The sequence below is a fragment of the Diabrotica virgifera genome, chromosome 9, assembly GCF_917563875.1.
Source record: "Diabrotica virgifera virgifera chromosome 9, PGI_DIABVI_V3a".
NCBI lineage: Eukaryota > Metazoa > Arthropoda > Insecta > Coleoptera > Chrysomelidae > Diabrotica > Diabrotica virgifera.
Genome location: NC_065451.1, coordinates 201845988 through 201990166, shown reverse-complemented (window position 1 = coordinate 201990166; position 144179 = coordinate 201845988). Strand labels below are relative to the sequence as shown.

Sequence of the window (144179 nt, the reverse complement as noted above, 5' to 3'; positions counted from 1 at the left end):
ATGAGGATAGAAATCAGGGGAAGGATAGTCCCCTTGTCAAATACCGATTTTCAAAAGGTACAGCAGATAATATGAAATATAAAACAATCATTTAAAATATAAATACACCAGGTAGCACCTTCTCAGAACAGGCCAACAAAAATTTATGCAGAAATGGCACCGAATAGCTGGCTGTTCGGTCAAATTCCTTAGACAAGAAAACAAAGGTTAAATTCTCTACATTTTTCTTCTTTTTCGCAAGGGTTGCCAACATAAATTTGTTGTAACTATAGTTTATTTTTTAACCAGGAGGAGTAAACTAAAAAGACAGATTCACACTCAAGAAAGTCACTAAAATAATAACCAAATACATCTTCTTTTTTAGTTAATCTAGTCAACCCTCAACGGTAATCCATAAATATATTAAATTAATATGCCGCTAAAGACTTCCAAAAACAACTGCTTTTTATATAAAAGCAGACTAAAAACCTAAAAATTAAAGGAATAACACAGAGAACACAAAAATCGCTGATATAACTTAATTAACACATGAAATGTCACTAGTGTCACAATTTTATAACAGTGGAGTAAACTTGCCTGTGGTTGGACCAATTACAAACAAGCAATACAGCTCGGTAAATTTGAATCCATAGATATATAATACTCTAGATTGCGCCCTGCCATCTTAAAATGGGTGACGGTTGCGACAGAGATAAATGAGCCTATTTGGTCGGTAGTCTCTTTCTAATTCAAGGGGAGTATCGACGACGTTACTATCCTACTCTATCGAGTATTATTTAAATGTTTTGACAGTTCAAACGGATGGCGACGAGAACTGGTCTTTAATCTTCGGAGGTGAATAATCGTGGTTCGAATCCCATACCAATCTTTACTTTTTTTATTTTTAATTTAATCAATATTGCGTTTATTAGATATTATTACATCTCTAAAATAAATCTATGCAAAGAAATATATAACAAATAAGAAAAACTGTGTAGGTACCTATAGATTTTTAAAAATATAAAAGCCAATGTTATTTTTTTTTAATAAGTTAATGGTAGAATAGTATAAAGTAATTGTTAAAAATATTCGTACAAATTACCAATAATTAATATCAACATAATGTACCATCGATTTATTAATTTAAATCGCCCATTTCAAAAACAACACGAGTCACATATTCCTAATTTTACAGAAGAGCAAAGAAAACTAACTATATAGTCGAAAGATGGATGAAATGGATGACATCAAAATTCAGAGTTATATTGTAGTTTTGTTCGTAATGTTTTTACTGGACTGGTGTCGTCCGATTCAATTATAAGTAATTAGACATTATTTTTATTTATGAAACTATTGTTATAACTTTTTAAAAAGGTAGAAGCAAAACAAACAATATTCACATCATTTGAATAAGGCCGAATTTATATTAATAACGAATGACTTTCGTCCAATTAATAACGAAGACTAAACACCATTTCTCGTCACCACCCGCTCGAACTGTCAATACATAATACTCGATAAAGTGGGGTAGTCAAGTCGTCGATATTCCCCTTAAATTAAGAAGAGACTACCGACCAAATAGGCTCATTTATCTCTGTCGCAGCCGTCACCCATTTTAAGATGACAGGGCGCAATCTAGAGTATTATATATCGATGGCTTAGTGTGAAAACCTCGTATCTCATTAAATGACAATTTTACAGGAGAGGCAAAAAACTGATTTTCAGCATAATATAACATAAAAACAAAAATTACGTTACATATTTTTATGTCGAGCACATTGAGACAAATATCTGATATTGGCCCAGAGCTAAAAGTGTTAAATACCGCTATTAAATTGGAAATACAAAGATTAACTATGAAAAACACGTAAATATCCTTGCAGTATATAGAGCCTTTCACCAAGTAACTATGATAACCTCGTATATCTTGATATACGTGTTTTTCATCTCAAATGAGGTTGTGTTTATTATTATTTACAAGGTTTTCATTTTTCATAGCTTATTGCACACCTCCAAATACTAGGTCGATACAATACAAATCTTTTGATTTAAGGTTCATAAAATGTTTCTACATGCCGGACTACATTTTGTTGTTCACAAAAAACACTTCTCCAAGTAGAATCTGTCAAACAAACACTTCAAATTAAGTACCAAATTCTTGGTTATATATACGTGGTATTCACACTAAATCAAGAGAGCAATTGATATATGTGGTTTCTTTTTTCGGCTGTAGAAAATAGTCTACTGTATTTGGATTTTTTCTAACAGTTGTAAATGGTGAGATACAAGGTTTTCAAACTAAAACCACCAAAATGTCATTTTCGAAAAAAATTGAGATACGAGGTTTTCACACTAAGCCATCGATATCTATGTTTGAATCACCCCTCTTGGTTAAAAATAAACAATAGGACTAAGGAAGGTTTAGTTAGTCTGAGCTTAGTCCATATTCATTAATAACATTCTTAAAATGAAGTTACTACTCGCTTAATCTTGGACTAAAACTAGTCTTAGACTAACGTCATACTAAGCAATTTTTATTAATAAGGCAGTTATAGTGTAATATTTTACAACAAGCTGTCTACTGAAATAACTGAATTGCCAATTTTACAATTTAGAAAATCACTAAAGAATTTTCTCATTAGTTAAGCATTTTACAGCAGTGACGAATTTTTAAATGTTAACTTTAATGTTTGGAACAGGGTTGTGAATTGTTGAATTGTTCTTTGTTTATTCTTAGGAACCCAGAAAATGTTTGTCTTCATTAATGTATGTATTATTTCATATTATGCCTTGTGTTTTTATATTTGTATTTTATATCTGTGAACCAAAGTTGTACACTGTTTTTTGACGATGGTAAGTACTTTTGTATATCCCTTTCGTGACCGGCTCACACGATCGTGAGCTCATGTTTATGTGGGTATCAATATCAAAATAAACATATTTTTACTAGGAAAGATGATATCAATATGTTGTGTCTATCGTGTATTATCAGAGTAACTGAAATTGTTTAACGAATTTGCGCTTAGTTTGCAATAGAATATCCTATAAAGAAGGCTGTGTATTTTGACGACAGGTAAAGGTAAGTAAAAGATATCTTGTTTTTTATAAGTGTTTATGTTATTGTAACGGGGTTGTGGTATAGATAAAGTTTCAACTTCAAGATAATAAACAAGATTTAAGAAATTATTGGTTTGTTTGTAGAGATCTTGTCCCGTAAAATTTGAATATCACGATAGTGAGTTGCCGTCACACATTCAATTTTCAAAGCAGGAAATTAAAATACTAAATATTTATTGGTTTGACTTTTTATTAATTTTTCTATATTTTAATGATAAAAGTAGTTTTTCTAATTATTACAGGTGTGCCTCTCACCCACGATTTGGCTCTAGAGGTGTTAAATGATGGTAACTAGTCCGAAAGAGAAGATTTAGATGGCGAAAATGATGTTGCTTTTGACGTTTAGATGTTTAAAAATAACACCGATGACAAGGATATTGAAGAAACTGTATTAGATGAAGAACCTGTATTGGATGAAGAACCTGTTCCTTCAACGAGCTCTTCTTCAGCAAAAAGGCAATGGAAAGACATGACATTTCAGCAAAAAATGTTTGTTCTATTTTAGTTAGTATGTAATAGCATATTAAACAATTATAAAAATAATTTTTATTTGGCCCTAATGGTGTTTTACGTTTAATAAAAAGGAATTTTTTCATACACTTACGATCCCGCATTCATAGAACATAAGCCCAGAGCGCACGAACATGACATGTCATTTGTGACAGATTCAAACAATTAATTTTTTTTTCTGCATTTTTTACACCTTTTTTAGATACCGTATATCATATTTATTCAAAGGGAAACTTCATTTTCACTAAAAAAAAATTCAGGCCTGAAAGGGATATATAACATGAATAAATGACTTGACTTGTTCAGATTCTGAATAATTCGGATTATCCGAAAGTTAGCCTAACTAATAATTAGTCAAAGCTTTCATTGTGGTTGATTTGGAGTCGCAAAACGTTCTCGCAAGAGTGTAGACATTGGCTCGTATGAATATATGAATAAAAATGAACATGTAGTTTATAATCCAAATATTGGAACTCCACCTGGTAAGAATAAAAATCAGAAGTAGATTCTCGGCTTGAGTGTGTACAGTTTGTTGTGAGAGTTACTCATTTTTGATATGAGTAAAAATATCTTTAGTCATAGTCATACTTATTGATCCTTTAAGACAGTAAAAATGTATAGGATACGTCACTACAGAATTCAGTATAAAAACAATAATGTGTATAATAGAATATTCAAAATGTAACAAAATTGACAAAAAAGTAAATCTTTAACATTTTTTTTAATTCAGTGAAAAGTGGTATTTCTTCCACAGCTTTTGGCAAATGATTGTATAAGGTCTGTCCCATATATCTAAAACAATTTTGAAATTTCAATGTTCTATGTTTAGGAACTCATAAAGATTCAACACTTCTTGTATTGTAATTGTGATTGTCTGAATTAACTGGAAATGTATTGATTTCCTCTTTTATATAAAGTAAACATTTATAGATATATAGACAGTAGAAAGTTAAAATTTAATGTTTAATAAAAATTGGTTTACACCAGCGTTTTCCAACCGGTGGGTCGCAGGCGGATTTCAGATGGGTCGCGCCGTGGCTCTTACAGTAGCTGAGTAGCGTACAGTAACCGTGTTCTTTGTTTTCATGAGTGAGGGATGGGTCGCGAATATGAAAAAACGTCAGAAAGTGGGTCGCCAGGCATAAAAGGTTGGGAAACACTGGTTTATACGATTGTTGATAATCCAAATTAAAAAATTTATGGACAATTTTTTTTTTTTGGGTAATGGACACTTTGTTACTATCTACTGAGTTCCCCACAAAATTACATTATAGCACATGTGGCTGTAAGCAAGGCTATAATAAACTTTCATTAATGCCGAGATGGATAGTGTGCTTTTAATTCTAGATATAGCATGAAAAAAGCTTTATTCCATGCTTTATTTATGCTCTTAACTCACCCTAAAGATGAAAGATCACAGCAGAACAACCATTCTAGAAGAATCCTTATGTCACAACCAGTAGGATATATAGGGGTAAGCCAAAACTCAGATGGAAGGGTGGTGTAGATGAGAATGGGAGAAAAATAGGCACAGCAAACTGGCAATGGATAGGACTGACTGGCATAATAGACTTATGAAGGTTTAGGCCAGTGGTTCCCAAATTTTTTTTAACTTCACACTAACTTAAAAACTGGTTCAGCCACGGCACACTTGGGTAAATAATCTCTATAATGATAGTGAGTATATTCAAATTTCACGGCACACCTACAGGGACCTCAGGGCACACCAGTGTGGCGCAGCACACTGGTTGGGAACCTCTGGTCTAGGCTCTTTCATAGGGCTGTAGCACCATTGATGGTATCCGAGGTCCTTATGGAGGTTTTACTGTAGTTACTAAATATTTTTACCATATTTTTTTTACTAACCTTTGTCAGTTTTTTGGTCTTCTTCAAATGGGTCGAGTTTACTTCCATGTTGTTCTATTTCAGTATTTATAGGACACTCCTTCAAGTCTAACGAATCATATGTATCAAGCCTATTAGATTCTTCCTTAATTTCAAATTTAAAGACATCCAAAAGGGCATCATCCAAGTCATTATACTCTCTTTCTATTTTACATGTTTCCTCGCTACTTTCTTGCTTTACTTCCATTTTATCACACTCGATTCCGATTTTATGAATTCCAATCCAATGAATCCAATAATAATTTTACACAAAAAACAAAGTCACTTGTTTTTGGAGGAGTAATTAGGGATTCCAATGAACTGTCAGTGGTGGCCGGTGGATGGTGATGGTGGATGGCTAAACTGACATGGCCATAGACATAGATAAGGGGGGTGGTCATCGCGTATCTAATGTTTACATTAAATATTGACAAATTTGTAAAGAATATGCTGTTTGGTTTTGTGTTTTTGTTAATTGTGTAGCGAAATCTGTGAAATTGTGATAGCAATTTAAATATGAAGTGGTTTAATAATTGGATACGCCTATGGATGACAGTTTTGCCATCCAGCAGCCATATTATATCACGTGATTTGGAAAGGGATTCCACGAAACCTTAATTCGCACACTTGATCCAACGTTGCCAATTGTACGGGTAACAGTCAATGCGCGGTAAATTTAAAAAAGTCGATGCATTGTGCCAGCACACAATAGGCGCGTTCCAAGTGACATGAAAACCGTCCTTCGTACTGCCCTCGTCATGCGCATTATAAAAAATGCGTTCCAAGCGAACATGAACGATGATTGGTATCGTACACCGTGTTGTTCCAAGCGATCCATGTACCGCTTCGAAATCGGTAACTGAACGGCCCTTTTGATACATGCCTCCAAGCAGAAACTATTTGTACTGACTTGCGCAGTTAGGATTGTTTTCACTTTTACTGGTCACTGCTATGAGATCAGCTGATGATTCAATAATAGAATAATCCACAATTTACGCTATTAGTACCTGTGAATCTTGATTTCCGTTTAAATAATTATTAATTCTTTTTTTTTTCAAATTAATCTTATAAAAATGGATAATTTATTATTTTCTTTTTTCATAGAAGACAACGATTTAATGTCAGATATCGATTCTGGGGAAGGTTTTGAAGCTGAAGTGATGTTTAATGAACATGTTAAGTCCACTTTACATCAACAATAAATTGAACAAGAAATTGACAAAAGTTATTTAAGGTCAAATTTGGCTTATACAAAACACAATTCTACATCCAATTTTGCCGTGAATAAAAAGAAAATTGACAAAATAAAACATATCCAATTGTTCTATTTCATCAAATTATTTCACTTTCTTTTACAAACCATACATTTTGTACTCGTCAAATTTGGTATTGAATAACTTTGTCAATTTCTTATTCAATTTATTGTTGATGTAAAGTGGACATTAGAAATATTAATTTCTAACCATCTAGCAAATAGTGCTACAGTGGTACTCGCACTGAAAATGGCTCAGGCGCAACTCGAACTTGACTTGGTACACGAATTCGTTCCAAGAGGGTTATGTACCGGTAATCGGATCGAGATCGAAAGAAAACCGTTCAAGGGCGATTCTGCGCATTAAAACGCTGTGTCTAGGTACACGCTAACGTGTACGCAAATAAAAAAGTTAGGTACACGCTTAAACGTCATCAAGTCAGTGACGTCATTATTTAGCGTGTACTATGACTGGGTTTTTTGGTACACGCTAATTTGAGCCGCGTGTATGCTGTGGTATTAAGTATCTGTAAGTATCGCGAGTATCAGAGTGTGGTTAGAATTTGTTTAATCACGTTATGTTTACACTTTAATATTGATTTGTAAAGAGTTTCCTTATTTATTACTTGTTTAGTGTTTTCTTAATAACTATGGAGTGTGGACAATTATTTAGTTCTTTTAATGAGTTTAACAACATTCTAAAACAGTATGAAAAATATAAGAGACAAAAATTCGTGATGAAGGGTAGCAGAAGTAATAAGATAAAATATAAGGGGCGATTGATTAGTGTGATAAAGCTCAGTAGATCCGCTATAGTAATAGATAGCAATAAAAGTTAGTAACAAAAATTTTAGCAAACTTTGAGCTTCATATTACAAAATTACTAAAATTAGTTAGAATGTTACAGGGTGTTCGATAATATAGTGGCAGACCAAACTTATATTTTTTAAATGGAACACCCTATATTTTATTTTATGTTCGAAATCTTCTTAACTTCCATATCACAAAAATATAAAGGTTTATTATATTTACAAAGTTATAACCAATTTTCTATGAAAATCGTAACAAGTTCAACTCCCTGTATAAATAAAAATAATCACCACAGCAAAAATAAATACCAATATAAACTAGTATATACAGTGAGCACGTAAAGGTTGGAATACATTCATTTTCTCAAGAACGGACGATTTTGGAAAAAAATCCCAAAATAGGTCAATTTTTATTTTTAAATTACGACTTTTTGGCATATATATCATACTAGTGACGTCACCCATCTGGGCGTGATGACGTCATTGATGATTTTTTTAAATGAGAATAGGGGTCGTGTGATAGTTCATTTGAAAGGTAATTCAATTCTTTATTCAGTAATATAAACAATAACATAATTATTTATACAGGATGCCCAAAAAAATTTTTTGAATTAAATTTATTGACATAAAAAGAAAAATGTGTGTAATTTATTTAATTCAAAATACATTTCACTGCTATCAGAAAACAGGAAAAAAATTTTTTGGCAATTACATTTATTGTTTTTTGCTTAAATTAAATATTAAAGCAGCCACCCACCAGCCTCGTGATAATTTGAACATTTAATTTAAGCGAAAAGCAATGATTATTTTTCAAATATACATTTTTTTTCTGTTTTCTGAGAGCAGTAAAATGTATTTTGAAATAAATAAATTACATATATTCTTCTTTTTATGTCAATAAATTTAATCCAAAAAAATTTTTTTGTCACCCTGTATAAATAAGTATGTTAATGTTTATGTTACTGAATAGAAAATTGAATTACCTTTCAAATGAGCTATCACACGACCCCTATTCTCATTTAAAAAAATCATCGATGACGCCATCACGCCCAGATGAGTGACGTCACTAGTATGATATATATGCCAAAAAGTCGTAATTTAAAAATAAAAATTGACCTGTTTTGGGATTTTTTTCCAAAATCGTCCATTCTCGAAAAAATGAATTTATTCCAACCTTTACGTGCTCACTGTATAATTAACTTACGTATAAAAACGCTGTGTCTAGGTACACGCTAACGTGTACGCAAATAAAAAAGTTAGGTACACGCGAATTAAACTTCATCAAGCCAGTGACGTCATTATTTAGCGTGTCCAGTGACTTTATATTTTGGTATTACACGCTATTTTGATATGTTTAGTGTTTGTTGTTTGTTTAATAGAAAATATTTTTATTAAGGAAAGGGGAAAAGAAAAACTATTCAGATGTTTTAAACTTTTTTTTATGGCATAGACTTGGGTGTCAATTAGCCAGTCACAACTTTTTTGTTTTCTATTCATACATAAATAAGACAATGAGGTCCTTGTAATAAAACAATATATGTATATAAAAGTATATATTCAGGTTAGCAAAATAAATATTAGTTAACATGATATATACAAAATACTCCTAAAATAATTTGTATACGTAAGTTAATTATACTAGTTTATATTGGTGTTTATTTTTGCTGTAGTGTTTATTTTTATTTATACAGGCATATATACAGGGAGTTGAACTTGTTACGATTTTAATAGAAAATTGGTGATAACTTTGTAAATACCCTGTATAACATAATAAACCTTTATATTTTTGTGATATGGAAGTTAAGAAGATTTCGAACATAAAATAAAATATAGGGTGTTCCATTTAAAAAACATAAGTTTGGTCTGCAACTATATTATAGAACGTCCTGTAACATTCTAACTAATTTTAGTAATTTTGTAATATGAAGCTTAAAGTTTTCTAAAATTTTTGTTACTAACTTTTATTGCTATCTATTACTCTAGCGGATCTACTGAGTTTTATCACACTAATCAATTGCCCCGTATATGTTATCTTATTACTTCCTACCCTTAATCACGAATTTTTGTCTGTTATCTTTTTCATACTGTTTTAGAATGTCGTTAAACTCATTAAAAGAACTAAATAATTGTCCACACTCCATAGTTAATTAAAAAAAAAACACTAAACAAGTAAAAAATAAGGAAACTATAAATCAATATTAAAGTGTCAACGGTGTAAACATAACGCGATTAGCGATTAGACAAATTCTAACCACACTCACTCGCAATACTTACAGATACTTAATACCACAGCATACACGTAGCTCAGATTAGCGTGTACCAAAAAACCCAGTCATAGTACACGCTAAATAATGACGTCACTGACTTAATGACGTTTAAGCGTGTACCTAACTTTTTTATTTGCGTACACGTTAGCGTGTACCTAGACACAGCGTTTTTTAATTCCAATAATAATTTTATACAAAAAAAGTCACTTGTTTGGAGGAGATTTTCATCGATTGTCATTTGTTTCGAGTCGAGCTTCTGTCAGGTGTCACATAATATATCTACGTCATACGTCTTTGGTTTATATCTTAGAGCATGGAAAATTTTTTCTCTCTCTGGAGATCTAACACGCAATCTGTTTTTCGAACGAAAGTGAATCCTTATTTTAATACGGTTGGTTCTCATTGAGATTTGACATCACTTGTTTTATTAGTGATTTTTGTGCGATTTCTGAGTGAAAACTAGCAATTTTTTTAACTCTTTATAGTGGTGATGTGTTCGGCTTACGGTTGTAAAAGCGACAGCAGCAGGAAATAAGTGCGAATTATATTTTACAGGTAAATAAATATTTCTGTTATGTGTGCGTAGATGAAAATTCAATAAATACTCCTATATTCTTAGATATTGCCTCTTAAATGGTTAATAATTTGAAAATTAACACTTCAATGTACCTTATTACATAATTAAAATTACATGGTTAAGTTATAAAATGAGAAAAATTTACATGTAAAATTAAAAGTAACATAAAAAATCACCATTTTACCAGTGGTGTAGGTACGAAACGGTACGAACTAAATGAAATTATAAAATATATTGTGGCAACTTCGAAAATGGAATTAATAGCGTATATTGTTATTACATATTATTGACTTTTTTGTTGTTAAACATTTTATTGCTTGATTTTATTTTGTTTATATGTAAAAAAATTATTAAAGAGCACAGGCGCAAATATTTTACGGCTATCTCTACTTTTTCTTTTTTTACACGGCAAATTATATGTAGTAAAGTTTTCACTGGTATGGATACGTACATAAACATTACTTGACAATGACATTGTCACCATTAACTTGAGATGAGTTTTGAATGTTCTTGGATGACTGTTACTTGTATCATCGCTTTAATTATTAATTCAATTAATTAATATGATAATTTTTCACTAACTATGTATTCAGTGATTATAATAATTTATATACTATGCCATAAAAGATAATACTTAATCGAGAAAAGAGGAAAAGTGATTTTTTTAATAATATATTGTTACTATGGAACGCTTAGATAAATTTTAAATATCTTTAACAACAAAATGCTTATATCACAATATATATCCTGGTGTAGTCTCTGCTTGGGATCTTCCATAAATAATAAACAATAAATAACTTTTTATTAATGTCACGTCTTAAATTCTTTAGCCAATACACTATCAATATTATTTAATAAACAACTCAAGATAACGAGCGATACACAATTATTGGATCAAAGCTAGCAGTGCAAAAAATTACGTATGTCTTGTTTTAATCTGAATTTTTATCAATTAATTTTGATTAACGTTATAAAACATAAAAAAATCAGTCAAAGCCTTTAACACAGAACTTTAATCTAAAATAAAAAGAATTAACACAATTATAAGTAACAATAATAAATAAAATCAAACAGGATGCTGTATATGTCCACCACCAACATCTCTACATAACCTAACTTTCCTTGTTAAGTTGACGTGCACTGCGAAGTTGACGTAAACTGGAAAGTAGTATATCTGAATTAAGAACAGACATGCACTGTATATCTATCTCTGTCGTTGAGAGCCACCTATGGTGACAATAATTTTGGATCAAACGTTATTATTATTCCTAAAGCCGTGTCAAATATCTAAAATTGCCGCTGTCTTGTCAGCACATTCTGTTCGACTGAGTGCGTTGTACGACAAAGATAGCGAATATTCAATTTGGAAAATATTACCACTGACATGGTGTTCATTTTTTTCCAATAGGGCTTTTCATAGATTGTCATTTGTTTCGAGCTTCCGTCATGTGTCACATAATATTAATATATCTACGTCATACGTCTTTGGTTTGTATTATTGTTATATACCAATAAAGTATGTCGTAGATATATTAATATTATGTGACACATGACAGAAGCTCGAAACAAATGACTGTGAATAAAAAGCCCTATAGGGCTTTTCATCGATTGCCATTTGTTTCGAGCTTCTGTCATGTGTCACATAATATTAATATATCTACGTCATACGTCTCTAGTTTGTATCATTGTTATATAGGGCTTTTCATCGATTGTCATTTGTTTCGAGCTTCTGTCATGTGTCACATAATATTAACATATCTACGCCATACGTCTTTGGTTTGTATAATTGTTATATACCAATAACGTAAGACGTAGATATATTAATATTATGTGACACATGACAGAAGCTCGAAACAAATGACTGTGAATGAAAAGCCCTATACCAATAACGTATGACGTAGATATATTAATATTATGTAACACGACAGAAGCTCGAAACAAATGACTGTGAATGAAAAGCCCTATAGGGCTTTTCATCGATTGCCATTTGTTTTGAGCTTCTGTCATGTGTCACTTAATATTAATATATCTACGTCATACGTCTCTAGTTTGTATCATTGTTATATACCAATAACGTATGACGTAAATATATTAATATTATGTGACACATGACAGAAGCTCGAAACAAATGACTGTGAATGAAAAGCCCTATACTGAAAAAAGTAATACTTTTGAAAAATTTAAACGCAGAATGAAAGACTAAATTATTACCGAGGGCTAAAAGTCCCTCAGAATAAATAAAAAGTTTCTTTTGAATGAGATCTTTGAAAATAAAAATCACACTAAATTGTCTCTTAGTTTTTCACCCCTGTAACTTTTTTCTCAGAATTCGAAAAAATAAATCCTATTTAAATATAGTATTGTAGCCGAAATTTTGCGACCTATGTGAAATAAAGATATCTATCATAAATCAATAATTCAAAAAGTTTGCTTTCGTCACATCCCCTAATTCGTAATCCTGTTTTATTTTGAGTGGGTATAAAAGTTCAACATACTAAAATACTGTTATTTGTTTCAATATCTTTCTATGTAAGCCATGCATAATATTGTGTAATTAATAAAAATAGAAAATTGAACTAAACCTACGAGCAATATTATTTAATTATGTAGTTTTATATAGTTTCTTCTGGCCTACGCGATACGCCACTGGCACTCGTGTTTGGTTCTAACTTGGTTTTGGATTCAGTTTCGTTCTCGTTGCGGTCACTCCAGGGAGAGTTTAAAAAATTTTCCATACAAGGTTTATATCATTGGCAATTATTAACGTATGACGTAGATATATTAATATTAGATGACACATGACAGAAGCTCGAAACAAATGACTGTGAATGAAAAGCCCTATGCAGAGCATAGAGTTATATATTAGCATAGAGGGAGTGTCATTCAGAGCGAAGTGACGACACCATCTTTTTTATTTGGATTAGTGCTGTTTCATTACGCATAATAAAGCTGCGGCAGTTGTCCTTTCCTTCCGTGCCTATACTTACACTGAATGTCATCTTAGTTTCTCGATACAATGTGTTAGAAAGAGATGCCGCAAACCAGTTCATGAGATCTTGTCGTCAGGAAGCGCGGAAGGTAGGCTCACTCTATGTTAATATATACCTCTATGATGCAGAGCTGCCATCATGTGCCATGGACGGCCATGGTGCAAAGTTGCCAGATGTGATTTTATAAATCCCTGACTTAGAAACTGAAATTCCCCCAAATTTAAATTTTTGCTGCATTTTCTGCTACATATAAAAATTATCCCAGACGCCTGCAAATTATCCCAAAATTGAGGGAATATACCCCAATCAGGCAACCCTGTCTCAACGTAATGTCACTTCATTTCAAAATACTGAAAATACTCCTGTAGAGGGCGTCTACACGAAGACTTGGGGGAAAGTGGGAAAGGAGTAAGAACGGAGCGATTTAACTATCATCAGCACGTCATCAAAACGGAAATCGCGTTCCAAGATTGCAGCTTTTATTTTGAATATTTTGTTGAGATATTTGGCGCTCATAGTCGTAATTTAGTAACGAATGGCGGTCTCAAAGCCCAATTTGAGAAATATCGCACCATCAGTGCAAAACTGTTGTAAGTCAAATTAAGGAAGTTTCGAGATAAAGCCGATTTTGTTTATTTTCGTGCTAATATCGGTGAAATAAAACACATGTTTTAAGAAAAATTAACATTTAATTATATTTTTGCATGGATTTCAAGCTATATTGCATTAACCAAAAATAAAAATTAAAATAAAATAATATTATTAAGTAATGATAAAAAAATTAGGAATTTCAAAGTTACAACACTTTTGCACGGAGAAAATTGTTCTACACTTATCACTACACATTTACCATTAGTTGTCATCTTCTCCTACATCATCTTGTGAAAATAATTTTTTCATAAAAACTATGATGACCTTCTGGTATCATCATATTCGAATAGGGCTTTTCATTCACACTCATTTGTTTCGAGCTTCTGTCGTATGTCATATAATCCGTGTATATTAATATTATACACAGATTATACAACCTATGACAGAAGCTCGAAACAAATGACAATCGATGAAAAGCCCTATGGCACTGTTATAGGGCTTTTCATCGTTTGTCATTTGTTTCGAGCTGTCATATGTTGTATAATCTGTGTATAATATTAATATACACGGATTATACGAGATATGACAGAAGCTCGAAACAAATGACTGGGAATGAAAAACTCTATACCCACTTTACACCAATAGGGCTTTTCATCGATTATCATTTGTTTCGAGCTTCTGTCATGTGTCACATAAATATTAATATATCTACGTCATACGTCTTTGGTTTCTATCATTGTATATACCAATAACGTATGACGTAACATAGTATTTTTTAGAATAGAAGTTAGTACATAATATGTATTTTATAGGTAATAAAGTTCTTTGAAATAAAGCCGTTGATGTTGATAATTCGATCCACAATCCTTAACAGGCACAACAGTGGTGTCATGGTGCGGGAACGCCGTTCCGGCACTGGTTAAGAAAAGAAAAAAAAATAAATAGAGAATTTAGGTATTGTAAACAAAAAATAGCAGTGCGTTCTGGCACTGCTAATTTTGCCATGACACCACTGAGGCACAAGTACCTTACCTATACCAAATCTTTCTTTCTGGCTGTTCCTTGTATACAGGTGTAAGCAGCACTTCTGGAATATTATGGTAGGGGAGCAAAGTATGCTAAATGTGCAGTCACTCGAGCGTTATGGGGACCTATTGGTCTCATTTTGAACCGCATCCAGGAAAAATTAGATGCAAAATTAATCCCACAACAAGCAGGCTTCAGACCAGGTAAATCATGCACAGGCCAAGTGCTGAACCTGACAGAGTACATAGAGGAGGGATTTGAACAGAAAGAGATAGTGGGAGTAGCCTTGATAGACCTCACAGCGGCCTATGATACTATAAACCACAGAACCTTGCTAACTAAGATCTATAACACTGTGCTTGACTATGACCTGGTAAATATCATTAGATCACTATTGTGTAATAGACGCTTCTACGTTGTGCTAAATGGAAAGAAGAGCAGATGGAGAACCCAAAAAAATGGCCTACCCCAAGGAAGCGTTCTGGCGCCGTCCCTATTTAACATCTACACCAACGACCAACCAATGCACCCTCAGACTGAGAGTTTTGTTTACGCTGACGACCTTGGTATCGCCGTTAAGGGGAAAACACTCACACAAGTGGAGTCGACAATGGAAGAGGCTTTAAACATGATGTCAACTTACTACAAACAAAACTCATTAAAACCAAACCCTACAAAAACCCAAGTATGTGCATTCCATCTCAACAACCATCTGGCGCATGCAAAACTTAATGTTTCTTGGGAGGGACAACACTTGGAACATACTGATAGGCCCAAATATCTTGGAGTGATACTAGACCGGTCACTTACGTATAAATTCCACTGTCGGAGCACAAGACAAAAGGTCTCTACGAGAAACAACCTTCTCCGGAAACTTGTAGGGAGCAAGTGGGGTGCAAACCCTCAGGTCTTAAAGTCAACAGCTGAGGCCTTATGTTTCTCAACAGGGGAATATGCTTGTCCCGTTTGGGGTAGATCTAGACACGCTCAACAAGTCACCACGGCGTTAAATGAAACATGTAGAATAATGACCGGTTGCATGAAGCCTACCCCTATGGTATTATAATATCACCCTGTACAAAAGATGTTTAAAACTCATTCAAAGTCATTAATCCATGTAGTATCTGTTCTTGGATTCAATAACCGCAAGTAGGGTCTAGGACGTTTCATCGCCGCCGTTTCGATGCCGCCAGTTCGATGCCGATTCCGGCCGATTCATCGCCAGTCAATTAATCGCTATCTGATATATTTCCGAATTTTCGACAGTTACAATTATTAGTTATTTTTAGTATTAATAAGGAATTCTAGGAAATGCGAGATATGACGGCGATGAAATGGACTGGCGATGAACCGGCGGCATCGAAACGGCCGGCGATGAACCGGCGGCATCGAAACGTCCCATTCCGCCGCAAGTAACATTGAATTGTCATGTTTTGTGTGTTTTGAAGGGTACCTATTTTACTCATGATTATTCGTGAATAAACAACGGCCTCAAAGCAAGGGATTGAGGTTGTGATATTTTTAGAAGAATTTGAACCGCATAAAATACCTATTTCGTGTTTTTAGTTAACTATACCACCTCAATGGTGTGTACAGATCAGGGCGAAAATTCGGGTTAATATTGGCGGAGAACTAAGACATCCGAGTGAAACCTCTTTTATTAAGGTAAAACGAAGGTATCGGAGCTAGTATATGAAGTGATGATTATGATGTTATGTGAAATGATGTATGAGATAAATGATATATGATTGTTATATGAAATATGTATATGAATATGAATTATATACACTGTAGAAGTGTTATTATGTGGAGAAAATGAAGAAATATATAGTTGTAGTACCAGACAAGAAGAATAGAAGAAAAAAAAGAGAATTTTTAGTATAATATGTGGGAAAAATGAAAGAAGACACATAAAAATTGCAAGAAAAGAAGCAAAATTAAGAAGATACTAAGCAAATAAGTAGCTAATCATTGAATTATGTCTAAGAATTAAAGCTGTAATTTTTTTTTCTCTAAAGTAACGTAAATTATAAATAACTTGTTTTTTAAATGTAGATAATGAACTCAGGTTAAATTTTCGCGGAAAATGGAAGTATTTGAATTAAGGATAGACAATATCTTACAATAAGTGTTAGTATTAGAAAAAGGAACCCTAAAAGAAATTTTCTTTACACTTGATATGATGAGAGACATTTATTAATATTTATTCTAACAAGAAACATTAATTTTTATTATTAAGTATTATAAAAGAAGGGACGAATAGTAATCAAAAGACTGAAATAGGAATAATTAATAAAGTAAAGGTTACATTTTTTAACTTATTCCAGTAATATTAGCTTAGTTTAGGACTTTTAGTTAGATACGAGATTTTTAGTTAGGTAGATTAGATTATTCCCCTGCTTATATGAGATGCTTATAGGCACTAAAAGACTATATTAAAAATTCCGATAGGTTTAGTCACTGTTTTTATGTGGACACTGTTTTGTGAATGGAGAAAAGACTAAAAAGCAAGACGGAACAGAAAGTGAATTAGTGATAATAATAAACAATTTTTAGGATTAAAAAAAACTCTGAAACGTACATGTTACAGTTAGTTAGGATAGTTAGGAAATTTAATTTTTGAAAATAGTATTAGGTAACCATAAACATTTTTGTAAAAGGGAAAGAGGAGCATCACATTTTAAAAATATATAATTTTAACAAAACGGGGAGGTATGGTATTATAATATCACCCTGTACAAAAGATGTTTAAAACTCATTCAAAGTCATTAATCCATGTAGTATCTGTTCTTGGATTCAATAACCGCAAGTAACATTGAATTGTCATGTTTTGTTATTATTTAAATGTGTATATAAACATTAACTCGGTGGAGAAAGATTATTATGATTATTGTACTCAGTATTTAATTAATGTAAGGTAGGTCGCTACTGATATATGTAAACACATTGTTATGGTTAGTCATTGATGGAGTTGAGTGTAAATAATATAATGTATTTGAACTAAGAAGAGTTTTAATTAATTACGACCTAGAAGACAGTAACATCACACTATTTAATACACCCCTCTACCCCTACTGTACCGGGCAGCTGGATTCGCATCACCAGACGACCGTAGATGCGCCTCACAATATGTGGAGAAGTTCAGACAAACTTTCGATGAAAGGCACCAATTATACGGGTTTGACGAACCGCCAGGAACTAGCCGACTTAAATCCAGGAAAAGGTTTATGAGAAATGTCAGCGTCGAACCACCCAAACTGTTCCCCCTACATCCAGAACGACCTAATGGAATGAACCTGGACTGGAGAACCTGGCGGACACTCAACCGCATACGCACAGGTGTTGCCCCTGTAAAACAGAACCTCATTAAATGGGGCATCAAGACAGATAACGACGCACTTTGTGAATGTGGGGAAATACAGAACGTGGAGCACCTGAGAGTATGCAGACTTTGCCCATCACAGTGCACCCTCGATGATTTATGGCTCGCAAATACAAAGGGTGTAGACGTGGCCCGATATTGGGCAGAAAAACTGTAGTCGGATCCAGACACGAAAAAGTAAAGTAAGTATTGGGTTGTGAAGAGTAGGTCCTAAAACCAAAAAAAGTTAAGTAAAGTTTTCCATTTTAGTGGGGACTTTACATTTTTAATTTAATTTTCCATTTCCAACAATCGTTTTTTAGATCATAGCGCTATCTATCCATAATTCCAAAAAATGTTTCGATTAAAAGATACTTATTTTTACGTAAGGAATCCAAATCTGCAATAAAAAAGGGGGCTCCCATTTAAGATTTTAAAGTAACACCCCACCCCAGCTCCGTGGGAAGTCGTGTTTGGTATCATTCGATAGATTTTTAAAAAATATTGAGCACGAATTTTTTAGTTTCTTGATCCTTCATTCTTTTCTTTTGTGAAAATTTGGGACTCACCCATTTTCTTACGCCCCGCTCAAATCGTTAGATTTTTGAAATACAGGGACGCGCCGTCATATGGGCAAGGTCGTGCTGCGCACGACGGGGCTAAGGCGTTAAAGGCGCCCTTTGACTCGGCAAAGTTAAATAAATATCCAATTCAAGACTAAATATTTTTTGAAGCAAAAAAAAAACATTGCAACCAATAGTCCACTCATTCCCAAACATTACTATTGCGTTCGTATATTATTAACTATAGGTACCGGTTTCTGTAGCTTCAGCCAAGAGATCATTTTCTAAACTAAAACTTGAAGCGTTTATTTGAAAAACAACACATGTCCATTTTTCGAAAATTCGACTTTATGTATTGTTCTCATAGAATAGTAGTTTCTTTCTCCAGTTCACACATTTTTTTCACACTGCATAGAAAATTTTGATAGTTTTTGAAAAACAACATTTGTCCATGCGTTTTTTTTGTAAAAACAACACTTGTCCCACCTTAGTCAACGGTAATTGTAAGTGTAGTGTGAATGATCTTATCCTTAAATTTATCAGTTTTGTGCATTCTTTGATAGTAATAATGTGATGTTTGTTTCTTTTGTATTAGAAATAGTTCAGCATAGCAGAAACTATACAACACAAGACATCTATATTTTCGAATATATTTTGGTAAGTTTGTACAATTATTTTGATATCCACATTCCTTCCAATGAATGTCTTAATAAAAGTAAGATTTGAAATAAATTAAAACTGGGCAGTTTTTCTTTATTTGTCAAAATTTTCATTTTTGGACAAGTGTTGTTTTTCAAATAAACGCTTCAATTACTTAAGATCTAGAATGGGTCAGGAGAGGTTAGAAAATCTTGCTATTATTTCTACAGAATCTGAGTTTTTAAAGGACCTGAATAATGAAAATGTAATTAATGAATTTGTCAAAGGTAAAGCAAGAAAAAGTTAAATTTTTATAAGAAATATCCGTTGGTTTTCATCATAATAAGTGCATTTGTTTAAAAAATCTCAATATAAATGTTTTATTTTTTGATCTTCAATCTTTTTTAATAATTTTAAGTAATGCTTTATAACTTTAACATAGTTTTTATTCTGTTCTGTTTTATTGTGCAATATAGTTTAAAAAATTATTTTTAATAACTACTAGACTACTAGAAACAACAGAGATGACAATACTTTGAAGAATATCAGGCAAACGTCTGTTGGATAGGGAGAGAAGCGAAAACATAAGATCATGCAATGCAGCAGACATAAAATGGATGGGTAACAAAACAAAAACAGGAGTGGAACGAAATTAATAGAATGGCAGAGGATAGGATAGTACGAGATAAGTCACCAAATTGACGAAGTCTTATTGGCAGACCAAGAAAAAGATGGTGCGATAATCTAAACAATTTAGAAGGCAAATATTGAAGAATAAACATGCTTTAAAGTCTCCATACAAAAACGAAGAAGAATATATTATTTCCTTAAAAAAAATCTGGGTAGATGTAGAAAAAATTTCATAGTTTTCCACGTTGAAATGTGAGTGATTGATATTTCTACCCTGGCAATTTTGATAAAGGCGCTTATCAATATTTTTCACGACGGCGCCGAAGTTACTTGGCGCGTCCCTGTTGAAATATACACTGTTTTGCATGTACATACTTAACTTACTTATCTTAGGGCCGGTTGTTCGAACGCTAATCAACAATGATCATTATCAAATAATTAATTACTGTCAATATCAATTGTTAAAACATAATTAATTACAATTCTGAGACTATAATCAATTAATACAACAATAATTATTAACATAATTAATAATAAATCTCATAATTGTAATTAATTATGTTTTCAGCAACCCAAACAAAGTTGACATTGACAGTTTTGGTGACAGTAATTAAATATTTGATAGTGATCATTGTTGATTAGCGTTCGAACAACCGGCCCGTAATCTGACGATTTCGAGTTTTTTTAAGGATAGATTTTCTTTTTCGACCGCCCCCCTTAACGAACTCTCCTGCATTAAGAGCCAATATATGGTAGAGATATATTTTCAGGGTACAAGGTTTCTCCCCATGTAATAATCTGACGCGCTCGAGTAACTGCAATAATCCCCGCTTGGGCTCCCCTACCATTACGCGTAGTCCGTGATGTTTTTTTTAGATTAAAAAAAATCCATTGGTCATCATAATTGTATGCAATCGGGGTTTGGTATGAGGTTTGTTCCAACACGACCGAGAACCGTAACGAAACGGTAACGCTCCTGCGCAGTTAAGAAAATCCGTTCCAACAAAAATATGATCGTCATCGGATCGTCCTTCCCACTGTTCCAACAAGAATTGTGATCTTTCGGTGACGGTTTCGTGATGATCATTTCAGTAATCGGGCAAATGCATAATGTGCTGGTTGGACTGACTTGAGCACTAGGATTTAATTCTTTAAATTTTTTGAGCCTTTGATCGACTAAAAGCACACAAGCTGTCACCAACAAAAATGACAAATATATGATTACCGTCATGGGACGATAACTGGGCGATACAATTACGAACATGCGCACAACAAACGGTACAAGTAGTTTCGTGACGGTTTCTGGACCGTCCAAAAGTTCATGTTGGAACATGGTATTAAACTTTACATTTAATAGATTCCAAGAATCTAAAGTAAATACCTAATAAAATGGCTTATCACTAGCTGCAATAACGTTTTATGTAAATAGAAATTAATATTATGACTTGGTTATGGTACATCGGGGCAGACTTGTGAGCCCTTCAGACATCATACGGCGGGTCCATTGTATCACCCGTATCTTACGGACCAGGTCCATGAGAACTTGGTCTTCGGCGTTTATGGGGCCCAGAATGCACCGAGCTCCCATGCTAGTTCCCCAGAAACCTTATGGCCTCACAGAAAGCCACAAGTCTCTTAAAAGACAACTCACTCACCTGGCTCGGCTGCATAGATGCCGATCCCAGGATCTGCCACCTCCGATAGGCCAATGCCGGGCACTCCCAGAGGACATGTGAGGAGGTTTTCTCCTCCTCATTACACAGACGGCACCGTGAGCCATCCGCCAGTCCAAGCAGATGAAGGTGCCGTCGGAATCTACAGTGGCCGGTGAGCATACTGACCACCAGGGAACATCTTCTACGATCCAGAAGAAGCAGTTGGGCTGTAAGACTTTTGGATAGACCCACTATGTAGAACCTGGCCTGTCTCATACCTCCACAACTGGCCCAGGAGTCCTGAAACCAGAGCCTATTTTACTTTAAATCAGGCCCGAGGCACTATATAATTTTCGGGCCCCTAACAAAAATTTCATAATAATAACTTTTCAACGAAAACTTTTCGTTTATAAATTTGCAAAAGTCTGTGTGTTATTGCGTTGCCGCTCCTGCAATACTTAGAGCAGGTGTATCGATGGATTCTTATATAGTTTTGCCTTCTGAATCCAAATCTGAAAACGGCATTTCGATATATCTAACCGTCTTCGAGATAATCGACCTCAAAATCTAAAATGTGACGTCACAATCCGGTTATCTCCTACAGACGCACTAAACGTCAGCTCAAATGGTTGATTAGGAAGTAGGCTACTTTTTTTTTAAATCTCGATTTGCCAAGCATAGGTTATTTACATTTGAGTTTGACACTTCGTGAATGTCAAACTAAATTTTAAATTAAGTATTAATAAAACATCAATGACATTTGATAGTGAATTTAATTATTATATAAAATAAATAAGATGTTTAAAAATACAATTTGAGTATAAATATTTTAAAAGCAATAATTTATTAACAGTTTTAAAAAGGTTTATACCAGTATAAATACGGCCTCCCCTTTATGATAAATGGACTGTTCCATTTGCTATAAAATTAAAATAACCTATTTCTGTTTCGAAATAGGTTAAAAAACCCTATAGGTTTTCGAAAAGTATTAAAAAAATTTGTTTGGTTTCTCATTTGGAAGTGTATTTCTCGAGATATTAGACCGTTTCTATAATTTACCCATGGTATCAGGATAAATCGTTTTTCCCAATTATAGCGCCATCTATCCACAGTTCGAAAAAATGTCTTGAATAAAAGTTGCTTACTTTTACGTAACGAATCCAAATCTGCAAGAAAATCTAGGGGTTTCCATTTGAGATTTTAAAGTTACCCCCCACCCCAACTCCAGGGGGTGTAGTGGAGGTTGGTGTTTGGTGTCATTGGATAGATTTTTGAAAATGATTGAACACGTATTTTTCAGTTTTTCGATCCGATGTTCAGTTCGCGAAATATTCGACCGTTCCACTACTTTTGGGACACCTTGTATAAAATTTTATTAATTTTATACGAGGTATATAAAAAATATGAATTTCGATCAAGAGTAAACTACCTTTATAGTTCATAACATTTAAATTATAATGATATAATTGCACATTAAAACATAATTATTAATTCTAAACTACTTTTCATAATAGAAATTTTCCATATTATGAATTAAAATACGTAAATATGCAAAGTTTTCGTAATGACAATTTTTCAGTGTCAAGTCCTTTGTACTTAAAGGACGTAAGTATTTGTAATGAAATAATACTCGATGTAAAATACTTTATTTTAAAGAATTATGCACATGGTTTCCATTTTCTATCGCAGTATTAAGTATGTGACCGCTGTCGTTCAGATGACAGTAGTACCAACCTACATTCATGGTTAAGGGAGTTTTACACGAACATAACACCTCCTCCCTTGACCATGAATTACAAAAGTTAACTAGAAGTAAAAGTACTTACAAATTCAGTCTGGTAACAGGTTTCCTTACTCTAGTGGAACGCCTTAAAATGGGTTCCTCAGTTTCAGTTTGAGCCCCAGGTACACTATTCGAACTTTCCATATTGTTTGAAATTTCGGATTCATCAGTAATCACTTCGGTAGGTGGTGGTGAGACACTGTGCTCTGGAATTGATGCCTCCCTCGGAATCAAATTGTGAGTAATGGTATCCGGAATGTAACATGTTGGATTATTTTGAGATGGAGTATATTCCCCAATTTGCCGTATTTGGTCTACATGACGTTTCCATGTTCTACCATCATCTAACTGAATTAAATAATGCAATAACCCTAATCTGAGTACAATAATGCCAAATTGCCATTTAGAATGAAAATAATCCCTCACGGAAACCCTAGTTCCTATATCAAAGTTTCTTAGACTCATATCAGTATAGGTAACTCTATCACTACATGAAGGTTTAAGTAAATCTAATCTATTCCTTATTTGTCTTCCTAACATAAGTTCTGAGGGACTTTTACCTGTAACTGTATGTGGGCTTCTGCGGTATTGCATAAGTAGCTTACATAATTCAAACTCCCTGTCATTTCCCTCACTTCGCATAGCCCTTAAACATTTTTTTAGTATTTGGACATATCTCTCTCCCTGTCCATTAGTTGCAGGATGGTAGGGTGCAGTAAATTTTTGTGTAATTCCATTATCTTTCATAAAAGTTCTAAACTCATGAGAGTCAAATTGTCTACCATTGTCTGTAACAAAAACTTTAGGAATACCAAAAGTTGTAAAAATTTTTCGGCAAATTTCAATAGTAGTTTTTGTAGTAGTATTTTTTGTAAAATGAATTTCAGGCCATTTACTGAAGGAATCTACCAATATAAAATAATAACCTCCATTGAAAGGTCCAGCGTAATCAGCATGCACTCGTTCAAAACAAAATTTTGGTGGCTCCCATATATGAGAATTATCTTTAATTGGGTTGTTCTTGTGCTTATTGCACTCTAAACAATTTTTACAAAGTGACTCAATATCCTGGTCTATGTGAGGCCACCAGCAATAACTACGAGCTAAAGATTTCATTCTAACTATTCCAAAATGTGCAGTATGTAATTCTGTCAAAATTTTATTTCTCAATTTAGTAGGTATAACTACTCTTTGTCCTCTCATAATAACATCAGATTGTAATGAAAATTCAGCTTGATTTATATTGAAGCTAAATCGTTTATCAACAGGTTTTCCTGTTTTTAACCCAACAAGTAATTTTTTTAAGGTATGATCATTTTTTGTATGAAAAGCTAGATCTCTAATATTTGTAGGCAAAGTTTCAATTTGATTTATTTCAAAAATATCTGGCTCATCATGTGTGAAATTTTGTTCTGATTTTATAGGTAGACGTGAAAGTGCGTCAGCATTGAGATGAGAATCTGTATTTTTGTAACGAATGTCATAATTCAAACCTTGTAAGAAAATTGCATAATGTTGCATTCTTGTTGCACTTAAAACTGGTAGGCTTTTATCAGGTGCAAAAATTTGAACTAACGGTTTATGATCAGTGAGCAAAGTAAATTTCCTAGCACATAAATAATTGTAAAATTTTTTTACTCCAAAAATTATGCTGTAAGCTTCTTTGTCTATTTGTGAGTACCTTTGCTGTGTAGTAGTAAGAGTTTGAGAAGCAAACTGTAAGGGTCTCTCTGTACCATCTGAAAAGATATGTGAAAGTACTGCACCTACCCCATAGGGTGATGCATCAGTTGCTAGGACTAATGGTAAATTTGGGTCATAGTGACATAAAACATTTCTAGAACAAATGAGTTTTTTTGCTTTGTCAAACGCAGTTTGACAAGTATTCGACCATTTAAAATTGACATTCTTTTTAAGTAAATTATTTAATGGTTGTAAAATTGTAGAAGTATCTTTTAAAAAACGTCTGTAATAATTAATTAGGCCACAGAAACTCCGAACTTGAGTTCTGTTTGTAGGTATTGGAGCATTTGCAATTGCAGTTACCTTATCTGCACTAGTAGACACACCCGTTTTACTCATCTTATATCCACAGTAGTCAATCTCGTCTTTGAAAAATTCGCTTTTATCCAAATTTATATGTAAATTATGTTCAGATAATTTCTTTAAAACTTGTTCAAGTCTTTGTAAATGTAAGGTATTATTTGGAGCTGTAATTCTTATATCATCCTGAAATATTGAAATACCATCTATTCCTTGTAGCATTTGCTCCATTAAACGTTGCCATTTGGCAGGAGCACTAGCAATTCCAAACATTAATCGATTTGGTTGAAATAAACCTTTATGGGTGTTTAATGTAAGTAAATGTTTCATTTCATCTTTTATTGGCAAGTGTAAGTAAGCTTTCGTAATATCTATTTTTGTATATTTGTCCCCACCTGCTAATTGGGAAAGTAGGTCATCTGGTGTAGGTAAAGGGTATTCATCCACTTCAATGCAAGGGTTTAATGTGATTTTAAAATCACCACAAATGCGTATGTCCCCATTTTGTTTAACTACAGGAACAATAGGAGTTGCCCAGTCCGAAAATGCTACTTTCTTTAAGACTCCCTGATTTACTAAGGACTCTAATTCTGCCTCAACTTTAGGGCGTAATGCAAAAGCTACAGGACGGGCCTTACAAAATTTTGCTTTAGTACCAGGTTTTAGATAAATTTCAGCCTCTAACCCTTTTATTTCACCAACTGACTTTTCAAATAAATGTTTATATTTATCTAACAAAGTTGCAATTTCAAAATTTTCATGTAGAATTGTATTTACCTGATGTAAATTGATTTCCAGAGCATGTATCCACTCTCGACCAACCAGTGAGTAGCCATCACCATCCACCACATACAACTTTAGAGTGTGCTTTAATTCCTGGTGCTCAACCTCCACTGAAACTAAACCTAAAACATTCAAATTATTTTTGCAGTATGTAGTTAATTTAACATCCGATTTTTGTAATTGTAATGCAGGAAAATATTTTTCAAATATATTTTTATTTATGATTGTAACAGCAGCGCCAGAATCAATTTCAAAATTTAAAATATTACCATTCACTTTTAAATTTATAAAAAATTTATCTTTGCAATTTCCAGCATTTACTTCTAAGACCTCTTGAGCAGAGTTTACTGAATTTACTTGCCTGTGTGAATTTTGTTGTGCCTTTAAACAAACTTTTTGAATGTGTCCGACGTTTTTACAAAAGTTACAGATTAAATGCTTTTTATTACATTTATCGGCTAAATGCGAGGTGTCTCCGCATCTATAACAAGCCCTATTACGGTTATTTGACATTGTAAAAGTATTATTAGGAGAGCTACTATGATTATTTACTGTATTATTATCATTAAATTTACTAGTGTTTGTATTTTTATGAAAACTTTTTGCTTTCGCATTTAAAACATTTATACTAGCCTGATTGTAATTATTGTTGTGAGAAAATTGATTACTATCCTTTTCTGAAGTTTCCATGCTTGCTGCAATTTCTACGGCTCGGTCCAAGTCCAATCCCTTTGTTTCTAATAGTCTGGCTTGAATCCTCTTTGACTGTAAACCAAAAACAAACTGATTTCGTATAGCACTTTTTAAATATGTGGAAAAGTTGCAGTTTATGGCAAGTTTCTGTAGAGAATGTAGGTATTCTTGTATACTTTCGCCTTCTGCTTGTCTTTTTGATTGAAACCTAAATATTTCAGCAATTTCAAGTGGTGCAGGGTTGTAAAAATTATCCATTAACTTAACTGTATCCTCATATGACTTGTCTTCAGGGACCTCTGGAGCTAGTTTATCGCACAGTGTATCGTATGCTTCCGACCCCATGTAATGTAGTAAATAGGGCAATTTCATTTCCTCTGGAATTTTAAAAACTTTGTATGCTCCTTCCAGCCGTTTTACCCACCTGGACCATTTTGTAGCTGTCTGGTTAAAAGGTTCAACGGAAAACTGGAATGTAGAAACTTGTGTAGACATTACTGGAGCTGTAGCAGGTGCAACTATCGCAGTTGTAGTCGAGGAACTCGTGTTTGTACCGGCTGTAGTTGGAACGTTGTAGTTGATGTAGTGTCTGTAATATTTGTATCCATTATCCTCGTCGCCAAATGTCAAGTCCTTTGTACTTAAAGGACGTAAGTATTTGTAATGAAATAATACTCGATGTAAAATACTTTATTTTAAAGAATTATGCACATGGTTTCCATTTTCTATCGCAGTATTAAGTATGTGACCGCTGTCGTTCAGATGACAGTAGTACCAACCTACATTCATGGTTAAGGGAGTTTTACACGAACATAACATTCAGCTTGTTTTTAAATGTATTAATTATTTAATAGAAATATAGTTGCACCATAAATTTAAATTTTTAAACAATTAATTGTTTATATTTGAACAATTAAACATTGTTTAACTACCGTGGAATTTCTCTACTATGTACTGCATATAAAGTCATCACATAAGTATATTATAAACGACCAGCAGCAAATATTATTGGAGAATATCAGACGAGCTTCAGATGGGGAAGACCGACAATGCATCAAATAATTACAGTCCAGTAGGTCTTGAGCAAATCATGAGAACACGACATCATTAATGTTCACAACGTGTTTGTAGACTTCAAGCAGGCATACGACTCAGTAAAAAGGAACAGACTGTACTATAATATATTGGCTGAATTGGCATTATACCACACAAGCTAATTAGACTCATTAATGCCACAATTGATGAAACTTAGGCATGTGTACGAGTACAAAACTACCGGACAGACTTTTTCAAAATCTCGCAGGGATTGAAGCAGGGTGATAGGCTGGCCCCAACATTGTTTAACCTGGCACTGGAGTATGCGGTTGTTGGACAAATTCAAACTGGACGAGGAAACCTACTGACCAACAGAACCGTTCAACTGGCCGCTTATGCCGATGATATTAATATTTTGAGTAGAACATCAACAGGAGCACAGAAAACATACTCAGAGTTAAAAACGCAAACGAAAAGGCTAGGTCTAGAAATGAACACAGAAAAAACAAAAATAATGATATAGACGAGAAGAAATATAGTCCCACAAAAATTATACATGAAGATGACATTGAAACGGTTGTGAAGCTTTCATACTTGGGAGTAGAAATATATATATGCCGACGGATCAAAAGAAGAGAAGGGGAAATACGGAAGAGAATAACGCAGGCAAACAGAGCTTATATTGCCCTCTCCCTTATATTTCGATCTAAAAGTGTCCACCGAAATACAAAAATGAGAATCTATAAAACCTTAATTCGACCAATAGCATGCTATGAAAGTGAAGCATGGGTCCTGTGAAAGAAACATCCAAAAACAAACTCGACACATTCGAAAGTATTGAGGAGAGTACTAGGACCTGTGAAGGAAAACGGAATCTTCAGAATTCGATACAACAACGAGCTTTATCAACATTATAAGAAAACATCCCTGTCAGACTTCATTAGAATACAAAGATTGCAATAGGCCGGACACGTGGTAAGAATGGGAGAGGATAGGCTACCAAAAAGAGCACTGAACACTAGGATGCAGGAAAAGAGACCAGTTGGAAAGCCAAGAAAGCGATGGGAAGACACAGTAAGCAGCGATGCACAAGCATTTTTAGGAGTCCGTGTATGGAGAAGAGTAGCTACAGATAAACAAGGATGGAGGCAAAAAATAAAGAAGGCCAAGGCTCAATTTGGGCTGTAGTGCCATAGAAGAAGAAGAAGAAGAACAGGATGGGAGGACGAACTTTCTTTTTGCGCACTGTTGTGGGGTGTAAAATATGATAATATTGCATCTTTTTGTGCAATGAAATAATTTTGAACATTTACTTTGTTTTCTCAATATTCTTTTAATATTGATCTTGTCGGGCCCCATTAAATAGCGGGCCCGAGGCACGGGCCTAGTGGTAAAATAGGCCCTGCCTGAAACCTCCGCAGAAGAAGCTCCCTGAGACTACCCCGACCAGTACTGAAGGGCACTCCAATCACGGGTTCGGGTCCCACAGGCAGAGAGGATGAGCCCCGTCTTGCCAGGGCGTCAGCCCGTTCGTTACCTTCCACACCTGTGTGTCCCGGTACCCATACCAACCTAACCATGTTGGTTATAGCAACATCATCCAGAGCTTTCTTGCACTCAAGAACCAGCTTAGAGCTAATCTTGGGTGCTTCCAGAGCCTTTATATAGCGCTGCCTGGCTGTCAGAGCAGATAGAGATGGTCCTGCCTGAGCAAGTCTGGTTTGTAATCTCTTAAGCACATGCCAGGATCGCAAAGATCTCGGCCCGAAAGACTGATGCATGAGAGCCTGGCTAGACTAAAATCCGACTCCACCACTTGCCCGCTCGTCTCTTCTAGACCCATCTGTGAACCAGGTGAGCCCACTCCGACAAATTAGTGTAGGTTCTCGTTCTACCCATTCATCTTCTTCTTTATGTGCCGTCTTCTACCGAAGGTTGGCGACCATCAAACGATAGGTTTCTCTGTTTTGTGCCGCATGTATTATGTTCGCAGCTTCTGGTATTTGAAACCATTCTCTCATGTTTCTCAGCCAGGATTTCTTCTTTCTGCCCAAACCTCTTCTACCTTCAATCTTGCCTTCCACGATAAGCTGTAGCAGACTGTACTTATCATTACGGAACACATGGCCCAGGTATGACGCTTTCCTGCTTTTAACAGTTGTTAACAGTTCCACCTCTTTACCCATTCGTCTCAATACCTCTGTGTTGGTCACTCTGTCTGTCCAAGGTATTCTCAGTATGCGTCGATACAGCCACATTTCTAGAGCCGCTAACTTCTTTATAGTTTCTGCTGTTAACGTCCACCCTTCTACTCCGTAAAGTAGCGTAGAGAGTACATAGCATTTAGTGGCGCGCCATCGGAGGTTAACGCTTAGGTTGCGGTTGCTTAAGAGCTTTCTCATTTTTATGAATTTGGATCTTGCTATTTCAATTCGGATCCTAATCTCTACGTCTGGGTCCCACTTATCATTTACGGTATATCCCAGATACTTAAATCGGTGTACTCTTTCAATACGTTCGGCTTCAATATTCAGGTCAATATGTTGAATGTTCTTTTTACTGATCACCATAAATTTAGTTTTCTTTCTATTGATCTTCAATCCAAATTGGTTGCCAGTTGTATTTACTCTATTTAGCATCATCTGTAAATCTTCGATGTTATCGGCCAGTATAACAGTATCATCTGCATTTCGAAAATTACTTATTGGTACGCCATTAATCTTGATGCCCTCATTGTACTCTTCCAGTGCCTCTAGAAATATGTGTTCCGTGTACAGGTTGAAAAGCAGTGGCGAAAGAATACAGCCCTGTCTAACCCCTCTAGAAATGGTTATGTTTTCACTCACCATAAAATATGTCCATTCTTTATGTGGGCTGTTTGATTCCAATATAGATTTTTTATAATTCACCCATTCATCCCGATCAGGAAATTGAACCAAGAAGGAGGATGAGAACTCAAATTGAGGGGACATGCTGTCCTGTACTATTATTATGACTTAGGATATGAGGTACACATTTAGTGTTTAGTACTACTAATAATTGAGTTACAACAGGCTGCTTGTTATCGAAGCCATTGCAATGTCTTGTGCAAAAGTGTTGTAACTCTGTTACATTAGAGTTACAACAGTTTTGCACGGAACTTATGTTCAAAAACTCAAAATAGTTAAACTATTGTAGTTGTGATATTTAGCCGGTTGAGCATTTGAAAGTTACTACAGTTTTACACGGGATAGATATGCATGTTTACAAGCGAATCCCACGATTATTACATTTATATAAAATTTCTGAATTACAACACTGATGGTGCGATATGTTAGTAAAGTCGATTCGCTAATCTGAGACACAACTGTCTATGTGACGTTGGTAATTTTTTTTTGAAGTTAGGTTGCTAAACGTGACTTGAAATTACTACACAACCAAACATACCTGCTCATAGCCAATATTATTAATAGATAAACATAAATAACATAAGACATAAATAACATAAACCTTACGCCAATCAAAAATTATTTATTTACACCATTATAATGTATTGATAACAAATGAGAAAATGATTTATTGTACAAAATAAAAATATTTTGTAGAAATAAAATCCATAAAATTTTACGAATTTAGTATACACTCCCACTATTTCCAATTATTCCTCTTTTTTTAATGAAAGATTAAGTTTATTTGAGCAGATAATAGCGTGAGGTAGGAATTTTCAACGAAATCTTTTCGTTTATAAATTTGCAAAAGTCTGTGTGTTATTGCGTTGCCGCTCCTGCAATACTTAGAGCAGGTGTATCGATGGATTCTTATGTAGTTTTGCGTTCTGAATCCAAATCTGAAAACGGCATTTCGATATATCTAACCGTCTTCGAGATAATCGACCTCAAAATCTAAAATGTGACGTCACAATCCGGTTATCTCCTACAGACGCACTAAACGTCAGCTCAAATGGTTGATTAGGAAGTAGGCTACTTTTTTTTAAATCTCAATTTGCCAAACATAGGTCATTTACATTTGAGTTTGACACTTCGTGAATGTCGAACTAAATTTTAAATTAAGTGTGTATTAATAAACCATCAATAACATTTGATAGTGAATTTAATTATTATATAAAATAAATAAGATGTTCAAAAATACAATTTGAGTATAAATATTTAATCATTGATATGTCCTCAAGTACCTTAACCATTGTTTAATTAATAAGACCACTGTCGATGGAATAATTCATATTTATTACTAATATGTTATTCAATACATTTTACATTCAGTTTTTCTATAACTACTGTCTTTGCCCCGTTGTTCTCTGCCCTACCTGTCAGTCCGCATGGAACATCACCGCAGAACAGTAAGTGCCAGATGGCCATCTCTCTCAGAGCTACCAACTCACTTTAAGCTGTGTTTACACTTAAAACATCCCAACTTATCACCCTCACCCTTAATTTATATCTACCCAAATATGATTAATATGATTATGTAAAACCTAACTGAACAATTTTTTTTTTTTTTTTTGACTTACTCTAGAATGAAATCATTGTATTTCTTTGGCATATTTGTAACGCGTCTGCTTCTACCTGTTTGAGACATATTATCAGATGGATAATTAACAATAATGTTTTGTTCATTATCTGACCTGTAAACTGTATCAGTTGATGATCTGTTGCCAGTGTCTGAAGAAGTAGCCATGTCCAGCAAAACTGGCTCACCTTGGGTTTCCATCGTTAACTTCTCCAAATTTGATTCAGATTGTGTTATACTCTCACCTACCGGATGTACTACGTTTGGTAGTTTTATATATTGAAAGTCATTGTTACTGTCAAGTTCATTTTCCCTGTTGTTTGCAAACTCAGTGCTACACCTGCCTACCTGATTCGTATGACGCTTCCATACCTGACCACTATCTAATCTGCAATAATAAGTTTTCTTACCTACTTTATTTATTATTTTAGCTGCCACCCACAACTTTCGGTTTGTTTCCCTATAGTCTCTTACCATAACCCTTTCTCCTATTTCAAAACATCTTTTCTCCTTTATAGAAATATTTTGCTGTTCTTTACTGGGCTTTTCGGCCATCATTGATATTCTTGTTCGCAATGATCTATTATATACAAGTTCAGCTGGTGACTTTTCTGTTACTGGGTGTTTTGTGTTGCGATATGTTAGTAAATATCTTGATATTAATGTAGACAGTGGAATACCAGAGTTTCTTGGATCATCTAGGGCTGTTTTCAGCTTCATTTTAAATGTCCTGACATACCGTTCTGCAGCTCCGTTGCTGGATGGATGGTAAGGTGCCCCTGTTAAATGCTTAATCCCATTTTTCTTAAAGAATATTTCCATGGTTTTGTCAACTAGTTGAGGTCCATTGTCACTCACACATAACCTTGGTAGTCCCATTCTGGCAAAAACTTCCCTTAGTTTTTCTTGCGTTTCTGCTGCTGTCGCCCTACTCATAGGAAATACCTCTACCCATTTGCTGTAAGCATCCACCAATATTAAGCACAACTTGCTTTTTAATTGCAAAAAATCTATATGCACTCTGTCAAATACTTTGTCCACTTCAGGCCACGGTGAAAACTCTGATGGAGGGTTGTCTCTATTCTTTAAACATGGACCACAACTTTTTACCCTATGCTCTATGTCGGAATCTATTTTAGGCCAGTAAACATATGATCTCGCTAATGACTTGCACCTGACTATTCCAAAATGTCCTGCATGGAGCTCATCGAGGATTTGTGGTCTTAGACTTGATGGTACCACAATACGATGTCCCCACATTATTATGTGCTCATCTAAATACAACTCTTGTCGTTTATGGTAAAATGGCATTATTTCATCACTTAAATGTTTGGGCCATCTTTCCGTTTTAATATACATCTTTATTGCCCTTAAAATGCCATCTTTGTCTGTTTCTTCTCTAAGTACTTTGTTGTTAATTGGCCAGTATTCTATAGACTCCGTGAAATGAATATATGTCATTCCTTCCGCTGGTTCCTCTACTGTTCCCGTAACCTGCACTGGTGACCTTGATAAATAATCAGCTACAGGATTGTTTATTCCCTTGATATGTTCAATACTGTAGTCAAACGATGACAAAAATAAAGCCCACCTTTGTATCCTGTTTGCGGACATTTTAGGGATGCTCCTGTGTTCTCCAAATAATGCAACTAGCGCTTTTTGATCTGTCCTTAATTTAAACTTATTACAGCAGAGGTACTGGTAAAATTTATTTATGGTAAAATGAACTGCTAAAGCCTCTTTTTCAACTGTAGAATATTTTTTTTCTGCTGGCATGAGAGTTCTTGACACACATGCTACTGTTCTCTCCTCTCCCTCTTTAACTTGGCTTAACATGCCTGAAATACCCTTGTCACTTGCATCTGTTGTTACTATTATTGGAAGGTCAGGGTCAAAATAAACTAAACAATTATCTGATGCTATTATATCTTTTATAATATTGAATGCCCTTTCACATTCTTTTGACCAGAAAAACTTTACATTACCTTTTAAAAGCTTGTATATTGGTTCTAAGATCTGGGCAGCCCGAGGTATAAATTTATGGTAATAATTTACTAGCCCTGTAAAAGCTCTAACTTCTGTTATATTTTCTGGTTTAGGTGCATTTATTATTGCAGCAATTTTACTATCTGTTTTCTTAAGGCCTTCTTTTGATATTTTGTACCCCAAGTATTCAACTTCCTCTTTAAAAAATACACATTTTTCTTTACAAACTGTCAGCCCAGCCTTTTCAAGTTTGCTAAGAACTTCCCTCAAGTTAGTCATATGTTCTTCTGCTGTTTCCCCCGTTACTATTATATCATCTAAAAAATTTGTTACATTTTTCATGCCCTTAAAGAGATTTTCAATTTCTCGTTGAAATATACTACTTGCTGATTTTATTCCGAATGGTAATCTTTTAACTGCGTACAAACCCCTGTGAGTGTTCCACGCTAACAACTTACTTGATTCAATATTTAAGGAGAACTGCATATAAGCTAGTTGTAAATCAATTTTTGAAAAACGTTGACCTTTTTTTAGTTTATTCCATAATTCATCAATTTTTGGAAGTGGATATTTCACATCTTCTAAATGTTTATTTATTGTTGTTTTGTAATCCCCACATATTCGTATTTTCCCATTTGATTTTTGAACAAAGACTAAAGGTGTTCCCCAATCTGAATTGTCTATTAATTCTATTACTCCCTCTTTCTCTAACCTATCTAACTCTAACTCTACCTCTTTCGCATAGGCTAAAGGAACAGCTCTGTGCTTGCAAAAAACTGGTTTAGCATTTTCCACATATCTTACATTTCGACATCTGATTGACACTTGAATTTACATTGACGTTTGAGCTGCCATGCATTGTCCGCCTTGTCCCATGTTGCCAACCTCCATCCTGTCCCTGCCGACGAACTCGAGAACTCGACGATGACGAAGCTTGCTGATGATCTATCACGTGAACATTTACAGTTGACCTCGAGCTTGTTTTTGAAGCCATAATAGCATTTTCTGTCTTCATTGCCAAACTCACCATCTGCTCCACCGTCGCCTTTTCATCCTCTTCGCATAATCTGTCGAGAATTTTACTAGGACACATACCACTCACGAACTTATTTAGCAGCACTTTGGTTAGATCTGCCCCAAACTTGCACGTAACTGCAGCACTTCTTATCCTAGCATACCAGTCCGCTATTTTTTCCTCAGTTTCTTGCCGCAGGTCAAAAAATGTACATCTCTCTCTCCATGTACTCACTTGACCTCCGTAATGGGTAGCTAATAACTGTGATAATTCTGCAAATGTTTTGGTTTTGGGAGCTTCTGGAAAACATAGATCTCTCAACAAGGTGTATGTGGGTGCACTTACCGAACTGATTAGGATCGCCACTTTAATAGCTTCCTCTTCAACCCCATTTGCCACAAAATGTTGTTCCAATCTTTCTTCGTAAATAGTCCACGGTTGTAAATCTGGAATAAATTCTTCGAACTTTTTGTTCGCCATCTTGATTCACTAACAAAGGTACCGGACATCGGTTTACATAAAACAATTAGTATTTACTTCGTTACCACTTTTATCCTCGTCGCCATTGATATGTCCTCAAGTACCTTAACCATTGTTTAATTAATAAGACCACTGTCGATGGAATAATTCATATTTATTACTAATATGTTATTCAATACATTTTACATTCAGTTTTTCTATAACTACTGTCTTTGCCCCGTTGTTCTCTGCCCTACCTGTCAGTCCGCATGGAACATCACCGCAGAACAGTAAGTGCCAGATGGCCATCTCTCTCAGAGCTACCAACTCACTTTAAGCTGTGTTTACACTTAAAACATCCCAACTTATCAAATTTATTAACAGTTTTAAAAAGGTTTATACCAGTATAAATACGGCCTCCCCTTTATGATAAATGGACTGTTCCATTTGCTATAAAATTAAAATATTATGTATACCGTATACCTAGTCGTTCCCTAAACTCGACACAACTGGCTAGTGATTGTAGAAGGTAATTTTTTTGTTTTTTTGAGAATTTTGCCGAAATTGGCAAAATTACTAATTATTTAGTAATAATTATTAACTATTTAGAAATTATTTTTTTGTCGAATTGGCAAAACTATTGACTAAAATCACTAGCCAGTATTGTGTCTGTGTACATCCTTCTAATGGAAAAAAATATTTGAAGATTTTTCTCAAATTATGGATACCAAGAACATTTTCATTTAAAGCTCTTTTATTTTTAATTTAACAAATAAAAGTTATTCTTCATAAAAAGCTCTTCATGTTCTAAGATTTATGATGCAACCATCATATATACTAATATATAGGGTGTCCCAAAAGTAGGGGAACGGTCGAATATTTCGCGAACTAAATATCGGATGGAAAAACTGAAAAATACGTGTTCAATCATTTTCAGAAATCTATCCAATGACACCAAACACCAACTCCCACTACACCCCCTGGAGGTGGGGTGGGGGGTAACTTTAAAATCTTAAATGGAAACCCCTAGTTTTTCTTACAGATTTGCATTCGTTACGTAAAAGTAAGCAACTTTTATTAAAGTCATTTTTTCGAACTGTGGATAGATGGCGCTATAATTGGGAAAAACGATTTATCCTGATACCATAGGTAAATTATGGAAACGGTCTAATATCTCGAGAAATACACTTCCAAATAAGAAACCAAAAAACAGTTTTCTAATATTTTTCGAAAACCTATCGATAAACACTAAACATGACCCTCCAACCCACCCCCTGGAGGTGGGGTGGGGGGTAACTTTAAAATCTTAAATAGCAACCCCCACTTTTTATTGCAGATTCGAATTCGTCATGAAAAATTAAGCAACATTTATTCGAAACATTTTTTAAAAATGGTGATAGATGGCGCTAATAAATCGTATTTTTCCAATTAAAGCGCCATCTATCAACAATTCTAAAAAATGTTTCGAATAAATTTTGCTTAGTTTTTCATGACAAATCCGAATCTGTAATAAAAAGTGGGGGTGGGGGGCTATTTAATATTTTAAAGATACCCCCACCCCACATCCAGGGGTGGGTTGGAGGGTTATGTTTAGTGTTATTCGATAGGTTTTCGAAAAGTATTAAAAAAATTTGTTTGGTTTCTCATTTGGAAGTGTATTTCTCGAGATATTAGACCGTTTCTATAACTTACCCATGGTATCAGGATAAATCGTTTTTCCCAATTATAGCGCCATTTATCCACAGTTCGAAAAAATGTCTTGAATAAAAGTTGCTTACTTTTACATAACGAATCCAAATCTGCAAAAAATCTAGGGGTTTCCATTTGAGATTTTAAAGTTACCCCCCACCCCACCTCCAGGGGGTGTAGTGGAGGTTGGTGTTTGGTGTCATTGGATAGATTTTTAAAAATGATTGAACACGTATTTTTCAGTTTTTCGATCCGATGTTTAGTTCGCGAAATATTCGACCGGTCTACTACTTTTGGGACACCTTGTATAAAAATTTATTAATTTTATACGAGGTATATAAAAAATATGAATTTCGATCAAGAGTAAACTACCTTTACAGTTCATAACATTTAAATTAGAATGATATAATTGCACATTAAAACATAATTATTAATTCTAAACTTCTAAACTACTTTTCATAATAGAAATTTTCCATATTATGAATTAAAATACGTAAATATACAAAGTTTTCGTTATGACAATGCTCGTATTTTCAGCTTGTTGTGTTATATGTTTCCTATTCCGAATGTATCAAAATGAATCTCGGCTGAGCGAATTCAGTATAATATGTGGAAATTACTCTATAATATCATAAATATTATGTACATATAATATTTTCAGGAGAAGATCCTCATACCACACTCTATCAAATGCTTGCTGACATACGGATTTGTTTCCCTCCTTTTATTTTGTTGACTAATCTATGGCACTGTTGTATGGTCGAGTGATTTGGGCGAAATTTTGAAAACATGTTCCTTTACTGACCTGTTTTACATGTATGATGTTTTGCTCTAGTTGGCGTTCTCAAATGTTTTTTCAAATAACTTGTAGTAAAAAACCGTTTTAAGCAAGTTTCACACTTGTATGGTTTTTCTCCAATGTGTTCTCAAATGCTTGTGTGTGACCTGTGACCAACCTAACGGTTCAACTGGCCGATTATGCCGATGATATTTAGAACATCGACAAGAGCACAGGAAACATACTCATGAGTTAAAAACACAAACAAACAGGCTAGGTCACAGAGAAAAACAAAAATAATGATACAGACGAGAAGAAATATAGTCCCACAAAACATTATAAGTACATGAAGATGACATTGAAACGGTTGAAAAGTTTACATACCGAGGAATATATGCCAACGGATCAGAAGATGGAGAAATACGCAAGAGAATAATGCAGGCAGAGTCTATTTTGCCCTCTCCCATATATTTCGGCCTAAAAGTTTTCTTCTTCTTCTTCTTCCTCATTATAAGCAATTCTGCTTGTTCATTGGCGGATTGATACCTCTATGGAAGGTTGTCACTTTATCTTTTGCGCGGTCGGCCGATACTTCTACCGATTGGTGATTTATCTCTTGTTATTTTGACCACACGTGTCTCTCCCATTCTAGTTATGTGGTTGTTCCATTCCTTTTTTCTATTCAGTGTCCATTCGTTTATACACTGTACGTTACATTGTCTTCTGATATCTTCACTCCTCTTTCGATCTCTTAGTGTATTTCCTGAGAAGAGCAGCCACAGACAAACAAGGGTGGACGCAAAAAATAAAGGAACGCAAGGCTCAATTTGGTTTGTAGTGCCGTAGAAGAAGAATGGGCCAAGTACACTGCCTTGAGGTACTCCGGATTTTATTTGGTGGTATGTAGTTGGATAGGATCCCTCCGTATTTAACTTGGAAGTATCTGTCAGACAAATACAATTTAAGGAGGAGATAAATATGTATTTAACTTGGAAGTGTCTGTCAGACAAATATGATTTAAGGAGGAGATAGATTTGGTCAGTTACCCGAGTTTTTATTTTGAAGAGAAGACCCTCGTGCCACATTCTATCAAATGCTTGCTGTATATCGAGGAATGCTGATATACAGATTTGTTTCCCTACTAGGCTCCTAGGGAAAGAAAACATGTTCCTTTACTGATCTGTTTTACATGTATGAGGTTTTTCTCTAGTGTGCGTTCTCAAAGGCTTTTTCAAATCACTTGAAGAAAAAAACTGTTTTAGTTTTAAGCAAGTTTCACACTTGTATGGCTTTTCCCCAGTATGCACCCTCAAATGTTTTTTCATACCTGCTTCCCTAAATTGTTGACAAATTTCACACTTGTGAGGTTTTTCTCCAGTGTGTATTCTAAAATGCTCTTTTAAAGTAGGGGAGAGTAGGGTAAAGTGGAATAGCTAAACTTTGAAATAAAATAAATTTTAAAATTTTCGAGATGAAATTTTGTAAAAAACACATCTTATTACAGTATAGTTTAAGATATCATTATGTCGAAATATAAATTAAATTAAGTTAGTAAATTTTTTTTATGCATGGGTTTGTCCGACATTGTCGTTATTTCACTTTGCCCCGCATGGTTGGGTAAAGTGAAATAGTCTGTACGGTTTGAAATCGGCCTAGCTTCTTACTTGGCGCTTCTTCCTTATTTTTTCCGGATTTAATTTTCCAATTTAACGTAGCAACAGAAATTCCGTGTTGCATAGCTACTTGATTTTGGCAAAGTTCCCCGTTCGCAAAGATTTGATTCCAGATGTCATTGGCTCCACAGACTATTGTTGTCGAGTCGTTTTTCGTTTATAATTTCGGATTTTACATCTGGAAATACACATATTCTTTTTTAATGGTAGCAATCAAGTATAATTACAAGTGGGACGAAGTGAAACGATATTTCACTTTGCCCCATCTATTAACATTTCACATTGCCCCAAATGGATTTAAAAGCAAACTTGCCCAGTAAAAATTTTTAACCCTAACCTAACAATCTATATTTTAATATAAAAGATATAGTTAAGTACGATTGCTTTTGTGTGTTTCTTTCAAAAATATGTTTAGTTAAATAAGATAGAAGAACTAGCAATTACACTCACTTGTATCTTTTAGAAATAGTCGTCCAAAAATGTATATAGTGATATTTTCAATAACATCGACAGACGACCGTTACAAAATGATCGATAAGCACGTACTACTTCTAAACATTGATTGGATTGTAAACAGTGATGGCTCCGTTTGCGGAAGAATTTGAAAACGAGCTATTTCGCTTTACCCCACTATTTCACCTTCCCTCCCCTACATACATGCTCTAGGAAATTGCTTAAAAGAAATTTCAGACTTGTGAAGTTTTTCTCCTCTGTAAATAGTTAATTGATATTTATGAGCCAACTGCTTAAAACAAATCTCGCACCTGTAAGGTTTTTCTCCAGTGTGTAATCTTAAATGTTCTTTCAAAATATTTTTTCCGAAAAACTGCTTAAAGCAAATTTCACACTTGTGAGGTTTTTCCCCAGTGTGCACTATGAAATGTTTTTCAAATCACTTGTTCTAGTAAATTGTTTAAAACAAATCTCCCACTTGTAAGGTTTTCCCCAGTATGCACTCTCAAATGTTCTTTTAAATTACCTGTGTTGGAGAAATAAACTCCCAACACTAATATTAGGCAAAACTATACATATCATTTTTTTTTCAATGATTTGCGCCTTGTGTACACGTGACAAAAATTTTTTCTATGTTTTTATGTTCTGTGATTCGAAGTTTACAAAAAGGCGCAATATTCAAAACAAAAAAGTTCATTACTAAGGTTTTGTTAAATATAATAAAAAATATATAAAGACGGGAAGTAGGGCTTGTGTCCGATCCCACATAAATTATTACGTTAATACCAAAAGTTTGTGTTATTGTAATAAAGTTAATTTGTGAAAAAATTCTTCCTTAATGTTGAAAAAACCCAACAACCTGCTTGATCAAATTGCTTAAAACAAATTTCACACTTGTGAGGTTCTTCTCCTGTGTGAACTGCCATATGAACAGTTGAATGAACAGAATGAACATTAAAACAAATTCCACACTTGTATGGCTTTTCTCCAGTGTGCGTTCTTAAATTAATTTGCAAATTATTTTTTCCAGAAAACTGCTTAAAACAAATATCACACTTGTGAAGTTTTCCCCAGCAGTGGCGTACTGATAGATCAGAGGGCCCTGGTTTCAGTTGGTATGCGGGCCCGCCTGCCCAATAAAACCACACATTGTATATCAAAAGTTTTTAATAAACGTTGAATATAATTCATCATATATCATAAAATGTAATCATAAATCATATATCATAATATAATACATTTTTATGAAAACTCAAGCTAAGTAAGTTCATTTTACTCACGATTTTTGCTCCAAATTTTAAAGAACTGTTTGGATTGACATGAAAGGCATAAACATAACTAACATGTCAAAGAAAAAAGGTGATATTGTGCCGATTCACCGTGGGAGTTTCACCCCTTCTCGGGGGTGAAAAATCACACGTTCAAGATAAGTCCGGAATTGGATAAACTAACTAATTCTAAGCAACTTTAGTTCCATAGATTGTTTTCACTAAGTCAATACTTGCGAGTTATTTGCGAGTGAATATGTTTAATTTTCAACAAAAAAAAACTACGTCTCTAGAGGATTTTTCGGAAATCACTCAAAAAGTCATCTGTAGACCCAATAGGAGTAGAGGTAACGAAAAGTAGGTTCTTATTCGTTAAATTCCAAATCGAATATTTTAACTCATCACACCTTTTTTAAAGTCCACGAGGAAAAATTCCTCCATTACAATATTTTATAATATTTACTTCAAGTCTATTTTCATTTTTACAGACTATTTACCACAGTGGGAACGACTGTTTTTATTGTTATCAATTTAACAAATTTTACAATAAATACCACAAAACAACAGGGAAATTATAACTTCCTGTGGAACTGTCATTCCTGTCATGTCACCATTCAGAATTTCTGTTATCAAAATCACTTGCTTCCGTACAGTCATGATGTGAATTTGTCAGATAGAGCTCATTGGTACCTCGGGCGAAACACATTGGATATCTTAATCATCCATGTTATAATTCACATCTTTGTCATATGTTCCGATGACGGATCAATTGTAAAGGGTTTTTACCCTGTTATTTTTACTTTGGTGGTTTGCATGTAGATTCTAAGTGAGTATAACCTATAACTTTTTATAACCTTAGTCAACATTTTAAATACTTTGCATCATTTTATCTGGTTGTACACATTTTAGGATTGCACTGATGATGATCGGTCAATAGATCGAAAACTAGTTCTGTCTTTGATGTAGCCCTGTATAGGGATTTTAACAAATATACCTTTTATAAAGGATTTTATGCTTTTTTAAAGTGTTTAAAAATTTCTGTTTTTTTTTTTAGTTTCTAGCATCACAAGTAAACAAAGCTAACAAGGTACGCTCAAAACAAAGTTAACCCTTTTCTTGGTAAAAAAAAAATCGTAAAAATCACCACCTAATTAGCATCTCAAATGAAACTAATCGTTACCGCTTCAGTAGTTACTTGACTTACCTACAGTCGGAAAAATGAAAGAGTACCCATGAACGATCACAGCAATCACTTATTTTGTATTTGCTGTCTTTTTCTATAAATAACAAACGTTTGGTCTCGATTCCTCTCCTCTGTGTAGGTCTCCATACTTAAAACAAATCTCACACTTGTGAGGTAGTTCTCCTGTGTGAACTGTCATGTGAACATTTAATTGATATTTATGAGCAAATTCTTTAAAACAAATTTAACACTTGTATGGTTTTTCTCCAGTGTGCCTTCTTAAATGTTCTTTCAAATTACCTGTTTGACTAAATTGCTTAAAACAAATTTAACACTTGTATGGCTTTTTTTCAGTGTGCACTCTCAAATGCACTTTGAAATTACTTGCTTGGTAAAACTGCTTAAAACAAATCTCACACTTGTGAGGTAGTTCTCCTGTGTGAACTGTCATGTGAACATTTAATTGATATTTATGAGCAAATTCTTTAAAACAAATCTCACACTTGTATGGTTTTTCTCCAGTGTGCCTTCTCAAATGTTCTTTCAAATTACCTGCTTGACTAAATTGCTTAAAACAAATCTCACACTTGTGAGGTTTTTCTCCAGTGTGTGTTCTTAAATGCTCTTTTAAAGTACCTGCTCTATAAAATTGCTTAAAACAAATTTCACACTTGTATGGTTTTTGTCCAGTGTGTACTCTTAAATGCCTTTTCAAAATTATTTTTTCACAAAACGGCTTAAAACAAATTTCACACCTGTGAAGTTTTTCTCCTGTGTGAACTGTCATGTGAACAGTTAATTGATATTTACGAACAAAATGGTTAAAACAAATCTCGCACTTGTAAGGTTTTTCTCCAGTGTGCACTCTCAAATGTTCTTTCAAAATACGTGCTTGACCAAATTGCTTAAAACAAATTTCACATTTGTGAGGTTTTTCACCAGTGTGCACTCTCAAATGTCTTTTCAAATCACTCGTTCTAGTAAATTGCTTAAAACAAATTTCACACTTGTAAGGTTTTTCTCCAGTATGCACCCTGAAATGTTTTTTCAAAGTAGCTGCTTCGCTAAATTGTTTAAGACAAATTTCACACTTATGAGGTTTTTCCCCAGTGTGCACTCTCAAATGTCTTTTCAAATTACATGCTTGACTAAATTGCTTAAAACAAATTTCACATTTATAAGACCTATCGCCAGTCACAACTGTCATATTTTTATTTAATGTTTTCCCTTGAGTATGTCGAGTAACATCATTTCCTTGGTAAGACGAATCTTCAACGAGTTTCTCCGTAATCTCCATTTTGTTTTCATTTTGGAGATAACCTAAAATGCAAACCAACTATAATGTAATTATTTGAGTCCACTAAAAGTCAAACGATTAAGCATAAGCATACACGACTAATAGTTTTTACTTTTTAAAATTCTTTGGACTGTAGTGCCGTAGAAGAAGAAAAAGAAGAATGGGAAAGTGCACTGCCTAGTTAACTTGGAAGTATCTGTCAGACAAATACAATTTAAGGAGGAGATAAATATGTATTTAACTTGGAAGTGTCTGTCAGACAAATATGACTTAAGAAGGAAATAGATTTGGTCAGTTATCTGAGTTTTTATTTTGAAGAGAAGACCCTCGTGCCATATTCTATCAAATGCTTGCTGTATTTCGAAGAATGCTGATATACATATTTGTTTCCCTACTAGGCTCCTAGGGAAAGAAAACATGTTCCTTTACTGATCTGTTTTACATGTATGAGGTTTTTCTCTAGTGTGCGTTCTCAAAGGCTTTTTCAAATCACTTGAAGAAAGAAACTGTTTTAGTTTTAAGCAAGTTTCACACTTGTATGGTTTTTCCCCAGTATGCACCCTCAAATGTTTTTTCAAAGTACCTGCTTCCCTAAATTGTTGATAAATTTCACACTTGTGAGGTTTTTCTCCAGTGTGTATTCTAAAATGCTCTTTTAAAGTACCATACATACATGCTCTAGGAAATTGCTTAAAAGAAATTTCAGACTTGTGAAGTTTTTCTCCTCTGTAAACAGTTAATTGATATTTATGAGCCAACTGCTTAAAACAAATCTCGCACTTGTAAGGTTTTTCTCCAGTGTGTAATCTTAAATGTTCTTTCAAAATATTTTTTCCGGAAAACTGCTTAAAGCAAATTTCACACTTGTGAGGTTTTTCCTAAGTGTGCACTATGAAATGTTTTTCAAATCACTTGTTCTAGTACAGAGGTTCTCAATCTGTGGTACATGTACCACTGGTGGTACATTTCATTATTGGCGGTGGTACACAAAACACAGAAAAAATTAAAATAGTAGTACTTAGTAAGTCTTGATAATACAATTTAAAAATATAGGTGGTACCAAAAATAATAAAAATAACTGTAGGTGGTACATCACTCAAAAAGATTGAGAACCGCTGTTCTAGTACATTGTTTAAAACAAATCTCACACTTGTAAGGTTTTCCCCAGTATGCACTCTCAAATGTTTTTTTAAATTACTTGTGTTGGAGAAATAAACTCCCAACACTAATATTAGGCAAAACTATACATATCATTTTTTTTCAATGATTTGCGCCTTGTGTACACGTGACAAAAAATTTTTCTATGTTTTTATGTTCTGTGATTCGAAGTTTACACAAAGGCGCAATATTCAAAACCAAAAAGTTCATTACTAAGGTTTTGTTAAATATAATAAAAAATATATAAAGACGGGAAGTAGGGCTTGTGTCCGATCCCACATAAATTATTACGTTAATACCAAAAGTTTGTGGTATTGTAAAAAAGTTAATTTGTGAAAAAATTCTTCCTTAATGTTGAAAAAACCCAACAACCTGCTTGATCAAATTGCTTAAAACAAATTTCACACTTGTGAGGTTCTTCTCCTGTGTGAACTGCCATACGAACAGTTGAATGAACAGAATGAACATTAAAACAAATTCCACACTTGTATGGCTTTTCTCCAGTGTGCGTTCTTAAATTAATTTGCAAATTATTTTTTCCAGAAAACTGCTTATAACAAATATCACACTTATGAAGTTTTCCCCAGCAGTGGCGTACTGATAGATCAGAGGGCCCTGGTTTCAGTTGGTATGCGGGCCCGCCTGCCCAATAAAACCACACATTGTCTATCAAAAGTTTTTAATAAACATTGAATATAATTCATCATATATCATAAAATGTAATCATAAATCATATATCATAATATAATACATTTTTTATGAAAACTCAAGCTAAGTAAGTTCATTTTACTCACGATTTTTGCTCCACATTTTAAAGAACTGTTTGGATTGACATGAAAGGCATAAACATAACTAACATGTCAAAGAAAAAAAGTGATATTGTGCCGATTCACCCTGGGAGTTTCACCCCTTCTCGGGGGTGAAAAATCACACGTTCAAGATAAGTCCGGAATTGGATAAACTAACTAATAGACCAGGGCGCATCTGTAAAAATATTAGTACACTTCGCGTCAAAAAAAACTGGTACAACTCTTATAACCGAAAATCGTGTTTTTCAAGTTGTATAAGTTGGTCTTGTCAAATGTGTCATTCTAATTTCTAGGGCATCGTTACCAGTTCAACGAAAATATTATTCAACTCTTAAGCCAGTTTTCCGACAGACCAACCATCTTCTATTTTAGAAATTATTCTTGTTTTATCACATTCAAGTGACATCGTTAAAAATTTACTTTGACCAACTTGTCAAATCTGACAGATGTTAAGTAATTAAATAAGTCATCGAGGACTGGACCTATTGCTTTTTATTTTGTTTAATCGTTCAATTATTCAGTTATAAGTGGATTTTTTAGGATTAACTTAACCCTCTCTCTGTTTATTAAATTTATTAGATACGGTTTTTTGTTATTAATGATAAAAATAATACCTACCTATAAACTTTATATATTTTTAAATGTTATTTTTTTTTATTTAGATTTAGTGCAATTCCGTTATCTGTAATGGCAACAACGAAGTGATTCACGAACTATTGTGTCAAGTTTGAACACAGGTTTACATCGGGAAAAAAAAGTGTACCAGTTTTTTATGACGGGAAGTGTACATTTGGACGTTGAGAGGTGACTCAAATTTTTTTGTAAAAATTGCTTGAAAATAAATCAAATAATAATATTTGAGTTATCCTCCCTCTCAAAAAAGTCCGGAACATTGTTTAAATAATCAAAATGTCAAAAAATTAAGGAAACATTCGATTTTTTTCTTCGTTTTTTGATTATAACATTAAAAGTATTCATTTCCGAGAAAAGTTGTACTGACATAAAAGTTGCGTATATAAATTTCCTACAATATAGAATTGGTTAAAAATTTCAAAAATAGTCACCCTTGTTACAAAATAGCAATGATTGCGAAAAAACCATACAAAAACAAGTATTCGCATTTTACGTTTTTAAACCATTTATGCTACACTTAGGACCTTCATATTTCACCCAGAAAAACTTTATGATACAGTAAAATAATACGGTAAATTTCATTACGATCGGTTCAATAGATTTTGCAAAATAAAATTCGCAATCCAGCTTTCGCAAAAAAAAAATCATTTTTTCAAAATGTTACAGGACTGAAAATAAAGCAGATAGCAAGTTGAATTTTTTTTTGCTTATAGAAATGTACTGTACCTTTCATTTGCAATTTTGCAGAATTAAAATCGATTAACACCACGGCGTCAGGAATTTTTTTAAATAAACATTAATTATTGGTGCTTCGCGCAGGACAGCGGATAGTTTGCTCTGATTGGTCATTCCAATGACCTTTGATAATGATTGATACATTTTAATCTTTATTACATTTCGATGTAAATAAATAAATTTGTTTATTGCAAAATAAAAACACATACTCTATCCTTTGAAATAACACTTTTATTAGCAAAAACTTTCTTTGTTCATATATTTTAACTTAGAGAATAAAAGTTTATTATTTGTAAATATATGCAATTGTTTAAACAATATTTCACAAACAATAATAACATTATGTAGTTTGATTTTTGTGGAATTAAAATATTAAAATACAACAAAATATAGAGTAAGAAAATAATATATTAGATAAAGATTGGAAGAAATTTTTATGGAAATCAACTTGTGTGAATCGAACACCGCTGTCCTGCGCGTAGCACCAAAAATTAATGTTTATTTAAAAAATTTCCTGACGCCGTGGTAGTTAATCGATTTTAATTTTGCAAATTGCAAATGCAAGGTACAGTACGCTTTTATAAGCAAAAAAAATTTCAACTTGCTATCTGCTTTATTTTCGGTCCTGTAACATTTTGAAAAAATGAATTTTTTTGCGAAAGCTGGATTGCGTAATTTATTTTGCAAAATTTATTGAACCGATCTTAATGAAATTTACAGTATTGTTTTACTGTATCATAAAGTTTTTCTGGGTGAAATCTGAAGGTCCTAAGTGTAGCATAAATGGTTGAAAAACGTAAAATGCCAATACTTGATTTTGTATGTTTTTTTTTTTTTCGAAATTATTGCTATTTTGCAACTAGGGTGACAATTTTTTAAATTTTTAACCATTTCTATATTGTAGGAAATTTAATTACGCAACTTTTATGTTAGTACAACTTTTCTCGGAAATTAATACTTTTAAAGTTATAATCAAAAAACGAAGAATAAAATCGAATTTTTCCTTCATTTTTTGCCATTTTAATTATTTAAACAATGTTCCGGACCTTTTTGAGAGGGAGGATAACTCAAATATTATTATTTGATTTATTTTCAAGCAATTTCTGCAGAAAAATTTGAGTCACCTCTCAACGTCCATCTCAAAACAGATGCGCCCTGGACTACTAATTCTAAGCAACTTTAGTTCCATAGATTGTTTTCACTAAGTCAATACTTGCGAGTTATTTGCGAGTGAATATGTTTAATTTTCAACAAAAAAAACTACGTCTCTAGAGGATTTTTCGGAAATCACTCAAAAAGTCATCTGTAGACCCAATAGGAGTAGAGGTAACGAAAAGTAGGTTCTTATTCGTTAAATTCCAAATCGAATATTTTAACTCATCACACCTTTTTTAAATTGTTTAAAAAAGCTGAATTTCTGTTTTTTTTATTTAGTTTCTAGCATCACAAGTAAACAAGATACGCTCAAAACAAAGTTAGTCCTTTTTCTTGGTAAAAAAAATCGTAAAAATCACCACCTAATTAGCATCTCAAATGAAACTAATCGTTACCGCCTCAGTAGTTACTTGACTTACCTACAGTCGGAAAAATGAAAGAGTACCCATGAACGATCACAGCAATCACTTATTTTGTATTTGCTGTCTTTTTCTATAAATAACAAACGTTTGTTATAGAAAAAGACAGCAAATACAAAATAAGTGATTGATGTGATCGTTCATGGATAATCTTTCATTTTTCAGACTGTATGTATTGAGTAAAAATTGTTTTTTTAATTATGAAAAATTTTTTTTAAATAACTTAAAAATTATTGGTCATACCAAAAATCTCAAGTACTTAGTAAAAAAATATAGATTTTGCTATTGTAAATATTTTGGGACTTTTTGTTTTCCTGAAGACAAAAATTATAGTTAAGGTATTGCTATTCAAAATTTGTATTCACTCGTGATTAGGGACTCGTTTAGCCCATTTAACTACAGCCTTTTCAAAAATAAGCACTATGAACCAATGAATCTTACAGATCTTTTAAAAAATACACAATAAAGTAATTTGTGAAGCGGTAACGATTAATTTCATTTCTCATCCAAATTAAAGGGTGTTTTCCACGATTTCTGTTAGTAACAAAAAAAGGAACCAACATTATTTTGATCGTAACTTACTTACTTTTCATGTCGGAAATTTTTTTAAAAAAGAAAAATAAAGCTCTTTTTAAATAATTTAAAAAAAGTTTAAGTTGAAATCAGTCTTCCCGCGAAAATTACTTGATTTTTTGGTTATTTCTCGTTGAAATATTCGATTTGGAATTTGACGAGTAAGAACTTACTTTTTATTAATAGCTACAACAACTATGCTTCTATATAGGGTGAGGCAGATAACTGGCCTATTAGAAATATCTCAAGAACTAAAGGCAACAGAATCATGAAAATTGGAATAAAGGGGTTTTGAAGGATGATCTATTAAATGAAAATATTTTCATCTCTTTGCAACTTCCGGTTATACAGGAAGTTGCTTATAATTTCGTTTTTTTAAATGGGACACCCTGTATATTTTTACATTTTTGGATTCTCTTCGATGTCTTCTTTCTTAAAATATAAGGTTTTGTAATATTATACAGGGTATTTTAAAAGATAATTACGTTTTTTTTTATTAATTTCGTAGCAACATTCACACCCTGTAGAATTGTAGTAGTTTGACATCTAAAACTCTACTTACGTTCAAATGATTTTTAATATACTCTACTATTGTTAAGAATCATTAGTATAGCTAAATTTTTAATTTTAGTATACAGGGTTGGTCGAAACTCGGAATGAGTATTTTCTGAGTTTTCTTAAATGGAACACCCTGTATTTTTGTATTGTAGGGAAATGATATTTTATAGTACTTTTTTATTTCTTAAGCATTCCCTATACCTAACTGCTTTAATTTGTGAGTTATTGGTGATTCAAGCTAAACATTAATTGCAACAAAAAATACGTAAAATTTTATTAGGTTGGCCGTGAAAATACTCAATCCCAAATAATTTTTCAGAAATAAATACATATTAATCCAGACTGGTCCTTAAAATTACCAATAATGGTTTAGCTATCGAAATACCTACTTAGTTAAGATTGTTGGTGCGATTAACAATTAAGCACAAATTAAAGCAGTTAGGTATAGGGAATGCTTAAGAAATAAAAAAGTACCACAAAATATCATTTCATTACAATACTAAAATACAGGGTGTTCCATTTAAGAAAACTCAGAAAATACTCATTCCGAGTTTCGACCAACCCTGTATACTAAAATTAAAAATTTAGCTATACTAATGATTCTTAACAATAGTAGAGTATATTAAAAATCATTTGAACGTAAGTAGAGTTTTAGATGTCAAACTACTACAATTCTACAGGGTGTTAATATTGCTACGAAATTAATAAAAAAACGTAATTATCTTTTAAAATACCCTGTATAATATTACAAAACCTCATATTTTAAGAAAGAAGACATCGAAGAGAATCAAAAAATGTAAAAATATACATGGTGTCCCGTTTAAAAAAACGAAGTTATAAGCAACTTCCGGTATAACCGGAAGTTGCAAAGAGATGAAAATATTTTCATTTAATAGATCATCCTTCAAAACCCCTTTATTCTAATTTTCATGATTCTGTTGCCTTTTGTTCTCGAGATATTTCTAATAGGCCCTTTATTTGCCTCACCCTGTATACGGGTCTACAGACTTTATATATATGTATTCCATTCTTTTCACTTTTTTATAAGCTATATTTTTGCTAATAGTATTTTTTAATAAAATACTTACTTTTTGAGTTTTATGCGAAAAAGCGCCAGAAAATGCGTTTTTTTTTTGTAAAAAATAAACATTTTCACTCACAACTAACTCGAAAAGTATTGACTTATATATAGAAAATAGTGCAGAAATTTTTTATAGTGAAAAAACAGTATAGAAAAAAAGTTGCTTAGAATTAGTTGATCCATCAATTCAGGACTTATTTTGAACGTATATTTTTTCACCCCAAAAAGGGACGAAAGTCACCCCCTGGGCAAAAACACACATCGGCAAAATATCACTTTTTTTCATTGACATATTAGCTATGCGTATGCCAAATTTCAAGCCGTTCTTTAATTTTTTTTTGGTTTGAAGGTTTTAAAATATTTTACCGTGAGTAAATTGACTATTAAAGCAGTAAATTAATACATATTAATCCTATCGTTTTTCATACTGACATGACTGAACCCGTGTTGAGCTGCCCCCCCCCCCCCACTTGCAAAAACCAAAAAACAAATAGCCCTGATTTATGAGCTCTCATATTCCGCAAACTAAAAATTTTGAGCTCGTTCCACTGAGCAGGAATTTAATACTTTAGTGGGGGGGGGGCTGAGTCAGCTCCCCCACTATTTAAAAATAGGAATATTGAATCGGTTTTTGCGGCAGAATTACGAGCTATTTATGAGCTCTTGAAATTATATAGTTTCGATTTTTGAGCTCATCCCCTTCACCCCCAAACAACCCTTTAATTGATTTAACTTAAGAGAAAAATGCTGAGAAAACTTGAAATATATCGTATTGCGGATATAATTTCTAGAGCGTATATACTCTAAGAATAAACTATTAAATCACGTGCATTTCGATTATTGAGCTACAACCCCTTCGCAAGAAAACCACCCTGTCTTCCCGGCTTAAGAGAAAGTTGTACCTAAAATGCATTAAACTAATCATTTGGCGACTACATATCATTTAATAATTTATAAGCTTCCAAATTACGCGCATTTAGATCAGTAAATTGCAATTTATTTTGTATAGTGCAGTCACTGAAAGTAAAAATCAACGATTACGTTCAATTTCGGTGAACCTTCATCGATTTTCACAAAAATTGGTCAGTGGTTAGAGGATACGTCAAGAAACAAAGGTGACATGGTACCACCTTGCGCCTTTACCCTGAGGGTGGACACCGCCCCTTCTCGGGGGTGAAAATTATTTTATAAAAAATAACTGCACAAATCTATAAAAGAACAAATTATAAGCAAAATTTATTATATAAAGTTATTAAAATAAGTCAATACTTTTTAAGTTAATAAAGATCAAAAATTTTAAATATTCGTGAAAAAAATGCATGTTTTGAAGCGGTTTTTCGTAAATCACTGAAAAACTGTAAGTTTGTACAAAAAAGTTAATAGTAGTTTAATTCGTATAGCTTATATTCTACGAATAAACTCTTAAATCACGCAAGTTTTCTCAGCATTTTTCTCTTAAGTTAAATCAATTAAAGGGTTGTTTGGGGGTGAAGGGGATGAGCTCAAAAATCGAAACTATATAATTTCAAGAGCTCATAAATAGCTCGTAATTCTGCCGCAAAAACCGATTCAATATTCCTATTTTTAAGTAGTGGGGGGGGGGGCTAAGCCACTAAAGTATCAAATTCCTGCTCAGTGGAACGAGCTCAAAATTTTTAGTTTGCGGAATATGAGAGCTCATAAATCAGGGCTATTTGTTTTTTGGTTTTTGGCAAGTGGGGGGGGGGGGGGGGGCAGCTTAACACGGGTCATGACTGATCACTTTACGCCAGCCGTTTTTATAAATAATAAAACTCAAAAATTTTCTACATCTAAATCTCCAGTCACAATAAATTAAAAACCAATAAAGGAAAACTACTACAGCTTTTAAAAAATGAACATTGGAATGAAACTTATATCAACAAAATAGATTCTCAAATTGCATGATACATTTACTAATAAGTTAAATAATTACATACAAATAGGCTATTGATTATGTACTATAGAAAGGAACTACAACGTTAACGGGGTTTTATTTTTTGATATGGTTAATGAATCTCTATATATGAAAAAACCGCGGAGTGCTACCATTTAAAGGGGTGCGTTTTTGAGAAATGGGTGAATTAGTCCCTGGGCACAGGTTACATTAGGGTGAGTTCTATGCACTTTTGGTACATATACGTCTACACAAAAATTGTTCCTGGTTAAATTTCCTATCCAAATATAACTTTTGAAAGTCAAAGATACTTTTTTTTACAAAAATATATTCAAAAGAAAAAGCACAAAGAAACCCAAAAGGAAGAAATTTTGTTTTTTGTCCCATAACTTTTGTCCACGGGGATATAGGTATAGACATTGCTTCACAAAAAAAAAGTTACACATTTTCTCTTTAAAATGATGTTTGGTAGAGGTCAGTCGGATTTACAGTTTTCGAAATATGATTTTTCAAAGTTTTGAACTCACAGCAATTTTGGGCAATTTTCCTTGTTATTTCGCAAATATTGTTCTGTAACTTTTTTCTACGCAACTTTAGGCATATGCAATGGTACATGTAAGACGAATAGAATTTAAAATGTTCTACTGTATAATGTTGTACGACTTCTTTTAATGAGGTTATCTGTTTCAAGATTTTATACTTTTAACGAGTTTTTATATTTTTTACGATTATTTTTTAACTTTCCCATTATAACTTTTTCTTCTTACTTTTAGATATATATTATATGTATAATAAAAATGAAAGCTTATTCTGTTTTATAAGTATTATAAAAAATTCCAGGATTATTTTTGAATAAGGGTTCCATGACATCTCGTAACGCGACAGTTCGTAACCGGACAGTTGGTAACGGACAATTCGTAACAGCGACAGTTCGTAACGGCGACAGTTAGTATTAGTAACTATACAAATTCGTAACGTCCAAATTGAATTATTCTGTTTATTGTTGTTACCGTGGAAACTAACTGTTATTACAGTTATAAATGAAACTATGTTTATCAATTTAACGAATCAGTACCAGGATAAACATTTTTAGGGATTTCATGTTTCGTGTTTCAGAATATAATAAAAGTATTTAAACCAAGTATTAAAGTAATAAATCCATCCCTCTTATCAACTACAGTAAAACCTGTTTTACCGGCACCTGCCAAAAACGGCCACCTGTACTAACGGCCAGTTAAAACATTCTCCAAACCAATAGACTACGAAAACTGGCAATATCGGCCACCTTTCAATATCGGCCAATAGTTTTTTCATTTTTAGTGGCCGTTACTGACAGGTTTTACTGTATAACCGTTGATTGAATGTCCCAAAGCTATAACCAATCAAAAGGTTTATTATAATAACAGGTAATTATAATCTTTCCTTTACAAAATGTTTATTTAAAAAGTTGGGACTGTTTAAAGACGATTGTCAGATTAAAGATTTCAGGAATTAAGTACTTCATTATTCCTTTGTCTGGGTATGTATGTATACAAATACAGTGTGTCAATTTTAAAACTTACAATGGACTATATCTCAGGAACGAAAGCTTATATCGAAAAATGCTTGAAACCGTTTCTAGGATAGTAAGGGGGAACTAAAATGGCATGAAAGAGAACTCATCCCCATCAACCCCCTAGGCCCCACCCACCACAACCAAAAAAGTTAAAATTGCAAACCCCTACTTGTGATACGTCATTGAAAAGACTATAAAAAATGCTATCCAATGGTATAAATAATAATTATACAGGGTGAAGCAATAATTGTGAAACTTTTGCTTAAATGGAAAATTTAATGAGGTTTTGGTTGAGCTACAAATTTGTTAAAAATGTCAATTAAGTAAATATTCAAAGTGAGTTTCATTGTTTTGTAAACAATAATACAGCCTATTTTCAAACTTTGCACGACCTTTGGCAAATGTTGTTCTAGTAATAGCGCGACATGCTTGCGTAATAATTTCTCGCAATTCCCCAAGTGACGCAGATTGAGTTTTATAAAAAACTGACTTGAGGTAACCCCACAGAAAAAAGTCAGGTGGCGGTAAGTCTGGTGACCTCGGTGGCCACTCAATAGGACCTCTCCTTCCAATCCATTTGTTCGGATAATTAGTATCCAACCAGTTCCTAACTCGAGCAGCATAGTGAGGAGGTGCTCCATCTTGTTGAAAGTGCAGAAAATCTTCGTTTAGAGGAGAGCTAGGTTGCCTTGGTCGTCCCTTTGGTTCTCTAATTCATGCACAATTAAAGGGTCGATGGTGTTTTCCAGCAAATCGAGATAAATGTCGCCACTTAAATTGCCTGGTATTAACAAGGGGAAAATTGTAGCATCGCCTTATATTCCTGCCCAAACATTCAGTTTTTCAGGATATTGAGTGTGACCATCTCTGAATCGATGCGGGTTCGCATTCCTCCAGTACCGACAGTTTTGTTTATTGGATCTGACAGAACCCAAAAAGCAAACGTTTTCAACTTGTATAATTATTATTTAAATTTTTTTGGTTGTGGTCGGTGGGGCCTAGGGGGTAGATGGGGGTGAGTTCTCTTTTATGTCATTTTAGTTCCCCCTTACTACCCTAGAAATGGTTTCAAGCATTTTTCGACATCAGCTTTTGTTCGTGAGATATAGCCCATTGTAAGTTTTAAAATTGACACACTGTATGCAAATTTAAGGAACAATAAGAGGAATAAACTTTTAAGAATATTGTTAAAAGTTTGTATGTATTTAAATATTTGTTTCTGTTTAAAGACTTTTAATATAGGTACTCTGAAACACGAAATATAAAATGTGTTAAACATGTTTATCCCCGTACTGATTTGTTAAATTGATAAAGATAATTTCAATTATAACTGTGACAACAGTTAGTTTCCACCTTAACAAAAATAAACAGAATAATTCAATTTGGACGTTACGAATTGTCCGTTACGAATTTGTCTAGTTACGAACTGTCGCCGTTACGAACTGTCGCTGTTACGAACTGTCCGTTACCAACTGTCCGGTTACGAACTGTCGCGTTACGAGGTGTCTGGTAACGTTGAATAAGATATGCTTTTTCAAAATGTAATAAGTAGGTACTTGCAACGATTTTTGATTTTTGGATTATTTTTTAAATTTCTCATAACTTTTTTATGTGATTGTGTGTTATGATTAAATCTTATTTTTTTATAGGTAATACTTTCGATCCACTTGACTCGGCCGGGCAAACTTCAAAATATGGATTAATTTCAATATTTGCTGTCAAAGCTCCTGCACCACAAGCTTTGCTTGAAAAAATAGCATGTAAATGTACCAAAGGATGTACAAAAATCTGCGGTTGTAGGAAGATAGGAATTAGTTGTTCAATATTCTGCAAAGGGTACATGTGCATGGGTACTAATTGTGGGAGCTCTAAGATAACTGAGGTGTCAGAGGAAGATATTGAAGCTAATGCTAACGTAGAGATGGACTTTGATTTTGAAAATTTTTTAAATGTCAACGTTTAAATAATTTTAACTAGTGATGTTTTCTAAGACTAATGTTTATTTAATTTTTGTAAAAGAAATAACTTTAAATAATACAGGTAAAAAATATCAAAGAATCACTCGGTTTCCATTATTTAAATATAGATGATACACCATTTTAAAGAACAGAAAGTAAGCTCTCTTTATTGAGCAATATATAGTATATTCATGTACAAGAAAAAAAAGTTAAAATGAGAAATTTAAAAAATAATACTAAAATCAAAAATTGTTGCAAGTACTTATTACATTTTGAAAAATAATATCTTATTCAAAAATAATCCTAGAATGTTTTGTAATACACCATTTTGAAGTAAACAAAATAAGCTTTTATTATTATATAATATAATATATACCTAAATGTAGAAGAAAAAAAGTTATAATGAGAAATTTTAAAAATAATCGTAAAAATGTAAAAAATAATATTTTTTTATATTAGGTATATAATAATATAATATATTAGGTAATATGTATAATATTACATATATATACTATATATAATATATTATTATATAATATATAATATATTATATAATAATATTATTTTATTTTCATATTATATTATAAAAATCGTTAAAAGTATAAAACCTTGAAAAACCATAATCTCTTTAAAAAAAAAGTCGTACAACGATACACAGTAGACCATTTTAAAGGTAATTGATTTCTATTTCTATTACGTGTACCATTACATATATGTACCTAAAGTTACGTAGAAAGAAGTTACAGCACAATATTTGCGAAATAACAAGGAAAATTGCCCAAAATTGCTGTGAGTGGCGAACTTTGAAAAATCATATTTCGAAAACTATAAATTATAATTACCTCTACTAAACAACATTTTAAAGAAGAAATATGTAGGTTTTTTTTTCTGTAAAGCAAAGTCTATACCTATATCCCCGTGGACAAAAGTTATGGGACAAAAAAAAAATTTCTTTCTTTTGGGTTTCTTTGTGCTTTTTCTTTTGAATATATTTTTGTAAAAAAAAGTATCATTGACTTTAAAAAGTGATATTTAGATAAGAAATTTAACCAGGAACAATTTTTATGTAGGTATGTTTGTATCAAAAGTGCATGGAACTCACCCTAATGTAACATGTACCCAGGGACTAATTCAGACATTTCTCAAAAACGCACCGCTTTAAATGGTAGCACTCTGCGGTTTTTTCATATATAGATATCCATTGACCATATGAAATAATAAAACCCCGTTAACGTTGTAGTTACTTTTAGCTATCTTATTTTGAATATAATCAATAGCCTAAAATCTCTAGAGAGATAAAACCCTTAAATAAAAAAATATCAAAAAAACCTTGGATCGGCGAGGTTGATATTAATCAAACGAGATTTTCTTAGAAATAAATTAGTGTCTATAGTTTATCCTTATTATCCTTACTACTATAATAATTGTCTATATTTATGCAGTGTTATTAGGGTGCTATAAATACGGACAAAAGGAGTATCGAGCGTCTTGGGATTATTTTTATGACCCACCGTATAAAACTTGCACTGAATATCTGTTTCCGAATTACTGCAACTTTGCAGTTTATAACATAGGTACTCATGGATCATTAATATAAAAAATACAAAAGTGTTTGTGTTAGCGAGTTTTAGGCAGGCACCGGCGGTTGAGACAAGGGCTAAGCAGGTAAAACGAAGGAACCTAACAATAGCGTTTTCTGTGTTTCTTAATAAATTTGGTTTTACAATTTTTTGATAAATAGGTATTTTTTGTTTTTATTTATAAATACCTACACAAAAATTAAAATTTATTAGGCAGTTACATTTCGTAGTGTGTACCTGTATAGTTAAAAATGTCCCAAACAAATTAGTAAAAAAAGAAGCAAAAAGCGCGTTAGAGCGAGGGCCCAGGTTCCGCTGAGCCATGCTCAGTACGATACTGTTCCCCAGTGTGCACTATGAAATGTCTTTTCAAATCACTTGTTCTAGTAAATTACTTAAAACAAATTCCACACTTGAATCGTTTATTTCAGAACGCACCTAAGTGACAACATCTCAAAAAATATGTTTTTGGTGGTACTGTACAATTTAAAGGTAAATACATCTTTTAGTTCGGAAAAAACCTATATTCCATATCAGCAATGCTATTTGGCAGCCTTGGAAATAATCCCTTTACTTCAGAAAGAACCAAAGCGCCATCGCTTAGGTTCTTTCTGCGGTGAATTTCACTCACGACGCGACGGTTGGCGTAGCCTTCACTAAATTAGACGTTAATTTTTTGTTTTACATGTACAGGGTGTTTCAGTGGGAAACGGAAATACTTAAATGGTGAATAGAGGTCACTGAGGCGGTTCTAGATATGTTACATTTATTGCCCCACCGATTTTTAAAACCGAGTTACAGGGTGTTTTATTCACCAGTGTTTAGAACCACCTTGTTTATTTTTTTGATATTTGGTACACATATGTCTCATTTAGAACCAAACGACCCTAATCACAAGAAAAATCCAGGTCCGGATTAATAAAAAATATGAAGTAATTGTGACATTGAAATAACACCCTGTATATTGAAATTTTCAAAAACCGTTTGCATATATGAAAAGAGCATAAAAAACTGAGTTTATAGTTTCGCTCAGTTTTTTGCGCAGACAATTCGCGCGAATTATATTGAAATTTTTAAGAAGGACATGGTCACTAGTCTTACTAGTGCGACTATATGCAAAACTTACCCCACTATTTAATATTTTTCGAAATAGGCGTAGTAAAAACACTCCAAAAAATTAATGGTTTGACTTAATTTCAATAGTGATTTAGAAAAAATCACTCATACACCCATTTATTGCAGAAACCACCTAAGTGCAATTTGTTCAAAAATTTTAAGACAAAAACAATTTAAAAAAACAGCATATTCCAATACCATGTTTTTGATTTGGTAAAAAAATATTTGAAGGATACTATAGATACCTATACTTAAGATACAAAACAGTTTTTTTAGTTTAGTTTTAGTTTTTCCGAAAGTTGAAAAAAGCGCACTTAGGTGGTTTTTGACATAACCGATTCACTTGTGAGGTAGTTCTTCTGTGTGAACAGTCATGTGAACAGTTAATCTACATTTATGAGCAAATTCTTTAAAACAAATCTCACACTTGTAAGGTTTTTCCCCAGTGTGCACTCTCAAATGCACTTTGAAATTACTTGCTTGGTAAAACTGCTTAAAACAAATTTCACACTTGTGAGGTTTTTCCCCAGTGTGCACTCTCAAATGTTCTTTCAAATAATATGATTGACTAAATCGCTTAAAACAAATTTCACACTTGTGAGGTTTTTCCCCAGTGTGCACTATGAAATGTCTTTTCAAATCACTTGTTCTAGTAAATCGCTTAAAACAAATTTCACACTTGTGAGGTTCTTCCCCAGTGTGCCTTCTCAAATGTTCGTTCAAACTCATTGCTTGACTAAATTGCTTAAAACAAATTTCACACTTGTGAGGTTTGTCTCCAGTGTGAACTGTCATGTGAGAAGTTAATCGATGTTTATGCGCAAATTGTTTAAAACAAATTTCACACTTGTGAGGTTTTTCCCCAGTATGCACCATCAAATGTTTTTTCAAAGTACCTGCTTCGCTAAATTGTTTAAGACAGATTTCACACTTGTATGGTTTTTCTCCAGTGTGTATTCTTAAATGCTCTTTTAAAGTACCTGCTTGACTAAATTGCTTAAAACAAATTTCACACTTGTGAAGTTTTTCTCCTGTGTGAACTGTCATGTGAACAGTTAATTGATATTTATGAGCAAATTCTTTAAAACAAATCTCACACTTGTGAGGTTTTTCTCCAGTGTGTGTTCTTAAATGCTCTTTTAAAGTACCTGCTTGACTAAATTGCTTAAAACAAATTTCACACTTGTATGGTTTTTCTCCAGCGTGTATTCTTAAATGCTCTTTTAAAGTACACGCTCTAGAAAATTGCTTAAAACAAATTTCACACTTGTGAGGTTTTTCCCCAGTGTGCGCTCTCAAATGTCTGTTCAAATTACTTGCGTGACTAAATTGCTTAAAACAAATTTCACACTTGTATGGTTTTTCTCCAGAGTGTATTCTTAAATGCTCTTTTAAAGTACACGCACTAGAAAATTGCTTAAAACAAATTTCACACTTGTGAGGTTTTTCTCCAGTGTGCGCTCTCAAATGTCTGTTCAAATTACTTGCTTGACTAAATGGCTTAAAACAAATTTCACATTTATAAGACCTATCGCCAGTCACATCTTTCATATTATTATTTAATGTTTTCCCTTGAGTATGTCGAGTCACATCATTTCCTTGGTAAGACGAATCTTTAACAAGTTTCTCCGTAATCTCCATTTTGTTTTCATTTTGGAAATAACCTAAAATGCAAACCAACTATAATGTAATTATTTGAGTAAACTAAAAGTCAAACAATTAGAAATGCACGTCATAGATTTAATGACATCATAACCCACCGGTAACAAACTCGACAGCAAATAAATTCAACAAATTTTTCTGCATAGCAACATTATTTAAATTAACGCCTAACTAAACCTACCATACAACGAAACTATTATATGAACCTAATCGACCAATCAAGGATAGGGAAGGGAAAATGATGTTGGTTAAAAAATAAACTGTCGTTAACATATAAACTAAATACAGTAGAATCCCGCAAATCCGAACTAATGGGGGGCCAGCCTAGATTCTGACTTGCCTGCTGAAGCTAAATTTTTGCATTTCATAATGAATTAAGCAAGGCTTTCTTACACTTATTCCTGAAAAATCCTATAAAAAACGTAGAGATCAAAGTCGACTAATAAACTGGTTCAACGATGATTTGAAGTCCATGAGGGAAGCTCTGCAATTGATAAAGGAGCAGTATGATGAGTTTCCTACATTGGCTCAGAAAAATCTATTAACAAATCACAAAAAATATTACAAATTAGCAATAAAATGTGCTAAACAAAGGGCCAATGATAACCTTATTTCAACTGCATCCAATCTAATTAAGTGTATGTGGGATATTATCAATGAACAAAGAAACAAGTCTAAGAGCAAGTTAGAAACAAAAATTACACCTAATGAATTTAATGTCTTCTTCATTAATGTCGCCTATAACTTGCAGATCCAGATTTAACCCTCCTTCTTCTCCCTAGGATTTTGATATCGTCACCATGTTTGGGGAAGTATTTTTCTTCCAAGATGTTTCTCATTGAAATCAGAGACATTTTAACAAATTTGGTGAACAAGAAAAGTAGACTATTTCGGATTCTCGGTTAACATAATAAAAGGAGTGAAACATCTCATTGCTGGTCCATAAACAACACTTATAAATCACTGTTTTATGGAAAGCATCTTTCCTGATGCGAGATTATTAACACAATCAAAAAGCGCAAACTAGAATATCTTGGCCATGTTATGAGGAATGAACAGAGATATGGCTTGTTGCAACTCATTCTTCAAGGCAAGGTATTTGGAAAGAGAGGACTTGGGAGAAGAAGAATACCTTGGCTTCAAAACCTGAGAAAGTGGTTTAATACATCGACAACCGGACTATTCAGAATAGCAGCACGCAAAGTTAGGATAGCCATGCTGATCGCCAACATCCGGAACGGATAGGCACCTTAAGAAGAAGAAGAAGAAGATCTTTCCTGATCTGCTCAAAAAAGCAGTGGTGGTACCGATCTATAAAAAGGGTGACAATGATGACCCATCCAATTATAGGCCAATATCAAAGGTATTTGAGAAAAGTAGAGACTATTTCGGATTCTCGGTTAACATAATAAAAGGAGTGAAACATCTCATTGTTGGTCCATAAACAACACTTATAAATCACTGTTTTAAGGAAAGCATCTTTCCTGATCTGCTCAAAAAAGCAGTGGTGGTACTGATCTATAAAAAGGGTGACAATGATGACCCATCCAATTATAGGCCACTATCACTCCTTCCTATAATATCAAAGGTATTTGAGAAATGTATGGCAGCAATGATTATTAAGTATTTTGAATCCAAAAATTTGTTTACAAATATTCAGTTTGGTTTTAGAAGGGGTTTAAATACAACAAAAGCCATCGTGGACTTAATGATGAAGACTCAAGAGGCTTTCAAGCAGAGCTGCTATCTGTTGGCTACATTCTGTGACTGAGCAAAGCTTTTGATTGTGTTTCACATGAACTGTTTCTCAGGAAATTGGAGAGATATGGGTTTGGAGATAGTAGCATTGAAATGATCTCCAGCTATCTCTCCAATAGAAAGCAGAGTGTGCAGGTGGGTAAAATGAGGTCGGCAGAGAGAGCTATAAATATTGGATTACCTCAAGCAAAGAATACCTAACTACCAAGAACCGACACGGACGGCGATTCTTTTGTTGTTAGCATGTACTTAATTTCAGTATCGAGTTGCCAAGGGAACACACGAGTACACTGAGAAAAGTCTCACACATTTCTGGCGTGTATCAATAAAATTTTGGTTGCACTGAGAAAAAGGTTGCATGCAGGGCCGGCTTTTGTTCTTAATATATTGCATTCTTAATATGGTGGAATTATTTTTGATTTACAAAAGGTTGCAAAGACAACACAAAGTAATGGTGAGAATTATATTGATTAAAACCATGGATAAAATACCTTTTTATCCTGATTTTAGCATTGAAAGACCAATAATAAAATATATTATAGTGGCGTGACATTCACTAATTATTATTTTTGGCTTATATTGATACAACGATACAAAATATAATTTGTTGTTCTCACCAATTTTGAAAAAATGTGAAGTTGGTGAGAATTTGAACGACTTGGTGTGACCTAATAGGCTGTCTGTCCGTCCGACCGCGAATATAACTCCTTCTGTCACTATACCAGGTAGAATGAGAAATGAGGTGTCAAATGAAAGCTTATAATCCATGGATGGTACTCAAGGTGAGAAATTTGATCTAGGCTGTCTGTCCGTCCCGCCGCAAATGTAACTCCCCCGTCACTATACCAGGTAGAATCACAAATGGGGTGTCGAATGAAAGCTCATAATCCAAGGATGGTACTAAAGGTGAGAAATTTGACCTAGGATTTCCGGTTTTAGAAATGCGACCGGAAGTACTCTTTTAAAGTCACCGCAATAGCACAAGTGATATATTATGATATATTATTCGACGCGCATTCGCAAGACGAGAACAAATTTATACTTCTGGTTTCATGACTGTCTGTCCGTTCGACTGCGAATACAACTCCTCAGTTACTAATACCGATAGAATGACAAATGAGGTGTCGAATGAAAGCTTATAACCCATGGATGGTATTAAAGATGGGAAATTTGACATCGGACTTCGGTTTTAGAGTTACAGCCGTAAGTACTGTTTTAAAGTCACACAAAATATGATATGAATGTAAATAAAGATGACTCAGAATTAGTAAAATCGTATATCAATCGACGCAAAGTTACATAAAGAGTTCAAATATCAATTTCCAGTTCTATTTTCAATTACTTTGGGTGAAAACCTAGGACCAATTACTTGTTTGTCGAGGTATTTCCTAATTCATTATATTTCGAAAAATAATCGAAAAATAACACAGTCGTTGTAACCGTCACGGAATCCAATTTTTTTGGGTGACAAATGTTCGTGATCAACAACAAGAAACTGTATGTTAAAATCGAATGTCAATATTTTTAATTTTTATTGTCTTGGAAACCAGCCAAAAGTAGGTACATTCTTTAAAGTCGAATATCGGGGTAGGATTCAAAATACAGCTTACACAATTTGAAATACTTGTGCAAGCTTTCAATACTCTTTTCCATCAAGTCCATCCTATTGGCAGCTCTTAACCACAGATCAGCCCTGAAATACAAATATAACGTAATAAATGAAGTATACAGTAAGATCAAATTTGGGGTTTAAAATACTAAACATTTAAGTACCACCTAGGTACCTAGTTAGTAATTCTGAAGTATAGAGATACCTATGCCTTGCATTATTTTTAATTTACTCTCACTCTCTTGTGATAATAATGATAACTTTCTTGGATAATAGTTTTGATGAAAGGTAAGGTAAATTTAAAGTGGAATTAGAAAAAAAATATTCTGTGTGTGTCTTTGTGTACTCACTCTCATATGATTCCAACAAAACTCGTGTCGCTATACTGCAGTATTATTACCATTATGTATACATAACAAACTTCTCTATCGATAAAGAATAAGGTATAACAAAATTGCAACATACCTTTCCTCATTTTTTGGGATTGAAAATAGGCTTAAACCACCCCCTGTTTTTTTCTGGCAGCCATGAAATATACCTACATGAAAACCCTCGTCGTTTCGCAGCCATTCCAACAGTAAATAAACCACTTAACTATGTACACACGAATAAATACTACACTAATAAACTAATACACTATACACAAATAAAATAAAAACTAAACTTAAAACCTAGAAAATAAGTCTAAACAAAATATTACGAGCTACAAACTGATACAAAAACAACATACTAATGCCAAGCCAAGCCAAACAAACAACAAACGCCGATCCTGTACAAGACAAACGTCACCAAAATTATTTGCTATTGAGGCAAATTGAGAAATGGCCGATCTCGGACATGCGCATAAAAATTTTGTTCATAGATAATCCATTCGTGTCGGTTCTTGTGGTAGATATGTATTCTTTGCCTCACGGGTCAACATTGGGACTTATTTCTAATTTATATTAATGATCTTCCACAGACAGATCTTACAAGTTCATTTACTCTTTTTGCTGATGATACTACTATTACCTGCAAAGATTGGGATTGTAATGCAGCAATAGAGGCATCAAAACAAGCACAAGATAAGGCAGAACAATGGCTTGCAGCAAATATGTTGCTTCTAAACCTCAATAAAACCCAGTCTTCGATTTTTTCAACAAGACAACTTCCATACAGAGATGCAGACAAACAAATAAAAATTTTGGGGGTTTACTTGGATGCAGGCCTATGTTGGAAAGCTCATACAATGTCCTTTGTTGCTAAGTTAGGAACTGCGTCTTTTCTGATTAGAAGACTTTCTGAGTGTGTATCTCAGTTTACTTTACAACAGGCCTATTTTGCACTGTCATTCACACATTAGTTAATGCAATTTTGGTATGGGATCACAGTGCTGGAGCCAAATATGTCTTTCGTATTCAGAGAACAATAGTAAGGATAATTTCTGGCCTGCCCTAGCAGAAAGAATGTCGGCAAGCATTTGTTATACTACACATACTAAGGGCCAGTATTTCAATAGCTACTTAAGCTTTTGCTTAGCTAAGCCTGTGTCAAAAGTTAAGGAGAAGCTTAAGCCGGGTGTCGTATTTCCATCATTTCCTTAACTAAACTGATGCTCAACTGTAAAGTTAATTGGTTTGGTACCTCTGAATACGTCAAAATGCCAGAACTCACTGTTCTGAGGTGAAAACCACTACTGTTGACGTTTAATTTTATATTGTCATCTGTATCAATGTCAGTTACTTAATTTTGTGTACATGGTACATGTGTTGTTAGTTTATTGTCTATATTTTCTCTGGTTATATTTTTATTGTTATTTTGCATAAGCAATAGATCCGTCTTTGTAATTTTGTTTATTGGATATATTCCTTAAAATGTCAAATTCGAATGTAAGTTTATTTTTGTAAAATAAATGTACCTACCAAGCATTGTATAAATAAATAATTTCCATGTGCCTACACCTTCCAAAAGTAGTAAGAATTTTAATGATCGTTATTACGATTAATAAATTAATAGATTTATAGATTATTATTTAATAATCGAATAATAACGTTATTACTCAAAAGTTGGCTTTCAAAATAACTCTCTAATTAATAATTTATAGAAATAACCTCAAAAAACAGAAAACAAATTTTAAGCAAAGACTTAAACCAACTCCCGCGCGAGCTTAAAATTATTTGGTTTAAGCCTAGGCTTAAGCCTCAAATTGGTGTGGAAATACAGGCATCTAAGCTTAAGCAAAGGCTTAAAGTAAGCTTTGGCTTAAGTGAGGTTGGAAATACCGGCCCTTATTCTGCCTTCGGTATTTATTCTAGAGAGTATTGTTCACATACAACAAAATATAGATTGTCATCAAAGACATGAGGATGTACACTGATATGAAACCAGGAATAAGCATGCCTTAATACTGCCCTACACCAGGCTCCAAAGAAGTAGAGACGGACCAAACTCTTATGGTGTAACATTTTACAAGAAGCTGCCTACTGAAATTACTGAATTGCCAATTTTACAATTTAGAAAATCACTAAAAAATTTTCTCATTAGTCAAGCATTTTACAGCAGTGATAAATTTTTAAATTTCAACTTTAATGTTTGGAACGGGGTTGTGAATTGTTGAATTGTTCTTTGTCATATTATGCCTTGTGTTTTTATATTTGTATTTTATATATGTGAACCAAAGTTGTACACTGTTTTTTGACGTTTGTAAGTACTTTTGTATATTAACATGAATAAATGACTTAACTTGTTCAGATTCTGAATAATTCAGATTATCCGAAAGTTAGCCTAACTAATAATTAGTCAAAGCTTTCATTGTGGTTGATTTTGAGTCACAAAACGTTCTCACAAGAGTGTAAACATTGGCTCGTATGAATATATGAATAAAAATGAGCATGTAGTTTATAATCCAAATAAATATTGGAGTACATACTCCACCTGGTAAGAATAAAAATCAGAAGTAGATACTCGGCTTGAGTATGTAGTTTGTTGTGAGAATTAGGTACTCATTTTTGATATGAATAAAAATATCTTTATGCTTTTAACCTTCCGATGACCAACCTTTTTTTGTTACACGGATGACCAAGGGGGGGGGGGGGGAAATGACCCCAGGTCAAAAATGACAATTAACAAAAAAATGAAGTTTTTTTTTCTTTTTTTTTATGGCATGGACTTTATGTCATTCAGTCAGTCACAACATGAGTATTAGTGTCATGTGTAGTGTGTGTGTTGTTGAGTAAGTGTCTTGTTACTTTGCAAAGTCGACGTCATTAGCGTAAAACTACTTGCAATTACACATAATAGATGGTATTTTACTAAACATCAACTTCAGAATATATTTTTATTCGTAAAATATGGGGAATTTTTTTTATTTTAAAAGATGAGGATATCTAGAATGATATTAAAGTCAAATAAAAAAATAATGAGTTAAAAATTAAAAATACTTTTGAATTTATTAAAGAAAAACATACGCTCCTAGAAGAATCCTTATATCACAACTGGTGGGAAGTAGAAATAGGGGTAGGCCAACACTCAGATAGATGGAAGGATGGTGTAGATGAGAATGGGAGAAAAATAGGCACAGCAAACTGGCATGGCAACGGTTGGTAACGGATAGGACTGACTGGCGTAATAGACTTGGGAAGGTCGAGGCTCTTTCATAGGGCTGTAGCACCATTGATGATGATGATATCCGATGTCCGTTATATCCAGGTTTTACTGTAAGTACTAAATATTTTTACCATATTTTTTTACTAACCTTTTTCAGTTTTTTGGTCTTCTTCAAACGGGTCGAGTTTACTTCCATGTTGTTCTATTTCAGTATTTATGGGACATTTCTTTAAATCCAAAGAATCATAATATGTGTCCTGCCTATTAGCTTCATCCTTAATTTCACATTTCACGCCTTCTAAAAGGGCATCATCCAAGTCATTATACTCTATTTCTATTTTACATGTTTCCTCGCTACTTTCTTGTTTTACTTCCATTTCCATTTTATCACACTTGATTTTATGTATGAATTCCAATAATAATTTTACTACACACAAAACAAAAAAAGTCACTTGTTTGGTTGGGTTGGAGCCAATGAACTGTCAATACGGATGGAATAGGCACAAAGACAACTAATGCATCCACGATACAAGAGAGAGGTCCTAGAGAGAGACAGACAAGGTGGTGGAAACTTTGACAGGCCGTGTAATTTGAGTTGCCTATATCAACTTAAATCGGGGAAATATAAAAGTCTAAAATATAAAAGTAACATAAAAACATAATCAAGGACTTCTTCACTTTGTATAAAACAGTCACTAATTTAGTATTTAAATAGTTTTAAAATTATTTAACTCCCAAATACTTTAGGAAAGTAGGTATTTGTTTTGATAAATACAAATAACAATTCTGAAAAGTATCTAAACAAAAAAGTATGGCACTGTGTACTCTATTTATCCCCTAAATACAAAAAAGTGGTTAAATTTTGAAATATGTACTGCCAATCAGCATTAGGCCCAAGTTAAAATATTCAACGAACTGTAAATACTGATTCAATCGGGTCCATTTATATAGGCAACTCAAATTACACGGCCTGTCAAAGTTTCCACCACCTTGTCTGTCTCTCTCTAGGACCTCTCTCTTGTATGTTGGTGTCAATCTTGCTTCACTATTTGAAACAAGAATCTACAGGTCGAGCAAGTCTCGTAAATTTCACGATTGCGAGCCACGCTTCACGCAACCGTGTTTGCGTACTTGTGTTTCGAGTTGCGTGGTGGTGCGGAGTTATATTTACCTTTAAATATAAATCGTTTCTACTGATTCATAATAATATGTAGGTATACTATTCTCAATATGGCTACTGGGTGTAAAAGATAAATCTTATTCTATCTGTTCTTCATGAGTTTTAGATAATTTTAGTTGTATTTCTTTGTAATTTTGTGTTGTACAAAGATTCATTTAACATTTTCTCTGGAAGTATTAATTTAGAAAGATAATATGCTTCATTGGTGTTGTGTTTTGAAGTGTGAAATGCAAAGTAATTGTGATAAAGTCAAGATAAAGTTCACTTTTAAACTGAACTAAATAAGGTATCTGAGAGACAACAATGGTTAAATGCAATACAATGTACAGGTTTTACTAGCGAAATGAAAATTTTCCTGTCCTGTCTGCTGTAATCATTTTATATCTGGTAAGTTACAATTACAACAGTAACGATTTTTGAAGATGTTAACATTTTAATCTTATAGGAAAACCAGCCCAGCCGACTTAATCGATAATAACAATCTCCAGATTGGGTTCCTTCAATAAATATGGGCTATAAACACAATGAAATAAGTTCCCCAAAATCTAAAATGGAGTGGTATCAAAGGAGAATTAAAGGAAAAAATATTCATATTGAAATTATTTATAAGGCACTGGACTGTCTTAAATTCTACAATAATACTAGGTGGGTAAATGATTTTAGACATTTTTCATTAAGAGTAGATTAAGATTAAGTAGATTTTCATTCAGTAGATTTAAGACTTGTTTACACGGGTAGAGTAATGATGCAAGTACTTGATATAGTAGAGTAACTCTACCTGTAAAAATGCTCAGCACAGTAGAATAGCTGGTAGAGTGTATAGTTGGAGTTAAAGTAGAGTGACTAGCAACCTATGGCAAAGTAACTACTCTATGACCACCACTACTGCCAAAATGTCTACTCGGCTGCACACTCTACCCATGGAACACGCTCAATTATGGCAGAATAGAGTAGGTAGGAGAGTACATGGGGGCGCTGTCATTCTGGCTGGAATTGTGTTTTGTGTAAATAGTGAAAATGAAGTTCACCGAAGATGAAACTTTAAAACTTGTAGAGCTATAATACGGCGAATACCAATGTTTATGGAATTTAGGTAGTGTCTACTACATAAATAAAAGTTTGCAGCAAGCTGCGGAGGATGAAATCGTCGAAAGAATGGCAAAGGGGGCTTTGGAGTAAACGAGCTTAAGCAAAAAATTAAGAATTTAAGGTGCACTTATAATCAAGAGTGTTTAAAAATACAAAGATCGGTTTCACTATACTAGCATCAGTACTATACTTGTACTCTCCTCATGTGAATGGTATCAAGCCATTTTTGGTAGAGTACTACCGCTACTCTACTCTCCTCAAAACTCTACCCATGTAAACAAGTCTTTAGAAACAGTGGAAAATGAGGTACCTAGTAGAGCAGTAGTAGAGTAAAATATACTGGTTTAGCAAATTACAATGTTTTAAGTTAATACAGTAGCGATCAACAGGTAGCCAAAATGTGTTCCAAGATTGCCACTGTAATTTTGAATATTTTTTCGAGGTATTTGGCACACATATTCGTAAAATAATAAAGAATGGCGGTACAGAGCCCAATTTGAAAAATATATTAATATGTGGAAATTACTCTGTAATTATACAATATTTAAAAAACGAGCCTGTACCGCCACTAAGAAGAACAAAAAAATACACTTTCTTCAAATAAACTTTTTTATCCGATGCCTAGATTTTGTGTAATTTTGGAACTACTAATGAAATAAAAAATTTTAGTAGTTCCAAAATAACACAAAATCGGATAAAAAAGTTGTATTTGAAGAAAGTGTATTTTTTTGTTCTTCTTAATGGCAGTACAAGCTCGTTTTTTTATATTGTATTTAATTACAGGGTAATTTCCACATTTTAATATATTTTTCAAATTAGGCTCTGTACCGCCATTCTTTATTATATTAAGAATATGTGTGCCAAATATCTCGAAAAAATATTCAAAATTACAGCCGCAATCTTGGAACACATTTTCGCTACCTGTTGATCGATACTGTTTCCTCTTAAGACAGTTTTAATAGTTATTTATGATATAAGTATTAAAAGTACAATTTTAAGACGCGCATGTGAAAGTTAACTTGAAAAAATAATTTTATTAATGTTTTGACTTCCACATCAGATGTCATTGTCAAAATACAAAATATTCATTATTATTAGGTTTATTCTAGCAAACAGTCAAACTAGTCAAAAACCGTCAGCAAACAGTTGGTCAGTAAAAGAACATAATACAGTCACCAGTGCGATCCCCTCTACTCGCGCTGGTCCACTATTCGCTGATGGTTTCAAACTGTTTGAAACTGATGCTAGAACAAACCTATTATTATTATGCATATCATTATCTGTAAATAATATTTCTTCTGATTGTTAATTGTAAAGGATAGAAAAATTACCATTTATTTTATTTTTTTTTAGAATCAGCTGAGAGAAGTGGTTTACAAAAAACCAGGAAGGAAACGGAATATGTGGCTACGAAAGGCAAAAGAAAGGTTTACAAAGCAAATGTGACACATTTTTTTGAAATATTTAGGAATATCAGTAAATTGCATTAAAAAAATGTATGAAAAGATTTTGTTCAATAAAAATGTTTATATTTATCAAGGATGTATTATTTGGTATGGCCACATATCGTCAGTGATGTAATAATACATCCTATCTGTTTTTTTTTTCATGAGTTTTTTAAGAGAGACTAAAAACTTGTCTTAGGGTCACCTCCTGTTTTCATATGATATTTTTTGACTTGTTTTGTAGTAAATTAAACTATCTATGAACTACAAAACAAGTCAAAACTTACATATGAACACAGGAGGTGACCTTAAAACATGTTTTTCCATCTCTCATACAAAACTCATGAAAAAACAGATAGGAGGTATTGTCACATCAGCAAGGATGTACAGTGATGAGTGCCCTAATAACCGGCAAAATATGGGCAACATATTTAGTTGTGAGATAAAAAGAAATGAAACTAGTCGAGCTGGGAAATTTAGCGAAATTAAACTTTAAATTTACGTTATATTGATCCCACCTTTACACATATCGGAGGAGTATGTCAACTAAAACTGTCACTGTGACAGTGGTAGTTTCCAAACTCGTCTGATACGTCTGAAGGTGGTACACAATCGATACAATCTAAATGTATAAGTTAATATCGCTAAATTTCCCAGCTCGACTAGTTTCATGTCTTTTTATCTCACTACTTAATACATCTTTTGTGCTATTTTGCCGGTTATTAGAGCGCTCATCACTGTATTTCTGGTATATCCAGGGAATGTCAACAAAATATATTTTGAATGTCCAGAGAACATTCGTGGACATTCATGGAATGTTCCAATAAGACATTCAGGTAATGTTTAAAATGCTGACACAGGATTTTCCTGGGATGTTCAGGGAACATGTTTTCGGGGATATTCCAGGAATTTTTCAATGTCTGTGTACCTTCTATGGACCTATATGGAATATTTTGGTGTTATTACCGCCGCACTCCACTTGCGATTTGTAATCAGGAAGATTGAACACATTGTTTCAAATACAAGTCAATCCATTTGTGACTAAATAATCATGGATTGACTTCTATTTGAAAGAATGTGTTCAATCTTCACAACTACAAATCGCAAGTGGAGTCCGGCGCTTAGGGCTACTTCCTCTTTGGTATTATGTATTATACTACAGAAATCAGGAACTTTCCTTCTAAATATATGTATGCATCTTGCCCATCAAACATATTCTTCGAAACATTTTTTTAAGGGGTTACATATAGGTCTTGTGGGTAAAAAAAGTGACTTTTTAAAAAAATTATATCTCGAAAACTAAAATTTATTTTTATTTATAATTGGAACATGTAAAAGTATAGTACTTAAGGTAGTCTCAAAAAAAGTTTCAGCCAAAAATATTCATTTTTGTAGAGTTTAAGTTTTTTTTGCGTTGGCAGCATAACTAACCCAGGCAACCAAGTGACGTCAATAACGTCGAGGAAACGTCAGTTTTTGGTTGAATATATCCACGTGTTTGAACATTACGTCGTATAAACGTCTTTTGTAAGTGATTTTAAATATGTAAGATTAATGACGTTAAAATACGTTTAAAAACACGTTTTCATTTTAGACAGCTCAAGTCTGACGTCACAAAAATGGGAGGAGCTTTTAGAGTTAATGCTCATAATGTTCAAGGTTACCAGGTCTACTGATTTTTCAGTAGACCTACTGATTTTAACTCCAATTACTGACCTACTGAAATCTATCAACATATATTGTAGTCCTGTCGTCAGTGGGGGTACAACGGCCTCCTTAATTCAGATGGACTTACCCAAGTTTTTTTTATGTATTTTGACTCGTAGAACACGAATTTTTTGGGTAACAGTCGATCCGGATGTCTATAAGATTGTTATAAACAAAGAACTTGAGGAATTACATAACAGCGATATTTCGCAAAACAAAACATTTTTTTGTATTTTTTGGGTCATTCTAAGCAAAAAATGTTTTTTCGTAGGATGCATAGTTTTCGACATAAACGCGGTTGAACTTTCAAAAAATCGAAAAATTGTAATTTTTGAACCCGAATAACTTTTGATTGAAAAATAAAATAGCAATTCTGCTTACCGCATTTGAAAGTTCAAGTTAAATTCTATCGGTTTTGATTACTTTCATTGCTAAAAATTAATTTTGTTATTGTTAAACAAAGCTACAAACACATAGTGATTGAATGATGTTTTCAATGCATTTCTCATTTGAAATCGAACGAGTAGGCGCGCATACGCATATTTCTACGTAAATTACGTAAATTAAAACGCATGCATTGGGCACGGGAAACACTATGTGTTTATGGCTTTTTTAACAAATAAAAACTTAATTTTTAGCAATGCAAATAATCAAAACCGATAGAATTTGACTTGAACTTTCAAATGCAGTAAGCAGAATTGCTATTTTATTTTTTAGTCAAAAGTTATTCGGGTTTAAAAATTGCACTTTTTCGATTTTTTGAAAGTTCAACCGCGTTTATCTCGAAAATTATGCATCCTACGAAAAAACTTGTAAGACCATTTTTTGATGAGAATCACCCAAAGAATACAAAAAAATGTTTTGTTTTGCAAAAAAATCACTGCTATGTAATTCCTCAAGTTCTTTGTTTATAACAATATATTTTATCGACATCCGGATCAACTGTTACCCAAAAAATTCGTGTTCTACGGGTCAAAATACATAAAAAAAATTTGGGTAAGTCCATCTGAATTAAGGAGGCCGTTGTACCCCCTTGGCGACAGGACTATTGGCCGTTATTAACAGGTAAATTTCTATGAAATGGGCTTTAAAAATACGAGATTATTTGACCACGTCCGTATTATAAAGATGGCCGTAAATACCAGGTCATAATAAATTATGACCTGGTATTATTGGATTATTTAAATAAGGAAATCTTTACCTCACAAAGATTTGAAGATTTGAATGATTTGATTTTACCTCACAAAGATTTGAAGATTTTTTAAACTGGCTGTTAGTACAGGTGGCCGATTTTGACAGGTGACCGATAACACAGGTTTTACCGTATAGGGCTTTTCATTCACAGTCATTTGTTTCGAGCTTCTGTCATGTGTCACTAAATATTAATATATCTACGTCATACGTTATTGATATATCCAATGATACAAACCAAAGACGTACGACGTAGATATATTAATATTATGTGACACATGACAGAAGCTCGAAACAAATGACAATCGATGAAAAGCCCTATTTACATGGCCTAAAAAGAATACTGATTTCTACTGATTTTTGAAAGCAAAACAACTGGAAAAGTAAAAACTGACCTGTTATGACATTGACTATTGACTCTGACTCCAAACTTCATTTATTGTTTACGTGCTTTGTGAGGTAAAATAATAAGACTTTTGGTGTTTTTTTTTCTGTTAATTAACTACATAATTATTATGTGTTGTTTGTTGTTCACGATTCTTTTTGATTTAATTTACTGCGTTAACGTTAAATAAGATATTATGCTGGATAATTTGTTAATAAATTATTTATTAGTTTATATGTTGTTTCCGTTTTGACACAGTAAACATACTTACCTATATAAAAAGTGAAAATTCTATAATGTTGCATTGATGGTATTGTAATTTGATTGTAATTCTATGTATGTTATAAAGTCTTCCATTTGGTTTTATTTTTAGCCTATAAGCTAAATTTAAAACAGTTAAATGAAAAATTGCAATACCAACAATGTCCATACGAATAATTATTATTGTCGATTTTTAAAACCATAAAATGAAAAATAATATAAAAAAACGACATGAAAACTATGTTGTTGATATCACGTATCTAAAACGTGATAAAAATGACGTCAGTTATGGTGGGACATATTCACGTGACTTTCGACGTCGAAAAAACGTGATAAACTGACGTGGTTTGGTGATAATTATGACGTCTTTTCAACGTTTTGTAAACGTTATTTGATTGCCTGGGAAGTCCAGTCTCATCTGAAATCAAAAAGTTTCTTGTAGTTTATACCTCTGGCTAGAATATGAACGAAGGAATTAAAAAAAATGAAATTTGAAGATTTTACATAAGTTTAAACACATTTTTGACCCCAATTTTTCTCATTTTTAAAGTAGTTTTTTTTTATAAAACAAAAATGACCTCATCTAATAAAAAAATCCTTTGTTCATTCACTAGCCAGAGGTATAAACTACAAGAAACTTTGATTTCAGATGAGACTGGACTTGTTATGCTGCTCACTGCAAAAAAGGGCTGTTGTCGAAAAATTGCAGTCAACTCTACAAAAATGAATATTTGTGGCTGAAATTTTTTTGAGAGTACTATACTTTTACATGTTTCAATTATAAATAAAAATAATTTTTAGTTTCCAAGATATAATTTTTTTAAAAAGTCACTTTTTTTACCTGCAAGACAACAAGTTAACAAATTGTTGATTTCAAATTGTAACAATTGTTTTGCAAAGTATGCTGCCCTCTTGTATTTTCTGTGTTATCTTCATCATACAATTACTTCATCTAAAAACTTTCTGCGATATATTCGCAACAACAAAAACAAACAAAACAAAAAAAAATAAAACAAAAGTTTAACCACCTTCACACCACAGAATCAAGCAATCAAGTTACACAAATTTTCAAACACCTCACCTGACACAGCGTCTCAAGTACGATTGCGCGAATTGGTAAATATAACTCCGCACGACCACGCAACTCGAAACACAAGTACGCAAACACGGTTGCGTGAAACGTGGCTCGCAATCGTGAAATTTACAAGACTTGCTCGACCTGTAGATTCTTGTCTATTTGAATGGGACATGGCCATTCCATCCGTATTGACAGTTCATTGGTTGGAGCTGGAGCATGACGTAGATATATGTGACACATGACAGAAGCTCGAAACAAATGGTTTTGACTGTGAATCATGATATAATGAAACCGAAGATATGACACCACGCAGCTCCTAATGTCAAGTGACGTCAATACGTGACGATTCCGACATTTTGTCATTTGTTGTTGTTTGTTTCCATGGTTTGTTTCTGCTATTTATATACAGGTTGTAAGCTTTCAACGATTGTTAGTATTTATAGTCTAAGAGCTAGTGAACCCTCCGACTAACGGTCGTCCTGTAAGGCTATAAATTTTTCTAGTGATAATTCTTAGCACACCAAGGCTAAAAACCATGACCTGGCAGGCCTCAGTGGTGCACGTGTATCTACCAGGTGAATCGAAAAGTGCAAATTTAGGGGGTAAAATAAACTTTCTCCTGTAAGGTTTAAATTTAAGTATGTGTTTGATTAAGTCATTCAGAAGAAATGTGAACAATGACAGGCGATTCTGAAGAGCATAAGACCTTGCCAGGCGAGGGGAAAGATTAGGGGTTTTTCCTAAAATTATTCTTTTTGCATCGAAAAAATTTTTTTTAGGTTTTTTGAATCATTCCAAACAGAAAACGTCTTCAGTGATTTTTCTCTTAAGTTAATAGTTTTTGTTATATAAGCGATTGAAAATTTTGAAAATTGCGAAATCGGCCATTTTTAACCCTAAATCGAACATTTATCTAAAAATTTCAATGTTGCCAAGATACGTAGATATTGTTTAAACATTGATTGATGAAATCCCGAAGAGTTTTTTGCAATAAAATATCGAAAACCCCTTTGTTTTTTTAATTGCTAATCAAGCAGGTGCGACACTGTAGTATAAGTGAGGACGTTTGAGTTTGCATAAATTCATTATCTCGAGAATGGGCAAATTTCAAGAGAAATCCTCAGTCAGGTCGATTTTTATTTTTAAATTAGGACTTTTTGGCATATATATAATACTAGTGACGTCATCCATCTGAGCGTGATGACGTAATCGATGATTTTTTTAAATGAGAGTAGGGGTTGTGTGATGGTTCATTTGAAAGGTTATTGAATTTTCTATTCACTAATATAAACATTAACATAATTATTTATACAGGGTGTACAAAAAAGTTTTTTTTATTAAATTATCTTTGATTAAATTTGACAAATAGAAGAAACAATTTTTTTGTACACCCTGTATAAATAATTATGTTAATCTTTATATTACTGAATAGAGAATTAAATAAACTTTCAAATGAGCTATCACACAACCCCTACTCTTATTTAAAAAAATCATCGATTACGTCATCACGCCCAGATGGATGACGTCACTAGTATTATATATATGCCAAAAAGTCCTATTCAAAAATAAAATCGACCTGTCTGAGGATTTCTCTTGAAATTTGCCCATTCTCGAGGTAATGAATTTATGCAACTCAAACGTCCTCACTTATACTACAGTGTCGCACACGCTTGATTAGCAATTAAAAAAACAAAGGGGTTTTCGATACTTTATCGCAAAAAACTCTTCGGGTTTTCATCAATCAATGTTTAAAGAATATCTACGTACCTTGGAAACATTGAAAATTTTAGATAAATGTTCGATTTAGGGTTAAAAATGGCCGATTTCTCAATTTTCAAAATTTTCAATCGCTCATATAACAAAAACTATTAACTTAAGAGAAAAATCACTAAAGACGTTTTCTGTTTGAAATGATTCAAAAAACCTAAAAAAATTTGTTCGATGCAAAAAGAATGATTTTAGGAAAAACCCCTAATCTTTCCCCTCGCCTGGCAAGGTCTTATGCTCTTCAGAATCGCCTGTCATTGTACACATTTCTTCTAAATGACTTACTCAAACACATACTTAAATTTAAACCTTACAGGAGAAAGTTTATTTTACCCCCTAAATTTGCACTTTTCGATTCACCTGGTAGATAAACGTGCACCGCTGAGGCCTGCCAGGTCATGGTTTTTAGCCTTGGTGTGCTATGAATTATCACTAGAAAAATTTTTAGCCTTACAGGACGACCGTTAGTCGGAGGGTTCACTAGCTCTTAGACTATTAATATGTCATCGGGTTTGCAAATACAACATAATTAACAAATTTTTGTTTATTAAAGTTAATAAAAAGTGTTGTGTTAAATGTATTTTATTTTTTATTTAACCCAAAAACCTATTAAGCTTGGAAAGGAAGTATTAAGTTTATGTTGAAATTTAGTATTAATAAAAGTTCTGGATAATAGGTAAGAGACATAGAATAGATCATCTAAGAACCATAGCTACAACCTGTTACGCACAACTTCCCGTTCAAATAAGAAAGAAACTTGACAAAAAGGAATAAGGAGGAGGAGAATAAGGTCACATTGGCAATAAATGTTAAACATTTAGAAAAACTGGTTGTCATAAACGAGTTCAACTGACTCTACAATATCTCTTTATAGAAAATAATTCTAAAAATGACCATGATTATATATTAGCTACTTCTCAATTAGAACAAAATGAGATCGATAATGAAATAATCTCACAGAATGGTGAAGATGACCATAAAAGAATCGGTAGATATGGCAACAGGAAGATATAACCTAATAAATTGTGATCAAACTAAAAAGTCTTCACAAATTTCCACTGCAGAACAAGTTACAGATGTGATGACCAAACCTCTAACGAAAATAAGATTCCACATCCTCTCAAAGACGGGACTGATGTAGATGCGAAAAACCTTTTTAATAACGGAAAGTGTTGAAATTTAGTAGGTATTATGTAATAAGGTTTTTCTCATTGTATTCAGTGAATGTCATAATTACGTTAGTGTGATAATAATTTTAATGAAAACATCACTATTTTAAGTGAACATTTGCCTATTTTATCTTCAATAAATCCATAATTCAGAAAAGTTTATATCCATTACTTTATCACTACGTTTCGTAAAAAGAAATTTAACGTAAATAATCCGTAATTTTGTTACCAGAATGCTTCCATTCTTCATGTTATCCATAGGTTATTTCAAATTGGCGCCGCTAACAAGTCACGTATTGACGTCATGCGCAAAACCGAACGAATTTGAAACACTTTGGTGTCATATCTCCTAAATTTATTGTATCATGACTGTGAATAATGAAAAGCCCTATGGACCATGATAGTGTGACGTCAAAATTTTTCCAAACACGTTGTGTCTAGGGTATACGCTACCGTGTACGCAAATAAAAAAGTTAGGTAGAATTTAACGTCATAACAAATATTTTTCTATCAAACAAACACTAAGGCCCGGTCTTTTCACCCCCGAATAAATATTTATTAGGAAGTTTATCAGGCAGATTACATGTAAATCTGTCAAATAAACCTCCGAATAACTTTTATTCGGAGGTGAAAAGACCGGGCCTAAACATATCAAAATAGCGTGTGGTTTCACTCTTAGGCTGTATGACACTATGCATTTTCTTGTATCATTTCTAATATCGTTTCTGATATCGTTTCTTGTATACATTTTCTTGTATCATTTCTTGTACGTACATTTGAGGCGCTCAGAGTAACAGTGGCCTAACCCACAAATTAAGCATTTTTAGATTAATATATCAATAAAAGCAGCAACATTAAATCTTTCTATTAACAAAGGTTTACACAACCTACCTCAATATTTGGCTAAATGACGCTACATAATTTGTAGCGCCATCCCATAAAGCACAATGTAAATTCTAATTCAAAGATTGCATTTGTCTCAAAACTTCGTTTTTGGGGTTAGGCCACTGTTGCCCTGAGCGCCTCATTTGTGCCCTGTATGACACTATGGAAAATTGTATGAAATTCGGCACGTGATTGGTCGAAATTTTGTTTGTCACCCTGTGTCACGTTATGGTAGTACCGCATCTACAGCTACAGCTGATTTTAAAGATTTTATAAAATTTATAAACTTTTAATTAACATTTTAATGTTAACCAGAATTTTACGTTGACTGTTTGAGGTTGATTATTTGTGTTTTTATTTTGTTTTGATATTTATGCTAAAATATTTGCATTGGAATTATCTTCAGTTTGATCCAAATTAGGAACTATTGTATTTTTGTCTATTAAAAAATTATCCACCATGAAACCTAAATTTATAGTTTGAACGGTTTGAACTTTACTAGGATGAGCTAAATATATGGTTATTAGTAGAACAGTAGTCCGTACCAAACGGTATATTAAGTATCAATAAAAGATTTATAAATAATAGGGCTTTTCATCGATTGTCATTTGTTTCGAGCTTCTGTCATGTGTCACATAATATTAATATATCTACGCCCATAGAGTTATATATTAGCATAGAGAGAGTGTCAGTCAGAGCGAAGTGACGACACCATCTTTTTTATTTGGATTAGTGCTGTTTCACTCTTACGCATAGTAAAGCTGCTACAGTTGTCCTCCTCTTCCGTGCCTATATTCACACTGAATGTCGTCATAGATTTTCGATACAATGTGTTAGAAAGAGATGCAGCAAACCAGTCCATGAGATCTTGTCGTCAGGAAGCTCGGAAGGTAGGCTCCCTCTATGTTAATATATACCTCTATGTCTACGCCATACGTCTTTGGTTTCTATCCGTTAGGTACACGCTTAAACGTCTTCAAGTCAGTGACGTCATTATTTAGCGTGCACTATGACTGGGTTTTTTGGTACACGCTAATTTGAGCCGCGTGTATATGCTGTGGTATTAAGTATCGCGAGTGTCAGAGTGTGGTTAGAATTTGTCTAATCACCTTATGTTTACACTTTAATATTGATTTGTAAAGAGTTTCCTTATTTTTTACTTGTTTAGTGTTTTTTTTTAAATTAACTATGGAGCGTGCCCAAGTAGCAATTTTTCGACGCATTGGTTGTCAGTACAAACAAATGCACTGTATATAACGTTGCCCGAGAGCATTTTAAGTTGTTTCGGCCAACGTCCCCTATCCCGACTGACATTGCGATGTTACAACTTTAAGTAATACCTTTAGTTACACGGGCAACTAATTTATTACCATTGTGACAACTACATATCACAGTTCAGTTTTTTCAACAATCGCAACGACTTAAAAATGTTATAATGCTAAACTAATTTACGCCCTGGCCGACTCTGAAGTTGTCTGTCACGACCTTAGGTGTTGTTCTAGGTGTGTGACACCTTTGCGGCAACTTCAGAAGGAGAAAAAGAATTTACTTTATAACCTTATTTTTTTCTTATTATTATATGTTTTATTTTGCTGGAAATTTTCGATTTATTTAACAACCTGTTTGTTTGTTTTTTTAATAGCTGGTTTCCATTCCATTGTCCACTGTTTTATCAGTAGATTTGATAACCTTAATCTTTCAATCTTTGTATCAGCGTGTATCAGCTTTGCTAGACGGGGTTGCCTGCTAGACGGGGTTGCCAGGTCAGTTTTTACTCTTTCAGTAGTTTTGCTTTCACAAAATCAGTAGATTCTTTTTAGGCCATGTAAATACAGTATACTTATACAGTAATCTGCATATCCGTCTTAACTGTCCAAGAGGAATTCCAAAAAATTGGAAACCTAATTATTCCAAAACAACAACTGGTAATTACCATTTTTTAGCTAAAATCTACTAAATCAAAAACTAAAATATACTTAAGGATTTTTGGGATATATTTGGGATTTTTGATAATAAAAACAACAGCTAACTTAAGGGGATAGGCGCAAAATGTCGCCCGTTAAAATGTTCAATGTATTTTAACTGTTTTCATTGTTTGCAAATCCTGAGAAAACTAATAAATATTTTGAAAAATTTAAACGCAGAAAGAAAGATTACGTTATTACCGAGGACCGAAAGTCCCTGAAAACTTCTATAATGTTTATTTTAATAAGTTACAGGGGTGAAAGACAAAATGTAGTGTCATTTTAATTCCAAATATCTCATTCAAAAGAAACGTTTTGGTTTTTCTAAATAATGCACTTTCATTCTGCGTTTAAATTTTTCAAAAATACTTATTATAGTTTCCTCATGATTCGAAAAAAATGAATAGGTACATTTAACAACTAGAATATTTTGTCATCCACTAATTTTAACAGCTGCATGTCTGGATCAAATTCTTCAAACAATTGTTTCGCATTTAACATTAGAAACACGTGAACACAACATTTTGTGTTTTGCAAAGTTACATATGTTTAGATATTTTAGTTTTCCATCGTTAGCTTCTAATAGGCTCACCGAATGCCAGAACTCTTCAATAACACCTGAAATACTGCTTGCACTGTTACTTGAAATCTGCAAGTTTGTTACATGAGAATCCAGTTTCATTTCTCTGTAATATTCATCATCTACGTCCTGAATCTTATTTTCGGTAATGACCTAATTATTCTGAATCTTATTTTCGGTCTTATTTTCGGATTGGGAAATTGTAACCAAATGTGTGAAAATTAATTTAGAAATGGGGTAAATACTATTAAAAAGCAAATTTTATTTTAGTCATAACAAAATGTTGAAATATAACAAAAATCTACTAAACAATATTACCTACTAGAATATTTTAAAAAATATCAAAAATCTACCAAAAAAGTAGAAATCTCCAAAATGTGGCAACGCTGTTAAGGAGAATGCTACACTTTTGACACTGGTCACATGACCTCTCTGTCACCCAATAAGAGGGTGCGTTCTAAAATGGTTGGGATAGTCAGCGCGGCCGGGCTTGGTTGGCGATTGGACTTCTAAGTTGTCTTATCGGTCTAGGGTTGGTAATAAGGTATTTTTTTAGTAATAAGGTTATATTGTATAATGCACCATTTTGGTTTTATTTGAGATTTCTGAGATGTAAAGAAAATGAAAATCCAGAATATAAAAAATGATACCTTTTTCTGATACCTTTAAAAGCACCATCAATACATTAAAATACAGAACATCTTTAACATAAATTTTAACTTTTATATTAAAATTTGATTTTTTTAAATTTGCATATTTTTTGTCAAAAATGTCGTAAAAAAGTAGCGCGTGTGTTTTCTAAAGGTGAAATATCCATATTTGACGGTAATCTGAGATGCGTTTATAAATTTTCAGATCAGGTAATTTTGTTTAAGTCCTTTATGTATTTATATAAATTTAAATACCTAATACGATGTCAAAATAGTTACCATTTTGGTTTTCGCATTCACCATACAGGTGTTAAAAATATAGGTAAAAAAACATAACTAGTCTGACTCCTTGAGCAACCATTGCACGCGCAGGTTCTTTTTATAGTCGCTTCAGTTGTCTTATGCAACGCTTACGAAACGATGTTGCTTCATAGGAGGTTGCCTAGGCAACGTTAAGACAACTCAAAAATCGTCCACCAAATTAGTGCAGAATAGGGTCGTCTTCTAGGCAATAACAACGTTGTAACAAAACGTTGCCACGCGGTAGACAACGTTGTCGCGTCGACAAATTGCTACTTGGGTGGACAATTATTTAGTTCCTTTAATGAGCTTAACAACATTCTAAAACAGTATCTATGAAAAAGATAAGAGACAAAAATTCCTGATTAAGGGTAGCAGAAGTAATAAGATAAAATATACGGGGCGATTGATTAGTGTGATAAAGTTCAGTAGATCCTCTATAGTAATAGACCTAACAATAAAAGTTAGTAACAAAAATTTTAGCAAACGTTGTGCTTCATATTACAAAATTACTAAAATTAGTTATAATGTACAGGGCGTTCGATAATATAGTGGCAGACCAAACTTATGGTTTTTAAATGGAACACCCGAACACCCTATATTTTATTTTATGTTCGAAATCTTCTTAACTTCCATATCACAAAATATAACGGTTTATTATGTTATACAGAGGGTATTTACAAAGTTATAACCAATTTTCTATGAAAATCGTAACAAGTTCAACTCCCTGTATAAATAAAAATAAACACCAATATAAACTGGTATAATTAATTTACGTGTAAAAATTATTTTAGCAGTATTTTGTATATATCATGTTAACTAATATTTTTATTTTGCTAACCTGAATATATACTTTTAGTGGGGGAGCGAAGTATGCTAAATGTGCAGTCACTCGAGCGCTTTAGGAACCTATATTGGGTTGTAACGAGTAGGTCCTAAAACCAAAAAAAGTTAAGTAAAGTTTTCCATTTTAGTGGGAACTTTCCATTTTTAATTTAATTTTCCATTTCCAATAATCGTTTTTTTAGATTATAGCGCATCTATCCCATAATTTGAAAGAATGTTTCCAAAAAAAAATTTGCTTATTTTTATCTAAACAATTCAAATCTGGAATAAAAATTTGGGGCTCCTATTTAAGATTTTAAAGTAACCTCCCACCCCACCTCCCTGGGGGGTCGTGTTTGGTACCTTCGATAGATTTTTCAAAAATATTGTGTAAGTGTATTTTGCAGTTTTTCGATCTAATGTTTATTTTGCGAAATATTGCGGGATTTGTATTTAAAATTTTAAATTTACCCCCCACCCCTCTCCGTGGGGGTCATATTTGGTATCATTCGATAGATTTTTGAAAAATATTGAACGTGTAGTTTTTAGTTTTTCGATCTGACGTTCATTTCGCGAAATATTCGTCTTTTTTTGTGAAACTTTGTGACTCACCAATTCCCTTACGCCCCGCTCAAATCGTCAGATTTTTGAAATATACACTGGTTTGCATGTCCTTAACTTACCTTATCTTAATCTGACAATTTCGAGTATTTTTAAGGATATGTATTTTTTTCGGGCCCCCCTTAACGAACTCCCCTGCGTTAAGAGCTAATGTATGGTAGAGGTACATCGGCAGTTCACCAGTTTTCTCCCCATATGATAATCTGACGCGCTCGAGTAACTGCATAAATCCCCGCTTGGGCTCCCCTACCATTTATATACATATTGTTTTATTACAATTAAGTTTAAAACATCTGAATAGTTTTGCTTCCCTTCCCCTTCCCTTAATAAAAATATTTTCTATCAAACAAACAACTAACAATAAACATAATCAAAATAGCGTGTACCAAAATATAAAGTCACTGCGCACGCGAAATAATGACGTCACTGGCTTGATGAAGTTTAATTCGCGTGTACCTAACTTTTTTATTTGCGTACACGTTAGCGTGTACCTAGACACAGCGTTTCATTTCAGCCAGTAAGGAATTATGACATTTTAGATGTTTTACCAGCAGGTTTTACGTTTTTGCTCTTTGCGCAGAAATTGGCGCAGTTCTTGTACAAGAATCTGTGCCTGACACAAATTCTTGTATCGTTTCTTGTATCTGTGTAAAAAGGCCCCGAGACGGGGCCATGTATACCATGTCTATACCCATTCAATACTCTATAGATAGGTACTGTAAAATGGCTGAATAGTGATGGAAAGAGTAAAAAAATGTATTATTCTATAAATATTTTAATATTCTTAGGTCCGGTTTCACCAACAACAAAATAAAGCAATGAATAGTTATTGGTCGATCGACCTCCAAATACTAGGTTGATAGAGTACAAATCTTTTGATTTAAGGTTTATAAAATGTTTCTATATACTGGACTACCTTTTGTTGTTCACAAAAAAACATTTCTCCAACTCGAATTTCTTAAACAAACACTCAAAATTAAGTACCAAATTCTTGGTTATAAATATATGTGGTATTCACACTAAATCAAGAGAGCAATTGATATACATGGTTTCTTTTTTCGGCTGTAGAAAATAGTCTGGTGTATTTGGATTTTTTCTAACAGTTGTAAATCGTGAGATACAAGGTTTTCAAACTAAAACCAATAAATAATATATAGTATTACCAGACTAAAACCACCAAAATGTGATTTTCGAAAAAAATGAGATAAAAGGTTTTCACACTAAGCCATCGATATACAATATAAATAATAAGTGAATAGAATACAATAATACAATTATTTTATATTTATTATACAATAATACTTTTCAATAACATTCAAAGAACAAAATATTCAAATTCAAATGTTATTCAATAAATTGACAATAAAGTAAACAAACAAAACCATAAGACTGACAACTGACAACAAAGAACAAATGACAGATGTCGGCGGCCCGCAGCCAAAATCCATGTTACGCCGAGACGTTCGTCCCGTCTCACCATCAAATAATTGACAGTTATTTGATCAAACTTGACAGTTAGTGACACAAAGTGACAGTTAGTATGTATAGTTTGTGTCACTAAAGGCCCCGTCTCACCATCAAATAATTGACAGTTAATTTGATCAAACTTGACAGTTAGTGACACAAAGTGACAGTTAGTATGTATAGTTTGTGTCACTAGTCAAGTTTGACTGTCAAGTTTGATCAAATAACTGTCAATTATTTGATGGCGAGACGGGGCCTTGACTGTCAAGTTTGATCAAATAACTGTCAATTATTTGATGGTGAGACGGGGCCTTAAGCGCTTGTTCACAATGGACGTAATCATAAGGTGAACGTAAACCGTTATCATTTCGTAAACCGTAATTTATACATAATTTTATGCAGCGTTCACAATGGACTTAAATTTTACGTAAGAAAACAGGTATATTGATTGTCAATTGTCAAAACGTTATTTATGGGTTAATGTCAATGAACTGTCGGATGGAATAGGCACAAAGACAACTAATGTAGCCACGATACAAGAGAGAGACAGACAAGGTGGTGGAAACATTGACAGGCCGTGCAATTTGAGTTGCCTATATCAACTTAAATCGGGGAAATATAAAAGTCTAAATATAAAAGTAACATAAAAACATAATCAAGGACTTCTTCACTTTGTATAAAACAGTCACTAATTTAGTATTTAAATAGTTTTAAAATTATTTAACTCCCAAATACTTTAGGAAAGTAGGTATTTGTTTTGATAAATACAAATAACAATTCTGAAAAGTATCTAAACACCAAGTATGGCACTGTGTACTCTATTTATCCCCTAAATACAAAAAAGTGGTTAAATTTTGAAATATGTACTGCCAATCAGCATTAGGCCTAGCCAAGTTAAAATATTCAACGAACTGTAAATACTGATTCAATCGGGTCCATTTATATAGGCAACTCAAATTACACGGCCTGTCAAATTCTCCACTACCTTATCTGTCTCTCTCTAGGACCTCTCTCTTGTATGTTGGTGTCAATCTTGCTTCACTATTTGAATGGGACATGGCCATTCCATCCGTATGTTGCCATATTACACGAATTATCGTGTAATTACACGATTTGTTCCTATTTTACACGATTACACGAATCAAGTACGAAATCTTACGATTTTTACCATTAAAAATTTTCAGTAGTGTTTTTAATTCATTTTTATTAAAATTCACTTAATACTTCCCTGTATTGTTTAAAAATTACTTTGCAAAGAAAGAGAAATCCTCGGATATTTGTAATCTATACTTTCATACCTAACCATAACATACCATAATGATAACATAAACATCATTGGAAGAGTCTCAAGTTAAGTACTCATTTACACTAAAGTAAAATATAGGGGAATCCCCTGAAAATATTAGGAAGGTATAAATATTAGCCAGTCACCAACCGTTCTTGAATGGTTACGCGCATGCGCGATAGCGAATAATTATGCGCAGTAACACAGTTTTCGTTACTGCGCAGACTCGTAACCATTCAAGGACGGTTTATTAAGCATTTTCCGACTTACACGATTTTACACGATTTTCAGTAGTCGAGTTTCACGATTTTTGCTTCACTTCATCTGGATTGACAGTTCATTGGTTAATGTAAATTACATGTTTGTTTTTGAATTTGTGTGCATTTATTTAACAGAAATATGAATACCTACAGCAGGTTTGACTTGTGACCTGCTTACCATTTTATTGTTAAGGGTAATTTAAAAAACAAATACATAGACCAAAAAGAAAAAAGGAGAGGTTAGGAGGCTTATGAATGAAATGAGGTTGTATGATGCAGAGTGGTTTTTTACTTATACAAGGATTTTTATATACACTTTAAAAATGTTTATCACCCACACCCTAACTATATTATAATTAGGGCTAGGGCTTTGAACGCACAAGCTGAATTAAAAGTTCAATATCTACGTTCTCCATTTCATTTAATTTATTACCAAAACGTGAAATAAATATAGATTAATAGAGAAATGGGGTAAACAAAAACAAACCATAAGTAAACTGACAGAATCAACTCGTCTGAATTGTCAAACTTTTGATCACCAACATTAAAATACAAAAAATACTACAGTTGTCCTTAAAATTCACGTAATTCGAACATAAAGTTGAAACAATCTCAACTTTATGTAATCCTTACGTTTAAACGTAAGACAACCGTAACCATAAATTTTACGTTTGTCCATAGGCCATTTCAAGACTTTGACGTTTATGACACTAATTGAAAGCTGGAAGGCAAACATTGAAATTATTTATATTTGTACTGCATTGAGTTTCTTAAGTTTTTTACGTTTAATAGTTTTTTTATAAAATAGTTATTGTTATTATAAAATAGTGGTTTATATAATTGTTTTTATATAATAGTTTAATCGTTGTATAATAGTTTTTTATAGTTGTATTTTCCGAACATTTTGCTGTTGACTTCTGTAGCTTCTAGCTGTAGAAGTACTTTAACGACTGTATTTAGTTGTAAGCAGTGAATAAATAAACATAAGTAAATATTTTCAAAAGCTTTTGGTATATAGATCCATTTTCCCTCAAGGGGTATGAGTTAACCTACAGTAGAAAAAGTTTTTCAAGGGTGACAACATGGACAAATATAGTTACTTACATGGACATAGTTTTTTTTGTATTTGGAGCTTAGTAATAGTTTTTACACAGGTCAACAAATGAAGGCATTCAAGAGTTTAAATTCTTACAAATATTTTGAGGTAGGATTTGTATATAATTGTGGAGCTATAAAAATAAATAATTTCATCATAGTGGTTCACCCCAGATATCTTAAAAAATTGACCTTTTAAAGAATTTGTACAGTCGGAAAAATGAAAGAATACCCATGAACGGTCACGTCAAACAGGTACAATCACATATTTTGTATTTGCTGTTCTTTTTCTATAAATAACAAACGATAGAGATAGATTAATTATGTTAATAATATGTGATCGTTCATGGGTACTCTTTCATTTCTCCGACTGTACCTGCAGTGAAAAAATTTCAAGAGAAGAAACTGAGAATCTGCCGGAAGAGGTGAAATGTTTTTTGATTTTAGACAACGCTCCTGCTCATCCCTCTGAAAATATTCTATGATCAAAACATGGTAACTTTAGTTGTATGTTTTTGCCAAAAAATACATCGCTTATTCAACCCATGGATCAGGAAATAATTTTAGCAACAAAATGAATATATCGCAGAAAGTTTTTAGATGAAGTAATTGTATGATGAAGATAACACAGAAGATACAAGAGGGCAGCATACTTTGCAAAACTTAACTGTTACAATTTGTTAAGTTTGCTACAGCATGGAAAGGCAGTTATTAAGGGGTTACATAGGTCTTGCGGGTAAAAAAAGTGACTTTTTAAAAAAATTATATCTTGGAAACTAAAAATTATTTTTATTTATAATTGGAACATGTAAAAGTATAGTACGCTCAAAAAAATTTCAGCCAAATATATTCATTTTTGTAGAGTTGACTGCAATTTTTCGACAACAGCCCTTTTTTGCGGTGAGCAGCATAACAAGTCCAGTCTCATCTGAAATTTCTTGTAGTTTATACCTCTGGTTAGTGAATGAACAAAGATTTTTTTATTAGATGAGGTCATTTTTGTTTTATCAAAAAAAACTACTTTAAAAATATTGGGGTCAAAAATGTGTTTAAACTTATGTAAAATCTTCAAATTTCATTTTTTTTTAATTCCTTCGTTCATTTACTAGCCAGAGGTATAAACTACAAGAAACTTTTTGATTTCAAATGAGACTGGACTTAGTTATGCTGCCCACCGCAAAAAAACTTAAACTCTACAAAAATGAATATTTTTGAGACTACCTTAAGTACTATACTTTTACATGTTCCAATTATAAATAAAAATAAATTGTAGTTTTCGAGATATAATTTTTTTAAAAAGTCACTTTTTTTACCCATAAGACCTATGTAACCCCTTAAAAAAAATGTTTGATGGCCAAGATGCATACATATATTTAGAAGGAAAGTTCCTAATTTCTGTAGTATAATACATAATACCGAAGAGGAAGTAGCTCTAAGCGCCGGACTCCACTTGCGATTTGTAGTCGTGAAGATTGAACACATTCTTTCAAATAGAAGTCAATCCATGATTATTTAGTTACAAATGGATTGACTTGTATTTGAAACAATGTGTTCAATCTTCCTGATTACAAATCGCAAGTGGAGTCCCAGCAAACAGACCGACGTGTTAATTACGTGAATTTTAAGTACATTTGTCACCAATATACGTAAATTGTTTACGTGAATTTCACGTGAAAATTTGGTTGGAATGTCACATTGCAAATACGTCTTTAAATTACGTGAATAACTCGTCTTCAATAGACGTGTTATTTACCTTAAATAGCAATAAAATGTTTCGGGAAATTCACGTTGCAAATACGTGTTGATTAACGTATCTTTTAGAAAATGTATATATTAGTATTCACGTGAAAGATACGTCCTCGGTTCACGTAAATAATTCGACCTTAATTAACTTATGAATCACGTAATTATTATCCATATAATATAAATAAAACAAGCATATAAAGTATTAACAATGTATTTATTTAGTAGAATTTAGAGACTTTAAAACATTTGTCCTGTATAATTATTATATAAGATAATGAACCAAAAAATACCGACCTAAAGACACATTAAAAAATTTGCCAACACAAAACACAACACAGGTCACTTTTTATTTCGAGGAGGACACTTCGACACTTTCTTGTTTTTTCTAATTGCATCATGGCACTTCAACCCTCGAGCAGTGAGGTAAACGTTAATACCAAAGACATTATACTATAAATAAACCCGCCTAAAATAAAACGAGGGAAATAAAGCTCTTCACGTTTCACTTTTTGTTGTGAGAAATGTGAGAAGCCAGAAGCCAGAGAATGAGAAGCTGATGCTGCTGATGTTAGAGGTAATGATAATCGATTATAAAAATCGATTATTTTTAAATTATAGTTAAACTATTCTACTTACCTTAAATTAGTATTACGAATTTTCTTTTTGTTTTTAAATTTCTTCTACTATTAACTAATTGGTCTTACTAAAAATATATTTCAATACCAGAATAATATAAAAAAATAATCCTATCGAAACGTATCTATTATTCGATAAATCGATTAATTTAGTTTTCGAACCAACTATGTTAGTCACGTGATGGTATTTAAAGGAGGAGAAAGGTTTGGTAGTACTTCATCACCGCGCGCGATTTGAAAATAAGACTCAACATCATTTTAGCTCATGGGATATTTTTAAAGAAAAAAATAGCTTCAAATCAAGGTTGGATTGAAATAGTTATGCTAAATGATCTTAAAAGCGAAATCATAAACTTTTTGTTTAAATATTGGTATTATTTACATTACTTTTACGTGAAATACATCTAATTTTTCGACGTCCATAAAATACAATGAGTAAAATTCAAGCGATACGTATTTAACCAACAGCGTTGTAAAATTTTTGTTTCCAAAATATTTCTCAAAATTTAACCAAAGGAAGTTATTTCTGTTTCGTGATTATTACGTGAAATAAACGTACCTTTGCGATGTAACCAAAATTCACAAATATTATAAAAAACATGTACTATATTCGTCATTATGATTTTATATTATTCTAATGTCAAATATGTATAAAGAAAGCACAAATATATAGGTGAATGATTTGGCACTGAAATACGTTTTTTTCCCGTCATAAATCACCGAGTTACGTATTCGTTGAAATTTGCCGTAAATTTAACGTAATTATCACGTAATTGGGCTCAAGTCTGTTTGCTGGGGTGCGGTGCTAATAACACCAAAATATTCCATATATGTCCATAGAAGGTACACAGACATTGAAAAATTCCTGGAATATCCCCGAAAACACGTTCCCTGAACATCCCAGGAAAATCCTGTGTCAGCATTTTAAACATTACCTGAATGTCTTATTGGAACATTCCATGAATGTCCACGAATGTTCTTTGGACATTCAAAATATATTTTGTAGACATTCCCTGGATATACCAGAAATACAGTGATGAGCGCTCTAATAACCTGCAAAATAGCACAAAAGATGGAAAACGTATTAAGTAGTGAGATAAAAAGAAATGAAACTAGTCGAGCTGGGAAATTTAGCGATATTAACTTATACATTTAGATTGTATTGATTGTGTACCACCTTCAGACGTATCAGACGAGTTTGGAAACTACCACTGTCACAGTGACAGTTTTAGTTGACATACTCCTCTGATATGTGTAAAGGTGGGAAACAATCAATATAAAATAAAAGTTAAAGGTTCATTTCGCTAAATTTCCCAGCTCGACTAGTTTCATTTCTTTTTATCTCACAACTAAATATGTTGCCCGTCTTTTGTGCTATTTTGCCGGTTATTAGGGCACTCATCACTGTACATCCTTGCTGATGTGACAATACCTCCTATCTGTTTTTTCATGAGTTTTGTAGGAGAGATGGAACAACATGTTTTAAGGTCACCTCCTGTGTTCATATGTAAGTTTTGACTTGTTTTGTAGTTCATAGATAGTTTAATTTACTACAAAACAAGTAAAAAAATATCATATGAAAACAGGAGGTGACCCTAAGACAAGTTTTTAGTCTCTCTTACGAAACTCATGAAAAAACAGATAGGATGTATTACATCACTGACGATATGTGGCCATACCAATTAATACATCCTTGATAAATATACTTAAACATTTCAAAAAAAATGTGTCACATTTGCTTTGTAAACCTTTCTTTTGCCTTTCGTAGCCACATATTCCGTTTCCTTCCTGGGTTTTTGTAGACCACTTCTCTCAGCTGATTCTAAAAAAAATAAAATAAATGGTAATTTTTCTATCCTTTACAATTAACAATCAGAAGAAATATTTACAGGTAATAATATGCATAAATAATAATATTTTGTATTTTGACAATGACGTCTGATTTGGAAGTCGAAAGATCAATAAAATTATTTTTTAAGTTAAATTGTGGCTTATTTCCCAATTAGAATAGTTAATTACAAACATGCCTCAAATAATTCAGAACAATAAATAATTCGTTTCATACCAACATTCGTCCAAAGTCAATTATACCTGTAGTATTTCCATGAAAAGATTCTTTAAGTGAATTTTGCATAGTTTTCTTTAAAATATCTCTATCAGGCCAGAACACAAATTTTTTTAACCTAAGACACATTATATACAATGTATTTCTGAAATAAGTTGATACCGGGTAGGGTGAAATACTAAACCTATATCCCAAATCTTTATAATCTAAGTTTAAGCTTAGTTTAGCTAAAGTAAGCAATACTTGATCACTTGGTGACAAAACAGTATTTTGATGGTATTTGATAAATGGTGTAATATACTTTAAAGCTATTTTAAAAACATTGTAATTTGCTAAACCAGTATAATTTTTAGTTTTGGCATCATCATTTTCTATACTTTCACAAGATAAAGCTAATTTCTTAAGCTGATATTTAAAATCCTGTGTTAATGACATAAAATGTATTTGTTAATTTTTCCATTGTAATATATGTTTGACTATTTGGCAAAATCTTGTCTTCTACTAAACTAGCTTTTATACCAAATAACTGCTATCTACCACTAACTATCCACTGTTTCTACATCTACTAAAATAACAGTAATGTATCATTAATGAAAAATGTGTAAAATCATAGACCTACCTAGTATTTGTAGAATATAAGACAGTCCAGTGTCTTATAAATCATTTCAAGAGGAATAAAAAAGCAATTTTTTCTTGTAGGTACCCTAGTAGATGTATATTGTATGTCCAAATATGTGGAATATTAATTAGGTGAACAACCGCTGGCTAGGGTGAATATTAATTAGGTAATAGGGTGAATACTAATTAGGTAACGCCAACAATATATATATATGATTAGCAAAGGAATTCACATTAACAAAAATCAGTGACCATAACCAATTAAAATTCATCTTCTCCTGTACGCAAAGTAATGTGTGTCTTATATTCTTGACTGTGTACATATTTCAACATCTGACAGTAACAGTCGAATGCCTCTTCTTTATTAACCATGATTTTTAAACATTTTTAACATGCAAAAAGCAGCGGAATGTTATAATTGTTACTTGTGAATGAACGCTATGGAATGGGGTGAATAAATTAAGAAATATTTCCCTCTTAATCGACGTAGTTACACATGCAGACATATAGTGAGAATCGAAGACAAAGGGGAATAAAATAAAACCTCATGCATGCGAACAGTAATAATTAAAAAATACGTGTGTTTCACTACATTGTATTTTATAATTGCATAAATTAAAAGTACCCAACCATGATTTAAGATTTAGTTGGATATCACATGCATTTGTAAAGATTGGTACTTTAAAACACACTAGGTGGGGGTGCTGCATACATTTCATTGGCTGGTCACCTGCTCATGATCAAAGCAGGGATTTTAAAATTCCATACCCATTCCATTAAGCTATAAAACCGTAGGTACTATCCAAGTAGTTTTACTAATATCATCTTCTTGTTTTCACGTACCTAAGTTTTCGGTCGTAAAAGGTCGTGAAATTATAAATCATTTAAAAATGTCACCTGATGTGGACTAGTGGACATAGAAAACAGCTTAAACCGTAGTTGTGGAGTGTTCGTCGTCGGCTTGGATACGAAAATGAAAAAAAACTCAAGTGAAAAAAAAAAAATATGTGTACGGGATGGATACGAAAATGAAAAAAAACTCAAGTGAAAAAGAATATGTGTACGGGGTGCCTAACAAGTGGATGTAAACATCAAAACGTGACAACAAAAATTCGTCGTCGGCTTGGATACGAAAATGAAAAAAAAAACTCAAGTGAAAAAGAATATGTGTACGGGGTGCCTAACAAGTGGATGTAAACATCAAAACGTGACAACAAAAATTCGTCGTCGGCTTGGATACGAAAATGAAAAAAAACTCAAGTGAAAAAGAATATGTGTACGGGGTGCCTAACAAGTGGATGTAAACATCAAAACGTGACAACAAAAATTCGTCGTCGGCTTGGATACGAAAATGAAAAAAAACTCAAGTGAAAAAGAATATGTGTACGGGGTGCCTAACAAGTGGATGTAAACATCAAAACGCGACAACAAAAATTCGTCGTCGGCTTGGATACGAAAATGAAAAAAAAACTCAAGTGAAAAAGAATATGTGTACGGGGTGCATAACAAGTGGATGTAAACATCAAAACGCGACAACAAAAATTCGTCGTCGGCTTGGATACGAAAATGAAAAAAAACTCAAGTGAAAAAGAATATGTGTACGGGGTGCATAACAAGTGGATGTAAACATCAAAACGCGACAACAAAAATTCGTCGTCGGCTTGGATACGAAAATGAAAAAAAACTCAAGTGAAAAAGAATATGTGTACGGGGTGCATAACAAGTGGATGTAAACATCAAAACGCGACAACAAAAATTCGTCGTCGGCTTGGATACGAAAATGAAAAAAAACTCAAGTGAAAAAAAAATATGTGTACGGGGTGCCTAAAAAGCATTTGTATTGTTTGTATTGTATTGTCTAACTTTCATTTTGGAATATGTAAAAACAACAAGGTAATCTTAATAAAATAAAAAGTTTAAATAATATTCAGTTCTTTTCTTAACCCACACCTGACTTTTCTTTGTTGGAACTATCTAAATTAATAACATTGTGTTATTGGTTTAAATAGGTAAACACACATATATTCTAAAATGAAAATTTTTCCTTTGGGATATATGTCCAAAAACTATATGGTAATCTTAATAAAATAAAAAGTGTAGATAATATTTCAGTTATTTTCTTAACCCACACCCGAGCTTTCTGTGTTGTTTTTTAACTATTTGAATTAATAAAATTTTATTATTAATTTAAATATTTAAACAAACATATATTCTAAAATATAAATTTTACTTACATTTCGGAAAAATTAACTCACACCTGACTTTCAAAAAAAAAATTTCCCGAAAGGAAATAATTTTTCAGGTATTTTTTAACCCAAAAATGAGTAGACCAAAAATTTCTTTAAAGCAAAGAGTGACTTTTTGCAAAATAATAACCTCTTTATAAAATAATAATCATATACCTCTGAATAAACATTCATGACCACGAATTTTATGAAACGTAAAAGTGTAGCTATTGTGAGGGACAAGATCTATGAGAAATTTTAATAACCGACTTACTGGTAATCCGGTAATAGGTATCTATTGATACCTATTGTAACACAGACCCCCAGAGAGACATTTACAGAGTTGTATCCAACATTCAAATAAAATTATCGGAGAAAGTGTTGAATTTCAAATTATTAATTTGTGTACTTAAATATTTTTACCAATTGGTCGATATACTGATTATTTTTCAAGTAAACTACCTCGTATTATATATAGCATTTAGAAAAATTTACCTTCACCCTTTTTCCAAAATTAAGATTGGCAAAATAAAATATTTTTTCAGTTACGAAAATAAAAATTTTGCTTTGGTGGATTTACAAGTTTTTTTATTAACCGTGCTTCGGTTCTTAACAAGTTCGTCAATGAACACTTAATATTAATATAATATACAGTCAGTTCCTAAAGTAACGGACAAATATAATTTCTACGTACTTAATTATAAAGTAGATGAAAACTCCTGAACCAGGTCAATTTTTACACACAAAAATATACGTTCTCAATAAAATCGTTCAACTACCCCTTTAACCCCATAAGGAAAATAGCTACTTTTTGAGACATTTACCTAAATGTTTAAAAATATTCGATGTTACTTTTTTGTCAACCAGATAACTAATATACTAGTCAATCGTGACAACTATTTGAATTGAGGGCTTTTTTATGTAAGAAATAAAATTACTTCTTTCTTGAGTATCAAGTCCAAAAATCAAAAATATTACATTTCTGAATAGAGAATTGAAAACCCCCTTAAACGCCGTATCACACGCCTTTATTTAAACTTTTTAGAGGGGTAGCTATTACCCCTTGGGGGTTAAGGAGGTAGTTAAATGATTTTATTGAGAAAGTGTATTCTTGTGTATATTTGAGGATTTTTCGTATGCGCTTATAATTTACGTAGAAAATGAATTTATCCGTTATTTTAGGACCTCACTATATAAAAGAAGTAAAATTTGTTCACAATAAAAGTACAAAATTTTTTGTAAAAGGTATATATTTTGTAAAAAAGTAAAAAGCTGTGCAACGAAAGTCGTCGTTGTTACATGGAAAAAGCTTTTGGGGGACATGACACCATCATAAGTTAAAGTAAAACAGGTTAAAATTAGACTGGCAGGTATGAAAAAAATGGTTTTTATTTACTTACATGTCACATGCGATGCCACAAAAAGTTACCCATTGGTCTTTTTACTATCATAAATTAAATGATATACTAGCCACTTCGAAAATTCACATTCATTTGGGATCTTCCAGTTGGATTTAAAGGTTATTCCAACTCATCGTCATTATCGTTCTCTTCATCACTCTCATCCAAATAAATAATAATTTTCTTCAAGGCTGGGACATTTTTCATGTAATCCTTTTAAAACTTTTTTACATGTTCTATGGCATTTTGCCAGTTTTGAACACTGATATTTTTGAACTCCGTTTTTATTAGTTCGACAACACTTTGGGCATCTTTTGAAGGTGTGTTGTTCCTCCGGATATGGTTTTTTAACTGAGCCCATAGCAATTATATGGGATTCAACACACAGTAATATGGAGGTAATCTTAAAACCATATGTCCATTGTTAGTGGCTAATTTATCTACAATATGTTCTTTAGTTACGACTTTTGTATGAAGAATCTGAATTAGTTGATCTTTGGTGTAATGATCCTCAAAATATAGGTCTTCGGCTATTAAAAATTCTTGAATTTCATCCTTTCTACTCTGTTTGGTTGGAATTTTTTTAATGCATCTGGAGTGATATGATGCATTGTCCATAACAATCACGCTATTTGCTTTGAAATTTGGGAGTAATGTATTCTCAAACCACGATTCAAAAAGCGTCCCTTCGATGTCTTGGTGGTAGTCTAAAGAACTGTCTTTAATACTTTTGGAACTCAACAATAACGCATCGTTCACCCATCCATGTTGTCCTCCGCAATGTAATATGCAAATTCGCTTAAACCGTTTGTCCAGGCTTTATCTATCGTTTCGTGAGAATCAAACCAAGTCTCGTCCAGATAATAAATTTCTCGACACTCACTGCGGTATTGTAAAATTTTTTCAATATATTCATTCATCCATTTTATTAGGCTGCTACTTTCCATTATGGTTTGTCTCTTATTGACAGTTTTCTATTTAAAACCATTTTTGGTCAAAAATCGTCCCAGAGTCTTTGTGGAACAATCATATTTTGCTCAGCTACACACAAATTCTTCCTTTGCTGAGTACTTGACCCCGCACTTCCATCATCATCTTCTAAATTATCCGTAGGTTCATTTTCGTCACGTATATGCATATCACTTTCCCATGGCCGCCACATATTATTGTTCTTTGATAAATACTAAATTGTATATCACAACGCGCTTTTTTTCAACAAACTCTGGCTGAAAGAACCACAAAATATACTGCTTAAGAATGACTAATTTCGTTATTTAAATATTGTGACAATGATCCCACCCCATTTAATGATTCTACGAAAATGTACTTATTAAGTACTTAGCAATTACCGGAAATATAAAATTGTTTGTAAATTTGAATTTAGGTCGACCGCAGGAATTTCTCTTAATTATTTTTAAATGTTATAAACAAAGACGTCATATGTATTTTGGATAACATTTTACAAAAATATTTTTTAATGACAATGATTTGGAATAAGTGTTACTTCTTTTTGTGTATATCGATAAATAGTGTTCATTGACGAACCCACAAAACAAAATGTCTACTTAATTTCGTAACTGAAAAATATTTTTCCACCTACATACCTCTACCGAAAGTATTCATTTCCTGACCTGATTGTAGGGAGCAAAGTCGTACTTTTCCTCCCTTGAATGATTCTTGAATGAAGTAAACTTCATTCTCGGGAGGAAAAGTAGCACTTTGCTTCCTTGTTATACAAATATCTATTATTTTGCCAGTCCTAAATTAAAAAAAAAAGGACGAACGCAAGTATTTTTTAATACTATATTGCGAGATTGTTTACTGCTAAAAACCATTGTTAAGATCAATTTGTAAAAGCATTTAAACCAACTAATAACGTCTAATAATTTAAAATTCAACACTTCTTCAGTAATTTTATTTAAATGTTGGATACAGGTTAGTACAACTCTGTAATGTCTCTCTGGGGGTTTGTGTTACAATAGGTATCAATAAAGAATTATCAGCAGGTTGGTTTTTAAAATATCGCATAGATCTTGTCGCTCACATACCATATACCGATCGGCTTTTAGTCACCACATTTGTAAATTTTTGCATTATGCGGAGAAGATACATTCGCCCCGCTAACGTAAAAACCCAGCATAGTTGAGCGAAAAACCGATTCTCGATAGTGAATGAAATATAAATGCCATGAGCGTACTTACGCCCGGTTTCATAATCAGTTAAAGTGGACATTAAGTTTTAGGTTGGTACCCTTGTCAATGCAATTCATATGGGTAAATGTCAACGTTAAAGTGGACTTTAGTTAATGTTCACTTTAAGTTGATTATGAAACCGGGCGTTAATAAAATTTTTAGCTAAAGTATTTATTGATTTTAATATTAATTTTCCAAGTCATTTATGAAAATTAAGAAAAGATTTTTTGAATTAATGTTTTAAAAAGAAATATCTATCTAAAACTAATATTATTTTTATTATTTGACTATTGGAAACAGGGTAGTTCACCCTTACAGTGAATTTTATCATAAAACAATATAATATTGTTGTATATCAATGAAAAGGGAAAAAAATGAACAATTCAAAAATATATATAGCTCATTTTAAAATTCAATACAAAGGGGTAGTTTTTTTTACTAACACATAAATAAAATTAATTTTCCAAGTCATTTATGAAAATTAAGAAAAGATTTTTTGAATTAATGTTTTAAAAAGAAATATCTATCTAAAACTAATATTATTTTTATTATTTGACTATTGGAAACAGGGTAGTTCACCCTTACAGTGAATTTTATCATAAAACAATATAATATTGTTGTATATCAATGAAAAGGGAAAAAAATGAACAATTCAAAAATATATATAGCTTATTTTTAAATTCAATACAAAGGGGTAGTTTTTTTTACTAACACATGAATAAAATTAATTTTCCAAGTCATTTATGAAAAGATTTCTTAAAATCTTGGTTTATTATAAAAATTATTTCTAAATTGATCATTAAAAAATATATGTTATATATTGAAAAGGAGGGGTAAAATAAAAACCTATTTATTATTGTAGATTTATATTATTGCAAACAATACAATATGTAGTTAAACAATAAATGAACAAATTATTATTACAACACGCACAAATATGTGCACTAATGTCACTCAAATTCCCAGTTGAATGTTCAGTAACATGGACAGAAGGAACGTATGGTGGTATTCCACGAAGAGTCTCAAAAAAGCACGATGGGCACAAAGTGTGATTGTCTACAGCATAATAACATTGGGTCATACATACTGTCTGTCTGCATTCGTAGGATAAAAATCGCGTGTTGTTGACATCATTCACTTGTAATATTTTGGTATCGACTTCTTGAGAATCCATATCTAGGATTTCACAGTCTTCGAGGTCTGATACAGTTTCGGTAGATAGCGAAAAAACAAAACTGTCGTTAGTGTCACTATCACTTTCTTCACCCATGGGAATTTCGAGGTTTTCATCGTTACTCGGTGCTATGATATCTAAGGGATTTACTAACACATCGTCCATTGGAATTTCAAGGTTTTGTTGCTGTTACTACAAAAATTATAACTAAATAAATGCAAACAAAAATTAATTTATATTTATCAAGTAGTATAGATAGAGGGGGTCTGGCATAGTATTTTCAAGTAGAAGGGATAGAGGGGGTCTGACATGTATCAGTGGATGGGGTTATAACCATCTGCTTTTCACATCTAAAAATAGTTCAAACATCAACAATCAGAGCGCCCGTAGTTCACGCATCAACAAGCAGGGTATCCGGTTTGTCTGGAGAATATCCGGTATAATAATGAACTTGGGCTCTAAAAGTAACATGGTGTGAGGGCAGTGGTCTTCAAGCATCAACAAGCAGGGCATCCGGAGTTCAAGCATCAACAAGCAGGGCATCCGGTTTGTCTGGAGAATATCCGGTCTAATAATGAAGAGGAGGGGCTCTAAAAATAACATGGTGTGAGGGCAGTGGTCTTGTAACATCCTATTTAAGGCAAATTAGTGGAGCTCCCCCGGTAGTTTATCACGAATCATGAATACGTGCAGCAGGTGCAACAAATCGTTTTCGCGCTCGGATAGCCTATCGCGACAACATGCAAATACGGAAATGTGGATAGTGATAAGAATGGGGATTATTATATTCCCAAAAAAAGATTAAGACCACTTGGAGTGGAAGTGATTGATGGAACTGTTTCGAAATTGTCACACGCGTTTAAAAACAGAATCGCATCTTATCGTTTTAGTAGTGATAAAAAACTGGATTATCATGGATTTTTAAACGATGTTAAACCCAAAGTTTTGAACATTTTGAGTGAATATTTACATCAGCACAATAGCATAAAGGTAAATTTTGAAATATTTGGTATTTATCTAAAACCTGACACTAACCTATCAGATATCAAGTCCATGAACACATGTAATAAAATTATAACTATCAGCACTGAACTGGATGAAGTATTTGATGATTTTAAGGAAGAACTGATGACGCAAGCATCAGAATTTCAAGAGAAAGATTCAAATTGGGTATTGCAGGAAATAATGTTTTTAGATGTTAACATAAACAAATATAGTAGTATTTCCGCATCAACATATATTCGTCTCCCAATACCTATAGTACGAAAACACGCTATTTTAAATATCGCAAACAAAGATAATAAGTGTTTTGCATGGAGTATTATTGCAGCTATTTTTCCTGCTAGTGGCAACCCAACCAAACCAGAATCATATCCACCATATGATACTTTGTTGAATTTTGAAGGAATTGACTTTCCGATGAAACTAAAAGACATTAAAAAGTTTGAGAACCTCAATAATATTTCAGTAAATGTTTATGGGCTGGAATCCAATTTCGTAAATAATAAAAGGCAATATGAAATAGTTGGACCATTGCATTTTACAAGTAATCGCCATGCCACTCACGTGAACCTTTTGCTTATAACAAATGATAAACAAAGTCATTATTGTCTGATTCTAGACATGTCGAGACTTGTAAAAAGTCAAAAAACAAAAAATTGTCGCAAAGAATACTTATGTGATGGATGTCTACAATTCTTTGTTTGCGAAGAAAAGCTCGATAATCACCAAAATAACGACTGTTCTCATATTTACACAGAACTTCCCACAACGAAACCTAAAATTAATAAGTTTGGTGAAATGGTGCCAGAAAATATACTAAAATTTATAAATATCCAAAAAATGTTACCTGTGCCATTTGTAATCTATGCTGATTTTGAAAGTCTGCTAAAGCCCATAGACCATGTTGAACCTTTCAATGGAAATTCATATTCCGTTAAAACTGCTGAACACCAAGCATATTTGTTTGCATTTTACCTTAAATGCAACTATGATGATTCACTTTCTAAACTAATAAAATATGAAGGACAGGATGCTCCCAAAGTGTTTATACAGAAATTGGATGATTTAGTGCATGAACTATATAACAGTCACCTTGAAACATATTAAACCAATGACACCGTTAACAAAAGAAGAAATTGAAAAACATGAGAATGCTACCGAGTGTTACTTGTGTGGAAAGCCATTTAATCCTTTCAATCGTAAGGTGAAAGATCATCACCATCTCAATTCATTATATCTTGGACCAAGCCATAACTCCTGTAATATAAATAACAAACTCTCAAATACAATACCCGTGTTCTTTCACAACATGAGTAATTATGATTGTCATCTTTTTATTAAAGAGCTTTCAACAACTGGTGAAAAAGTTTCAGTAATTGCACAGACGAAAGAAAAATAATCGCAATTTCTAAAAGAATTCTAGTAGAAAAGTCGGAAAATGGTCTAAATAAATACATAACTGTGACATTTGTTGATTCATACAGATTTTTGGCAAAATCTTTGGATATTCTGAGCACAACTTTAGACTCGGAGCAGTGTACAGAAATTAGAAAGTATTTTCCAAATACTAAACACTTTGAACTTGTGAGGCGTAAGGGTGTTTCCTTATTCATATATGGATGGATTTGATAGACTTAAAGAAAAAACACTACCACCTAAAGAAAATTTCTACAATAATCTAACTAACAAACACATTTCTGATGAAGATTATGCAAGAGCAATTGATGTATGGAACACATTTGATTGTAAATCTATGAGTGACTATGCTATGGCGTACCTAGTATCAGATATCTTATTATTGGCTGATGTGTTTGAAAATTTTAGAAAAATATGTCACAAAGAATACAATTTGGATCCTTGTCACTACATAACTGCTCCTGCATTAAGTTGGGATGCTATGTTAAGATACACCGAAATTGAACTGGAGCTTCTTACAAATGTGGACATGGTGCACTTTTTAAAGAAAGGAGTAAGAGGAGGTGTGGCACAATGTAGCAAACGAGAAGCCGTGGCAAATAATCAATATGTACCCAACTATGATCCACAACAACCCGAGTCTTACATAATGTATCTAGATGCCACAAATTTATATGGTGCAGCCATGTGTCAATATCTTCCATATGGAAATTTTAAATGGGTAACCGATGTTGAAAATTTCAACTGTTTTTCGGTGGAGGATGATGCGGATAAAGGGTATGTGTTGGAAGTGGATTTGGAATATCCAGCTCATTTACATTCTTTACATAATGATTTACCATTCTGTCCCGAGAGCATGGTACCTCCAGGAAGCAAATATCCTAAACTTATCCCAAATTTCAACAATAAAACTAAATACATTATCCATTATCGCAATCTTAAGCAGTGTCTTAGGTATGGTCTGGTACTAAAAAGGATTCATCGTATACTAGAGTTTTCGCAATCACCATGGTTAAAAAAATATATTGACCTAAACGCATCACTCAGAAACAAGGCCAAAAACGAGTTTGAACGGGATCTTTTTAAGCTTCTGGTTAATGCGATATTCGGTAAAACCCCAGAGAACGTTGAAAAAAGAAGAGATATCCGCCTGTGCACCCGCTGGGAAACAAAAACAAATTCGCTGGGAGCCAGGGCACTTATCTCTAAACCAGAATTCAAGTCTTGTTCCGTGTTTAATGAGAATTTGGCGGCAATCCATTTGGGTAAAACTAAAATAGTTTATGACAAGCCTCTCTATGTTTCACAATTTTAGATTTATCAAAAACAGTGATATATGATTTTTATTATGGACATATCAAAAAGAAATATGGTGAAGCCGCAAACTTGTTATACACAGACACAGACTCCCTGATTATGGAGATATTTACCCCCAATTTCTATGAGGATATGAAGAGAAATTTAGAACATTTCGACACCTCCAACTATCCAACTGATAATATTCACAGGATACCGAAAACACCATCAATACTAGGAAAAATGAAAGATGAATTTGCATCTGTACTCATTAAATGTTTCTATGGTACAGGTGCTAAAGCTTATTGCATAGAAGCAAATACAATAATAAAAAAAGCAAAAGGAATTTCAAAACACGTAACCAAAACACAGTTGCAAAAGAGTGATTATGTACTATTAGTGAAAAAAGGTGGTGTAATTTTAAGAAAAATGTATGTATTTGTGTCTAATTTACATACCATATATACTGAACTTAGGAATAAAGTGGCATTATCTTCTAAGGATGACAAACGCTGTGTAATAAACGGTGACGTAAAAACTCTTGCGTGGGGGCATTTTTTAATTAGTCCACATAATGGTACTATAGATGATCTGATTAGGTTTGGGAGTGAGCTGCTACACACCCCGGAATTGGTAGATTTAGAAAAGATTCCTCTTGAAGAATTGTTTCAAGTCGATTCTTTTCAATATGATTCATACTTGTAAAACTTGTAAATTGTATATTTTTATGTATTAATAAAACACATGTATATCAACATATTTTTTTATTTAAAACCTTACACAATTCTATTAATAGCATAATTATTGAAAAAGTCGAACATGGAGCTATATAATAAAATATTGGAGATATGACTGTATCCTTTCTAGGTCTTTCATTATAAAGTTCTAGCCATTTGGAGTCACTGCTTCTACCACTCATATGTCTAAAACGCAATTTATATTTAGTGCTATTTAATGGTATTTCAGCTTGTAAAGTTGGTAAAAAATTGTTTCCCGGATATGATTTCATTCTTGACCATGTCTCAGGCCATGTTTCATTTAGAGTACCATTACTGTCAAAGCACACAAAAACTTTTTTAACATTGATGGGTTGCTGAATTAAAAGCAGATTTCGCAGAATTGCTTGTAAAACAATAAAGTCTAATGATACCATCTTAATAATCTCTACCAAGATTTTAGCATCTATTTATAGTAAATCTAACTTTGGGCGTGGGGAGTCACATGTATATGGTGGAGATTCCATTAACCCATCACGATAACCTACGTTTCGATGAGATAACCCCATAGGTCTAGTCTCACTACAGAATACACAAAATTCAAACACCAATTTCCACCCTTTAAATATTAAGCTTCTTGGAATAAGTTTAGTTCCACACATTTTACGACAAATAAGACAAAGCTTTTGTCGTACACAATAAAAGGTGAGTCTCGTTTCCCACTCGTCACCACTATAGTTAAATAGATCGTCAAAATTATCCGCATATTTGTGTGACATATTTGAACACAACGCGTGGTTTCACGTGGCTTACAACGATCTGGTTTATGATGTAGCTTAACAAGTTTCAAAGGGAATGAGTCACGCAAGCTGATCACGTCTCGCGTGTCTGGTAAAATCTAGGAGTGGGGGATAGTGACCCACACATTTGCAACTGGTGTCAATGAGAGAAGGGAGGATATAAGAGTACAGAAACATCGATAATGTAAACAGTATGTGCTCAAGAAGGCTTCGTGAACGTGTTGAACAATTTAGTAAAGGTATTAACAGAATAAAACGTGATATTTTAGTTTATGAAAAAACAAGAAATATTAAACAGTTAGAGAAGAGTATTAACCAGTTAATAAGAAAATATAAAGATAAGGAATATATGTTTAAAAACTTTTCACGACTTAGTATAAGTGATGCGTTTGCGTAGTGGAAGAGTTTACCCTCCTGAAGAAGAAAATAGACTATTTTTTGTTTCTGCAATCGAGGAGCAAAAGTGGATAGATTTGGTGTTTAAAAACATTAATCGTTTTAACAATAATGGAATGTTGCCAGAAAAGAATTGTGATGAATCAACACCCGCAAAAACCTTTATACCTGTTTACAGAAGCAGAACTACAAAACTTTACCATACCATACATTAGAAAATCTGTAGATCCATATGAACTACTTCAGTCTTGGCATCTCTTACCCCAGAAATTTGTGCAAGATTTTGAAATTCGAACTCGACTTCCGTGTTTTGTTCATTTCAATCGTCCCGAATGGAGAACAGAAGAAGAAGGATTAGCTCCTGCTCAATCCAGTTGTCGTTTATGCAGATTTGCACTGGAAAATTTATATAACAATTATATCGGTTAAATAAAGTATTATTTTTTATTAAGGTTTTTTATTAATAAAAACAAAAATGTAAAAAAAATCTTTATTGCATCATAAAAGTATCATACAAATAAAATACGTTAGATAACGCACATACACTATTATTATTTAAATGGTAAGGACATTTAGGCTCCATTTTTTCCAAACCTGGTTGTTCATCAAATTCCACAACTGGAGCTAAACTATACTTTTTTATATACTGAGACTTTTCTCTTCCTTTAACATAGACGATATCGACATTACTTGTCAAGCATTGGATAATATTATGAACTTGATGTACTGGGGTAAATCCATGATCCCAGTCAAGACCATGATAATTATTCATTAACCATACAGCTTGTTTATGAAACTCTGGATTCAGCAACCTCATTGGATATGGTGGTTTGAAGAAATGATGACTAATTTTTTGACCATCATAAGTGGCCAACTCTTTTGCGATAAATTTATTTTTCTCGGTATTAAAACCTTGTACATCTATTATTAGGTGCATGTTAAAGTCTGTCTTTGTATGGTGTCTAACCTATATTTATAAACCTATTTTGACTCATGCGCATGAGAGGGTTCCCCATATAATGTCATAGCCTCATGACTTCATTATGTACATATACCTTAACTTGTCCAGCATAATATAAATATTTAGTTTTATAATTGTTTTACTATTTTAGTTAAGGGATTATACGTAAATTCTTTTTCGTGTAATATCAGACAATAAGCAGAGATATCAGAGGTTGTTGGGTCATCTGTCTCAAATTCTATACGTAACACAACAGACCCCGATTGAATGATTTCTTTTTGACGAGAGCAGTCAATATGTATAAGCGGGGCAATCATTTTAAAGTCATGTGGATTAAATATAGGTTGATTCAGCACCATGTGATAACAACTTTCTTGAAAATTAGCAAACATTTCATAAAGTTTCGCAAATCTATTTGTTTTAAAATCTATTTGTAGGTCATTATAAGGATATCTTTCAGAATTTAAAAACACTTTAATATTTTTTAAATTGCAATGATCAAATTTACTCATATCTTTTGTTAATTTCGATTTTCTGTTATTTTGGAAAGCAACAATGATGTGACGAGGTGTTTCTATTTTCGTACTAGTGCGCACAGACCATGTATGGCGGGTAGAGTTGTTTAGAGCAGGATATTCAATCATTTGCCATGAGCGAAATTTAATAGGAAGTTCTTGATTTGTATGTGAAATCTTATTAAGCCGTAACTGTTCTTGTATACTTGGTGTTACATGTGGAACCTCCCAATATAATTTATTAATATCAATCTTCGGTCGTTCGCTTTCATCTTCGCTTACTACAGCATCAATATCATCATTTGATCTAATAAGTATTAATTCCATTTTTAAATTCATTATGATTCTCGTAAAATCTTCGAAGAAACCTGATAGCAGTCGTAGAGGTATACATACGTTAAAGTTTCCATTTGAATCCACCAACACACTGTCTTTGGGGACTTCATTATTAGTTTCCAGTCTACCTCTTTTTTGAAACCATCCCGAGTTTTCCAATTGCAGGCTTTGGTTTTCGTTAAGACTAAGGTAGTTTTTAATACTTGATAATAATAATAATAATAATAATACTTTATTCATCCTTACAGATTATTTACATAATATAGGACATGTCAAAGTAAAGAATATAGACATTTAAAAAATAGAAAAGTTAAAGACTACCTATACAATATAAACATACACACAAACATAGAAACAACATACTAAGACATAAATTCCGAGACACTATAAATACATGACTCAATGAGATAAGTCTTCAATTTATTCTTAAATATTCTAACATCATCTGCCTCACTTTTTATTTTGGATGGGAGCTGATTAAAAAACCTTATGCCGCTATATTCAGGGCTTTTTTCAAACATGGAAGTGTAATGTTTAGGAGCCCTAAAGAAATCTTTTTGTCTAGTACGATAATTGTGTACATCTGAATTTGATGTCAATGAATTAATATTAGCTTTTGTGTACAGAATACATCTGTATATAAAAATTGAGGGAACAGTAAGTATTTGGTATTTTCTAAAATGGTTTCTACACGTATGTCCATATGGTAAATTAAAAATCAAGCGGATTATGCGTTTTTGGGCTATAAAAACTTTTGAGACATTTGTTGCACTGCCCCATAGAACAATATTGTATGACAAATGTGAATAGATGATAGCGTAATAAACATTAAGTATCTGTTCCGTTGTGAATAAGTATTTAAGTTGCAAAAGAGCATAGTATCCAGAATTAATTTTCCAACATACATGATTAATATGTGCCTCCCAGCTCATATTACTGTTAAGATGTAGTCCCAAAAACTTTGTAGTATCAGATAAAGTGATAAAATCGTTGTCGACTTTGATAGAGAAATTTTCCTTAATTGGAGTTTTTATATAAAATTGCATACATACTGTTTTACTCGAATTTACTATTAATGAGTTTTTTTCGCACCAAGACGTAAACTCATGGGCTAAGGTATTGAGTTTTAACCTCAATTCCTCAGCATTTTCTGCAGATGTCGCTAAAGTCGTGTCATCAGCATATAAAAAAATATTTTCCGTACTCATATATTTGGGCATATCATTGATATAACAAAGAAATAACAAAGGACCCAGTATTGATCCTTGTGGAACGCCAAGATCAACGTCATACAAATCTGATTGATAATGTCCAATTTTGACATACATCTGTCGACATTCTAGATATGATTGTAACCACTTTAAAAAATTACCTCGAAATCCAAGGCCGTTTAGTTTACAAATTGCTACATTTAAATTTATAGAGTCAAAAGCTTTAGTTAAATCAAAAAAGAGGGCTCCAACAAACTTCTTCTGATCTAATGAATTATAAATGAATTTAAAAAATGTTGTTGATGCACTCTCAGTTGATTTACCCGGAAGAAAACCATTTTGATACGAACTTATTATGTTATATTTACTAAGAAATGACAACATCCTTTTATGAATGCATTTTTCAATAACCTTACACAAGACAGTTGGTACGGTAATTGGTCTATAATTTTCTAACATAGTTTTGTTTCCTTTTTTAAATATTGGGGAAACTATACCAACTTTTAAATCAGTGGGAAAAACACCCATCTCCACAGATTTATTTATTAAATCAGTTAACGGTTGAATAATGTATACGCTCATATGTTTAACTAGCTTTGTGGAAATGCAATCAATACCCACTGAATTTACATTTTTTAAGGATGAAACAGCTTCAGCAACATCGCTGTAGTCTATAGGATAGAAGTAGAATGTTTGGCCAACATTTAAAGTCGTATAGTTTTTAAATTGTGAATCCCCATATTTGGTATTTAATGCATTTTTTGAAAATGATGTAAAGAATACGCCGAAAGCATTTGCCATCTCTTTTTTATCGTTTATAAAACTTCCTGAGTGCTCGATTTTTTCTATGTTGTTATACTGTCCTTTTTTTCCAGTTTTTATATTAACTGTTTTCCAAATAAATTTTTGCTTTTGATGGTTATTTTTGTTATGAAATACATTCTGGAACCAGTGCTTTTTTGCTTCTTGAATTTTATGAGTATATTTCTTTTTGTCTTCTTTATATTTTAAATGTACATCAGGGTCTGTCGAATTTTTTGTCAACCAGAAAAGGTTTTTTAAATCAACTCCCATCTTCAAGATTTCTTTAGAGATCCAGTTATTATTATTATTTTGACCTAATTTTTTTACAACCATAGGACAACATATTTCAATATGATATAATAGAATATTTACAAAATCAGTATAAGCAGAATCAATATTGTCGAGATTTTCATAAACACCCTTAAAATCCTCAAGATTCAACCTTGTTTGCAATGTTGATATATTTGGTTCAGACAAATTTCTAAATGTTATAGTATCAGTAATGTCACTTGTGTGGTGATTTGCTTTTGAAATTACATTTGGTATTATAAGTTCCAATCCACTATGATCTCCAATATGAAAGTCTCTAACTGTTTCCTCATATGGTAGGGGATAATTTGTAATAAAATAGTCAATTTTAGATTTTGTTGTTCTGTCGTTTTTATCTGTAAAAATCCTAGTAGGTTCTAAGTTTTGGCAAGTTAAATTAAAACTTTCAATAATGTCATTCAGTAAAGACTTTTCCCGAGACATACTCAGATAATTAATATTAAAATCACCACTTACAATAACATACTTAAAATGATCATAACAATAGTTTAACGCTAAAAATAATTTGTTCATGAAAATCTCTACATCACCACTGGGTGCTCTATATATGTTTATCAAACAGTATGTACTTACATTTAAATTGAAGGTTATACAACAACACTCGAAATTAACTTCTTCTGCTAAACTATTTAAATACTTTGGTACTTTAAATGACATTGACTGTCTGACAAATATCAGGACACCACCGTGGATTTTTTCAATTCTATTATATGAGGCAGCTTGACAATAATTCTCAAAATTAATACTATTTACACTTAATTCATTACACCATGTCTCAGTAACACAAACAATATCCGGACAGTTACTATTTAAAATTAGCTCAAGTGCACTTGTTTTGTTAGCTATTGACTGTGAATTTACACAAATGATTTTAAAATGATTATTATTTATCTCTGAACTACTTGCCTGAAATACTGAAATACTTTTTACAGAGGATCCAGTTAAATTGGCACCCTCCTCTTCACAAAAAACTTAGATATAGATATAGATACTAAGCCTACATCACGTACTGAGTCAATTACTACCCCATTTAATTCAAAACGTATTTCACGAAACAAGTAAGCTATAGCATTATTAATAAATTTTAGTTTTGTTGGGACTTTATTATCGTGGGTAAGAAGTTGACCTTCGATATAGAGATAACTATTTGCCGGATATGTGTATGCATCTAAATCTTGAATTGGAATACGTATTTCATCATTATAACCTAACTTTCCAGGGATGTATGGTTGATATGTGTGAAATTGATACTCTTCAATAGTGTTGTCATTGAAAGGTTGACCAGTAACATGTAGAATTTCCATTATATTAAGACTTTAAATCCCAACGATTGCAGAAAGTGGCGATTTGATGATGTTATTTTTTTGGAAGGTAATCTGCTTTTATATGTTTTTGGTATAGATGGTTTTTTAGAAGGTGATCTCCGTTTATATGTTTTTTTTTATAGATGGTGTTACTATTTTAGAAGGTAATTTCTTTATATATGTTTTTGGTATGTGGGAAAAAACTAAAACCATTATTTATATACGTTTTCTAAGATGTAAATTTACTGTTACTTCTTCTCCCCCAAAGTTAATAAGTTTACCTGCTTGGTTAATAATCTTTACTGTAAGGTTGGTGATTGTCTTGATACCAACTGGATAATACAAAATATTTTGAGGAGCATCCACTATTTTATACCCAATCGGTACTGTCGGAAAGAACTGATGGATGATGTGAACTGGATTCCCATTTAAATAGCATCCCGAAGCAATGTTACAATCAACACACAGGGTGTTTGCCCCCCATATTTCCACGGGTTTATCTGAAACATGTGTTTGGTTTGGAGCTAGTTGTCGTGATTTAAAACCAAATAATAGTCCAATGGAATTTACGGGGTGAAAAGAGATTTCTCGGTTACTCTTAATAACAACTTTTGAAGTTGATAATTGTGGAGTAATTTCTAAAGTCGCATCATTATCAATCTTTTTTATGTTTTCTTGAATAAGCTTCGTAATATCATCCAACTCATAGGCCCCCTCAGGTAACTTGTAGCTATGGGTAAAATTTTTGAAATTCCAGAGAAAAAGGTTATTGCTTTCATCAACATTTGGAATAGTATTAAAACTATAGAAACTGGTTAGACCAATTTCATAATCAAATTCATCTTCAAGGTAAATTGGGGGATTAAAATTATAGCTCAGATTTGAAGAGCTTCCAGTAAGCGTAAAGTTTAAAGACATTTTACGCAAGCAATTAACATTATTTGCTATTTATAGTACAGTGGAACCTCGATAAGTCGGCCCCCGATAACCCGGATCGATTTTCATCAGACAAACATTTCAACAATAAAAATGTATGTATTATGTTAAAACATTTTATCTGTAGCCGCTTCTGGAATGTCTTAAAAATATCGAGTTTCATTGATAAAACTTGGCTTGGACCATAATATAATATTTGAGAGATAATGGGCATTTGTGTAATTTGAACCATACGGTAAAAATGACTCATGGCACACGGCGGCAGCGGCGGCAGACCGACGATCATTATCCATTATCGGGCTATCGCAAACAACAGGCACCTTTTATTCCTTTATTTATGTTCAACTGTCTTTTAAAAAATTATTTTTAGAACAATGGTCTTTTAAACTTTAAACAATGAAAGAGCCACTATTCTTAAATAACATAACATCGTTCCGATGGCAGACGAAATTGACACAACCGAAACTGACTGAGTTTTTTTTACCTAGAAATGAACATTACTCTATCTACATATACTGTCTATTGTGTCTAACTATACTCTATACAATATACAACTATAATAGGTAAGTTAGATGTGTACTGTGCATATATATTTCATGTTATTTTAATTATAACGGACTTTATCTATAAGTATACCGTATTTTATTAATTTTTACAATGCTCTCCGGCTAACCCGGATTTTAGATAACCCGGATCGGCCGCGGTCCCGATTAATCCGAGTTATCGAGGTTCCACTGTAGTTGAATAGAAAATCTAATGAGTAATGACCGCACTTGTATGAATCGTTTTGGATTTTATCATAGTTGTAATATATTTGTACAGCACCATTACTTAAAAAATATTTGATTACATTTTGTGGTGGAGCCAAATCCCCATACGAATCAAAGTAAATTATATGGGATTTAGATTTTGCATAGGCTACCCAGTGTGTACCCTCACCACGTTTTGAATCTAAATTTATAACACCACACTCGTTTTTATGAATATTTTTAGGTAGCATGTCTCTCATAAATACACCTCTAAAATATGGCAATGTTTTACCATACTTCATTATATCTGTATTTGTTAAAGCGTGATGAGGAAGGTTTAGTTTTTTGAATACGGTTTTAAGTATAATCCATACCCTTTATACGGTCTTAAATACAATCCTTTGCCTTTTTGTTCCATGGCTAAATTATGGCGTTTTTGTTCTTCAAGACTCATTCGATTAGCTTTCGCATCACCGATGGCCTTGTAAATTCCTGCACCCATTCCTCCAACGGCTCCGAGTGCGCTTAATAAAGGTAAAAGTAATGGTAGAAATCCTCCCTTTTTAGGTGTTTTAATTATTCGTTTTTTTTTATTTATCCTTTTCCGAAGAGAACCGCCTTTTTTGCGTTTAAGACCCATTCCCAACTTACGTTTTCCTTTCATAGCTGTTGTTATAAACCAGGCGGCTGCTTTTTGTCCAAACGGGGTGTCTTTTGATTTCACAATATTCCACGCTTTGTTTTCTAAGATCTTATCCGCTTCGTGTCTGGTTGATAAATCACTATGTTTAGAGTATTCAATATCGTGTTGTTTACAAGCCTCGTCTAGTTTATTGATTCCCTTATCCCCCCGCTCTAATCTCTGTTGTAAACGAGTTCCTGGTCCACAATATGAATATCCGGGAAGATGTAGTTCTAGAGGGAGCTTGTTAATGAGTGAGTTTAATAACCCACGTCTTTTTCTTTCAGTAGTTCGTTGAAACTTTTTTTTCATGGTCTGCCTCTTATATAGGTGTTGGGCTATATATACCCAAAGTTTTAAACTCATTTTCGCAATGAAGATTGAACCACAACAACTCTCTCTTCCCATTACAAACCACGATGATATTACCAAAGAGCTTCAGGTAGAACATAGTTATCTTTTCAATGGGCTCAAAAGGGTTCTAATTGTTGGACCAAGTGGGTGTGGCAAGACTAACGTATTATTGTCTTTAATTGAACATCCAAATGGTCTTAGATTTGAAAATATTTATTTATATTCCAAATCTTTGTACCAACCAAAGTATATATACTTGCGAAACTTGATTAAGCCTATAAACGAAATTGGGTATAAAGAATATAATGATTCCATTAATGTACCACCTCCTGATGATATTAAAGAAAATTCAGTAGTTATTTTTGACGATATTCCGTCATGTGATCAAAAAATTATACAAAATTATTATTGTTACGGAAGACATAAACACTTGGATTGTTTTTATCTGTGTCAAACTTACAGTGCAATTCCAAAACAATTAATTAGAGATAATTCTAATTTACTTGTAGTTTTTCACCAAGACTTTACAAATTTAAAACATATCTTTGATGATCATGTAAATATTGATATGACTTTTCAACAATTTAAGGATTTGTGCTCATTCTGCTGGAAAGATAAACATGGATTTCTTGTCATTGATAAAGACTCCCCCAAATCTAATGGGCGATATCGGTGTGGGTTCGATAAGTATATAAGGCTGTAAAGAAGTGGTTTAGAATACATAATGGATCCCAAAGTTACACGAAAACTGCTTTTATCGCGACAAGCATTAAAGAAAAAGTATCGCAGTTTAAAAAGGGATATAGCTCAAACTCAGTCTACATTAGAAAAAAACTATAAGCCAATTACTCAACCACTTAATGAACTTTTACACAAACTCGATACTGTTCCATCTATTAAACAAGAACCAAATATTAAATACGAACCACTCACACCAAAGGACTATAAAATACGAAAATCTAATTATCGTTTAGCATTTTCATCTCCAAATAAGAGTGTATTTTCTGAAAATTCATCTCCAAATAAGAGTGTAATTTATGAACAATCGAAAACACCTACTAATTTTGGAAATGAATCTATTATTCCGAGGGAAGTAACAATACAACCAGAAGAAACTTTTGTGTCGGAAGGACAAGCAAATACCACGGATGAGGATATTAATCGGTATTTTGAGGATACACTTAGAGAATTTAATGAGATGATCAATAATCCAGCTGTAATGAAAAAATTTTATGAAAATTATACTTCACCCTTGCCAAAGAATTATATTAAAGCTAACATTGAAGACACTGAAGGTAATTTCGACCACGACCTGGGAATTTACCACGACCTTGAAACTGAAAAATTTTCTATTGGAGATTCTCAAATTACTTTTGAAGGACCTGACTTAACTATCAACGACGTTACATATCGCGGAACACCTGGTTTATACGAGCTTTTATTTAAAGCTAATCCCGTATCGTTTAAAAAAGAAGATGTTAATGAGTATATTGATATATTACGTAGAACAAATGCGATACATAGAAACAATAATCCTGCATTACCTACAAAAAGTAGTCCATCAAAAATAAAGGATAAATATAATTTTATTATTAAACCAGCTTTGGAGACTAGACCTCAACCACCTAGAACTCGTTTAAATTCGCTTCCTGGAAATATATCAGGAATAATAACACGAAAGCTAGCTAAAGAATTATTGAATAAAAAAGGCGGTGCACTTTACAAAAAATATAGTGGCAAACAATTAGAGTATAAATACTTTGATGATTTTAATGAACTAATAGAAAGATTACAACTGCTCCTAGCATCACTGGCTGCAGGAAACGACGGAGTGGTGAATGAAATTATATCTATAATTGAGGAACTTCGAGAAGGTGGTATAATACAGTAATGCCTATGAATAGATTTGGAAGTCATTTTTTAAAAAGTTGTCAAACTCCTGATTTATCTCCATCACCATTATATTTTGTGTGTGATCCTTCTTCTTTCTATAGTAAATGTGTGTTAACTTTCAAAGGAACGAAAGAAACAAATTTGAACAAACAATATTATATGTTAGAAGATGGTTTATTTTCATACCAATTTACACTAAGTGGTATTGTTGATCAAGTGCAAATTAATGTTTCAAGTGGAAATGTAATGATAACCTCTAAATCAGTTAATACAGAGTATAAATATGAGCAATTACCAGGAGTAAAGATTTTTAAAGGTGATACAATTTCTTTTAAACTAGATAAAGATTCTACTTTTGTAGTTTATATTACTCTTCGTTGTCCTTTAGAAAAAGATGTCAAACATTAAATCACAAGTCGTACACGAACTGCATAAACCGACAAAAAAAAAATTTAGACGGAGACATGTAATCATCAAAGGATTAAACGATCTGATTCAAGCAGATTTAGCTATAATGATTCCTTATGTAAAAGTAAATAGTGGATACCAATATATTCTCGTTGTTATTAATGCGTTTAGTAAATTTGTGTGGGCGGAACCGGTTAAAAGAAAAACAGGGGCTGAAATTACTAAAGCCATGGAAAATTTTTTAAATCAAATGAAGAAGACACCAAAAAACCTTCAAACAGATTTGGGTAAAGAGTTTTACAATTCTCAGTTTCATGAGCTCATGAAGACACATGGTATTAACCACTACAGCACATTCTCGAATTTAAAAGCCTCTATTGCTGAGAGAGTCATCAGAACAATAAAATCAATGTTGTGGAGGCAGTTCAGCTTGCAAGGTACTTACAAATGGGTGAATAATCTTCCTGATATAGTTAAAAAGTACAATAATACTAAACATTCAACCACAGGTGCCATTCCTAGCAAAGTTAATGAAAAGAATGCCAGGAATATAACAGCATATAATTACCTTAAAATCATTGACCCTCGAAAAAATAAATACAAAGTTGGTGATTATGTCCGAATTTCGAGATATAGAAATTTGTTTACTAAGGGTTATTTACCTAACTGGACAAATGAGATTTTTAAAATAAAAAAAGTCAAGCAGACAAATCCAGTGACTTACTTACTAGAAGATTCACGCAAAGAAGAAATTCAAGGGGCGTTTTACAGCGAAGAATTAATGAAAACCCAGCACCCTGATGTCTACTTAGTCGAGAAGGTATTGAAAAGAAAGGGAAACAAGGTGTTTGTGAAATGGTTAGGGATGGATTCTACTCATAATTTATGGATTAATAAAAATAATGTATTATAATATTAAAATAAAAAACTTTTTACAAAAAATTATTTTTTATTTCACTTGCGTAAATAATTCAACATACACACAGTTTTTGTTTATATCTACATATTGGATCATATTTTTCTACTTACGTAGATACTTAATAACAAAAACACAAAATGTACCACACTAAGAAGCACATTTACATATAAATTAATTTTTCCATTTGGTTGATTGTTTTCGGTTTGGATTTCTTTAGTGATCTGGTATTTCGGAAATTTGGAGTGAATTATTTGTGCGAAACTACAGTTTGGACTAAATTTGATGTGTTCTTTATACACATCATCAGTAGACAACCAATGATAAATTTCTACATGACACCAAAAGCACCTTACAATGTCTTCTTTTTGTAGATAGTAAAATCCATATGCTGCTAACTCAATCGAAGGAACCAACCCCCTCCAGTTTTTAAATGTGGATAACCTTCCATAAAAACTATTCAGTTTGTCTGACTCGTCTTCTAGACACATGGTGACTATTAGTTTTTAAAAGATGTGCTCCTACATATAAAATAATTTATTTCTGTAGTGGAAGGGGTGTGGTAAATTAATATATTCAATTTTTATATAAATATTTATTTCTATGGCTTACATCTAATACAGGATTAATAATTTTAGCAAGTTCTTTTATTCTACTTTGAAATCTTACTCTGTCAGCAGCCACAAACTCCCAGTACCTTGTTCTGCAGGAACAAGTTGATTCAATGTAGTGAATACGAACATTTTCATTAAATTTGATCATAGAGTAGTTCTGGGTATCTATGAATTAACTCTAGCGCCATACCATAAGTTGTTTTATTTATATTCTTTATTGGTTCCATTATTTGCATCCCAGATTCAATAGGATTATTTGAATCAACTCCCGTCTTTAGTATTTTTAACGAGCTGATAAAGTTTTCCTTTTTCAAAGTTTCCAAAAGGTAGTTAACTATTGGAAGTGTTGTCCACAGCGATACAATGGAATTGGCACCCAAAATTATCTGTGACTCACCATTGGTAACTTTCACAACTGACAAGTGGGGCAGATGCATGAACTCTAGTTGTACTTTACCATCATTAATCGATTGTTGTGGATTCCCTGCCATAAAACTGTCAATTACACTTTTATGTGATAAAAAGTTTAACCACTCGGGTTCACTAAACAAAACGCGATCTTGTTTGTTACCACTGATAACAACTACCGGTTCAAAATTTAATTCATGTGCTAGGCAAACAGAAACAAATTTTGAGTTCGATGGGTTCAGGTAAAACCGGCGTTCACCCAGGAATACGTTTCGATATGTAGCACTCATTTTGGAATTATGATCCATGTCTGCACGTCTCGGGTTCTTATACACAATAACCCTCCCCCTACTCTTTCCACTACCTCTACTTCTCGATGTTGTCTAGATACACCAGATGCGCCAGGTCGATGACCTGCTCATTTTGCTAGTACAATATCATATGTTCCCCCTTTTTTTTACTCAAATAGTGTTAATTAGACTAATTAATATTCACCCTAGACAACGGATGTTCACCTAATTAATATTCAACCTAGCCAGCGGTTGTTCACCTAATTAATATTCACCCTAGCCAGCGGTTGTTCACCTAATTAATATTCCACAATATTCCACATATTTGGACATACAATATACATCTACTTACCCTTTTCTTTTAATTCTCCTTTGGTACCTTAATTCCCATTTTAGATTTTGGGGAACTCATTTCATTGTGTTTATATACCCCATATTTATTGAAGGAACCCAATCTGGATTGTTATTATCAGTTAAGTCGGCTGGTTTTCCTACAAGATTAGACTGTTAACATCTTCAAAAATCGTTAATGTTCAAATGTTGTAACTTACCAGATATAAGATGATTACAGGGGAATTTCCATTTTGCTAGTAAAATCTTTATATTTTATTGCATTTTACCATTGTTGTTGTCTCTCAGATGATAACTATAACTTATTTAGTTAAATTGGTTCAGTTTTGTGCTTAGAATGTAGCACTGATGGTAAGTGGTAAAAGCTAACTTTATCACGATTACTTTGCATTTCACACTTCAAAACACAACACCAATGAGGCATATTATCTTTCTAAATTAATGCTTCCAGAGAAAATGTTAAATTAATCTTTGTACAACAACTAAAATGATCTAAAACCATAAGAACCTGATAGAATAATATTCAATGTTTGCCTTCCGGTAGCCATATTGATTTAATTTTGACAGCATCTTGGAACGGCCTATTGGAAAAATGTAAATGCAAAACCAAGTGACGTCACGATGCGTTTTGGACCACCTGTTTTAATTTGAATTTTTAATCGTCTTTAGGGGCCAAACGAAAGACAAACAAAACTTTTTTATCTTTGATACATGTTTTAAATTATGTTCTGTTGTGATTTATAACATTTTTTTCGAATTTACAAATTTATGCAAGTTCCCTATTAGCATCTCAAATGAAACTAATCGTTACCGCTTCAGTAGTTACTTGACTTACCTACAGTCGGAAAAATGAAAGAGTACCCATGAACGATCACAGCAATCACTTATTTTGTATTTAATGTCTTTTTCTATAAATAACAAACGTTTGTTATAGAAAAAGACAGCAAATACAAAATAAGTGATTGATGTGATCGTTCATGGATAATCTTTCATTTTTCAGACTGTATGTATTGAGTAAAAATTGTTTTTTTAATTATGAAAAAATTTTTTTAAATAACTTAAAAATTATTGGTCATACCAAAAATCTCAAGTACTTAGTAAAAAAATATAGATTTTGCTATTGTAAATATTTTGGGACTTTTTGTTTTCCTGAAGACAAAAATTATAGTTAAGGTATGGCTATTCAAAATTTGTATTCACTCGTGATTAGGGACTCGTTTAGCCCATTTAACTACAGCCTTTTCAAAAATAAGCACTATGAACCAATGAATCTTACAGATCTTTTAAAAAATACACAATAAAGTAATTTGTGAAGCGGTAACGATTAATTTCATTTCTCATCCAAATTAAAGGGTGTTTTCCACGATTTCTGTTAGTAACAAAAAAAGGAACCAACATTATTTTGATCGTAACTTACTTACTTTTCATGTCGGAAATTTTTTTAAAAAAGAAAAATAAAGCTCTTTTTAAATAATTTAAAAAAAGTTTAAGTTGAAATCAGTCTTCCCGCGAAAATTACTTGATTTTTTGGTTATTTCTCGTTGAAATATTCGATTTGGAATTTGACGAGTAAGAACTTACTTTTTATTAATAGCTACAACAACTATGCTTCTATATACGGGTCTACAGACTTTATATATATGTATTCCATTCTTTTCACTTTTTTATAAGCTATATTTTTGCTAATAGTATTTTTTAATAAAATACTTACTTTTTGAGTTTTATGCGAAAAAGCGCCAGAAAATGCGTTTTTTTTTGTAAAAAATAAACATTTTCACTCACAACTAACTCGAAAAGTATTGACTTATATAGAAAATAGTGCAGAAATTTTTTATAGTGAAAAAACAGTATAGAAAAAAAGTTGCTTAGAATTAGTTGATCCATCAATTCAGGACTTATTTTGAACGTATATTTTTTCACCCCAAGAAGGGACGAAAGTCACCCCCTGGGTAAAAACATACATCGGCACAATATCCCTTTTTTTCATTGACATATTAGCTATGCGTATGCCAAATTTCAAGCCGTTCTTTAATTTTTTTTTGGTTTGAAGGTTTTAAAATATTTTACCGTGAGTAAATGGACTATTAAAGCAGTAAATTAATACATATTAATCCTATCGTTTTTCATACTGACATGACTGATCACTTTACGCCAGCCGTTTTTATAAATAATAAAACTCAAAAATTTTCTACGTCTAAATCTCCAGTCACAATAAATTAAAAACCAATATAGGAAAACTACTACAGCTTTTAAAAAATGAACATTGGAATGAAATTTATATCAACAAAATAGATTCTCAAATTGCATGATACATTTTAGTTCAGAGAAATAAGGAAAAAAAATATCCTGTTGGTGACACAACCCCCTCCAGGCCGAAACCAAATTGTTTAAGTAGTATGGACATCGATTATAATAACCTATATGTTTCCTGCAGCCAATTTTGATGATATACATAGTTATAAACAAATGAATATCAACAAACGGTAAATTTTCGCTTTTTTCGTCTATTACTAAAAAAGTAGGCATTTTAAACAAATTTGAGAGTAAGAAACTTATAAACCGTATAAAAAACTTCAATATGGCGTTCGCTGGATATGTCTATCCTTATTGGTTCCTTAGAAAATTGCAAAATAAATCATAAATTTTGAGTTTTTATAAATATTCATAACTTATGTAAAAATTAACTTGGAACCTTCTTATTACACAGAATGCTGAGACTTATGGTGCTTAAATCATACCCTAAATTTCAAAGCAATTAGTCAAATAGTTTTAAAGTTATTTAATTTGTTTTTTCCAAATTAATTTTTTTTGCAACACTGTAAATCAGAAAATGATGAAGTTGCAGTAATACTTTAGATAGTTTATGAAAGAAGAAAATTTACAGTATTAATTTAATTAAAAAAAATGACAAAAAATAATTATAAATATTGCAAAATAATTTTGCAAAAACATGTGAATTAAAAAATTGGGGGGCTAACTTTGTCCCTAATTGTCCTAGTACAGTTGTTTTTCTTTCTAAATGTGTATAAAATTTCAGTCTTTGTAAATATAAAAAAATAATTTTTCTACGGGTAACGGTTAAAAAGTTATTCTAATTGTTTATAAGTAAGCAAAAAATCAACATGTTTTTGTAAAATAATTATACACTGTTTAAAATTATTTTTTGTCATTTATTTTTAATTAAGGTAATAGTATAAATGTTCTTTCATAAACTGTCCGAAGTATTATTGTAACCTCATAATTTTCTGACTTACAGTGTTGCAAAAAAAAATGAATTTGGAAAAAACAAATTAAATAACTTTTAAACTATTTGACCAATTGCTTTGAAATTTAAAATATAATTTAAGTACAAGAAGTCTCAGCATTCCGTGTAATAAGAAGGTTTTAAGTTAATTTTTACATAAGTTATGACTATTTATAAAAACTCAAAATTTATGATTTATTTTGCAATTTTCTAAGCAACCAATAAGGATGGACACATTCAGCGAACGCCATATTGAAGTTTTTTTATCGGTTTATGAGTTTCTTACTCTCAAATTTGTTTAAAGTGCTTAACTTTTTGGTAATAGACGAAAAATGCGAAAATTTACCGTTTTTTGATCTTCATTTGTTTATAACTATGTATATCATCAAAATCGGCTGCAGGAAACATATAGGTTAATAATATAGATGTCCACACTACTCAAAAAATTTGGTCTCGGCCTGGAGGGGGATGTGTCGAGAAAAATCTTATTTCTCTGGACTATTTACTAATAAGTTAAATAATTACATACAAATAGGCTATTGATTATGTACTATAGAAAGGAACTACAACGTTAACGGGGTTTTATTATTTGATATGGTTAATGAATCTCTATATATGAAAAAACCGCGGAGTGCTACCATTTCAAGGGGTGCGTTTTTGAGAAATGGGTGAATTAGTCCCTGGGCACAGGTTACATTAGGGTGAGTTCTATGCACTTTTGGTACAAATACATCTACACAAAAATTGTTCCTGGTTAAATTTCCTATCCAAATATAACTTTTGAAAGTCAAAGATACTTTTTTTTACAAAAATATATTCAAAAGAAAAAGCACAAAGAAACCCAAAAGAAAGAAATTTTGTTTTTTGTCCCATAACTTTTGTCCACGGGGATATAGGTATAGACATTGTTTCACAAAAAAAAAGTTACATATTTTCTAAAAATGTGTGTACCATTTTTATATATTCGGCTGCAATACGAAGGAAAAACAATCTTACTTTTTAATTAGAATAAGGAGTGCAGCCAGTCCCTTTAACTGCAATTTTCTGCTCTTATTGGAGCGTCATCAGAAGGAACGTAGGCACTGTTCTCCTTAATCCAATCAAATCGCATCGAAATATATACATATTTTCTCTTTAAAATGATGTTTGGTAGAGGTCAGTCGGATTTACAGTTTTCGAAATATGATTTTTCAAAGTTCGCCACTCACAGCAATTTTGGGCAATTTTCCTTGTTATTTCGCAAATATTGTTCTGTAACTTTTTTCTACGCAACTTTAGGCATATGCAATGGTACATGTAAGAGGAATAGAAATCAATTACCTTTAAAATGTTATACTGTATAATGTTGTAAGACTTCTTTTAAAGAGGTTATCTTTTTCAAGATTTTATACTTTTAACGAGTTTTTATATTTTTTACGATTATTTTTTAACTTTCCCATTATAACTTTTTTTTCTTACTTTTAGATATATATTATATGTATAATAAAAATGAAAGCTTATTCTCTTTTATAAGTATTATAAAAAATTCCAGGATTATTTTTGAATAAGGGTTCCATGACATCTCGTAACGCGACAGTTCGTAACGGCGACACTTGGTAACAGCGACAGTTCGTAACTATACAAATTCGTAACGGACAATTCGTAACGTCCAAATTGAATTATTCTGTTTATTGTTGTTAACGTGGAAACTAACTGTTATTACAGTTATAAATGAAACTATGTTTATCAATTTAACGAATCAGTACCAGGATAAACATTTTTAGGGATTTCATATTTCGTGTTTCAGAATATAATAAAAGTATTTAAACCAAGTATTAAAGTAATAAATCCATCCCTCTTATCAACTACAGTAAAACCTGTTTTACCGGCACCTGCCAAAAACGGCCACCTGTACTAACGGCCAGGTAAAACATTCTCCAAACCAATAGACTACGAAAACTGGCAATATCGGCCAATAGTTTTTTCATTTTTAGTGGCCGTTACTGACAGGTTTTACTGTATAACCGTTGATTGAATGTCCCAAAGCTATAACCAATCACAAGGTTTAATATAATAACAGGTAATTATAATCTTTCCTTTACAAAATGTTTATTTAAAAAGTTGGGACTGTTTAAAGACGATTGTCAGATTAAAGATTTCAGGAATTAAGTACTTCATTATTCCTTTGTCTGGGTATGTATACAAATACAGTGTGTCAATTTTAAAACTTACAATGGACTATATCTCAGGAACAAAAGCTTATATCGAAAAATGCTTGAAACCGTTTCTAGGATAGTAAGGGGGAACTAAAATGGCATGAAAGAGAACTCACCCCCATCAACCCCCTAGGCCCCACCCACCACAACCAAAAAAGTTAAAATTGCAAACCCCTACTTGTGATACGTCATTGAAAAGACTATAAAAAATGCTATCCAATGGTATAAATAATAATTATACAGGGTGAAGCAATAATTGTGAAACTTTTGCTTAAATGGAAAATTTAATGAGGTTTTGGTTGAGCTACAAATTTGTTAAAAATGTCAATTAAGTAAATATTCAAAGTGAGTTTCATTGTTTTGTAAACAATAATACAGCCTATTTTCAAACTCTGCACGAACTTTGGCAAATGTTGTTCTAGTAATAGCGCGACATGCTTGCGTAATAATTTCTCGCAATTCCCCAAGTGACGCAGATTGAGTTTTATAAAAAATTGACTTGAGGTAACCCCACAGAAAAAAGTCAGGTGGCGGTAAGTCTGGTGACCTCGGTGGCCACTCAATAGGACCTCTCCTTCCAATCCATTTGTTCGGATAATTAGTATCCAACCAGTTCCTAACTCGAGCAGCATAGTGAGGAGGTGCTCCATCTTGTTGAACGTGCAGAAAATCTTCGTTTAGAGGAGAGCTAGGTTGCCTTGGTCGTCCCTTTGGTTCTCTAATTCATGCACAATTAAAGGGTCGATGGTGTTTTCCAGCAAATCGAGATAAATGTCGCCACTTAAATTGCCTGGTATTAACAAGGGGAAAATTGTAGCATCGCCTTATATTCCTGCCCAAACATTCAGTTTTTCAGGATATTGAGTGTGACCATCTCTGAATCGATGCGGGTTCGCATTCCTCCAGTACCGACAGTTTTGTTTATTGGATCTGACAGAACCCAAAAAGCAGACGTTTTCAACTTGTATAATTATTATTTAAATTTTTTTGGTTGTGGTCGGTGGGGCCTAGGGGGTAGATGGGGGTGAGTTCTCTTTTATGTCATTTTAGTTCCCCCTTACTACCCTAGAAACGGTTTCAAGCATTTTTCGACATCAGCTTTTGTTCGTGAGATATAGCCCATTGTAAGTTTTAAAATTGACACACTGTATGCAAATTTAAGGAACAATAAGAGGAATAAACTTTTAAGAATATTGTTAAAAGTTTGTATGTATTTAAATATTTGTTTCTGTTTAAAGACTTTTAATATAGGTACTCTGAAACACGAAATATAAAATGTGTTAAACATGTTTATCCCCGTACTGATTTGTTAAATTGATAAAGATAATTTCAATTATAACTGTGACAACAGTTAGTTTCCACCTTAACAAAAATAAACAGAATAATTCAATTTGGACATTACGAATTGTCCGTTACGAATTTGTCTAGTTACGAACTGTCGCCGTTACCAAGTGTCGCCGTTACGAACTGTCGCTGTTACGAATTGTCCGTTACCAACTGTCCGGTTACGAACTGTCGCGTTACGAGGTGTCTGGTCACGTTGAATAAGATATGCTTTTTCAAAATGTAATAAGTAGGTACTTGCAACGATTTTTGATTTTTGGATTATTTTTTAAATTTCTCATTATAACTTTTTTATGTGATTGTGTGTTATGATTAAATCTTATTTTTTTATAGGTAATACTTTCGATCCACTTGACTCGGCCGGGCAAACTTCAAAATATGGATTAATTTCAATATTTGCTGTCAAAGCTCCTGCACCACAAGCTTTGCTTGAAAAAATAGCATGTAAATGTACCAAAGGATGTACAAAAATCTGCGGTTGTAGGAAGATAGGAATTAGTTGTTCAATATTCTGCAAAGGATACATGTGCATGGGTACTAATTGTGGGAGCTCTAAGATAACTGAGGTGTCAGAGGAAGATATTGAAGCTAATGCTAACGAAGAGATGGACTTTGATTTTGAAAATTTTTTAAATGTCAACGTTTAAATAATTTTAACTAAAGTGATGTTTTCTAAGACTAATGTTTATGTAATTTTTGTAAAAGAAATAACTTTAAATAATATAGGTAAAAAATATCAAAGAATCACTCGGTTTCCATTATTTAAATATAGATGATACACCATTTTAAAGAAGAGAAAGTAATCTCTCTTTATTGAGCAATATATAGTATATTCATGTACAAGAAAAAAAAGTTAAAATGAGAAATTTAAAAAATAATACTAAAATCAAAAATCGTTGCAAGTACTTATTACATTTTGAAAAATAATATCTTATTCAAAAATAATTCTAGAATGTTTTGTAATACACCATTTTAAAGTAAACAAAATAAGCTTTTATTATTATATAATATAATATATACCTAAATGTAGAAGAAAAAAAGTTATAATGAGAAATTTTAAAAATAATCGTAAAAAATGTAAAAAATAATATTTTTTTTTATATTAGGTATCATATAATAGTCTAAGAGCTAGTGAACCCTCCGACTAACGGTCGTCCTGTAAGGCTAGAAATTTTTCTAGTGATAATTCATAGCACACCAAGGCTAAAAACCATGACCTGGCAGGCCTCAGTGGTGCACGTGTATCTACCAGGTGAATCGAAAAGTGCAAATTTAGGGGGTAAAATAAACTTTCTCCTGTAAGGTTTAAATTTAAGTAGGTGCGAATTGAAGGTTGTGAAATCGGCCATTTTTAACCCTAAATCGGACATTTATCTAAAAATTTCAATGTTGCCAAGATACGTAGATATTCTTTAAACATTGATTGATGAAATCCATAAGGCCGATGCCGCAGTGCAGGAAGTTTGCTAGGATGGTGGATGGTAGATACCCGCCTGGCGACCATCCAGCTACTTATACCACGAATAATACAACGACGGTAGCCGCAGTGGCCTCCCACTACCATCTACCCACCCGGTGGTCCGCCAGGCGTCTATCCACCCATATCAGTCGTGTTTGATAATCCATCCGGGTAGCCTCGCTATGGATGAAAGCGTAATAAGTGCTGTGTATAAAAGAAGGGCCATTTGGGACCCAGCACACCCACTATGTGACGAAACATGGCTTAAAATATCTGTTTTATTTATTCTTTGCAGTTGCAATAAAAAAATCCAATATTCAAGTCAGGTGAATTTAAAAAACAATTTTTGCCTTTAAGTCGATTTTTCTCCACTTTCTGAAAAGTTTAGTGAGTGAGTTTTACCTCTAATATGGCGATATGCTCAAAAAACAAACCAAATGAAACAAACGATTCCTCAGCAGTCAGTTGGATACTGACTTCTGACTTCATTTCACTCTTTCACTGCGTCCAGGATGCAGCGACCCTCCACCATCCACCTTTAAAATCCACCCTCCAAGCCACCATCTAGCATCCTGCAGTTCGGCACCGGCTTAAGAGTTTTTGCAATAAAATATCGAAAACCCCTTTGTTTTTTTAATTGCTAATCAAGCGGGTGCGACACTGTAGTGTAAGTGAGGACGTTTGAGTTTGCATAAATTAATTATCTCGAGAATGGACAAATTTCAAGAGAAATCCTCAGACAGGTCGATTTTTATTTTTAAATTAGGACTTTTTGGCATATATATAATACTAGTGACGTCATCCATTTAAGCGTGATGACGTAATCGATGATTTTTTTTTAAATTAGAGTAGGGGTTGTGTGATAGCTCATTTGAAAGGTTATTGAATTTTGTATTCACTAATATAAACATTAACATAATTATTTATACAGGGTGTACAAAATTTTTTTTTATTAAATTAAATTTGACAAATAGAAGAAAAACTTTTTTTGTACACCCTGTATAAATAATTATGTTAATATTTATATTACTGAATAGAGAATTAAATAACCTTTCAAATGAGCTATCACACAACCCCTACTCTTATTTAAAAAAATCATCGATTACGTCATCACGCCCAGATGGATGACGTCACTAGTATTATATATATGCCAAAAAGTCCTAATTCAAAAATAAAAATCGACCTGTCTGAGGATTTTTCTTGAAATTTGCCCATTCTCGAGATAATAAATTTATGCAAACTCAAACGTTCTCACTTATACTACAGTGTCGCACCCGCTTGATTAGCAATTAAAAAAACAAAGGGGTTTTCGACACTTTATTGCAAAAAACTCTTCGGGATTTCATCAATCAATGTTTAAAGAATATCTACGTACCTTGGCAACATTGAAATTTTTAGATAAATGTCCGATTTAAGGTTAAAAATGGCCGATTTCGCAATTTTCAATCGCTTATATAAAAAAAGCTATTAACTTAAGAGAGAAATAACTAAAGACGTTTTCTGTTTGGAATGATTCAAAAAACCTAAAAAAAATTGTTCGATGCAAAAAGAATAATTTTAGGAAAAACCCCTAATCTTTCCCCTCGCCTGGCAAGGTCTTATGCTCTTCAGAATCGCCTGTCATTGTACACATTTCTTCTAAATGACTTACTCAAACACCTACTTAAATTTAAACCTTACAGGAGAAAGTTTATTTTACCCCCTAAATTTGCACTTTTCGATTCACTTGGTAGATACACGTGCACCGCTGAGGCCTGCCAGGTCATGGTTTTTAGCCTTGGTGTGCTATGAATTATCACTAGAAAAATTTCTAGCCTTACAGGACGACCGTTAGCCGGAGAGTTCACTAGCTCTTAGACTATCATATATATATATACGGAATTCTGAGGTTATTGGGATATGCAGCAGTGAAATAAGTGTACTCTTTTAACTAAGTTTCAAGCTTTCGAAAATGTTTATTTTCATCATCAGGAATAACTGAAATAAAGTGCTACTGTTAGTACAGCATCCTCGAAAACATATAGTAAAAGGTGTAAAGGTTTAAAAACTTACGTTATTGAGATTTGCTTTCCGTTATTCCTGATGATGAAAATAAACATTTTCGAAAGCTTGAAACTTAGTTAAAAGAGTACACTTATTTCACTGCTGCATATCCCAATAACCTCAGAATTCCGTTTTCTACGTTGTCAGCAAAGACTTCTTTTCCTTTTATATATATATATATATATATATATATATATACTATATATAATATATTATTATATAATATATAATATATATAATAATATTATTTTATTTTTATATTATATTATAAAAATCGTTAAAAGTATAAAACCTTGAAAAACCATAATCTCTTTAAAAAAAAGTCGTACAACGATACACAGTAGACCATTTTAAAGGTAATTGATCTCTATTTCTATTACGTGTACCATTACATATACCTAAAGTTGCGTAGAAAGAAGTTACAGCACAATATTTGCGAAATAACAAGGAAAATTGCTCAAAATTGCTGTGAGTGGCGAACTTTGAAAAATCATATTTCGAAAACTATAAATTATAATTACCTCTACTAAACAACATTTTAAAGAAGAAATATGTAGGTTTTTTTTTCTGTAAAGCAATATCCTCGTGGACAAAAGTTATGGGACAAAAAACAAAATTTCTTTCTTTTGGGTTTCTTTGTTATTTTTCTTTTGAATATATTTTTGTAAAAAAAAGTATCATTGACTTTAAAAAGTGATATTTAGATAAGAAATTTAACCAGGAACAATTTTTATGTAGGTATGTTTGTATCAAAAGTGCATGGAACTCACCCTAATGTAACCTGTACCCAGGGACTAATTCAGCCATTTCTCAAAAACGCACCGCTTTAAATGGTAGCACTCTGCGGTTTTTTCATATATAGATATCCATTGACCATATGAAATAATAAAACCCCGTTAACGTTGTAGTTCCTTTTAGCTATCTTATTTTGAATATAATTAATAGCCTAAAATCTCTAGAGAGATAAAACCCTTAAATAAAAAAATATCAAAAAAACCTTGGATCGGCGAGGTTGATATTAATCAAACGAGATTTTCTTAGAAATAAATTAGTGCCTATAGTTTATCCTTATTATTCTTACCACTATAATAATTGTCTATATTTATGCAGTGTTATTAGGGTGCTATATTGGGATTATTTTTATGACCCAATGTATAAAACTTGCACTGAATACTGTTTCCGAATTACTGCAACTTTGCAGTTTATAACTTAGGTACTCATGGATCATTAATATAAAAAATACAAAAGTGTTTGTGTTAGTGAGTTTTAGGCAGGCACCGGCGGTTGAGACAAGGGCTTTGTTTAGCAGGTAAAACGAAGGAACCTAACAATAGCGTTTTCTGTGTTTCTTAATAAATTTGGTTTTACAATTTTTTGATAAATAGGTATTTTTGTTTTTATTTATAAATACCTACACAAAAATTAAAATTTATTAGGCAGTTACATTTCGTAGTGTGTACCTGTATAGTTAAAAATGTCCCAAACAAATTAGTAAAAAAAGAAGCAAAAAGCGCGTTAGAGCGAGGGCCCAGGTTCCGCTGAGCCATGCTCAGTACGATACTGTTCCCCAGTGTGCACTATGAAATGTCTTTTCAAATCACTTGTTCTAGTAAATTACTTAAAACAAATTCCACACTTGAATCGTTTATTTCAGAACGCACCTAAGTGACAACATATCAAAAAATATGTTTTTGGTGGTACTGTACAATTTAAAGGTAAATACATCTTTTAGTTCGGAAAAAACCTATATTCCATATCAGCAATGCTATTTGGCAGCCTTGGAAATAATCCCTTTACTTCAGAAAGAACCAAAGCGCCATCGCTTAGGTTCTTTCTGCGGTGAATTTCACTCACGACGCGACGGTTGGCGTAGCCTTCACTAAATTAGACGTTAATTTTTTGTTTTACATGTACAGGGTGTTTCAGTGGGACACGGAAATACTTAAATGGTGAATAGAGGTCACTGAGGCGGTTCTAGACATGTTACATTTATTGCCCCACCGATTTTTATAACCGAGTTACAGGGTGTTTTATTCACCAGTGTTTAGAACCACCTTGTTTATTTTTTTGATATTTGGTACACATATGTCTCATTTAGAACCAAACGACCCTAATCACAAGAAAAATCCAGGTCCGGATTAATAAACAATATGAAGTAATTGTGACATTGAAATAACACCCTGTATATTGAAATTTTCAAAAACCGTTTGCATATATGAAAAGAGCATAAAAAACTGAGTTTATAGTTTCGCTAAGTTTTTTGCGCAGACAATTCGCGCGAATTATATTGAAATTTTTAAGAAGGACATGGTCACTAGTCTTACTAGTGCGACTATATGCAAAACTTACCCCACTATTTAATATTTTTCGAAATAGGCGTAGTAAAAACACTCCAAAAAATTAATGGTTTGACTTAATTTCAATAGTGATTTAGAAAAAATGTTCAAAAATTTATAACTCAAAAATTTTAAGACAAAAACAATTAAAAAAAACAGAATATTCCAATACCATGTTTTTGATTTGGTAAAAAAATATTTGAAGGATACTATAAATACCTATACTTAAGATACACAACAGTTTTTTTAGTTTAGTTTTAGTTTTTCCGAAAGTTGAAAAAAGCGCACTTAGGTGGTTTTTGACATAACCGATTCACTTGTGAGGTAGTTCTCCTGTGTGAACAGTCATGTGAACAGTTAATCTACATTTATGAGCAAATTCTTTAAAACAAATCTCACACTTGTAAGGTTTTTCCCCAGTGTGCACTCTCAAATGCACTTTGAAATTACTTGCTTGGTAAAACTGCTTGAAACAAATTTCACACTTGTGAGGTTTTTCCCCAGTGTGCACTCTCAAATGTTCTTTCAAATAACATGATTGACTAAATCGCTTAAAACAAATTTCACACTTGTGAGGTTTTTCCCCAGTGTGCACTATGAAATGTCTTTTCAAATCACTTGTTCTAGTAAATCGCTTAAAACAAATTTCACTTGTGAGGTTCTTCCCCAGTGTGCCTTCTCAAATGTTCGTTCAAACTCATTGCTTGACTAAATTGCTTAAAACAAATTTCACACTTGTGAGGTTTGTCTCCAGTGTGAACTGTCATGTGAGAAGTTAATCGATGTTTATGCGCAAATTGTTTAAAACAAATTTCACACTTGTGAGGTTTTTCCCCAGTATGCACCATCAAATGTTTTTTCAAAGTACCTGCTTCGCTAAATTGTTTAAGACAGATTTCACACTTGTATGGTTTTTCTCCAGTGTGTATTCTTAAATGCTCTTTTAAAGTACCTGCTTGACTAAATTGCTTAAAACAAATTTCACACTTGTGAGGTTTTTCCCCAGTGTGCGCTCTCAAATGTCTGTTCAAATTACTTGCGTGACTAAATTGCTTAAAACAAATTTCACACTTGTATGGTTTTTCTCCAGCGTGTATTCTTAAATGCCCTTTTAAAGTACACGCTGTAGAAAATTGCTTAAAACAAATTTCACACTTGTGAGGTTTTTCCCCAGTGTGCGCTCTCAAATGTCTGTTCAAATTACTTGCTTGACTAAATGGCTTAAAACAAATTTCACATTTATAAGACCTATCGCCAGTCACATCTTTCATATTATTATTTAATGTTTTCCCTTGAGTATGTCGAGTCACATCATTTCCTTGGTAAGACGAATCTTTAACAAGTTTCTCCGTAATCTCCATTTTGTTTTCATTTTGGAAATAACCTAAAATGCAAACCAACTATAATGTAATTATTTGAGTAAACTAAAAGTCAAACAATTAGAAATGCACGTCATAGATATAATGACATCATAACCCACCGGTAACAAACTTGACAGCAAATAAATTCAACAAATTTTTCTGCATAGCAACATTATTTAAATTAACGCCTAACTAAACCTACCATACAACAAAACTATTATATGAACCTAATCGACCAATCAAGGATAGGGAAGGGAAAATGATGTTGGTTAAAAAATAAACTGTCGTTAACATATAAACTAAATACAGTAGAATCCCGCAAATCCGAACTAATGGGGGGCCAGCCTAGATTCTGACTTGCCTGCTGAAGCTAAATTCTTTGCATTTCATAAGGAATTAAGCAAGGCTTTCTTACACTTTTTCCTGAAAAATCCTATAAAAAACGTAGAGATCAAAGTCGACTAATAAACTGGTTCAACGATGATTTGAAGTCCATGAGGGAAGCTCTGCAATTGATAAAGGAGCAGTATGATGAGTTTCCTACATTGGCTCAGAAAAATCTATTAACAAATCACAAACAAGATTACAAATTAGCAATAAAATGTGCTAAACAAAGGGCCAATGATAACCTTATTTCAACTGCATCCAATCTAATTAAGTGTATGTGGGATATTATCAATGAACAAAGAAACAAGTCTAAGAGCAAGTTAGAAACAAAAATTACACCTAATGAATTTAATGACTTCTTCACTAATGTCGCCTATAACTTGCAGATCCAGATTCAACCCTCCTTCTTCTCCCTAGTATTTTGATATCGTCACCATGTTTGGGGAAGTATTTTTCTTCCAAGATGTTTCTCATTGAAATCAGAGACATTTTAACAAATTTGGTGAACAAGAAAAGTAGACTATTTCGGATTCTCGGTTAACATAATAAAAGGAGTGAAACATATCATTGCTGGTCCATAAACAACACTTATAAATCACTGTTTTATGGAAAGCATCTTTCCTGATGCGAGATTATTAACACAATCAAAAAGCGCAAACTAGAATATCTTGGCCATGTTATGAGGAATGAACAGAGATATGGCTTGTTGCAACTCATTCTTCAAGGCAAGGTATTTGGAAAGAGAGGACTTGGGAGAAGAAGAATACCGTGGCTTCAAAACCTGAGAAAGTGGTTTAATACATCGACAACCGGATTATTCAGAATAGCAGCACGCAAAGTTAGGATAGCCATGCTGATCGCCAACATCCGGAACGGATAGGCACCTTAAGAAGAAGAAGAAGATCTTTCCTGATCTGCTCAAAAAAGCAGTGGTGGTACTGATCTATAAAAAGGGTGACAATGATGACCCATCCAATTATAGGCCACTATCACTCCTTCCTATAATATCAAAGGTATTTGAGAAATGTATGGCAGCAATGATTATTAAGTATTTTGAATCCAAAAATTTGTTTACAAATATTCAGTTTGGTTTTAGAAGGGGTTTAAATACAACAAAAGCCATCGTGGACTTAATGATGAAGACTCAAGAGGCTTTCAAGCAGAGCTGCTATCTGTTGGCTACATTCTGTGACTGAGCAAAGCTTTTGATTGTGTTTCACATGAACTGTTTCTCAGGAAATTGGAGAGATATGGGTTTGGAGATAGTAGCATTGAAATGATCTCCAGCTATCTCTCCAATAGAAAGCAGAGTGTGCAGGTGGGTAAAATGAGGTCGGCAGAGAGAGCTATAAATATTGGATTACCTCAAGCAAAGAATACCTAACTACCAAGAACCGACACGGACGGCGATTCTTTTGTTGTTAGCATGTACTTAATTTCAGTATCGAGTTGCCAAGGGAACACACGAGTACACTGAGAAAAGTCTCACACATTTCTGGCGTGTATCAATAAAATATTGGTTGCACTGAGAAAAAGGTTGCATGCAGGGCCGGCTTTTGTTGACATTCTTAATATGGTGGAATTATTTTTGATTTACAAAAGGTTGCAAAGACAACACAAAGTAATGGTGAGAATTATATTGATTAAAACCATGGATAAAATACCTTTTTATCCTGATTTTAGCATTGAAAGACCAATAATAAAATATATTATAGTGGCGTGACATTCACTAATTATTCTTTTTGGCTTATATTGATACAACGATACAAAATATAATTTGTTGTTCTCACCAATTTTGAAAAAATGTGAACAAGTTGGTGAGAATTTGAACGACTTGGTGTGACCTAATAGGCTGTCTGTCCGTCCGACCGCGAATATAACTCCTTCCGTCACTATACCAGGTAGAATGACAAATGAGGTGTCAAATGAAAGCTTATAATCCATGGATGGTACTCAAGGTGAGAAATTTGATCTAGGCTGTCTGTCCGTCCCGCCGCAAATGTAACTCCCCCGTCACTATACCAGGTAGAATCACAAATGGGGTGTCGAATGAAAGCTCATAATCCAAGGATGGTACTAAAGGTGAGAAATTTGACCTAGGACTTCCGGTTTTAGAAATGCGACCGGAAGTACTCTTTTAAAGTCACCGCAATAGCACAAGTGATATATTATGATATATTATTCGACGCGCATTCGCAAGACGAGAAAAAATTTATACTTCTGGTTTCATGACTGTCTGTCCGTTCGACCGCGAATACAACTCCTCAGTTACTAATACCGATAGAATGACAAATGAGGTGTCGAATGAAAGCTTATAACCCATGGATGGTATTAAAGATGGGAAATTTGACATCGGACTTCGGTTTTAGAGTTACAACCGTAAGTACTGTTTTAAAGTCACTCAAAATATGATATGAATGTAAATAAAGATGACTCAAATTTAGTAAAATCGTATATCAATCGACGCCAAGTTCACAAAAAGTTACAAAGTACACAAAGAGTTCAAATATCGATTTCCAGTTCTACTTTCAATTACTTTGGGTGAAAACCTAGGACCAATTACTTGTTTGTCGAGGTATTTCCTAATTCATTATATTTCGTAAAATAATCGAAAAATAACACAGTCGTTGTAACCGTCACGGAATCCAATTTTTTGGGTGACAAATGTTCGTGATCAACAACAAGAGACTGTATGTTAAAATCGAATGTCAATATTTTTAATTTTTATTGTCTTGGAAACCAGCCAAAAGTAGGTACATTCTTTAAAGTCGAATATCGGGGTAGGATTCAAAATACAGCTTAAACAATTTGAAATACTTGTGCAAGCTTCCAATACTCTTTTCCATCAAGTCCATCCTATTGGCAGCTCTTAACCACAGATCAGCCCTGAAATACAAATACAGTAGACTCGCGATTATCCGAGACTCGGTCATCCGAGCCCCTCGGTTAACCGAGGCAAAAGTCATAACTGGTGAGTTACACTTTTCAACCTTGGCGCAACAACCGCCTCAATATCAAAAAGAGAAATAAAGCTTATGCAAAATCAAAGACTTTTTTAAACAGTAAGATTGATAAGGTAAATGTTTTTATCTTTTATAGACAGTACTGTATTAATTTTGTCATTAAAATATCCACAGTTATGATTATTTACGTGTTTTTCTATCAATATAACCAATCTCAGTGTTAACCGAGTTTTTTCGTATCCGAGGTAGTCACAGTCCCAGTTACCTCGGACAATTGCGAGTCTACTGTATAACGTAATAAATGAAGTATACAGTAAGATCAAATTTGGGGTTTAAAATACTTAACATTTAAGTACGACCTAGGTACCTAGTTAGTAATTCTGAAGTATAGAGATACCTATGCCTTGCATTATTTTTAATTTACTCTCACTCTCTTGTGATAATAATGATAACTTTCTTGGGTAATAGTTTTGATGAAAGGTAAGGTAAATTTAAAGTGGAATTAGAAAAAAAATATTCTGTGTGTGTCTTTGTACTCACTCTCATATGATTCCAACAAAACTCGTGTCGCTATACTGCAGTATTATTACCATTATGTATACATAACAAACTTCTCTATCGATAAAGAATAAGGTATAACAAAATTGCAACACACCTTTCCTCATTTTTTGGGATTGAAAATAGGCTTAAACCACCCCCTGTTCTTTTCTGGCAGCCACGAAATATACCTACATGAAAACCCTCGTCGTTTCGCAGCCATTCCAACAGTAAATAAACCACTTAACTATGTACACACGAATAAATACTACACTAATAAACTAATCCACTATACACAAATAAAATAAAAACTAAACTTAAAACCTAGAAAATAAGTCTATACAAAATATTACGAGCTACAAACTGATACAAAAAGAAAATACTAATGCCAAGCCAAGCCAAACAAACAACAAACGCCGATCCTGTACAAGACAAACGTCACCAAAATTATTTGGTATTGAGGCAAATTGAGAAATGGCCGATCTCGGACATGCGCATAAAAATGTTGTTCATAGATAATCCATTCGTGTCGGTGCTTGTGGTAGATATGTATTCTTTGCCTCACGGGTCAATATTGGGACTTATTTCTAATTTATATTAATGATCTTCCACAGACAGATCTTACAAGTTCATTTACTCTTTTTGCTGATGATACTACTATTACCTGCAAAGATTGGGATTGTAATGCAGCAATAGAGGCATCAAAACGAGCACAAGATAAGGCAGAACAATGGCTTGCAGCAAATATGTTGCTTCTAAACCTCAATAAAACCCAGTCTTCGATTTTTTCATCAAGACAACTTCCATACGGAGATGCAGACAAACAAATAAAAATTTTGGGGGTTTACTTGGATGCAGGCCTATGTTAGAAAGCTCATACAATGTCCTTTGTTGCTAAGTTAGGAACTGCGTCTTTTCTGATTAGAAGACTTTCTGAGTGTGTATCTCAGTTTACTTTACAACAGGCCTATTTTGCACTGTCATTCACACATTAGTTAATGCAATTTTGGTATGGGATCACAGTGCTGGAGCCAAATATGTCTTTCGTATTCAGAGAACAATAGTAAGGATAATTTCTGGCCTGTCCTATCAGAAAGAATGTCGGCAAGCATTTGTTATACTACACATACTAATTCTGCCTTCGGTATTTATTCTAGAGAGTATTGTTCACGTACAACAAAATATAGATTGTCATCAAAGACATGAGGATGTACACTGATATGAAACCAGGAATAAGCATGCCTTAATACTGCCCTACACCAGGCTCCAAAGAAGTAGAGACGGACCAAACTCTTATGGTGTAACATTTTACAAGAAGCTGCCTACTGAAATTACTGAATTGCCATTTTACAATTTAGAAAATCACTAAAAAATTTTCTCATTAGTCAAACATTTTACAGCAGTGATAAATTTTTAAATTTTAACTTTAATGTTTGGAACGGGATTGTGAATTGTTGAATTGTTCTTTGTTTATTCTTAGGAACCCAGAAAGTCTTAATTAATGTATGTGTTATTTCATATTATGCCTTGTGTTTTTATATTTGTATTTTATATATGTGAATCAAAGTTGTACACTGTTTTTTGACGTTTGTAAGTACTTTTGTATATTAACATGAATAAATGACTTGACTTGTTCAGATTCTGAATAATTCAGATTATCCGAAAGTTAGCCTAACTAATAATTAGTCAAAGCTTTCATTGTGGTTGATTTTGACTCACAAAACATTCTCACAAGAGTGTAAACATTGGCTCGTATGAATATATCGACGGGTTTTTGACAAAACATCGTAAGCATCAATTTTCCGAAAATGGTATTTTTATCTTAAATAGTTCCTTACGATAGTATACAGCTAATTAAAAATTATTTTTTTCCTAATAACATCCGAATTGTCTAAAATTGAATTTAATGTTTATCGTAACCACCGCATTTCAAACTCATTTTGTGCCTATGGTATCGTAAACGCCAAGGTAGTACCGACAGTTGATGGTAAACGCCATCAATCTTGTCATTTACGTTTGGATATTTTGCCGCTTACGATAAGATTCAATGACCAAAATGACCGTTAGGATTACTCAGTGTTATCTTAAATGTGTTAGAATTCAGTGGAAATTTTATTTCGCTCCAACAATTTAAAACGAAAATAGTGGTAGTTTTTATAAATCCTTTTATTCAATAGATGCGGTAAGTTTTTAATACTTGTTTTTATGGTTTATTTTCTTTTTCATAGAATTTGAAGTCAAATTTACTAATTTGGTAATGACGTAACCTATGGTTTTTAGTTGTTCTTGTGCACATATCATAAATATTATATTTGCAACAAAAATATATCAACTTAGTAGGTAGTAAATATATTAACGTAGTAAGTTCACTGAAACCTGAAACAAATGTAGGGGAGTCAATATAGAACGAACATTGAAACATAGTTTTTAATTCCAAACAACTTTTTTTGAAGTTATACTTCTTTACCGGCGATAGAGGGTGATTTTTTTATATGTTAAAACCTATCAGCCCGGCGCATGCGCATTATAACTTTGTTCTGATTGGATGTTCAAATGACATGTCAAAAATTATCCGATATGGCAGCTGTGGTTTGGAGGTAAAGGTAAAGGTAAACAAATGTATATTAGTTTTATTGTTGTGAGGACAGAAGCAAAAAAGTTTATAATATTGTAGTGACTTTTAAATAGTTTTTAAAAGCAACAGGTACGTAATAATTGTTAATGTATCATGGGTATAAACCTACCTATTTGATCTGCCAAAATACATAGTATGTAATACTTTTATTTATATAATTTGATTACCAGCAAAATTTCTATCAATATTCACCTAATATATTGTTTTTTTACTCTATGTTTTGTTGTATTTTTTCAATTCTAAATCATTTCAATTCAAAATTAAAATAATTTGATCAATTTTCAAAATATCAAAATATCACAAGTTTAATCCGTTTAGTTAGTCGATCTTCGTAAATAATGACACATAGTGTCCGTGGCTAAGCGGACAAGGTCTCACAAAGTATCGTATGCTACATAATTTAATTAAAGAATGTTATATTACAGTTTTTTTTTAATTATTATCTTTTTTTATGTACTAATTTATCACAGTTTCAAAATTTTAATTATATTAACCGAAAAGTCGGTAGAAGAAAAAGTCGCCTCCTGTAAAATTTGCGTTTTGTCGGTTACAATGTTTTGTCAAAAAGCCATCGATATGAATAAAAATGAGCATGTAGTTTATAATCCAAATAAATATAACATACATACTCCACCTGGTAAGAATAAAAATCAGAAGTATCGGCTTGAGTATGTACAGTTTGTTGTGAGAATTAGGTACTCATTTTTGATATGAATAAAAATATCTTTATGCTTTTAACCTTCCGATGACCAACCTTTTTTTGTTACACGGATGACCAAGGGAAGGAAAATGACCCCAGGTCAAAAATGACAATTAACAAAAAAATGAAGTTTTTTTTTCTTTTTTTTTATGGCATGGACTTTATGTCATTCAGTCAGTCACAACATGAGTATTAGTGTCATGTGTAGTGTGTGTGTGTTGAGTAAGTGTCTTGTTACTTTGCAAAGTCGACGTCATTAGCGTAAAACTACTTGGAATTACATATAATAGACAGTATTTTACTAAACATCAACTTCAGAATATATTTTTTATTCGTAAAATATGGGGAATTTTTTTTTATTTTAAAATATGAGGATATCTAGAATGATATTAAAGTCAAATAAAAAAATGAGTTAAAAATTAAAAATACTTTTGAATTTATTAAAGAAAAACATAAGCTCTTAGAAGAATCCTTATATCACAACTGGTGGGAAGTAGAAATAGGGGTAGGCCAACACTCAGATGGAAGGATGGTGTAGATGAGAATGGGAGAAAAATAGGAGCAGCAAACTGGCATGGCAAGGGTTGGTAATGGATAGGACTGACTGGCATAATAGACTTGGGAAGGTCGAGGCTCTTTCATAGGGCTGTAGCACCATTGATGATGATGATATCCGATGTCCCTTATATCCAGGTTTTACTGTAAGTACCTACTAAATATTTTTACCATATTTTTTTACTAACCTTTTTCAGTTTTTTGGTCTTCTTCAAACGGGTCGAGTTTACTTCCATGTTGTTCTATTTCAGTATTTATGGGACATTTCTTTAAATCCAAAGAATCATAATATGTGTCCTGCCTATAAGATTCATGCTTAATTTCACATTTCAAGCCTTCTAAAAGGGCATCATTCATGTCATTATACTCTATTTCTATTTTACATGTTTCCTCGCTACTTTCTTGTTTTACTTCCATTTCCATTTTATCACACTTGATTTTATGATTATGAATTCCATCCATATGAATTCCAATAATAATTTTACTTACACAAAACAAAAAAAGTCACTTTTGTTTGGTTGGAGGAGAAATTGTCAATGCAGAGCTGCCAGATGTGATTTTATAAATCCGTGACTTAGAAATTCCCCAAATTTAAATTTTTGCTGCATTTTAATAAATTATTAGTAGTCAGTAAATGTAGAGAACAGTAAATCAAAAAATATACTATTTATGAACAGAGGACACTCTAAATAATTAATAGGTCCTATCGTCTTCGATTATATGAGAATAGAATATGTATAGGTACAGTTCTATGTTCTATGTACATTCGCTAATTTAATTTACCATGACCCCATCGTCCAATCGTCCATAATTATCCAACCAAAAAAATCCCCCAACCATTTTTGCTTTTAAAAATTCCCCCAGACGCCTTCAATTTATCCCAAAATTGTGGGAATATACCCCAAGCTGGCAACACTGTGTCAATGTCATGTCACTTCATTTCAAAATACCATAGAGTTATACAGGGTGTCCCGAAAAGATTGGTCATAAATTATACCACAGATTCTGGGGTCAAAAGTAGGTTGATTGAACCTCACTTACCTATATACAATAGTGCACACAAAAAGAGTTACAGCCCTTTGAAGTTACAAAATGAAAATCGATTTTTTTTCATATATCGAAAACTCTCAGAGATTTTTGATTTTAAATGGACATGTCGCATTTTGATGGAAGCAACAAAAAAAAAATTTAAGTAAAATTTGTGCACCCCATAAAAATTTTATGGGGGTTTTGTTCCCTTAAACCCCCCCAAACTTTTGTGAACGTTCCAATTAAATTATTTTTATGGCACCATTAGATAAACACATTATTTTTAAAACTTTGTTGCCTCTTAGTACTTTTTTGATAAGTCAGTGTTTATCGAGATATTTTGAATATTTGTCGAATCCCCCACACTGTACGATTTGTAGAGACCTGTTAATAATCTGAAAATTTATTTATAATTTACATTTTTAGGTATACATATTTTGAAAAAGAAGCTACATCTCGATAAAAGGTGACTTATGAAAAAAAGACTAAGAGGCAAAAGTTTTAAAAACACTGTGTTTAACTAATGGTACCACAATAATAGTTTAATTGGAACGTACACAAACATTTGGGGGGTTTAAAGGAACAAAACCCCCATAAAATTTTTACGTAAATATATTGAAAAAGAAGCCGCATCTCAATAAAAACGGGCTTATCGAAAAAATACTAGGAGGCAAAAAAGTTTTAAAAACGTTGTGTTTAACTAATGGTACCACATAATGAATTACTTGGAACGTACACAAAAGTTTGGGGGGGTTTAAGGGAACAAAATCCCCATAAATTTTTTATGGGGTGGACAAATTTCACTATAATTTTGTTTTAAGATGTTCCTTTCATAAGAGTGATACATGTCCATTTTCAATAAAAAATCTCTAATAGTTTTCGATATATTGAAAAAAATCGATTTTTATTTTGTAACTTCAAGGGGCTGTAACTTTTTTTATGAGCACATTTGTATAGTATTTTTACTACAAAAACGTTATTACGTAGGTCAAAATTTTTGACGTAAGAGAACTGTCAAAACATTAGAATGTGACTTTTCATTATTGCTATGGGTGCATTCAGCAGACGCAATCGCTAACTAATCGATTAGTAAT

The 144179-nt window shown here is 32.8% G+C and overlaps 2 protein-coding genes, 1 long non-coding RNA gene and 1 pseudogene across 3 annotated transcripts in view; 1 reads left to right on the top strand and 3 right to left on the bottom strand.

Annotated features, from left to right (window-relative positions):
• The window catches only part of LOC126892089 (zinc finger protein 235-like), a 20461-nt gene extending 14115 nt beyond the window's left edge, over window positions 1-6346 (bottom strand). Inside the window, exon 1 of the mRNA XM_050661525.1 lies at window positions 5473-6346. Within this exon, the coding sequence (XP_050517482.1) occupies window positions 5473-5698 (226 nt within the window). The 5' untranslated portion in view covers window positions 5699-6346. The remainder of the gene's footprint in view (window positions 1-5472) is intronic.
• A 35671-nt stretch (window positions 6347-42017) lies between these two features.
• Window positions 42018-109287, bottom strand: LOC126891608 (zinc finger protein 721-like; annotated as a pseudogene).
• Window positions 69284-72157, top strand: LOC114340629 (uncharacterized). Its single transcript, XR_007700673.1, has 3 exons — window positions 69284-69920; window positions 69979-70178; window positions 71976-72157. It is a non-coding gene; the product is annotated as an uncharacterized LOC114340629 (long non-coding RNA).
• A 22181-nt stretch (window positions 109288-131468) lies between the features above and the next one.
• On the bottom strand, window positions 131469-142571 carry LOC126892092 (zinc finger protein 570-like). Its single transcript, XM_050661527.1, has 2 exons — window positions 142245-142571; window positions 131469-134302 (listed from the first exon to the last, which is right to left on the bottom strand). The coding sequence occupies exons 1-2, from the start codon at window positions 142516-142518 to the stop codon at window positions 133566-133568; spliced, it is 1011 nt and encodes a 336-aa protein (XP_050517484.1). The 5' UTR covers window positions 142519-142571; the 3' UTR covers window positions 131469-133565.
• Window positions 142572-144179: the final 1608 nt, after the last annotated feature.

Bases quoted from the DNA above. Each gene is read 5' to 3' on its own strand.
- LOC126892092 (XM_050661527.1), bottom strand. From the start codon at position 142,518: ATGGATGGAATTCATAATCATAAAATCAAGTGTGATAAAATGGAAATG. The intron at 134,303-142,244 runs GTTAGTAAAAAA...TTTGCATTTTAG, and splicing joins AGACCAAAAAACTGAAAAAG to GTTATTTCCAAAATGAAAAC.